This window comes from Otolemur garnettii, unplaced genomic scaffold, assembly GCF_000181295.1.
Source record: "Otolemur garnettii isolate 467f Iridium unplaced genomic scaffold, OtoGar3 scaffold00004, whole genome shotgun sequence".
In the NCBI taxonomy this organism is placed as follows: Eukaryota; Metazoa; Chordata; class Mammalia; order Primates; family Galagidae; genus Otolemur; species Otolemur garnettii.
Genome location: NW_003852399.1, coordinates 10,035,248 through 10,179,426, shown reverse-complemented (window position 1 = coordinate 10,179,426; position 144,179 = coordinate 10,035,248). Strand labels below are relative to the sequence as shown.

At 39.9% G+C, this 144,179-nt stretch overlaps 1 protein-coding gene across 4 annotated transcripts; it reads right to left on the bottom strand.

The window, feature by feature from the left end:
- Positions 1–29,826: 29,826 nt before the first annotated feature.
- ENPP2 (ectonucleotide pyrophosphatase/phosphodiesterase 2) lies at positions 29,827–138,981 on the bottom strand. 4 transcript variants are annotated; one of them, XM_012810391.2, is made up of 26 exons: positions 138,666–138,981; positions 106,800–106,902; positions 93,494–93,649; positions 90,624–90,749; positions 88,725–88,785; positions 86,395–86,492; positions 86,110–86,189; positions 85,223–85,342; positions 77,888–77,943; positions 73,290–73,355; positions 72,574–72,646; positions 65,844–65,952; positions 62,657–62,782; positions 59,137–59,168; positions 58,294–58,421; positions 56,307–56,394; positions 56,059–56,146; positions 54,760–54,944; positions 52,332–52,383; positions 44,656–44,730; positions 43,214–43,350; positions 42,067–42,202; positions 40,438–40,515; positions 37,154–37,286; positions 35,512–35,668; positions 29,827–30,423 (listed from the first exon to the last, which is right to left on the bottom strand). In XM_012810391.2, exons 1-26 carry the CDS (start codon positions 138,897–138,899, stop codon positions 30,253–30,255), a joined length of 2,868 nt encoding a protein of 955 aa, XP_012665845.2. In that variant the 5' UTR covers positions 138,900–138,981; the 3' UTR covers positions 29,827–30,252. The 4 variants fall into 4 exon arrangements, with proteins under 4 accessions (XP_012665845.2, XP_023372970.1, XP_012665850.2 ...); XM_023517202.1 differs by having other exon boundaries at positions 54,772–54,944; XM_012810396.2 differs by lacking the exon at positions 44,656–44,730.
- Positions 138,982–144,179: the final 5,198 nt, after the last annotated feature.

Here is a 144,179-nt window from a genome sequence, read left to right as displayed (position 1 = left end):
GTTCAAACCCACCAGCTCTGGTGTATGTGGCTGGTGCCCTAACCGCTGAGCTGCAGGCACCAAGTCCCAACAACACATTATGTGTGTACATATACATGTTTGCTAGAGCAAGATAGCAGAAAAGGATAGAAAGTATCCACACACACACAAATGCTACATCAAGAAAATAAAGATGGTTTGAGGCAGTATATCTCATTTTTGTCACTGAGATGAGGCTATAACTAGTGTTATGGATTAGTTCTTTGAGAAATAGACTCTGACATGGCATTTAGCTTGTAGCATGTTATTTGGGAGAACTCTTTCGATCAACACCTATGGAAAGGTCAGGGAGGAAACACAGTAGACAAAGATTTGAGCTGTAATGTTCAGTGCCATGAGGACCTTGGCAGCTAGAATGACCACTCAGAGTTCTCCTGAGTTGAGCTGAGATGATCAGTCTTTAAATCTCTACTTGGATGCATTATTGATTACGGCCACTCCCAGAAGGGGAATGAGTGAGCCAGCTCTCCACAGCAGAGCCGTTCTATGAAGAGTTAGGAAACTGAAGGATCTTGCTGGGCAGACTCTCCTCAGCTGGGGCAACAACTTTTTCAATAAAAGGTAATTGGGGTGGTGTACTACAGGGTTTGTTACAGCTGGTATTTATGATTTTCTTCTTCTTCTTCTTGTTCTCTATCACCTTTACCTTAAACATGCACTTCAGATAACTGTGACTTTTTTTAAGCCAGTGTATTAACCTAAGCTTTTATTCTTTGAGGTGCTAAAGTCCAAACTCACACTATATTCTTTCCCTTCAACAGCCATAGCTAAGACTTCATAGGTTGATCTGCTATTCTATAAAGGCTATTGATTTGAAGAGGTAAAATACAGCCAGTGAAATCCCTAGAGAATCAATTTGTTCTCTAATATCTTTATAATATGTAAGTTCCTTGATCAGAAGCAATATTGCTGGAAGTATCATAACACTGTATAAGACATTCAGAGGTGCATAAACGGTAGCTTTGGCACATTCCAGTCAGGACAAATCATGCTTTCTCTGTGAAGTGGGGTCCAATTTAATCAGGCTTTAAGGATGGTTGCTGACACCAGCAAGCTTGTTAGTAGTGAATGCCAACTTATAATTGGTAGAGTGGCAGATCTTGTTATTAAGCCCCTTTATAGAATCCATCCCTAACCCTAATCCTAACCCCCAGAGGCATCATAGCTCTCTGTTCATGTGTCAGTCAACAAACAAGAAGATTGATCAGGAGAGAGACTTTCTGACATCTTGAATCCTGGATTAAAAGCCTTCTCCACAGAACAATTCCATCTTAACCGGGTAATTGGTAATTCACAATGAATACAGCCATTTGAGATATGCTCTATCAATTTTTAAATTAGGAGACTTTATTTCTTATAAGGTTTTAGGTTCACAGGGAGATTGAATAGAAAATACAATGAGTTCCCACATACCCCTCACTGTATCAATTTTAAGATGTGAAATAATATATTTCTTCTTTAAACTTTCTAAGACATCATATAGCACAATAGCTAAGAGCCAGCCTTTAATGTCAGACTTCCTGGATTTGACTTTTTGCTTTATCATTTATTACCAAATGTCACTTTTGAGCAAGTTACTTATCTTTCTGTGCCCCAGTCTCCTCATCTTTAAAATGGGAATGATAATGACTGAGCCTATCTCAGTAACTCTAAGAGACAGTATTGGTTCATATTCCCTTGAGAAAGAAAAAAAAAAATTCTTCCAAATAAATGTGCCATCAATTATAGATAAAAGGCAATTTCAGAAGCATCTAAATGTACAAAAATGTGGTCTTAGAATCAATGAGATTCAGTATATGTTAGGTGCTATTCTTAACTCTCAAGTTCATAGCTTAATATATCAGAAAACAAGCAATTCATGTTGTCACCTGGCAGGCAATCCAGGGGGCTTTCTCAATAGTTTCTTGCTCAAAAGGGCATAATTTGGGTTGAAATCCTAGGGATCTTCACAATGTTGTTTTTTACAAACCCTTGTAATAATCATAGACTACCTCAGATGTCTACATCTACCCTAGACACTTTGAGCAACATTGAAGCTACCGGGTTACTTAATCATTCAGAAATATTTATTTGCTGGAGCTGAATAACAGACACGAAGTCTCTATTACCTTCATGGAGCTCACATTCTAATGTAAGGACTAATGGAGTCACTTGCCCTATATTCTGGACCAGGTGGAAACACTTTGCTCCTTACATCAACCTTGTTAGCCTTTTGAGTCACCTAGCAAATGAAATGAAGCAGCATACCCAGATGCAATATAGATTTCTTACAAATGCAAGTATCTGGGGATCTGGTAATTCCTACATCACCAAATCTCTACTTACTCAGTGAAGTGACCCTATATATTCCTGGGACTTAGCACCATCCCCTGACACAGTATATCTCACTAACCACCAACTATATGGTACCTTCTCCTGCTTCTCAGATCTTCTTATCAACACCATGTCCTCAGTGTTCTGGACCAGCACAATGTCCTGAGATGGTCATAGTCCCTGAAGTCTAAATTATAGCCTAGAGACAAAAACTTGACATAATCTTATAATTATTTTTTTGTAATAATCATTTTATTTGGGGTTTGTGTTTATTGGGATAGAAGGCAAAGTCTGATTGAATAAATAGCTTCTTGACAGGCATCAGAAAATGTACTAATTTCCCCAAGAGGGAGACCACATTCTGTGGAACAATTACCTGTGGCACTATGCCCCAAGTCATCTGTCTTCTGCATCTGCCTAACTGCAGAAAGAAATCACCACCCCCATTTCATTCTAGTCATTAACTGATGATGGCACCAATACCTTCAGTTCTCTTAGGAAGCTATTTCTCTTTACCATTTCAGTAGGAAGGCTTACTTCTGGTATCTTCCACTTTAATAGCCAAGATTTTGTGAGTCAGAAAGGCACCATAAGGATCTTTCATATTCTTGAGGTTATATTCAGAATATATCCCGCCAGAAAATTGGTATAGCAAACAAAGAAGAAGACATGATAAGCGGTCAAAGTTCCAGTCCTCCTGCTGTAAAATGGTCTTACCAAAGCTCCATTTATCCCCTGACTCACATAAGCACCACACAGGCATTCTGGTTCCTCAAGAATTACTGTTATCCCATAGCCAGAATCTTGCTAGCCACAAATAATCTAAACACAGCGTGACCTGAGTAAATGAGTAGGGACCGTTCAGGGAAAATACAGATTGTAAATGTATGCTCTTGGATTGTTATTGTAGATTCTTCTCTCGGGGTTTCATTTTTCTTCCCTTCAGTCAAGGAGCTGTGGGACTCTGAACTGACTCCAGCATGGGACATGGGAAAGGGGCCAGCACTGTATTTTAGTAGCTCAAGTTCAGTCTTTGTTTACCAGTTTTTTAACTATCCTTATCAAGTAGGCCCTTGGCCAATACCGTTCACGATCAATCAGAGACCACAAAAGGTGACTGTGCCATCCTTAAAGCCTATCTGGGTCACAACAACCTTGCTAAATGACACTGCTTAGTTTCTGCCCTCCCAAGAATCCCCCAACTGTAGAAAAATTCAGAAGTCTATCTCTAAACATCATTACAAAGATGCATGTCTGCATTATAATCATAAAGAGAACACTCGCTAGATAAATGTGTAAAGATGCTCCCGCTCCCCTGGCTAATATATATATCACAGCCTTGATAAGATGCCTTCTGAGCCCTTTGTGAGACTACAGTCAGGCAATGGGTGGGTGAGTCACCCATGATTAATTCATCTCAACTCTTATATCTCCGGGAGTCTTTGGATTCTATTACTACAATGAAACCGGCATTCCTTTTCATGCAGGTCCATATTTCAGTCAAGCAAGTGAGCAAACAATTAGAACCATCCTGGTTGTTCAGTGTTATGGAAATGGAAAAGATATTTCAAGTGGCTATAGAAGCTCAATGGGTTTATTAGTTTAGACACAATATTTTCCACATATCCCTATTTTTTTTTTTTTTTTTTTTAGACAGAGCCTCACTGTGTCACCCCTGGTAGAGTGCCATGGCATCATGCTCACAGCAACCTCAAACTCTTGGGCTTATGTGATTTTGTTGCCTCAGTCTCCCAGTTGCTGAGACTACAGGCACCCACCACAATGCCCGACTATTTTTTTGTTGCATTTGTCATTGTTGTTTAGCAGGCCCTGGCCAGGTTCAAACCCACCAACCCCAGTGCATGTGGGTATGTGGCCAGTGCCTTAACCACTGAGGTAGGAGCGCTGAGCCTATTCTTATTCTTTTTAAATTTCAGAATATCATAGGGGTGCATATGTTGGTTACATAATTTACTTTTGTATATTTTAAGTCAGTTATAAGTGTGCCCTTCACCCAGAAAGTATGCACTGTACCCATTACACATACCCAATTCTCATCCCTGGAGTCTTATCTTACTTCACTGTCCTAACTTTAGAGAAAGGCTAATGTGATTTTGAATTCAACAGATATTGTAACTTGGCAAATCACAGAATTAAACTATTTGTTTGATTTTTGGCTACTTTAGTACTAAACCTCTAAGAGATAAGATATTCTTTTTCCATAGTCAGGGAAAATACCTCCCTTTCAAGCTGTTCCTTGAGCCAAGAATGCAAAAATTTGAGCTGGTCACTCTCTTTAAGCTACTGGCATTGTTAGAAGTAACCACCTGTGATAGATAGTCTCCTTTGCCCATCCTGATCTAAACTCTGCTCTTTTCCACCTTGTTCTTTGCCCCAGAAAGCTGACCTGCATGTACTTCATCAACCAGGTGACTTTAACTTTCCAGTTTCATGTTGAGTCCAAACAGGAGATTGTACTAGGAGGAGATGGGAGGGGAAAAGATAAGGAGGAATGTACTTCCTGGCCCCTCCCCGCCCTGAGTTAGCAGTGGCTGTTTACCAAAGTCCACAGCTCCTTTATATAAAACCATCTTACAGGGGGTTGTTGAAAACAAAAATAAAATCCTCTTCTGTGGTAGCAACAGTATCCTCTAGGTTCTGGTAACTGCTCCTTCTCTGTTCTTTCAGGCACAAAGAGGACAGAAAGGGATCTTTTAGTTGAAATCCCTAAAATACTTTATCATCCCTTGTTAATTTTCCACAACCTTGCCCATAATACTATAAATAGGCCTTTTGTTAAACTTCCCTGTACACCCTATATGAGGGTATCGTCTGTTTCCTGTTGAGACCCCAAACGATACACAAGATCATCCAATAGTTCTCAAATTACTGAAGCTGTTTATTCAATTCTAAGGCATTAAACATTCAGGCCACCTAAGCCCTGCCTTTAATGGACATTTTGATTCCAGATAACAACAAATGATAGTTTAAATTAGCATCTCTCAACTATGTGCCTTGAGTTTCTGGATTCCCATCACTGAAAGAAGACAAAACATAATCAGGACACAACCAAAATTACTAATGATGCCATTGTCACAGAATTCTTTCTGCCATCAGTGATGAAACCAATACCACTGAACTTGAACCCCACTGCCACTGGCTGCTCAACTTGACTTCAGTTGTACTAAATATACTCTAACTTTATGGCAATTTTTTTTCTTCTAGCTCATTGGCCCCAACATTTTTACATCAGTAACAGACCAATTCTGGCGTAAATGTCAACATACAGCTCAGGCTTCCTATTCTTATTGGACTCAAAACTCTGTTGCTTTTCTTGTCCCTCATTCCCATCCAATGCCACCTCCGTTAGGCATTCCAACATAAGACAATTAATTTTGCTCCCTTTCTTTGACAACAGAGTGAAATGTATCTTGATTAGTAGTTTAGGAGTCACATGTTTATATAAGAATTAATTTATTATTCCTACATAGTTTTTAGACATCTTTCTTAAATCTATTCTGTATTCAAATACCAAGACAAAGGTCTTCTCATATACAGAATGCTTATCCAAATTTTGGGGTCACATTAAGGCTTTCAACTTTTTCAATCATTGGGGACATTGTTACCATATATCAAGTTGCCTGGATAATACTTTATATTGTTTATAGTTTTGCTAAGACGTAAAAATCCTGAGGCCCTATCCTCTTGACTTCCTGGTTCCAGAAATAATTATTTAAAATGTCTCTCTCAGATTTGTAAAGATAAGGCAAGTGGACATTAAGTGCAATTATTTGGGGGCATTTGTCAAAACCTACCCAAACCTACCCTTCCTGAAATTCTTTGTTGTGCCACAAATGTTGCTATTATTAGATGGGAAAGTTTGCATAGAAGTTAAGAAGCTATTGGGCAGCTAGTTGGTAGAGGCTTCAGTGGTTTTCATTCTGATAGTCAACCTTAGATCCTCTTTGATAGATTAGAATGGTCTCAACTTAAATCCATCAAAGGTCTTCCACAGAGGGGGTCACAATAAAGAAAGATTAATCATGGATGAAAGACCTAGGTTTAAAGCCAAGATCTAATGCTTATCAGAAGGGCAGTGATGTTGAAATTCTTCCTGATCATACAGCCACTGTGGGCACTTTGCAAATAAATGTCTTGGCAGGGGGATAAACCAAAGAGCTACAGGCTATAACAAGGGAAGGTCACCCAAGAAACACCTTTGGCCCCAGATAATAATGAGGAAGTTGCATAAAATATTACTGTGGCAGATGCAGCCATCTGGATGAGTGATGTCATTCTGCTAAGGCAACGTGGAAGGCAACCAATTTGAATATCAAAAGCATTAAAGATGGAGATTTATTTGTACCATTAAGCTAGTGAGGCAGATAATTTTAGTTAAATAGAACTTCTTACCATAAAACATTTTCCTTACAGTGACTTTGTATTCTTTAAAAAGTCCTCTATGTACATGTTGGGAGGAGATTCTTGGTATGTGAGAATATATCTGGACTAGTGAATCAGCAAGCCTACCATTGTGTGGACAGAAAGGTACACCAGAGCTCAAGTTTTGAACAACAAAAATAATGAATTTAGTAACTTTCCTACCTTCTTTATGCCTGCCTGCCTAAATTCGTGGTATGGATATTATTTGCTACAAAGACTGAATTGTCATTAATTCAATAAATACATTTAAAAATTTCATCAGTAAGCCTTCATGATGAAGTATAATAAGCACTTGACTAGGAATTGCGTAGACCAAGTTGATTCCCAGAACTATAAATATTTAATCATCTGTGCAACTATGGACAAACAAGTTTCTCTCTTTAAACCTGGACTTCATCTATAAAATTCATAAAATGCAGAAAGAAAGGCCATTCTTGACTAGAGCTACTATGAAATCAAATTGGATAATACATGTGATATGGTACTGCAAATTGGAATAAACCAGGTATAAATATGAGAGATGACCTAATTCATCTTCAAATTTCAACGGGTGAGTTTGGAATTGGCAAGTACCCATTTGAAATAACATTTCTCTGAGGAGTTTAGGGCCTCAGTTCATCAGTTCCCAAGGGCTTTAAAAGAAAGTCACAAGGCTAAACCTCCATTGCCACATTCAGAGTATGAAAAGCCCATTTAGCTGTCATCCCCTGCTCTTGGCAGGCTCTCAGGGAATGCCAGCAAAACGTCTGAAATTGGAACAGCAACCCACCAAGTACATCCAAATCTTTCATCAAACTGTGCCTAGTTTAGAAGCAATATTATGTTAACATTACCCCCACGGTGGATTATTTCTAATGAAACTGATCTGCCAAGGTGAAATGAGAGCATGTGTCACAGAGAGAGGCATAAATGAGTTGACCTGAAAACTGAGTTTAAAAGTAAATATCCTTTCAATTAAAGATGAGCAAAAAGGTTCCAGAAAATATCAAGACTCTTGATTTCTTTAAATCTGTGGCCTAACCCTTAGACCAAAGTATAACCAAAACTTTTAAAGTTTCTGAATGTAATTAGAATAGAAATTCTTAATTCTGTTTATTGAGTCAGATTCTTCTGATGGTAAACTCTCTTAATTGTAGGCTAGCAAACTTCAAAGGCAGAATCTGGTCTTTCAAGCTACCATGGCATCATCCAGGATGTGGAAGATACCAAAGCAGTCTTTAACTTTGACCTCCAAGTTGTCATTTCCCTTTCTCTGCATTATTGCTTCATAATTTACTTCCACCTCCCTCTGTAGCCACTTCCTGATAGACCCCTGCATTTTATGGTCTTTCTATTTTATAGACACTATACTAGGCTCTGAGAATGTAAAGAAAGTAACCTTGCAATGAAATATTCTACTTTTATTCCAACTACCCCCTTTGTTCATTCTTTTCAACCTTGGGTGAAATACCTCATCTCTGATGCTTATTTTTACTTGCCCAGGATGACTTAAAGTTCATTCTTTATGATTTAACAACCCCTTCAACATGTGTTCATGCTAATATTTATGTTGTACTTTATTTATTGTAATGATTATATTTTCTTGATATCAGTGATCAAAGCTTTTCATATTTGTTCCTTAAAACCCTGCATTGTATCTTATACAAACAGGTGTTTAAAATATTTGTTGAATAAATGATCCCCCAATTCAATCATTCTTCAGTCCCTGAATACTTTCACTTCTACCTCTAGAGTGGTTCTTCTCTTGAAGTCACTTTCCTACCTTGACTATGTTTAGTGTCCAACTTTGGCCCTTCATTGCCTTTTACTGTATCTGTTTCAAATAAGTTTCTATTTGTAAGCATCTCAGATCTATTTTCTTTTGTTTCTTCCAAAATTATTAAGAGCATATGTTGAACTACCTTACTCCCTTCATCAAATATTCTTTCCTAGGCAGTAAAAAAGTCTGCTCTAATTTACCTTCTCAAAACTACTCTGACCCCTTCCAGCCAAGTTTCCTAGACCCCTTAACAATTTATGAACTTTTGATATCTCTGTGACCTTGTTCATATGTTCCTTAAGCCTGAGGGCCCTTCTCCTTATGTCTTCCCATTGAAAATTCATCTGTCTTTAATGTTTTAGTCTAAAGTACTCACAAAAATCACAAAAGCACAGACTGATAAGAACCTATCCCTTTCGAATTTTCTGAAGTAACTTGACACAATCAAATCTAAAGGCAAAGCTATCACTAAAACCTAATGTTCCTAATTCTAGATCTTTTTGCACTGGACCCGATGTTCCATCTATAAATAGACTAGATAACTACATCAGGTATAGTCCAATATGGAAACTTTCTGAGAATTGAAGCAGACACTATTAAGAATTATACTTGGCCAATATCTTAATTGACATCTAGTCAATCTACCAATTTTAATACCACTAAATATATGGTAAAATTACATGAGTCCTTTTTAACAAAGAGCTCTATATCATCTAGATTTTTTTCTTAATGATAGGCAGTGGAATAACAAAGATGATTTAATATTTTAACAAGTTATTTTTGTACTCTGGTCTCCTATTTTAAAACAATTGCATAATAAACACACAAACACACACAGAGCACTATAACTAGGGTTGTTTCTCTAGAGAATGTCAAAGTTGTTACGATACTGGGTATTGCTTGGGTTCTGGAGTCAGATATACATTTGTTAGCCACACAACTTCACCACTTATTATTCCCTAAGCCTGTCTCTTCAACTTTAAAATGAGGACATTGGAGACTAACAAGACTTTTGACTGATTCATTCAACAATTTTTTTTGAGTGTTTACCAAGTATGAGATTTGTGAATACACTGCCAAGCAAATCATTACTCTCCATCACAACCTAGTCAGGGATGCAGATATTATGCTGTGCATGGACTAACCCAAACAAGGATGAGTGCCATGATTCTGTACAAGCACACAACAAAAAAAAAAAACCTGACCAAGATTGGGAGCAATGAAATGCTCAGGGATCTGATGCTTATCTTGAGCCTTAAGAGAAACCAGGCAGAAGAAGAAAGAAGTTCATTCCAGGAATAAGAACAGCATGTGCAAAAGCCCTGGGTCCATATGGAGCCTGGTCTAATCAAGAAACACAAAAATAGGCCTGCGTGACAGGAGTACATACATACAGTAATGGAGAAAACAGTGGGAGTGCAGCTGGAAAGGGAGGCAGGGACCAGGATGAGAAACAACCCCTTGACTCTCTGGTGGTAAAGAAAAAAACCAGGGAGCAGGAATCCAGGAGAAGACTGGTACCATAATTAGACTTTCATTTGGAAAGACCATGCTCTTTGTAGAATGGAAAGGGACTCAAGGAGAACAGGGAAAGACAGAAGGAGACCAGACAGAAGGCTCTTAGGTTGGCTTCAGGTAAAGAGCAAGGTAGTTTGACTAACGGTGGAGGAAAGGCAAGGTATGAGAAAGCAAAAGAAAGACATGAATTTGACACATTGACTGAGGGTTGAGTGAAGAGATTATGGCCAAAATGACTCCTAAATTTCTATCTGGATGTTGATACCATTCACTAAAATAGGAACTTCAAAAGAAAAGTAGTTTATAGGAAATTTACACAATGTTGTGTACACATAGTTAAACACACAAGAGATGGTGTTGAATAGGAATGTCGATATAGAGGTGTGAGTTTCTCTCGTGGATCTAGACTAGGGTCCGGGTGGGCTGTCAGGCTTGATTAGGTGGCCATGGCAGCCATGCGTATAAATGGGAGTCCTGAGGAAAGAGACAGAGAGCAGAAAGAAAAGAAGAGAAAGTTGTGCAAGATCAAATCTTGAGCAACTTTAATTATTCCATGGCAGGTTAAAGAAAAAACAGTGCTACAAAGAGAATGGTGTCTCAGACAAAGATGAAGGACACGGTCCAAGACAAAGGCCATCATCATCATCCGTGTCAAGTATTGCTGGGAATTCAAGAAAATGTAAACTAGAAAATTACCATTGGGTTAAGTGTCAGGAAGGTCACTGATGACCTAAGAGGCCACTGTTGGAGGAATAGGACCTGAAGCCAGAGAAAGGTGGAATGAGAAGTGAGTGGGAGATGAGGGGATTGAGGCCCCAGTATATATGGCACTTTGAGAAGTTTGGCTCTAAACTAGAAAGGGTTAGGAGAATATTGGGGGGGGGGAATGGTTAGAAAAAGTTGTGGGAGGAGAGAGGTATAAGATGAGGGGGATTCTTTTTGCAGATTGAAGAGATATAAGCATGTGTAAACTACTTATGGGAAAATCTGCTTGAGGGGCTATGTTGATGGTGTGAGATCCCTGTGAAGAATGTAAAGCCTATGAGAAGGACTGGCCTTATGAGGCGGACACCACAACAGCATCACTGGCAGGTAAAGACTTTCTAGTCTGAGTTTGAGGAGGTCTCAGTCTCATGGCTTCAATTGCCTCTGAAAGTAGAATTCCAAAGCCCAGAGCAAAGGGACCGAAGTCTGGTCAGGGGAGGAGCCTGTGGTCACGGTGGAGGGCTCTGGGAGGGCTGATGAGCCACATGGAGGTCATGATCATAAGCTTCCTGTGGTACCACCATGCCCTATTGTGTGACTTTCTCAGATATAGTTCTGGAAAAGTAGAAAATAACTTCAGGATTTTGCCATGTCAAAGTGACACTGGAATTTTCCCACTGGGTCCTTGGTCTCGGGAACTGAAGAATGAATTCATGGACCACAAGTAAGTGAAAGTGAAGTATTTTACTATAGATCAAAGAAAAGCAAATAGGAAAGCCTGCAATACAAGGGAAGGGGTCCTGAACAGATTGTTGCTTTTGGCTCTTTGTCTAGGAGTTTATAAATTTTTTCCATACATTCCCTTTTTTCCTGACTGGCCCTTTATATATGCAAAGTTAGGATTCTATATTGTACCAATGACTGTACTTGCTCCTGACATACATGATACAGAAACGCAGAGTTTCCAGCTGACCCTTCACCAATTTTTGTGTTGCCAAAAAACACAGTTGACCTTTCACACATTTCTGTGATGTCATTAAGTTTGTGGTGCAAGATTCCATTTCCCCCCTCCCAGGGACTGTGGCACGGTGATTGCGTGTATTGTGAGGCTGTGGCTCTCCTGCTGTTCCACCTCACTAGGGACCATTCTCCAGTTCCTCATTCTTGCCTGCCCCACACAGGTCTGCCTTCAAATGTGAAAAAATGATTGGCAAACAAGAAAGCTGAAAGGAGACAAGAGCTGGGCTAAGGATTGTCACATGGGCATGACGGGGTACCTCCTGGTTTTTTTCTTAGCATCTCAGAATTGCAACTAAAGCCAAAAGCTGAGGACCAAGTTGCTGTGTGACTTGTACACAGCAACACTGACTGCCAACCCCTGGGGCCAGAACTCTTCCTCCTTCCTTTTCCCCACTCTGCTACCAGGACCTACAGAGAAGAGGTAGAACAGGCCCCATGACTGTGGGAATTTACTTCCAAACCCCTGTCTTGGCCACCAAACGTACACAAGCATCCATGCACACCTCATCACCATTTTCAAAAAAGAAAAACAAAATTGGACAGCAGAGCTGTAGACTTTCATGAGAATGCAAAAGTGGTCAGAAAGTTAGTTTTTGGTTAAGAAGTGTATAAGGAACAGGGGGGAAGGGAAACAGTGATAGTATATGTCTCAATCTCAATGTGTTGTCAACATGTCAACATGTCAGTTACATTAGCTATACATGTGACCTAGACATGACTTTATATGAAGTCACTGCTCCAGAAGGAACCGTGGGATGGCTTTTGTGATCTGAGGTTTGTACTGAATGGCCTCGTTCCACTGTTGTTTTCCCTCCCTGTTGTGCTTTTGTCTCTCTCAAGCTTCTGAAACAACAACTGTGTTTTCTCTCTTCCTAAACTCAGCAAGTGGAGCAGAGATAAGGACCTGGAGTGGAAAAGTCTGGCAAGGTCCTCCCCTACAGCTGTTTTTCTTCCATTGAAAAGCCCAGAGTAACCAAGCAACAGATTCTCTCCCTACTTCGGCTTTGCCAATACTGTGGCACAAAAGGCCAGGGTTGTCTCCTCTGCCAGAGAAAACTGAGGCTTTCTTTCACAGACCCAACTCCCAGGGTCTTAGAGACACAGGAAGGATTCCACTGGAAGGCTCGAGTTAAATGTCTTCTGACTGTAAGTCCATCACCCTGTTCCTGGGATCTGAGGGCCATGGCAGCTCTCTCAGGCTCAGAAAAGAGCAAATTACTGCCAACATTTCAGCCCCACTGGCAAGATAAGATCTTACCTTAGTACACATTCATCACTGAGCTCCAGAGCAGCGACTTCCTCTCCCTTTTCCAAAACCAACACTCGACTATTTGATGAGTCATTGGTTCCCTGACATTTGTAGAATACACTTGAAATGTTCCCAGAGGGAGGAAAAGTATACTGTAATCAAACCACTCTCTCTGCCCCTTGCCTCTGAGAGTAAGGGCAGTAGAAGCTTAACAGTGGGTCCCCTGGAGCGATGGCTCTTTCTCATCTAATTCTGCTGAATGAGCTAGTTCCTAGGTTTTCAGAAAATAAATGAGCCAGGTCCCCCCTCAGCTTCACACAGGATCAGGATACTTGTGTTTATCCTTATGATTGAGAAAGTGCGTAAGGAGCGAGAAGGGACCAGTCACTAGGCTAGCGCTGGTTAGCTATTTGCTCGTGGCAGCACTAGTGGGATGCTGGTGGCAAGGCTAAAGTCAGCCAAGGGCTCATTCATGGTACTAAGAGAGAGTTAGTGAGGGGATTGCAGAGGCCAGGAAGGTGGGTAAAAGGCAGGCCATAAAGGAGATGAATTCATAAAGGTAGTTGTGTGGCAAAAAACTAGAAGCTGAAGCAATAATTCTGAAATAGAGCAGACGAGGATGGCATGAATAGGAGCAGTGTATATGGTTAAGATTGTTTTATGAAACTTGGAGTGATTTATCCACCTTACAGTTGCATGAAGGAAGACATTACCAGTTCCTATACGCACTAGGACTCCTTAATCTCTGCATCAAAACCCAGTTCACACCAACTTAAGCAAAAAAGACATTTGCTGGTCCATGTCACCAAAGCTCAGTGGGGGCACCTAGCTTCAGCCTTGGCTTAGGCAGGGGATCCAGGCTCCTTCTCTTTACCTCAGCTCTGTGTCCACTGTAGTGACCCCATATCTGGCATGTTTTCCTCTCCTGGGTGAAAGAATATCATAGTCGAGTGTTACAACTTCCTGGATTCAAGTCTAGAGAGAATGAACATCTTCCCCTTTCCTGAGGTTCCAGACAGAATCCCCTTGGTCTTGATCAGCTGAAATGCCACTGAGATCCACCCACTGTGCCAGGGAAAACCTGAGTAAAGTGCCCATTGAACTAAGTGGATCCATATCACTCAAATTGTGTTAACTGAAAGAAGATAAATAAAGGTGGTTTTTTGAGAGGAAGTGGAGTGCCACTACCAAAATAGGGCATGCGGTTAACCAGGTCTGAGTGCCTGCATTTTTCCAAAACCTGTATGTTGAAATCTAATCCCCAATGCAATAACATCAAAAGTGGGGCCCTTAGGAGATGATTAGGTCAAGAGGGTGGAGTCCTTATGAATGAGATTAGTGCCTTTATGAAAGAGTACTAAAGAAACTTGTTCACCCCTTGTACCATGGTAGGACACCGGGATAAGCCACCATCTTTGAAGCAGAGAGTGAGCCCTCACCAGACATCCCATCTGCTGGTGTCTTGATCTTGTATTTCCCAGCTTCCAGAATTGTAAGCAATACATTTCTATTCTTTAAAAATTATCTAGTCTACGTGTTTTATTATGGCAGTTTGAATGAACTAAGACATTAAGTCTTGCAATACATTCTGAAGACTGCAAAGATCAGCACAATTAGAGTAAATTAAACAGCCTTATTTGTGTGACAGTGTGTATTTTTTCTGCAACAAACATTCCTAATTTACATTCCAAGTACTTACCTGAATTATCTTATTTAATTCTCACAATGATCCTATGACATAGGTAATTTATTACCCCATTTGACAGATACAAAAGTGAAACTCAGTGAAGTTAAAATACTATTGCTAATAAGTGGATGAGTCAATATGCACAATCAGGCAGACTTCAATCAGGGATCCTGCTTCAAAGTTTCAAAAAATCATAAAACATGGCCCAGTGTTTTCATATAGGAGATTGAAAAAAATAAAAACAGAGGCACAAAATGTCTTCCCCATAATCGGACAGGAAAGGTGCTTACAAGAACCTATGTAATTTGAAGTCACATGTGAGAGCTGTAGTGCCCAACTCATTTCTAAGAATTCCTTTACTTTATTTTCCTTCGAAGTTAAATGCAAGCAATGTTTTGATTGCAGAGGCAAAATTTCAATGAAGTCTAGAATTCAGTCCATCTGGCTGGGTTATTTAAGTCTCTCCAAGCAGCCAAGTAGGGAAGGAGAAATATAAAAGGAACAGAGGTTGGGAAGGAAGTGTGAGGTGAGATGGATTTTGGAACACCCAGCCATTGGCAAAGACCCTGGGCAGTATAAATCCAAAATCAATTTGTATTATATTTGGTTAAATAAAATACAAATTTTGTGCCTCTGCCTTCTCCATGAAAAGCACTTACAACACCTTGTTCTTGTTCATTCATCCATTCTGGAGACATTTATCAAGTTCTTGTAGACACTGATGCATAACAGATTGAGTTAAATAGTTCATAACCCAGCCAGGAAGGAACCAGTGGGAAACAACTGACTAAAAGAAATGTTATCTCTTACTTTACTAGATTGTAATGGGAGCATGGAGATGGGAGTAAATAATTGTGACTTTGGAACAAGCTGCTGAGGAAGGTTAAATGAAGAACTCTGCATTGAAATTGAGTAAACCAAAATATTCAGGAATCAGAGGTGAAGTAGGAGGAAAGTTCAGAAAAATTAGACACAAAAATACAAGGTTCTGGCTGGGGCATGGTGGCTCATACTTACAATCCTGGTACTCTGGGAGGCTGAGGCAGGAGGATCCCTTGAGCTTGGGAGTTTGACACCAGCCCTAGCAAGACTGTCTCTACCAAAAAAAAGAAAGAAAGAAGGAAAAGGTAGCTGGGCATTGTGGCAAGTGCCTATAGTCCCAGCTACTTGGGAAGCTAAGACAGGACTGCTTGAGCATAGGAGTTTGAGGTTACTGTGATCTAGGATAATGCCAAGGCACTCTAGCTTGGGCAACAGAGTGACACTACTCTGTCTCAAAAAAGAATTACAAGATTCTAATCATTGAATTAGCCCTAGAGATTATTCAACTCACTCCCATTTTGCACTTGGAAAAACTGAGGCTCAGAGTGAGCAATATGATTCTGAAAGCTAGGGGCAGCATAAGAGTAGAAGCAGGTCCTCAAATTCATGATGTAACCCAAGGTTCATTTTGCTGCTTTCATCCAATATAGTGCAGCCGGTATGGCCTGGACATCTGTGAGTTCCACGTAGTGCTGAGAGACGTAAGTTTGTTAAAGTGCTGAATAAAACACACTCCATGTTGCTGAGAGGCTCTAGGGGATGGAGGCTGCTGCAGGCAAAGCTCATAAAATACAGACATCAACACTATATATAGAGAGAGAGGGTGGGAAGAGAGTAGCCGCCAACAGCAGCTCTCTAGAGGAGGCATTTCCTTGAAAATGAGCCTGGGAAGAAGAGACTAAAGGGTATCCAGGGAGATAGAAGGACAGATCTTCACTGCTAAAAGTTGCACTATACGTCCTCTGATTGGCCCACAGTGCTACTGTCCACTCTTCTCCTATTTTGTTCAACAGGAGGCTGTGGGCTCTCCAAACAGGTTCCCTAGCTATCTGGAATCCAGATGAGTTTGGTTAATGAGAAGTGCCATGGGGGGTGGGAGGAGACTCACAAGATTTATCTCCTGGTCGTTCCCTCCCAGGCCCTTGCTTTGGCTACATCCCTCTTCCGACAGCCATACTACCACTAGAGAGCCAAACAGAGCTGCAACTGTCTCCCCATGTGCCAACAAACTCTCCTTCCCAGGGGCTCTTCAGGCAAAAGGCCAGTGTCTCCCATCTGTTACCACCAATAAGCTTTGCTTCCCTCCCCCCTTGGTTTGCCTTAACCCTACACAGGGCTTGCAAATTGTCTCTTCATTTCACTTTCTTCAGCCATCCACTTTGAATGTGCCTTCTGTGTTTTGCTAGGATCAACTAAGAACAGGAATGAGCAATCCTCACTTCTCCAGGAGAAATCTCCGCACCCCCCTTAAAAAAAAAAAATCTAAAGAAGATTTAGAAGAGAAAAACAAACAACAACAACAAAAAACCCCAGCCTGGAAATGAAGATGACCTTTTTCTTGAATGAAACTATAGGCTCAGGCAGCACATGTGGCTCAAAAGGGTAGAGTGCCGGTCCCATATGCTGGAGGTGGTGGGTTCGAACCCAGCCCCAGCCAAAAACAGCAAAACAAACAAACAAAAAGATGGGGAAACTGTAGGCTCATGTTTCCTATATAGAAATCTTCTCACTGACAGATCAGCCATTATTTATTTTAACATGTGAAACATAGTTTTTAGAAACATTGCTGAGTCCCCCTCACACTGTCTTTGCAGCTTCTGGTCACCCCAAATAGAACACTACCTTGGGTAAGAGAGTAAAGAGTATTAATATTCGTGAAAGCCAAGGCCTTTAATAAACAAAAGTACCCAGAGTCCAAAAGCTCAACTTATGGAATTAGGGAGAATTGGAACAAAAAGAGGTAGTTTCCCATTAACGCATCGTGAAACATAGTTTTACAGATAGTTGAACCTCTGTAAGTTGACCACCTAAGGGACTGCAACAAACTGGTCAACATATGGAGGTGATTGACACAAGAACTAGATCCACTGCACTGACACTTACATATTGTACATTTCATTTCCCACCTATGAAAATTAGGTCAACTTAATGTCATCAGTGTAGGAAGGTGGTCAACATGTATTTTAAAGGTAACATGTTGACATGGCTGTTGAAAGAGGAGTATGAAAGCAAGACTTGGAGAAACATCAATAAAATATAATGAGGGGAAGAACCTCTTTAATGGACAGTTCCTCAATGCCCAAGCCAGACCATAGTTGCCCACCTGGCCATACTTCCAAGTTCCAGCCTCCAGAAGGTTTTGCTTCTTGGGGCCACAAAGCCCAAAGTTTTGGGAGAGAAAAACTGCCACAAAGGCACATGTTTGTTGTTCCTTGGGACAGTGCAAAGTCATTCCTATTTGGCCTATCTCAGGTAAAATGAACAAATGAAAGACACATTTCCCTTAGGGAATCCCACATATTAGCTCTTAAATACTTGTCCCTTTTGTCATCATGTGGGGGTAGGTGCTATGTACACATGTTGTCAAAGACAAACTGACACTTTATTATCCAGATTTAGTATAATGATTTACTCTGGATAAAATTTCTGATGTGTAAATATAAAGGAAAGGATGCATCATTTACCCAACTCCAGAGCATCAGAACTCCTTTTTATGTCAACAGACAAATACCATGTGAGTTTGTACAAGCATAGAGAGCAGTCTACAGTGACTTTTACAAGACTGAGCTTATCTTGTGCTTTTACTAAGAAGGTAGACAAAAAAGAAAGTAGACTCCACTCTACCCTCACCCTCACTCCCCTCCCCTTCCCCACTAGAGAAAAAAACATATCCCTATGGCCTTAAACAAAGAATAGAGTATACCTTATTCACTTAGCTTTTTATTTTTTAGTTTGATGGATTTTTTAAGATAGAGTCTCATTCACCCTAGGTAGAGTGCCATAGTGTCCTAGCTCATAGGAACCTCAAACTCTTGGTCTCAAGTGATCCTCTTGCCTCAGCCTCCTAACTAGCAGGGAGTACAGGCAACTGCCACTACGCCCAGTTCATTTTTTATTTTTAATAGAGACAGAGTCTCACTCTCACTCAGACTGGCCTCAAACTCCTGAGCTCAAGGGAGTCACCTACCTCAGCCTCCCAGAGTGTTAGGATTACAGGAGTGAGCCACCTTGCCAGCAGATAAAGTAGACTGTCCTCCTTCCTTTTTTCAATGCCTCCCTCTTCCACAAAACAAAATCTCAGGCTTCTGTGAAACTGAGAGCTCTGCCAACTTCCCACTGGGAGGGAGGCTGTGGAACCAATGACCAAACTCTCCTATGTCCATTGCAGCCAAAAGAGAGGAGAAAGAGAGCTGGATGCTGGGAACTCAGAATCTGACTTCACACTTGTGGGGGTTTGGATCACAGCTCTGCCTCAAACATGTGATCTTGGGAAATCACTTACTCTCTTTAAACTTTGGTTTTCTCATCTATAAAATGGGCCCACTAATACACTTCACTTACAGATTTTAGGGTAACCTCTTCATCTCAGTTTGCCTGGGACTATCCCAATTTAAAACCAAAACTCACCCATCCCAGGAACCCCCTCAGTCCCAGGAGAGCAGGTCACTCTGTGTTATGTGAGGATTAAATGCAATAAGGCCTGTGAAGCACTCCACAGAGCATCTAAAACATGTTAAGCTCTCAAAATGTTAATAGGATTAGTCTATTTTTCCATTGCCAGATCCCTGGGTTTTCTTCTTCCTGAGGGTACCACCTACTCATTGACTCAGGTATAACACAGTTATAGTGTATTCATGCTCTCTTTTTCATGGATATTCAAAGTGTTAGGTATGACCATCTTGTTTTATAAATAAGCTGACCACAATCTGAGAAACGTGTCCAAGAACTAGTATGTGGCAGAGCCTGGACCTAAACAACCCCCATGTCTCATTTCAAAGTCCCAGGGTCTTTCCCTATGTTGTAATTCCAGGCCATGTAAATGAAGGGGACAGCAGAGGAACTGCATTCATTTTCCCAAATGGGCAGCTGAGTTTTAGCAGAGTTGGGGGAGAGTATAAAAAAGCTTCACATCTCTGGCTCAGGTGTTGTCATGGCCCAGAAGTGGTGTCACCGGCACACAGAAGAGAGGTAGCTCTCGCTTCTGGAAGCTAGGTGTTGTGAGATGGGGGCTGCTGGGTCTCCATTTTGCCTTCTGCAGCCTCAAGACCACATGTGGCCTTGTAGATCCCCAAGCGTGGCCCCGTGACCAGATCCAAACTTCCTTTATTGAAATCATTTGTTTTGTAAAATTTAGATTTAGTCAAAACTCTGATGGAGTTTCACCCATAATGACATTAATTATCTTATAGTGTGAAGAGAGATGTATGTTGATCAGTCACTCAACTACTTAAGGGAAATCAAATTAGTGCCTTCTCTGGCTGTAATAATGAGCAAGACAAGGTCCGCTACTTTTGAGACGAGGGAGATAAATATATTAATGTGTAACATTAGTAACTCGTGGAGTTACACGGAGATGACAAAGTCATAAAGAGGAAAGAACTGAAATATTATTAAATTAGTTAATTAACATACAATGCTTTCTCAAAAGCAAAGCACTAATAGAAATGCAACATAATGTAAATATGGAGGAGGGTGGCCAGCGTATCCTGGTTGCCCTGGTTCTAATGCCTTGGTTCTAACCCTCGTTCCTGGTTCTAATGCTGAAAATCCTCTAATTTAGGCCAATCAGAGGCATCTGGACACCCTATATAACGGTCAAAATCAATTGTCAACAAATAGATAAAGTGAATTAATAAAATAGGATAAGTGTGATAAAACAAAAGCATAGCCACAATAAAAATTTGTAATTTGTACTCCAGCTAGGGCAGAAAAGGGAACAATAGGATTGACAATAACCTAAGAGCAGGGCTTAAAAACTATGACCCACAGGTGAAGCCAGTTGGCCACCCATGTCTGGCCAACAAGCTAAGGATTGCTGTTACTTTTTGTAATGGTTGGCAAAAAAGAAAAAATGTAAGGAGAATAATATTTATTGATGCATGAACATTATATGAAATTCAAATTTCTGTGTTCATAAATAAAGACTGTTAGAGCACAGTAACACTCATTCATTTATATATTGTCTATAGTTGCTTTGAACTTCAAAGGTAAGACTGAGTCCTTAGGTAGAGACTATAAAACACTGCCTAAAATGTTTACTACCCAGCCCTTTACAGAAAGCATTTGCCATCCCCTGATCTATAAGGCAGCCAAACAGGCTCCCACTTATTGTTGACAGGAACAACAGCCTATGAACAATTGTTAACTTAAAAGATCATTTAACATTCTAAGCAGGTCAAACATTGTGAAATTCACTGACTTTCAAATATTGGCATCTAATTCAATTTTTAAAATATGTGGAAACAACAAAACAATTCGCGGTATATATCCAGCTAGCTGGCCACCATTTTACAAAGTCAGATATATGTCTAATGTTCAGAAAAACACCTACCCTCTGAGATAATTATATTGGTTCCTTAATTTGAAGGCAAATTTATCACAGCAGACTCTTCATTGATCAATTGCTTTCAAATTTAAATTTGTTTATCATTCAATTGCTCTATCCATTAGTTTCTCTCTAGGATCTTAAAATCTTTATCTTCACAGACTGTAAAAGCTCTTTTCTAGCCTAAATAAAATCCTCCTTCAACTCTGCGTACCTCCTGCACATATTGTCTACTACTATTTTCTAGGCAAATGTCTTCAAAGGGCCGTCTCCACTTACTGCTTCCAGTGTGGTCTCTCATTCTGTCCTCATCCCAGTGCAGTTTGGCTGTTGTCCAGACGGCTTCACTGAATGTGGTTCCAAGAAGATCACTGATGACCCCTTTATTGCAAAATTCAGTGGATGCTCTCAAATTCCCACCTTTCTTAACTTCTTCCTGGTACTGACATCACTGACCACTTTCTCCACTTTAGAAGAGTTTCTATCCTTAGACTTTACAATACCCACTGTTTCCTAGTTCTCTCCATACCTCTAGGTCACTCCTTCTAGCTTCACCCACCTCCACCCCAGCTGGATTTCATTTAGCTAATACTCATTGAACACCTGGCACACAGCAGGCATAGTGCCAAACATTTTCCAGTGTAGCTGCTATGTATCTTATGCCACAGGAAATAAAACTTTTTATTTCCTTGAAATAAATTAGGAATCGAAGTGGCCAGTTTGCAACCTTTATGTGGTGTTTTAATTCAATCTTTATTGTGGTTCCCTCTCTCTCCTCCAGGGTCCTGCCAGAAACTGGTAAATGTGAAATGATGGCACAAGTATATGGAGCCTGCACGTCTTCACTTGAGGTGTTTCCAGACCCCTTCAGGTTTGCTAAACTCTGTTTCCAAGCTGTGGTCAGGATCCAGAGGGCCTAGGGTTCTCTCTGCCTGAAAAGATCACACAGCATGTCTTGCAATGAACCACCTGTTCAGATCCACAGACTTCTCCACTTCTAACTGTAGCAGAAGCTCCCTTTCTCTCATGACGTTCTAAAGACTATGTCTTTTCCCTTTCCAGTAGTCCTAGGCTTTCCCAAAATAGAAAAAATCCATTAATTTCAGACTTCCTCTATTCTCTCTCTTTCCTCTGCAGAAGGCCACAAACCAAGAAAACACTCTAGAAGGGTTTGTCTTCTTTAGTGGGAAATGGAAATAAAAAATCAGGGAAAAATTTACTAACTTATATTTCAATGAGGTCTCAGTCCATAATTCTCATGCCAACTCTGAGAACTGGGTATTACTAATGTTATTTTAGGTGAGAAAATTTAGTCTTAGAGTGTAACTTACCCATATAGATAAAAATCTCCAGCTTTTAACCACTGCCAAATATGGCATAGCTCTGCTTCTGTCTGAAATGCTGGAGGTTTTGTTCTAGCTTGGGTTTTCTCACTCTGTATACGTCTCAGGGGCAATGAGGTCACACACACATTTCTTATTAACTGACACCTGCACACCATGTGCACGGATTTCTCCTTAGCTTAAGTTTCTCCTTCACACCTGCTCCTGGCCACCTTCACCGGCATGTCATGTTCATACTTTAATTTTAACCCTTCCAAAACTCTTCCTTCTTATCCTATCATACATCTGTTCCTATTTCTAGAAATCTTGTCTAGAGCCTCCATCACTGCCCCCAACTCCTCATATTAAAAGCCTCTGAATTACATTTATCCCTTTTTCTTTGTATTATTGCATCTTCTACTTACATGTTAAAATTTCCTTCCTTTCCATCCCAAGGCTACTGACCTTGCTTGTATCCAGTAATAGTAAAAGTATTTACTAGATACCTACCCAAATTATATTCTGCATTTAAGGCAGATGAATTCACAACTCTGATAATGTTTATCTCCAGCATTAAAATATTTAATGGTAACCAAGAACCATCAGGATGACATGTAAATTCTTTCAGAAAATTCCTTTGTTATTTGAATTCAGCCTCACCAGTCCACCTTTGGCCCCAACACCCCAATTCCAAACCCAGCATGAGCATGCTGCATGCAATTAATTTCCCCATCCCTGAGCATGTCATGAACTTCCAGACTCCAGCTTTTACAAGTGTTAGCTAGAACTGGTTTCTTTAATTTTCTCCATAAATGACATTTTCTGATTTTTTCAGGTACCTTACTGGGTTAAATGCCACCTTTTCTTGTTGATAACACCCATCTTCCTTTCTGAAAGGCAGCTTGGAACATAGTAGACTCATGTGTCTTGGAGTCAGAGAACAACGCAAATGCTATGGTATGCAATTTTGAACAACTAATTCAGCATCAATGACCCTAACTTACTTCATCTTTGAAATGAGTTTAATACAAACTCATTTCAGTATTATTATTGAGTAATTATTGTGAGTAATGAAACAGATAACATGTGTAAGGCCACTGGCTCAGAGTTTGGCGTATCGTAGTTGTTTAATAAATGTTAATTTCCACACTGAAGTTGAGTTACTCCCTGTGTTCTAAGTGTATTTTGGAATATAAATGTATTTTAACATATTCACAACTCACTATTGCCATCAGGTTTTTAAGGTTAAAAACTATTTTTATATTCATAGCACCTACCTCAGTCTTACTCACTAAATTAAATTTTAAATTAGATTTAAATTGGGGCAGTAGAGAATATAAAGATGAGTAAATTCTTACCTTTGAAGCTCAACACTTTGGGGAGGATTAGAAGATTTAACATTATGATGACATTAACAGAGGTAGAGATCCAATAAAATTCCAATCAAAATCCCAGTGGAATTTGCTGAGAAAGTTGACAAGCTGATTCTAAAATTTGGATTCAAGGGTATGGGTTGAAGATTACTTAAAATACCTTTAAAGAGTAGGATGGAGGAAATAACAAATATCAAGATTTTCTGTAAGAGGACAATGGTCATAAGTTTCATACATTTATGGTCAGGCAGAGACAAATTGTACAATGGAAAAAGTCATACATATACGTAAATTTCTTTACAGTAGTGCAAGCACTGTAGATTGTGAGACTCAACACTTTTATTTCTGATCAAGATAATAAGAAGGCCTAGAGTTCCCTGAAACGATGAAAGGATTGGACAAATACGGGAAATGATAATATTCAAGACATTGGACATCAGTCAACAAAGGACAGGGTTTACTGAGAAATGGGAAATAAAGAAGATGGCCCTATATTTCCCAATTGCTGCCTACAGGAAGTTTTCTAGCCACAAAGCAGGGAGAACTCAGGCAGAGCCTAACTACCTCCTAGAAATGAGGAGACAAAGCTGGGAGTCCAGGAATGACAAGATGGGTAGAATTCACTGGGCTGAATACCAGAGATAAGAGAACTTCACAGAGAAAGAGAGAAGTCCAAATGCTGCAGAGAATCTTTCTCAATTCTTGAGTTGAGTACTATTTAGCACTGAGGTCCTGTGTAAACTATGCAAAGCCAAGGAAAGAATCATCTAAAAGTATTAGAAGAACAGTGCCCAGAACTCACACAGGAATTGGGATTTTGCCTATTCTTAATAGCCAGAGTGCAAAATTTCACAGGGTAGGGTTATTATTTGGAATACTAAAAAAAAGTCTTGCTTCAGTAGAGGGTATAAAATAGGCTAAACATAGTTTTTCTCCACTAAGTACAGCTCTTATTATACCTAATAAAAAGCACAAGTTTTTTTTTTTTTCTTGAGAAACTTCTTCCCAAGAAACTTTTCTCCCCTAAGTTTGTATTTTCTGTATTACAGAATAAAGCTTAAGAATCTTTAAAGGAATGTAAAATATCCAGCACTTAGAAAGGTAAAATTCACAATGTCTGACATACAACAAAAAAATTGCCAGGCATGCAGATGAGCAGAGAAAAACAACCCACAGTGAGTAGTAAAATCAATCAATATAAACCAACCAAGAAGCAGAATAAATGAGTGGAGTTCATAGACTAGGATGAACATGTAGCCTGTGGGCCTGATACTGATTTTTTGAAGCCTGTTTTGCTTACCTGTGGTGTCAGGTGTAATGAAAAGCATGTACTGATTTTTCGTTTTGCTTATCAGTTTTCATCAGTGTTTGTTTATTTAATGTGTGGCCCAAACCAACTCTTATTCTTCTAATTTGTAGCAGAGGAAAAAAAAAAGGGTTGGACATTCTTACAGAGAGAATGAAAAATCTCAGATTGAAAGAAAACCTTTAAAAAATATCTATAAGGACTTGAATCTAGAATGATTCAAAGACCTCTTAAGAATCAATCATAAGGAAAAAATAATTCAGTTTTTTAAAATGAACAAACTGTTTGGACAGACACTTCTCAGTAAGATACATGGTTGGCAAATAATCACAAGAAAGGATGACTAACATCAGTAGTCATCAGGGAAATGCAAAGAACATCACAGTAAGCTTCCACCACTCATTTACTAGAATGTCTAAAATTAAGGTTACCATACCAGGAGTTAGCAAGGATGTAAGGGAAGTGGAACTCTCATGCACTGCTGGTCGGAATGAAAATACAGTGGCCACTTTTGAAAACAGTTTGCCAGCGACTTAAAAAGTTAATCATATATATATCTACTGTATGATCAGGCCACCCTACACCTGGCTATTTACCAAAGAAAAATGAACTCATATGTCCACACAATAAAGCACATGTACACACATGTCCCTAGCAGATTTTTGTTTTCAAAAGCTAAAAACTGAAAATAACCCAAATGCATACCAAGAGATAAATAAACAAACATAGGTATATCTAAACAATGGAATACTACTCAGCAATCAAAAAGGAATGGACTATTGAACTATGCGACAATTTAAATAAGCCTCAGAATAATTATGCTGAGTGTAAGAATCCAGGCAAAAGGAATTACAAACTGTAGTATTCCATTAGAATGAAACGCTCTAAAATGCCAATTAATCTGTAGGGAAAGAAAACAAGTCGTGGCTTGGGGATTGCGGACGGGGGAGGTATGTGGTAGGTATGAAAAAGGTGACTAAGGGACATGAGGAGACTTTAGGGTGTAATGGATATGGTCACTATCTTGAGTGTAGCGAGTTCTGCCCAGGTCACAGACGTTTATATATGTCAAAATTTATCAGGTCGGATATTTTGTGTATTGTTTATTTATGCCAGTTTTACCTCAATAAAGATGGTTTTTGAAAAGGAAGCAGCAGCAGCTGAGGCTGCTTTTCCACTTTGACACGTCAGCCAGAACGGGACATCCTGACAAAAGGCGCCAAGGATATGCCCTTCCCAGAAATGCAGCCCAAACAGGAACCTGTACCCTCCTCAGCTGGACCTCCAGCCGTGCTCTCTTGACCCCAGCCTACAGACTTGGACATCGGCTCTTCACCATCCCATACTATCCCTCTCCTGAAAGCCATGGGAGAATTCCCGTTCCTTTTCCCACGTCCCTCCCACAAGGCAGAGACAAGGAGGGAGAGCTGAAGCAAGAGGAATTCAAACAGAGGAATCATCTGGACGCATCTGCAACCACCCTTTCCCCAGCACCACAAGAAATAAAAGGAACAGGAAGCTGGGACCTGGGGCCTTTGGGCAGAGTTAGGCAAACAGTTGGCACCAAACACGGTTTTTGTTCAAAGATTTAAAAAGAAAAAGTCAACCCTCTTATAAACAATTCAGAATGTTTTTACCCTTGGGCAACTAGGTGGCTGCTTTCCTGGTTTACCCCATTACAATGAGTTCATTCTGGAGAGGCAGTTTCTGAACCGACCCACTGGAAGAGGACCACCATGCTAGCAAGAGGTTTGCAACTTGCTCAATGAAAGCATGAATGGACCAAGGTCTCAATAAAAAAGTATGTATATATATACACAATCTTAAAATAGTCTTCTAGACCTCATTTTAATACAGTCCCTGTCCATTCAGGGACTTTTATAAGTAACCCCACAATTAACGAGATGTGTTTATCGGTAAAGCCACTCACCTGAAATACACAGTGGTTGGCTGATGCCCTCCCTGGATATGGAGTTTATTTATGAAAAAGAAAGACTCAGCCTAAGGCTAAAAATAGAGCAGAAGTACTCAACTAAATTTGCAACTGGTCTCCCCAGGAGCCTTGGGTATAACCTATTTGGAGAAGAGTTCAATCTGAGGTGACAGAGAAATCCAGCAAGGAGTTTGCAATTAAATTTTTTTTAAATTAATTTCCCTTATAATGCTCCCAACTGTTGGGAGACAATTACAGCTGTTAATAAATGAACTCTGTCTTGTCAAATGTGTATTATGTGGCATTATATCTACAGTATGGTGTGTAATTATTCCACATCCAGGTGAATATGCTGAAATCTTAAATCAGATCCTGTCATGCCCCTGCTGGCAACTTTTCAACTATTTCCCGTTGCAGTTAGAATGGAATCAAAATGCCTCCATGGGATTGATCGGATCTCACTGGAAGCTGACCTTGTTGTCCCCTACCTATCTTGCTACTGTGTCCAGGCACACCTGTTTTCAAATCTTCATACATCTTAAGATCTTTCCTACTCCTGGTCTTCAGACACTTTCTTCTTGTCCTTATTTTTCTCAAGATCAGCTCTTCCATCCCCCAGGTCCTGGCTGGAATGTCATCTGTAAGGCCCCTCCCTTCCCCCTCCTCCATATCACTCTCCACTTGTTTAATTCTTCCACAGCATGTACCATAACCAAGCTTTGGAGATGTCTAAAAGGGTTTCTTCCTATCCTTAAAGTGCAAGTTCTGTGACATTAGAAACCACATTTACTTTATTCACGATTTTATCCTCGTAGGCAAGTAGAGATTGAGCATTCCTTGTCCAAAATGCTTGGTACCAGAAGTGTTTTGGACTTCAGATTTTTTCAAATTTTGCAAAATTTGACTTAGGTTTGCAATTTAGGTTTGCATTACACCTAAGTTGAGCATTCCAAATTTAAAAGTCTGAAATACAAAATGATCCAATAAGAATTTCCTTTGAGTATCATGTCTGTGGTCAAGTAGTTCTAGATTTTGGAGCACTATGGATTTCTGATTTATGGATCTAGGATGCCCAACCTATATAAGTACTAGGATGGAGTAAATGCTCAGCAAATTCTTACTGAATTTTAAATGAATAATGACACATTTTCTAATTCATTCCTACCATACTTACACCTTACCCCAAAGTCCCAATCCAAATTCAAGCATTCTTCCCATTCATATCACCATTCTTTCCTCTTCCATAAAATCTTTCCTGAGTTTTCCATTTTTCAGCCACATGAAGTGACATGCTAGAGACATGCCTGGAACATAATAAAGGCTCAATAAATGTAACTAACATTGGTATTGCTATGGTCACACCTTCCCAAGTTTCCCTATAGCTGCGTTTGCCAAACACCAGTTTTGCTCTGACCACCTTCATAATTTTTCATATATCCCTGGTACCATCTGTTCTACTTCTGATGTAAAGTAGACACAATGTCTTCCTTCCTAAACAAATACGTTGTAAAAAGAAAATTTATAGAAATTAACAACTCATGTCATTCACTAATAAAAGGGAGGAACTAAATTAGAATGAAAACAATGTACTATTGTCTTCTGGGATTTTTTGAAGATTAGCAACTATTAGAGATACAACAAAACTGATATCACAAAACTGTCTTTCTCTGTGATATAATCAGAAGGACTGAACATTATTGAATGACTTCCTTATTCCATGCATCATTAGTATTTAAAGCTGTAACTATGTCCATCTGATATCACCCACGTATCATTCAGACCTTTTGTCATCTTGTATTTTAGTAACGTTTTTCACTCAGCATTTATTATTATTCTCTACTTTGGTTAATTACATATTTATGTCTCTATCTCACCTTATTATCTTATTTCTCTTTATGGCTCTTAGGTTGATACCTTATACAGAATAGATGCTTAATGCAGCTAAAGTTGAATCTAATACTTGAGTTCTAAAATGACTTGATCAAAATACTGTAAAACCTCCATTTCCTTTTTTTAAATTCTAATTAATATGAGAGTACATACAATTAGGTTACTTTGTTTGCATTTCTCAGGTAAAGGCCAAGTTGCAGTGGTGTTCTTCACCCAGGAAACATGCCACACACCCACATCGTTCCCACTGGGTAGGAACCTGCCTACTTTCCTTCCCCCTTCCTTTTCTTGAATTTGAGTTTTTCTCTCATGTGAGCGTGTTACAGTTAATCCACAAGTTTCAAATTAGTGGTGAGTACATGTGACCTTTGTGTTTCAATTCTTATGATTCTTTACTTAGGAGAGTGTTCTCCAAATCCATCCAAGTTGTAACAAAGGATACAAAATCTCCATCTTTTTATGGCTGAATAGTATTCCACGGTACACATATACCACAGTTTATTAATCCATGCATGTGTTGAAGGGCACTTGGGCTCTTTTCACATCTTTGTAATTGTAAGTTGGGCTGCAATAAACATTTGAGTGCCTATGTCCTTACGGTAAAATGACTTTTTCTCTTGGGGTAGATGCCTAGTAATGAGATAGCAGTATCAAATTGAATCTATTGTATATTTAAAAGAGATGTGTTAGGGGAGTGTTCTTGTTCCCCTCTCCCTCTCTTCTCATTTCCCATAGATATGTGCCTAAACCATCTCATCTATACCACGATACCACTAAACATCATGGGAGCAGCAAGGAAGGGAGCTCAGATCCAAAAAAAAAATGTGTTCCTTACGTGCATAAATACACCTGAAGCAAACTGTCTAACTTATAAATGAAATAAAAGCAAAATAAAACCAGAAAAAAACTGAATGTGTGATTTATTATGTTTTAAGATTGGTTTATAAAGCTTAAATACGTCTGTCATCGTTAACAGCCAATGAACGCAACTTTACAAAATCAGTGTTCAATACAGTACAGGACTAAATGTGGCAACTGTGCATTGGAAAATTAATATTTCCTCAATGCAAATATCAATCTGCAGCACCATTTAGAAGCTTCCACTAAAAACTCAAGCTGCAGTGTTTATTACAAGCTCTACTCAGAACACAAGGCTACCTAAATCAAGGATTAGAGAAAAACAGTGGAGTCATTCAGGCATAGCACGTATGTCAGATTTGGTATAGGATTAAAAGACTAACATTTTTTAATGTCCTGGTTTAATAAATACAAAAACAATATAAAAATATACACCAGTTGATAAGACTGCACTGCAGATGATCGGAAGGTTAAATCTCGCTCTCATATGTGTGCAGGTATGTCTTGAGTGACAGAATTTCTGGATAGTTGCGGCTGGTCTTTCTGAAGAAGTCCAGGCTGGTGAGATGTTCGATGTCCCGCACCCGAGCTGTGTGCATCTTCATGAGTTCTTCTACCCACTTCGACTCATCCTCGGAGCTCTGCAATGGAAATCAAACATAATCAGAGGCAGAATTTTCCAGAGGAGGTTCTCCAAATGGTCGGTTTGCTTTAAGTCCACAAATGACTTCTACGCTCCCCTGCACACAGAGCCAACACACGTTGTCCCCTCCTGCCCTCCCCACCTCTCTGCCACATTCCTGTCAGTAATGCGCCACAAATACCTGCCCTTGGCTGTAAACATTTTCAACAGCAATTAGTTGTACCAAATAAATGAGACATGCGGTGTGAGAGTGAATTGGACTCAATAGGTTCTCAGAACATAAATCAAAACTAGGAAAACCAAAGGCACTGGAGAAGTCAGTAATTTGTTTCTTTTCCCGGCTGTCAAATTGCAATGTTGAGCACAGAGCACAAGGAATCTGGGATTCTCTTCTGCCTCCCAAGGAAAGGGAAAAGCTTATGCCTGATGTGCAAAATTAGGTGTATGTATGCCTAGTGTTTTTTGTTTTTGTTTTTGTTTTTTTTTAAGAAGAACCCACTACATCAACCACATTGACTCTTAGAATGCAACGAATTGATATTTGAATGAGTTTGACTTGAGGCAGCTGAATTGGTACACCTGGCACTTTGGGGCCCCAGAAGCCAGAGTAGCTGGAAATGTGAGTCTAGCATTTCTTGGCTAATATTTTAGGCAAGCTACTTGACTTCTTGAGGCCTCAGTTTTTTGTTTTGGGGTTTTTTCTTGAGACAAAGTCTCACTCTGTTGCCCATGCTAGAGTGCCCTGGCATCAGTCTAGCTCACAGCAGCCTCAAATACTTGGGTTCAAGTGATCCTCTGGCCTCACTCAGGCTCCTGAGTATCTGGGACTACAGACCCTGCCACAGTGCCTAGCTAATTTTTTTCTATTTTTAGTAAAGATTGGGTCTTGCTCTTGCTCAGACTGCTCTCAAACTCCTAAGCTCAAGCAATCCTCCTGCCTCGGCCCACCAAGTGCTAGGGTTATAGGCATGAGCCATGGTGCTCAGCTGAGGTCTCAGTCTCTTCATTGGTACACACGGGTAACAATGCCAATTTCTGCCACACCTTGGAAGGTAGAAAGAAGGAGAAGGAAGAAAAGGGATAAAAGGAAAAATAAGGAAACCTCATGGAAGAAAGGAAGGCAATATCTTCTGTCTTAGCTGCATGCCAAAAACTGCCTCATTGACACAAGGTCCGGATGAAAGACCTCAAAGGTCCTACATCGAACAAGTTACTGCAAGTCTAACTTAAAACTAAAACTCACAGGAAGCAGTTCTTTGCATCTCAAAAATATCTTCTTTCATTTTTGAGGGAAGTTGAGGGGAAGAGTCTGAGAGCCCTGTGAATTATGAGTGCCAACCTTCATTAGCAGACAAGGAGCAGTAAGACCTTTGAAAATAATTTCATTCACAAATGCCCCTGGATTTGCAATGGCTTCCAAGAGCCTTTCCACAAGTTGAAGGGTGGCTGCTTGTCCCAGGGCTGAGAGTATTCAGACATGCCCTCATTCAATTCTTTACCGCTAGTGGTCTCAGTGAAACAGCCGCCAAAGCCCAGGAACCTGCAATAGGTTTTCTCGGAAAGCTCCAGCCCACACAGACCTGGACAGGGGGATACAGCAGCTTGTGCCAGGGCTAAATATGTCCCATGAGGGTGTTGGTTCAGGAAACCGATTCCTGGCCTTCCAAGGCAAAATGAAGAGATGGGAAGAAATTGCTTTTCAGGCTGGGAAGTAAGGATTTTAATCTTCCGTGCCCCACCCTCCTAACCCAACCTAACCAAGATCTCTGCGATTCACAGGAAAAACCTAAATATAACTCTACCCACAACGGTATTGACCAATCCCCAGTGTGACCATATAATTAACGAAGTAGGAGGTCTCCAGATGGGTCAGGACCCCCTCAGAGTAAGCCGGGTGAGCATGAGGCTGTATTTTGGGAGAATTTTTATATTCAGCTCATTTGTTTGATTTTTTCACTGGTCAGTCAGTCCAATGTTTCCTTTGCAAATGCAGTCATTTGAATGTGTGGACAGGGGTAAAAAGGTTTTTCCTAATTTAAATAATGGTCAGCTGGGATTAGAAGAATTCTAAAAAAAAAAAAAAAAAAAAAAAAAATCTGTCTTTTGCTATTTCTTCCCTTGGGAAGTGATTTGCCAGTTTCCTTGGAAGGGCATTCTTTTCTGGTTCTCACACACGAAAATCTGGTCTCTAGTTCATCATTAGGAAATGCTGGCTCTGCTGCATGGGAAGAAAATAGGTTCTACCTTGAAGTTACCTGCAAATCCATACAAACATTTGCTAATGAAGACTGTCATGCAAGTTGCAAAACTAATAAACAATTTTTTTTAATTTATGTGCACCAAGGTAGGAGAAAAAGGAAAAAGTTTAAACGTAAGTAACTTAGAATACTTATTCATGCAAACGAAAGCATAATCCAGGAATTTACTGTCATTTTTGCTAGGGACATTTCTTTTTCACCTTTCTCCTAAGCAGGGTCGTGAATTCAAACCCCAATAGTTTTAAGGTAAACTTTCAAGCCAAGACAGGTAACTATGTGAATGGGAGTTCTTCGTTAAGAAGAATGCTGGCCATGAAGTCTGAAAGAAATACCTCCGAATTCTGTGCACAGTCGGGATTAAGGAGGGAGAGGGAGAGGGGAGCCTGTGAAGACTTTGGTAGATTTCATTTTCCACATGTAAAATTTTGGTTGGCTGGAGACCCTCTTTTGCACTGAGTTTGGGAGGGTGTTTTTTAAACTCTCCCATCACCAAATTCTGCTAACTACAGAGCTTGAGCATATACTCCCCAAGAAGCTAGGTGTACTTCAAATGGCCTACAATGTGTACAAAATGTCTTTGTTTTATCTAAAAAGTGCACAGCAATTTAATTTTACTCCATAAGATACGTGCTTGATTTTTGGCAGAAATTTTACCTCCCCACCAGTTTTTAGTAAAACTGAAACTCAAAGAAAGTATTTCACATTACTTAAAAATATAATGAAGTACCTAAAAAATATCCCAGGTATTTTCTCAACCAAAATCGAGAAGGCCACACCAAGAAGTTGACGACAGCTTGTCACTCACTTGCAGTTTCCTCACTTCTACACCTTGAATTCAATCGTTCACAAAAGCTATTGATCCTTTGGGTACAATATTGGGTCTTCTGTCCTTCTTTTTAAATTTCCAGGACCACAACGTTAGTTCAAGTTCTTTTACTTCACTCCTATGAATCTTCCCAAAGCCCTCTGAGCACCACACTCAGCCTCCTCAGATTCAAATTTATCTCCTGAAAGCAGAGCCTAGAATATCGCTCTTATTCTTCTTGGGATAGAGTATGCAGGGACATGATTGCAACCTCAAACTCATAGGCTCCAGGGTTCCTCCTGGATCAGCCTCATGAGTCACTAGGAGGATTGTTTGTTGGATTGTTTGTTTAGAAGAGATGAGGTCTCTATTGCTCAGGAGGCTTGTCCTGAATTCCTGGCCTCAAGAGATCATCCTGCCTCAGTCTCCCAAAGTGCTAGGATTACAGGCATGAGCCAGCACATCCAGCCTGAATTGTTGCTCTTCTTACTGAATATTTTCCTTGGCTATCGAACGTCTGAACAATAAGGGAAGTTCCTAAAGTCTCAAGGTTCTCTTATGGGAATCTGTAAAGATTATAAAGATGACAGGCTTTTGGAGTCAGAGGCTTAAACCTAGAGCTCTGCTCTCCTACTGAGTAACCAAGGAACCATGCAACATTCTTTCCCCTTATTCACTATAGGCTTTTCAACAGTTAATAAAAGGACCAGGGAGAGATCATTTATATACACACCTGCCTCAGAGGGTTATAAACTAGTAGCAATCATCATATAAGCAGAAGACCTGCACAGTGCTTGGATAATAATTGCACCCGACAAATGGTAACAGCTACTAACCAAGCTTGTCGCTCATTTGACTAACTGTCATCGCTGCTTTCATTACCATTACTACTACCACCTTTTTTAAAATTTGATTCCAAGCAACTTTTAAAACCTCATCTCCCACTATTGCCCTCATTTCAATAGTCTGGCCAAATTTAATAAGCTTTATAGGCCATATTTAAGATTTCAATTTTTTTTCTGCATCCTTAATTTTGCTTTGAATATTCATAGGCATGATCTTCACCCTTCATTGAAGCCATAAGCTAAAAGCTCCCTTGCCTGTGAAGCTGAGACTCTCCATTGAAGCTCTTTGCCTCCAGTGTAGCAATTTTGATACCCATTTTATTTGCAACCCCACTGCTTGGAAGCAATGACTACATCTAAAACACGACTGTTTCTGTTAGGCTACTTTATATAATTTAGGGACTTGAGTAATACTTGATGCTTGTTGACTAAAAATCCTGTCTTGTAGATTATATCCCTGCATGAAACAAAAGCACAGAGACCATTACTTCTAAACTCAAGTTGGAGCACAGACAAATCCATCACACTACGAAAGACTTAAATATTTTATGTGATTTGTCTCTGAGTACCCAATTAGAACAGTGCCAGGAGCAGACATTAGGGCCCCTGTCTTCCTACCTAGGGGCTTTTCTATCACCCCATCCAGGGCTCCAGCTGTCTGTACATAGAAATAGTGTATCAGGAGCCATCTGTGCCATTGGAGGAAAGAGTGACCATTACACCTCCCTCATACCTAGCAGAAAAGGAAACTTAATTAGTAAGGTATATCTTCTGCTCCTGCTCATTCTCACTCTCTGTGCGTGTATTTTAAAAGCTTTTATTATGGACATTTTCAAACATCCACATAAGTGAAGAAACTCTGATGATCCCTTACAACAGTTATTAAATTTTGCTATTTTACACTTTCTCTTTACAAAATATGTATGTATGCCTTTTGTGAAACTAAAAACATTCATCTGCTTTCATCATTTCTCAAACCTGAACATGTAAATAGAATTGTGTCGAATGCACACACACTGAAAAATGGAAAGCTATTAGAACACGAAGTTCCTACATGTCGGGCACCGTTCTGCCTGTAGAGTACACCGAGGCGTATTCCACCTTGACAATGGAAATGCAACTGAAGAAACAGAGATCAACCATGAAAGCGAATCCTAAAAGCCTCTCTGTGAACTCACATTGCAGCTCTCGTCATTGTCAGGCCGGTGAGGAAGGATGAAGGAGGACACGGAGAGGGGCCCGTCACACTTGTCAGCAGGCTGAGTGAAATCCAGGCAGCTGGTGATGATGCTGTAGTAGTGGGTTGGAACAGGGATGGAACTGCCTTCCACATACCTGAAACAGGAGGGGAAAATAAAGTCACGATCGATATCGGAGCTCTCTGCCTTTTACATGGTGACCCATCAATATTCAGAGACCCACTCAGTGGAGTCATTTTGCCCTTCCAAGCACTGTCCTACTATATCTTTAAACATGTTTTCTGCACCTGGAATCCCCTCGCTCCCAGCAGAGTAAGAAAGATATTCCAGGCAAATAAAATGGCTTGATCCAAGGCTTGGAGGCAGGTAATGGTGACTAGATCAATGTAGTAGAAATGAAAGGCTGGAAGAGTCAATGAAAGCCAAATTATGGTGGGGTTTGAGTGGCAGGGCATGGGGTCTGGGCAGTATTGTTTGGGCAGTAATGCTCCATATTGAAGATTTGGGGGTTAGGGAGTGTCATTCATTGTTGTCTCTGTGTTTCAGGAGATAATTTTCATAAGAGTTGTATAAAATGGATCAGAGGCAGAAGACACTGGAGCTAGGAGAATAAGAGCCTTTTCAAGCTGAAATGAGATGCCAAACTTGGGACAAAGAACTCATTTACCAGAAGAAGTGCTGAGGACTGAGGGCTGATGATGAGCTAGAGGTATAACAAAATCTTTCCCAGTACAGAGAAGCACAGAAATTCACAATCCCTTACCTGGTTTTCTAGTATCTTAATTTTAATCATGTTCCAAATATTAAAATTATGATTAAGCTAATAATGTTGGCTAAAGACTATAACAATAATCAGCAATACAATAAATGTACAATTAAGATGAAATTTCTCTGAAGAATGACTAGAAGGGGACTTACATACCTTCTATTTTATACAGCTGTATTTTTAAAATAGCACTTTATTCTCTACTTATTTGCAAATCACAAACCCTCTCTGGTATTCTGTATTCCTCTCTTATTATTTCATGTATGTATAAAATTAAATAACCACCAATACTGAATTTGCTGGTATTGTCATCTTCTTGTCTTCCCCACTAGACTGTGAGTTCCTGATGAGCCCAGAGTATCCCTTATCCCTTCTCACATGCCCAGTAGCAGCAAGAAGAGAGACAGAGGCAACCAGATTCAAGCAAAATCTATATGCAATTTCTTAGTAAGATGCACTAACTTAGAAAATCTAAGGGATTCCAAAAGTTTTACGTACCCCCCCCCAAAATAAAGCTTCTAAAGTGAGTTATTTCCTGGTTAATTTTTTTTAAATGGAGCTATGTAGAAATGATTATCTTTCCATTGAGGAGCTATTGAAGAATAAATTTTAAATCTTCAACAGGTAGTCATTCATGGAATGGAAAGTGCATTTATTTAACACAAACTCCAAGATTCCATTCCAACCACCAATGCCATATTCAATCAAAAGAACTGAAGAATTCAAAAGGAAATTTAAAAAGAGCAAGATTTAAGGGGTATCGGCTTTTTTCTAGGACATGAATATTTAAAAAATAGCCTTGAGAGTGATCTGGGAATTTAAGAATCACACTCTGAGTAGGAGTGAAATGCTTACTGCTTTATTTTTTCTTCTGTGTCATGTAAGCCATCATAGTCATAGTCAAAAATTGGTCCGCTTATCACGTTAACTCCATTTCTTTCCGAAGCATATTTCTTCACCAGTACCCTTTGGAAATAATTCCAGACCCCTGTGCAAAGACAAAAATCAATTCTTCATGAACAAAACTCCTTGGATGCATTCTACAAGCCAAATGTTACAACCCATGAGACAATAGAGCTATTGTGGTTGACAAAAAAAAAAAAATCCATCCTACAGCATTACCAGTGTGTGCATCATTTATAAAACCAGCAAAGGGAAATACACAGAGCTATGAAATAATGGTAGGGGAGTTTAACCTAGGCCAGGAAGTGTGGGAAGAATCCCCAGACAAACTGGCTACTGAGCTGAGATCTGAAGGATGGATAAAGAGGGGGCATTTCCTAGACAAAGAGGCAGAGGCCAGGCAATGGAACAGTCAGTGTAAAAGAGGAGACACAGCATTTCTGAGTCATTGAAAATGAGTACCTTCTCATTGAAAATACTGTACCTTCTCTGCTTTCATGATCTCATCAATGTGCTAGTTCCCAAGTTTATGTCCTTAGCCTCAGCCTTTCCATACAGCTCGAGACCTCTTATCCAGCCATCCATGGCATACTCCACTGGGGTGCCACATAGTCATGGCCAGTGAAACATTATCCAAACAGAGTCTTAACATTCATTACTACTCCTCCCCGACCTTCACCTATTCGATCATGTCAATCAATGCCCTGGCACCACGCAGACCTTCAGGCCAAACTCCCAGGAGACATCCTGGCCTTTTAGCTTTACTTCATCCGCATGTGAACAAGTCCTGTCAGAGCTGTCACCAAAATACATCCCAGTCACCCCAAATCTAACTACCTCTCACTTTTGTCACTGCTTTTATGCTGATCTAAGTTAGCATCCTCTCTGAAATGAACCACCACAAGAAATGACTTCCTGAGCTCCCTGCAAGAAACATCCTTCCCTGGTAGTGCATTCTCCATATAGGAGCCCGATGGATCCTTTTCTGTGTACAGCATGAATGAGACCCCCACCCGTTTCTAACACTCCAGATGGTTTCCAGTTTCCCACCATGGCCTCGGCACCCCCCACCCCCATGACTTACTTTACTTACGACCCCTTTTCTCTCAGGCACAAGGCTTTCTTTCTGTCCCAACCTCACACCAGACCTGCTCCAGGCTAAGTGGTCACGTTTGCTCACCCCTGATCTGGGCGTGTCTGTTTCTCCTCTCTACTCATTTCTCACTTTCCATGTCACCCCTTGCAGAGGGTTTCCTTGTCCATTCTGGCTCTGATGTACGTGATGACCAATCAAAGAGGCATGAAAGGAACAGAACAGAAAAGAAGACAGGCAAAAGAAAAGGGTCACAGAAGACACGAAGGCAGACAGTGAGTGGGCTCTGAAACACTCAGCCCACCAGGCTTCCTCTCCACTGTGTGAGGACTGTGAGGTTCTACCTGTTGTGGGGTCTTCCCTCCCTTTACTACAAAGCAAGTACCTGGCCGTCTTTTCCCAGTGGGTCAATGGTTCCCTGTGTCTTCCGATAACTCGACTCTGAGTGAGAATAGCAAAGCAGCCCACCAGAGCCAAAATAACTCTAATCATTATTTGCAGTAAAGAAAGCAGCTGGACAGTGAGAGAGAAGCTCAAATGTTAACTTGAGCAATTAGAAGAAACGGAAAGGGAGAGAGGGGAAGAAACAACAATGGGAACAGTCAAAAGGCCAAACCCGCAGAAATGTGGCGTGTGAACAAACCCTTCCCCTAGTGAAGAAGAACAGCCAGCTCTCTGTGAAAAGCCCTTTCCACACCAGCCTCAGGGTGGTACCGTGTGTTTCCTTTATTACCATCTGGGCAAAAAACACATCAATAAGGAATAAAGAAACCCAGGAAAGCCTGATTTGTGGAAAGAGAGTGAAGCTGCAGTCAGCGTAACAGTGTGACAAATGTATGTATCTATGTGAGTTTCCGAAATGTTTCTCCAATGGGTCTGAGAATAAATCAGGAAAGTTTCTTTTAAAGGCAGTCTTTAATTTTTCATTCATAAGCACTGGATTCCACCTTTGACTAAACCTTCATTTAGTGACTAGGACATCAAATAAACATTTTTTTCCCCAAACTGTGGGTCATTTCACCCACGTTAAGCCAGGGAGGCCTGCCGCTGCAGATGACGCCCCACTGCCACTCCTTCCTATCTTGAGATTCCATTTTGGCCCTAGAGGACTATGACGCAGCCCATTTCTCCTCTGCCACATTGAATCAGATCCTTCCTGTTCCTGCTTCCCCGTAAGCACATAGGTCTGCTCCCTGTAAAATGAACTAAAAGGAAGTAAAGGTGTTCTCCACCTTTGAGTACATGGATGGAAGAAAGGATGGAGGGAAACATGGAAGGATGGATGGATGGATGGATGGATGGAGAGATGGAAGAAGGAATTCTTCATTAGCAGAGATAAAGATGGATTGTTTTGCCCATTGGACAATTAAGTCATTAATCCAAACAAGCTTTAGAGATCATGCTATTAAATGTATTAACTTTACAAATAAGAAGTTAAATGGCATTTCTATGAGCCAGTGGTATCACTCTGGGAAAAAGAAGTTGGGTTTGGGGGCCAAGGCTTATTATGGTGTCTATGCAACTCATAATATCACTATCACCTACAAATATTTATGTCATATGTAAAGAAATGACAAGTTCAAAGAAACTAATTTAGGAATTTGCTCAGCCCTAAAATCAGCCAATGTTAATGTTCTGAATGATTCAGAAGGCACCTCAGGCTCTTGGTGGGTTTCAGGGTCAACATTCAGAATATATCATCACCCCCAAGGAGAAAAAAGATGAGTGGCTTTTATTGTAATGTTCAGTAAATAAATACAGATGCTATTAAATGTCAAGTAGCCTCAAAAACACAACAAAGATCCTTTTTAACCACAAACTAATAAGCGTTGAAATAAAAATAACATCAGACGAAAAGAAAAACAGAAACTTGGTTTATCTTCTCCCATTTGTAACCTGGGGCACTTTTTGTGTTGACCATGCCTTCATTAGAAACAAGGGATAAACTGAGAAGCTCCCTCACAGATTCAAAGTTTGGATCAACAGTAGAGAATTTACATGAAGAGTCCTTAAAAATTATAAAGGCTATATTACATGAAAGGTATTATTATTAAGATTAACATAGAGGTGGAAAAGGTAAGTGGTAAATCTAGAGATACCTATTTTCATAAATAACAGTGTACTAGGTAAATGTCGGACTCACGTTTGAAAGCAGGATACATTGGAACCATATTGGTTACAAGGAATGCATCATATTTAGCCTCTGGTGAAGAGCTCAGATCTAAGCATTGGAGAAACAAATAGTGTACATTGCTTATCAAAGTCTATACCAATAAAAAAAAAAAAAAAAGCAATTTTCTAAAAAGGCCCAAATAGCACAAAGCAAATGGATCTACTCTCTTTTTTTGGTTGTTGCAGTTTGACCAGGGCCAGGTTTGAACCCACCACCCTTCATATATGGGGCCAGTGCCCTGCTCACTGAGCCACAGGCACTGCCCAGCTCCACTCTCTTCTTCCTACTCATAACTCCTTTACACTTTTCCCACTCCCCACCCACCTCTCTTCTCCTCTCAATAGTTCTCTCTCAAAAATTGCTTACAGTGCTTTTCCTTCCTACCTAGCTCTTGAGTCTCCCAATCATTATGTCAAAGAAGTCTTTAATTTCATTAGTACAATTTGGACTTTAAAAAATTGTCACTAAGATACTGAGAATTAATTAAAGGGCTTCACGTATTCTTTTTTTTTTTTTCACAGACCCATTTATTTTAATTGTTCACTCTTAGGTAACATCTAAAAGTCAACATGGATAGAGGAAACAAAAAATGGTGGGGTTTTTCCGTATTGAATGTTAGACAAGTCCAAGATAAACCTGTTTAAAATTGATCTGAAATGCCCGAAAATAGTGATGTACTGCTGCTAATGGTCTTCAGCTAATATTTATCCATTACTTTGAGTAACCATTAATCTCTTGTGTTGAGAAACTCCAGGGAAATGTAATTTCCAGGGAATTTAACTTTTCCAACTGTGTCTTGAATGTGGGTGATTTTGTTGTGATGTAGCCTCAATTTCATTTAGTTTTCTCAGGTCCCAATTGCCAAGATAATAGCACCCAGTCCTTTCAATATTAATGGTTCTCTTCCCACAACATAGCAAGATGTTCCTCAGGTGTGGTGAAGTTAAACTCATCCTGCCTTCCTACATTTAGATTCTTGGCCATGACCACTTTCTCATCCCTGCAAGACACTGCCTACCATTTTTCTCCTGTGTAATGTGACATCCAGAATGGCCACAGAGAAAACAGCTGAGCAGAGTAAATACCTGTTTCATCATCTCGTGGCTTCACTTCAAGCCTACAAACATTACCATCCGTGGATCCATCTTTTGTGGGTTTTTGGTTATTGTTGTTGTTGAAAAACGTCCACAAGCTTTCTCAGATATGCAGCCAAGTCAAGTTCACTTTTAACCTCAGGGCAGCTGCTGCCCTGAGGCTTCATATATTTTTATGAGAACCCCCTATAGGATGATTTGAAGTACCATTGTCTTAAGGACTTATTCTGTCTTTTTCAGATCCTCATTTAGTGATGTGAGGGGGCACAGAAGAGCCCCTTGCACTTTAGAATTCCCTATGGAGCATAGGATTTCTGAAAGCCGGTCGTTGTTTTGGCCAGTTTTGGAAGGATCCTTTAGAAGGCTATCTCTACAATCTCTAGAGTGCCCCTCCTGAAGAAAACCTGAGCTCCGGCAATCCTAAGTATGAAGTTCCACACTCCAGAAAGCACAGCATAACATCCGTCTGGACTAAGGCACCAGGTTCTGCTACTCTGTAACTTACGCGGAGGAAAGAGGAATCCGTAGGACATCTGCTTATCGTTTTTGTAGGCCAGACAGTTCTGACTGAAACTCGGAGAGACCCGGACATCAGGCCGGACGCAACTGGCGAGCTGCTCAGGGATGCCAGAGACCTCGGCCTGCACAGGGGATCAGAGGCACTCAGTAAGGCCCTCATCGCGACAGGGACATACTGACGCTGGCTCACTCTGCTAGGGACACACAAAATCAAAACCCCCCTAGCTTTCACTACAGCTCCTCTGCTGATATCCTGTCACTTTATTTTTAATTTTTAAACAGTCCCTAGAATTAAATACTGTAAAAGCCAACGATTTTCAAACTCTTTTTTTCTAGCAGCAGAATTCCCTTACCAAAAGCGTAAGTGAAACGTCAATATACAGCAGAATACAAAGCAGAAATCCCACTGCCGAAATAATGGATAAGACCCACAGAAAATAACTTAAAAAATAACATCTAAGAAATAACATATCTTAATGAATACACATACACATACACACACCTTTTGGATAAGAGCACACGCATGTGCACATGGTCTAAATTAAAAAGGGGACACGCTTTGGGCAGATTTGTTCTCCTTCTGTGTATTCAGAAATTTAAAACAAAACTCAGTCGCCAAACACTATTTTCTTATTCCTGATATATATCCCTATATATACCTAGGCCAAAAACTGAAACTCCGTCACCAAAACTGAAACTCCAACATAAAACTTTATTGAAAATCCAAACGGAGAGTGACAGAGGGGAGGCTGTGGGTGGTAGGGACAGAAAATGCATGGGAACACTGCACTTTCCGCACAGCCTTGCTGGGCACTAAAAACCGCTCTGAAAAATAAACTCCGTTCAAAGCAACCAACCCTGGTGGCTCCTGTGACTAGTGGGCAATGACATCAGCAGAGTGAGACAGACTAAAAGAAAGAGCATGTTCCCCTCCATGCTTCCCATGGCCCCACGGAATTATTAGAATACTGAGTAAAGACTACTCCAAAATATCTTGCCGTAGATCCAACATGGGATTTTTTTTTTCATCCAGAAAAATTAAAATATTTTCCAAGACAAGATTCTATTAAGCAAGATATCATTGCGTTAAGGTCAGAAAATGAAAAAGCAAAGAATCCAAGTTTGTCAATGACCTGTTTGGAAACAGTATATGAAGTCCAGAGTGGCATGAGGAATATTTCACTATAACCACTTTCGAAGTCGGTATGATATAAGATATCATATCTGGTCCGATAAAGCACTGCCGGTCGGCCATACAGGAGGTGTCTCTCTAGGAAAGAAAAAAATAAATTGTGTTAAATATATATTAAACTTTACATCAAATGGTAAAGAAATATTGGAAGAGTGGGGTTGTCTAGAAATTGCTTATTAATCACATAGCACCTTCTCCTTAATTTAATCAAGTTAATGATCTTAACCCTTTTGTGGTTTATCTGATCACCTAGGCATAGGTCAAGGTTTGCGATTGTCAAAGCTACAAGGCCAATGTTGTAGTTATCTTAACGCTGCCTTCAGCAGTGAAGAATTTACAATCTGAATAAAAGGAAAACAGCAATATAGTGGAATATTTTGGAATGACTCAGCCAAATGGAAAGCCAATAGGATTGGAATGTTGTAGAATTAATTAATTTGACCCCTGAAGAGGCTTATCAGGTTAACCAATGATTTAATTAAGAGGAAGGCTGTCTTTGATCATTATTTGCAAACTGCGACTCAAATATGCATTATCTTAGCATAAAAAGTGAGTAGCAATGAACATTTAAAATAAGAAGCTTTGTCACAGGGAAGAAAACTCTTTAGGTAAGAACTTAAAGGAACATGTATAGATAAAATAAGTGGACATTCAAGAGGGTCCTTTAAATACATCAGTTAAGACCCTGGAATGCTGATTCAGACCCCCAAGGGAAAGCTCTCTTCTTAGGAAGAAAAGGTCTGAAACTTTGCTTTTTGAGGAAGAAGACATGAGAGGGCGTCAGTACCCAAACCTTCATTCCCACTCACAGTCAATGCCTGGAGCTCACTCTGCCCACTTTGAATAGTCTAAAGTCAAAACTTCCACAGATTCTTACAAATTGGGGTCCCTATAGACCAAAAGATTTAGAGATCTAGGCTTAGGCAATTCACTATTTCATAAGGGATAATTTACCTTAAAATACTTTTTTTCTTTTTTTTTTTTACTATAATTTCTATTAGAGAAAATAAGTTCTGGCAATCACTTATTAAATTATGTATACATGTTGCTTTAAATAAAGTGTTACCATTCTATGCAAGTAATGAAGAAAACTCATCGTAGAATATTTTGCAAGACCCTCCCAAGTAGAACTGCTGATTTGAGGCAAAGCAGCCCACACTCTTACAACACAAGCCTGTTCTGGGCAGTTTGGCTTCCTCAGCATTGCAGTAAATGCAAAGCCTTGGTTAAGCTGCCAAATTTGGGGACCCACCCTGAAGAATTACAGCATGACAGTATTAAATAAATGAAATATAATAAACAAGTTAAAAGCCAGCAAATCATAACAGTCGTACTTGAGAGCTATTAACCAACTCAGACTTTCCTTCAAGACTCAGACCAAACCTTTTCTAGGTTCAAAATATCCATTAATGTTTTCCTTGTTTTCATTTTTGCTGCCTCTGAATTTCCTGGTTTCAGCTGGAAACAGAAGTATCAAGAGTCTTTGAGAAGCTATTCTCTTTTTGTCATTCAGGTTTTTAATGCTTACCAAACACATTCCTCCAAACTCAAATTCAAGCTTAGAATCTAAGCTGCTCCATCAGAGGGATGGCCAAACAGCAGCCATGTTTCCACATGCAATTCCCCTCCTTACAGCGGCCACCAAACCAGAGACTTGGACAATACGGTTTCCACCACTCTGGCTCTTCCCCCATCCTGCTCATCATTCCTTGGCTTCCTTGACATAACACTCCATCCCACGAAGGCAGATTTATTTGCAACTCTCTGCTCGTGATTGTTGTGACAGCATTATGCTATTAGACATATTATTTCTTTTCTCTATATAAGGAATAAATTCTCCAGTCTCCTTCACCAACGCTGTCATCTGTCTCCTTCCAAATGTTCCTACTAGTGTTTTCTCCAGCATCAAACTCTGGTCCCTTCCTTTGTGCCAGGCCTCGAGCTGCGGAATGGAGATACTGGGCAAAGATGATTAAGCTCTTACCCTCAAAGAGCTCAGAGCTCAATGGGAGAGACAGACATGGCACAAATAACTGAGGGGGCCACATGGTCTGCACTGTGCCAAGGATAGCGACAGAGTGTCATGGGAACGCAGAGGAGGATGATGACTCCCTCCAACAGGGACAAGGTGTGAGGTGGCGTCTGTAAAGTCCTTTACAGAGCACAAGAAGTTAAACCGAGATGACCCCACTTCCCGATTGATGCCTTTTGCTCTGGCATAATCGTTAACAGTATCCCTTTTCATACTCAAAAATAAATGAAAAAGAATCTGGTCTCATAGTTCAGTCCTTGTGGAAGAGACATGAGAGAGAAAGAGAGGAGCCCGAGAGGGGAAGAGACATTTTCTTGGATTCATTTTCCCCTGAAAGCGTTCCCCATGTAAGCTTCTCCGTTTCTCTTTATTCTTCTCCCCTGCTCACAGAGACGCAACTTGCTTCAGATATTTGGGCTTCAGAGCTTCCAAGCTATTGTCACACACAACTGCACTTTTTAGCACACAGCTAAAGCCCAAACATCTCATTATCTGACTGACTTTATCTCAACTGTTCCTGGGCATACACAGCATAAAGAAAAAAAATACATAGATAGCAGTTTTGACAGCCTCCTAAAATCCAACCAAAGTCCTCAATGACCGAAAAAAAAAAAAAAATCTATTTGAGTCCCCCTGAAACATAATAGTTTCACTTAAAATTTAAAAATGAAGTGAAATAATCCTTGCAGTGAGAATTTTAAGGTCCAGAGTCAAAAACTTAAGATTTCATTATTTTGGGTTTTACTAAGTATCAAAGAATTGTAAGTTCTTAGTCACAGCCTGACTCGGCTGGTCTTTATGACATCTGGGGTGAGCCACCCATTGCATTTCTGTTTAGAGGAAAGGCCACAAACCAGACTTGAACCTTGGCGTTTACGCACATGAAGACCTTTATCTCAAGATCAATAAGCGTGGAGACTCCCCTGCAAGCTTCTGCATTTTGCCCCATGTTCCTGGGATTTCTTGATGTGAGTCTAGTTGTAGCCTGTCTTCCCAGGCTGGGCTCTTAGCATGGAATTCCTGAAGGAGCCTTTCTTCCCAGGCTGGGAATGCCTGTCGGGCAGCTCCAGACAGAGCCTGAGCCCCACACCCCCAGTCCCTGTTTACAATAGCGTCTCTCTGGCACTTCTGGTACATGCCAAGTTCTCCGTCATACACCGCATTTGGCAGCACAGCGGAAGGCAAATCTTTTAAGTGGTGTGGACTCCCCAGCCCTCGTTCTCTTTGTCTTCCAAAGTTTGGTCCTGCAGACATGACTTTGTGTTTCTTTTCCCTCCTTAGCTTCCTGATTCATATTCCCACCGATTAGCTGGCTGACTTGAGAACCACAAGAAAATCTCGCCTCTTTTTTTTTTTTAAACTGTTCACTCCCACAATAAGATGCTTTTAAATTTTACCACAAAATCTCTACCCAGGGTTTTTCCTTTTCCTGTGTCCTTTTCTCCTCCTTTGCCCTACAAGCGCTCACTATCATTTGCTCTCATCTCAACCCCCTCTGAGATTGGACCCGAGTGTCTGTTAGTGAGTTGCTCTTGGTTACTTGAACCCTTAAAACATGATGCGATCATTAATCCACTGGCTGAATTCTGCAACAAAACAATAACTTTCTGACAATAGAGACTTGATCCTTTTTATGCGCCATTATATCCTCTGTCTCCAACAAATGCCAATCACATAACATCTACTTGGTAAATACTTAATGATAAATTAATGTTTTTTAAAAATATTGGCTTTCTACATTGAACCTAGCTAATGTAAGCCTGAGAGATAGACTAAGTAGATACATCAGTATGAGCTCCACTGTACTGATGAAGGAACTGGAGGTTTATGATTTTTACAGAATAATTCAGCCTCACGCCTAGAATCTAGACTTCCATACCCCTGCCCCATTGCTCTCCTCCTTAGCGTTTGGGGTGGTCTGGGTTGGAAGCTGACTGCTGGGTTACTCCAATGCAGGGAGTGCTAGATTGAAGGCCCACGTACTCCTGGCCTGAGTGAAGGCTACTGAAAAGCTAATGAGGACAGCAGTTTGTATCAAAGCATCTAGTATTTCAGAAATCACTTCCCAAACCCTGACATACACCAGAATTCTCTCTTGACCTATTCCCTTTGTTCCAACTCTTGGAAACATTTTTAGGAGAAAGACACAAGGGCTTTAGTGTCATATAAAACTGAATCAAGTCTCATCTTGCTCTTTATAGCTCTCTGCCTTATCCTTTCAAAGCTTTATATCTCACTGAAATGTTGCACTCTTCAGGGGAAAAATATGTAAGGCATCTACTTCAGTCTTGACCCCAAATAGGGGTAGGTGTAGTGTTTAGTAAAAGGTTTGTGCTCTACTTCAAAAACATTAGTAGGGAAACGTTCATAAAATTTAATCTGCCATCAAGTTAATCTTGAATTCTACTATCAATCATAAACAATTATACCAAGTATTGATTTTTTTTCCCGGTCTTTTACACATGGACATATACACACAAACATACAGAAACATGAACATTTCTCCTCTGTCCTTAGTACAATGGGAGAGACAGACCAATATCTCCAAAGAAATAACACAAATGAGAAGTGCTGAAAAGACTTACAGAGGCAGTTCCCTCTCTAGCTATATTTAGGACTCTGTTTTAAGGTTAACATGAATTACTTGGGTAGAAGTCATTTTTTTACCCAAACTAACTTCTCATCACTTGTACATAGAAGCCAAACACATACACAGGTGTTAAAATTGTTTTAAATTCCTTTTTTCCACAAAGATGACAGTGAATGCCAACCTGAGAAAATAAAAGCCATTTTTATTTCAATGTCAATAGAGAAAACGCTCAGGTTTAAATATATGGTGCGATTATCCCTACAGTGGAAATTATACTTGGCTGTAGCGCCAGTGTTGCTTGCTCTGAGAAATTTAAAATGTTTCTTTTCTCTCATTCATTCACTCATTGATCCAAGGTCACAAGGAAATGAGTTTTTCATTGTGTGGTAAGTCTGCCAAGATGTAAGGAACACGTGACCCAGAAACAACACCAGTGATGCAATTAAGATTCAAAAGTCATCACATATCTAAAAATATGAAAGCCTTAGCAAGTAGTTTAGATCACTGCTTTTCAAAATTAATTTTTTCTTTCTCTCCCTTTTAGTAAAGGGCTTGACTCTGCAACAGTCTAAATTGTCCAAGACTCATTTAACATATTTCTTGGTTTTTTTCCTCAGCTATCCCCAGGTCGCTTCACTATTAGGATATACAGCCGTTACACATGTATTTGTTTAGATACGTGATTAACTTCACAGCATATGACATTAAAACAGCCAGATATGAATGTTACAGGTGAAATGTGCCTAGCACATGCTGAAGAGTATCAAATACCCTAACCCTATCCCTACTATTTAAAAAATACTACTAATAAATTATAGTAACACTTTAAAATTACATACAACTTTAGGTTTGTAAATTATTTTAAAAGCCTCCATGTGTATTCACAAGTATCCAGAAAGAGGATGTAATTACTCTGAAGGTAACCCACACCCGTGCTCACACACACAGTCACTCACAGTCACAAGGTTCTACTCTAGCGAACGGACATTGAATATTTTAAGTAGAAGACTGAATTTATGGTGCAGGAAACATCATGAAGCCCTGAAATAACTCAGACTAAGAAAACATTGTTTGAAGCTAATGAAATAACTGAAATAGAGCCCAGAGGAAGGCAAGACCAAGAGATAAAGAGACAGGGACAGGAGAGAGAGAACCAGGATTATATATATTCCAGAATCTAAACAAGGAAGTGCTTTGCATGTAATAAGACAATGATAATTATTTTTTTCAGGGTATATTTTCAAAGCTTCTATTATATCATTAAAAGCCAGCCCCACTAGGCCCTGGGCAGACTGAGTGCATGTCCTCTATGATACTCCCTTCATATTTTATGCTGCCACTTTGAAGCCATGGGCTCAAAACCAACAGTGGTCCAGTCGTCTCAGAGAAGCCAGTGCCGGCCCTGAGTAAGCACCCAACACATGCTTGCAGGACAAATCCTTAAGGGTCTGTGTCCATGAAAACACATAAATTTTAAGCTTCAGTGGTATAAAAAAGATCCTTCAATGATATAAAAAGACACATTCAACTCTCAGCAGAGCAATAGAGATGTGACATCACTATCTATAACTCCTCATAGCCTTAAGAGTTAGTGATTCACGGCTCAGCACCCTTAGCACAGTGGTTACGGTGTCAGCCACATACACTGAGACTTGGTGGGTTCAAACTTGGCCTGGCCAACTAAACAACAATAACAACTGCAACAATAACAACAACAAAAAAAAAATAGCCAGGCATTCTGGCAGGCACCTGTAGTCCCAGCTATTTGGGAGGCTGAGGCAAGAGAATCACTAAAACCTAAGAGTCTAAGGTTGCTGTGATCTGTGATGCCGTTGCACTCTACCACGGTCAGCATAGTGAAACTCTGTCTCAAAAATAAATAAATAAAATAAAAATAAAAAATAAAGAGTTAGTGATTCACTAAGAAGATACCTCCTTCCTCTTAGGCTTTGAAGTTTGAGATTACCTTTTACGCTGAGCTCGTGGGACTAGTTTTGCCATATGAGCCCTCTGCCTCCAAACAAACCAACCAAATGCAGGAGCTTTTTTTTTTTCTCAGACAGAGATGTTTAAGTGGGATGAACAGGCATAGTTTTCAAATCAACAAAAACACAGGAGTCCAATAAATGTTAAAGTTATCATAATTAACAATTTCATGATCTTTAGAAGTGAAGTATCTGATTATTATTTTTCTATGTTGGTTACTGATTATTTGAAAAACATGAATCATGAGACTCCCCACTGCTTGACTCTGGCAACATCTAAAAAAATTTTTTTAATGATAATGACTCTACAGTCCACTGGAGGTTAGGCTTCAAACCTGCAGAGTTTGTGACGGATTTGCATTCCTTCCACCAACAAAGGCCTATCTTCAAAACTAGGACCATCCAATGCTATACCTACGAGTCTGTGTGTTCTATGATCATAGGGAGTAGAGGGCAGTGGTGATACAGAACAGGAAGAAGGAGGCAGCTGAAGATTGTATGAAGGGGAAAAATAAGTCAAGCTAATAAAATGTCCTATTGTTTTCCTCAGTTCTACTTAATCAGATTGAAAATAGCACATATGATAAACAGGGCCAGATGTAGGGTGAAACCTTGGGTGATGCTCTAAGGAGAATCTGACCATGTGCATTTCTACTGCTTGACTGAAGGCTGCCATGCTTGAGTTCTATCACTTTTTAATTAATACGCTTTTAATCATTCTCTTGCTCTTACAATACGCTATCCCACTTACTGCAGTAACCTGTCTAGGAGTCATACCCTTCCCTTCTTTTTTCCTCTGATTGTCTGGAGTTTTGAAATCAGAAGCAAAAGCATGTGTAGGGGATTATATTATTGCGTTGACTGCCTTTATCCATTGCCATTTGCCTTGCAAGATAGAGTCATTGTAGAAAAAATAGACTTCCCAGGCTGAGGCAAGAACATCGCCTAAGCCCCCACGTTGGAGGTTTCTGTGAGCTGTGACACCACAGCACTCTACCAAAAGTGATAAAGTGAAACTCTGTCTCTAAAAAAAAAGAAAAGAAAAGAAGAAGAAAAAGAAAAAGTAGATTTCCCTACACCCTTGCAGTAGATATCATGTACTCAGCTTGGCCAGTGAACCATCAGTAGAAGTGGCCTCATCAAAGCAGAAGCATTGAGGCCCCAGTACACAGGATCCTCTGCTGTTCTCCTATTTATTCAGCTTCCCTCCCCTGTAGGGACTCCTCCTTCAGCCTGGTCCAAGAATAAAGAGAGAGTGGAATGATACACAATGGAGGCTTGGAGGGGTATGGGGTAAGAAGATCCTGGTAAGGCTCGGCGCCTATAGCTCAACCAGCTAAGGCGCCAGCCACGTACACCTAAGGTGGCAGGTTCGAATCCCCAGCCCGGACCCGCCAAACAACAAAATAGCCAGGCGCTGTGGCGGGCGCCTGTGGTCCCAGCTACTTGGGAGGCGGAGGCAGGAGACTCGCTTGAGCCCAGGAGTTGGAGGTTGCTGTGAGCTGTAATGCCACGGCACTCTACCCAGGGGGACAGCTTGAGGCTCTGTCTCAAAAAAAAAAAAGAGGATCCTGGTATGAAAAACTACTCAATGATACAATGTATAATTTTTGGGTGATGATATCCTGAAAGCTCTGACCTGACCACTATGTGACTTACACATGTAAAAAATTTGCACTTGTACCCCATAAATTTATCCAAATTTTTAAAAGAAGAGTTGACTTGGGACAGAGCCTCCTTGGCCTTAAGTAAGCATACTAAAATATGGACAAGAAATGCATCTCTCTTGGTGAAAATCACTAAGGTTCGTTCTTTTTATTTTTCTTTTGCAAGCTTACAGAACTTCACTAATTCATGCTTGTTATCATTGTACATAAAACAAGAGTTAGGGTTCAAAATGATCCTTTATGTGAAGATGGAGTTCTGATTTGATTCCTTCTGAGTATCTCTGCCCACCACAATATACACATGGGCTCTCCAGGAAGGTGAACTTCATATAGGTACCAGCTGCTATTATTATTATTATTTTTTTTACAGTTTTTGGCTGGGGCTAGGTTTGAACACACCACTTCCGGCATATGGGGCTGGTGCCCTACTTGTTTGATGCACCGCCCCCAGCTGCTGTTATTTCTAACCGTGGCTATCCTTTAGAAGAGGCTCGTAGCACTTAACTTATGACCTACCAAATATACAATGGACTGTCCATTTCTCAGAGGGCATGAAAGCTATTAAGGGGGAGAAAAGGTAATGGAATGTTTCTACTACACAGCTAACTTCTAGTGCACATAGACTAAACCAATACCTTTTTCCAGACAGATGTAAAAATCACTTTACAAAACAAATTTGAATTTTAAAACATACTATATTTATACTATAAAGTAAATAAGAAGTTTCTTAAAGTTTTGAAAACTAGGGAAAAAATATCAGATTGTTTTTCCCATCAACCCCTTACCTTCTGTAGACCCTTTTGTATGAAGGCGTTTGTTGAGTTCATCCAATTTGTTCTTCATGGGGGGAAAGCAATAAAGGAAAAAAGAAGGCAAATCAGAAATGTTCTTTTTTTTTTCTTGTACCCTTCTCATTACTTAGCACCCTGATAAATTCAAAAGAGAATCACAAACTCTACCAATATCATAAATTCTTTTCAGAAATTACTATTATATCTCAAATTGACACTCTAGTCTTCACTTCCTAGTAGTTCTATGTCCATAAGCATCTTCTTCAAACTCTCTATGACTCCGTTTCCTTCCCTTAAATCTGTGAATAATCACAGTACCAACTTACCATAGGAATCATGATGACTATTTGGATACATACATGCTAGTAATTACAATAGTGTTTTAATATTTCATATTAATCCGTAAGACACTAAAGTGATTCTCAAACTAATTTGTGAAATCACTTTTTCCAAAGCTAAAAAGGAATGACTCAGCAATTCTGAAAAGTCATGAGTCCATACTCTGCCCTTCACCACATACCCCAGAGACACTCTCACATAGGTGTACAGGAAGGCATTTGCAGTAACGTCTGCCGCAGCCTTGTTTGTAAGAGCTAATGTTTGAAAATCACTCAATGTTTTTGAATAGAAAAATTAATAAAATTATTGTGATATATTTATACAATTCAACATCATTACTACCCCACCAGTGAAAATGAGTGAGCTAAAAGTTCACGTGTTGCTTTGTATAAATCTCGACAATGTAATGCTGAACAAGATAATTGCAGGATACATATAGTATAATAGCATTTACATAAAAATGTATAATATGCAAAACTACACCATTGGTTATTTTAGAAAAACAAACTAAGGTTACTTAATATATTATTCAAGAGATACACAGATAAGGAGTAAAAATACAGAGACATGCGTGGGAATCAGGGTGGAGTTGGAAACAGAAAGCTTCCACTACACATGTAATGTTTCCTTTCCTATGATGTGTGCACTAAGGTATTCATTTTTATTAATCTATATATATTTTCGGTATCTCTGGAATTTTTTAATAAAGAAAAAGAATGTAGTCTTTTGGAGAAACCCTAAAGAAAATAAAGACAATCTGGAATTTCTCTAAAATGATTTGAGACAAGATATCCAAAAAATTTCTCGTTCGCCAAAAGAGAGGTAATCTGGAAAACAAGATACAGGACAACAAATGGGTTCCTCTAAAATTATATTTGGGATCCACTTCCCAAAACCACTTGCTGTTGACTTTGGCAACTCAACTCCTCCAGCTAAGAACTGAGCGCTACTTGCCTTAGGTTAATTAGCCTCCTTAGTTCTTATCAGGAGCAAGAGTAGGAAGGAGAAAAAATAGGGGAGTAGGGAAGAAGAGCAAACTGAATTCCTCCAATGGCAAGCCTCCCCAACTGTGTCTCCTAGACCCCTGGGAATTCTGGAAAGTAAAAAATTACAGAGGGAGGAGATAAGATAGTAGGAGAATGATGTGTCTGAAGCCTAATGGAAAAATCACACATTTACCCCAAATAAAACCGTATGTGCAAAACTATTGATAATGCTGGCTAATTCCTGCCATTAGAAACACTGACTGGCAACTATAAAGGTATTCAATCCATACAAAATTTGATATGTAAATTATTGCTTACTACTTGAAGTTTGATATTCAAAATCTGTCCAACATGATATGCAGGACCACCACCATATTCATGTCTCTACCCTGCTCTGTGTCCTTGGAGACTGAACTTTAAGGACCACATCAAAGACTAAACTTGCCCTGTGGCTTCCTAGTAGGTTCTACTAAAGAAAGACACCTATAAGGAAATAGAGGGGAGAGGGGAAGGATCTCCCCCCCTCACTCTCTCCCTCCTGGGTTGCTGTGTAGCAGCTGTATCTACTAAACACAAGAGTCCCTTCCTCCTCGGTTCTCTATGCTCTGGGAACTTATTCCATTCCCTCGCTCTTCTGACCTTAGAGGGTTCCTGCTAACCCCAGGGAACTTCATTATTCCCCGTTGACTTCCAACCACCCTTCCCAGCCTTTTAAATAGTTTTCTAAACATTACTGGAACAATTTCTTTAAACTCTCATTCTAAATCTCTTCTGCACGGCCCACCTGTTTCTACTGGTTGAAAGAAACAAAAAGTTTGCCTGGGAAGCAAGACTCTGCAGAATAGCATCACAGATTCTATCTTTAGCCTCTCGTTCTCTACACCTGAGCTATCCAAGATGATAACCACAAGCCACATATAGCTCTTTACATTTAAGGTAACTACATTAAAATGTTAATACCCCAGTCACAACAGCCAGTGGCTACCAGGTTAGATGTACAGCAACAGACCATTTCCATCATCAAGGGAAGTTCTATCACACAGTGCTGTTACACACCCACTAAGGTCCTCCACAATAAACGTAAAGATTATTTCTACCTTTGGCTCTACCTTATCATCACAGGTACAGCCCAGGTCAAAATCAGACTGAAGGTACATGATCCCGGGATAATTGGGTCTGGCTACTTCCTCTGGCATAGTTGGCCTGAAGGTATTAGTACGCAGGAGATGATTCAAACTTCCATGGGTCCCATTATTAGGAGCTGGCTTCAATCCCAGGAGATCTAATGAAAACAAAGAAAAAGTGGCAGGTGTGTTTTAAATGTTTGTTGATGAGATATGGTAAGAATCAAAAGCTTTTGCCTTCAAGGGTCTGAAAATTCTGAACACAAATCAGGGTTGAATAAAACCAAATTTTGCTGGCAGGCACTCACTTCCTACCTCCTGAACTATTCTGGCCTGACCATGTCTTGCCACAGCTTTCTGAAATAGCCATGTTCGTTGCTTCACCATGAATAGAGAGAAAGATTCTCAGAAAGAAAGAGCAAAGGAACAGAGCCCAAGTTAGCTATTGCCTATGTCTATGACAGTGATAACCCAAGGACTATCAGTGTCAGTATCACCATCTTCCTCCATTTCTCTGAGACTTCTTAATCCCAGATTTTGAAATGAGACTTATAATCATGGAATAACCACGTCTGCCCTCTAAGGCACTCCACAGAAGTGTGGGGACAAGAGGAGGCTTTGGCCGTGTGCCCTGAAGCGCCACTGTGAGATGAACAGGCTGATTTCATAGCAAATGAGTGGTTGCCAAGTGGGCACACAGTGCCTTGCCTAAGCTGAGAGGCAGAACAGGGGAGAGCTAACAGCCAAGATGGCAAAAGAACCCAGGAGACCCGACTTACAGACTCCCCCTCTAACCACCAGACTGGCACTCCCTTACTAAATAGGAAAAGTTGTCCTCATTCAGTAACTAAGAAGCTCAAAGAAGAAAAATAATTAGGTGCACATAAATAGCTGGCCAGGATGCAAGCTGGCAAAATTTTAACTGGGCTACGATGCAAGAGATGGAGGTGGGAGAGGGCTCTGTGCGGAACCCTTGCTCCACCAGGTCTCTGACCAATGGTGTCAAACTCTAATGCTATATTGGATCAGCCAGAAGCTGCCAACGGCAACATAAGAAAAGTCCCCACTAGCCAAGTGTTGAAGGGAGACAAAGACGCCTTAGAAGGGGATGATATTCTGTCTTTGGAACCAATGGACAAGTTACGACATTTTTCTTTTGGGGAGAGGAGGTGGTTCCCAAAGAGAGACACCTCATTTCTTTCTCTGACATTGAAGAAGTTCATCTATTAAATAAACATTGTTTCACTGGTTTTGTTTACATAAGTGACTTACCACACATAACATTGTAAAGTTCAATGTTTTCAAATGGAGGTACTTTTGTCTTGTACTTAAATGTTGGGCCATAACCTACAAAAACAGTCTTCCAAAAGGAAAGAAAACAAACAAAAGCAATTAAGCGTTGTTTGGTAGCACCCCTTCCTCTATTCACAAATACTGTGCAACTTCACACACACCACCACTCCCAGTCCTTTCTAAGAATCACTGAAACACAATTTTGAGTCCCTGATTCACACTCATACCTGCATGCTGTTGACCTTGTTATCAAATCCATGGTCTCCCTGGAAGAAACATTTTCCTGATGGTTTCTTGTAAACATCCAAAGGTTTCCTACATTGAAACGATCTTATGGTCAGTCAGCATTTCTCAGAAAATCACTCTGATAAAATGCTAATTTCAGGGTACAAAGAATCTCTAAGACAGGGCTTTCGAAAGCTTGTCTCTGATTGCATCATTCCTATGCTGATGAAAAGATGATTCTGTTCATTTCTCCAAGTGCCTTTGCTTTGTCAATCATGCCAGGATAAATAGGGGTCTGTGAACCAAGGTCATGGTGGCCTCCTCAAACCCATACAAGTGCCCTACAGAGCAGGGCACTTGTCACAGGCAACATGCTGCCTGTGATCTTCACTAGCTCTGCCCCTGTGAGTGCCACGCATATCTAGTTCACTTCCATAGACCCCTCCCTAGGCACTTTTAGAATGTTTTGAATCATCAATGAGTGGAGATCTCCATTCTGTAAAAATGTTTGCATGCACATTTACCCATCATTATAATAGAACGAAAGTGCAATTGAGCAGTCAAGAGTACTGATGATCTGCCTAACAAAAGCCTGGCCTCACCTAGAGGAGACTTCTATTTAGAAACAGAAAATGGAAACATTGCTGTCTAGACATTAAGACCATTTGATCTTTCCTTTTCTGACAAGAAAGTATCTTTGCATAAGCTTCATGTAGTCCTGGGCGGGGGGACCTTTCATGTTTGTTTAATGCAAATATTTCTTAAGTATTTACAAGGTATACATAGCACTGAAGTAACATGCTTGAGGAGAACAAAGAAATCTCACACAGGGGTCTTCACTCTTAGAAAAAGTACCTAGGGCTTGGGATAGTAAGACATGTGCATACAATACCTCAGAAATACAAGAGTTAAATTCAAAAGGTTTACTGCTAATCATCATGCCTGGTTTTGGTCTATACTAATTTGCTCAGCTGTCTTCATCTTTCACTTAACTTCTACTCAATTCCCCTGTTTTCCTCTTATGAACCTGCCAACTCTGCCAAGCTGCCCCATAATGAAGGTGCTGTAGGAAACAGACGCCAGCAATCAGTCGCATCCTGTAACTTTTCCATGAGGATTCCCCATATCCATTCTAAATGATCCCAATAATTTGTTCTTCCTTCATCTCTCTTCACCATCCCACATATTTTACTCTAACCATCCACTTATAAATTCACAGCATAATATGTACATAGTTTTCAAGTGTTCCATATGGATACACGCTCCTAGGGTACCAACTCTGGGGATTTCCTTGCCTTTAGTTAGAGTGCATGGAATAGTCGTTCAGTTATTGCTACAGACTGATTTGCAAAACTTGTCTTAAGTAGAAAGTTGCAGAAAGAGAGAGTAGGAAAGGGCTGCTTCCAGGTCTGTGTGAAAATGAATAAACCTTCAATAATTAACTCTGTGGAAGTGGGTCAAGCCTTCAAACACGTCCTACATGGCATTAAAAAGCACAGGATAGTCTCTCCAAGAGTCCTTTGTACTTGGAAAAAAGGCAAGCCCTGGAAATATTTAAAGTGATATAAAACATGTCCTCAATAACAGAAGCTTTCAGATGAACATTATCTGAAGTCCAGTAAACACTGCTACAGGTGAAGTCATCAACTGAGACTGAATTAGCCCCACATGCTAGGGCAAGTTTCCAGTTATACTTTCAATTTACTCAAGTAATAAGAATAGAGGTCAGACTATAACTCAATAAATAAAAGTGATGCACACACACAGAGGCACTGAGAGACTACAAAGAGACATTGAGATTTGAAGACCCAGAACATAAAGACATATTGTCTCAGCACTAATTGTTTATCTAGCCCACAAAATCTTTGGAAATAGCAAGATTTCCAACCGAGATTTCTTTTAAAGATAACTAAGGACCTTAAAACATTTCCAGTTGCCAAAGAACTGGGTGTGAAGATGAGACACAGGGACAGTCCACCTTCTAGTTACCTTGCAACATGCCACCTGCGGTCCACCAATAAATGGATATCCTCAATTCTTCTGTTGTTGGCATAGTGCAAACGCTTGGGAAGGTGCTGTTTCATGTAAGGTTTAAAGTGCTGATCTGCTTTCTTACACTGAAATACAAACGGAAATCAAGCCTTGAGAACGCCTTGACAAAAAGTCTTAGATAGTCTATCTCTAGTTAAGCTGGAGGAGGTTTGGAGGCAAGCAAAAGGTTTGTTAGTGAATACACAGAATCTGTTGCTCCTATCAAACACATGCTTCAAACAATTAGGTTTGGAGGGGATTAGATTAACTTTAGAGCCCATAGGGCAGGCTATCAGAGGAGAGTTAGGAATTTTAAGATGCATTCCTAACTTGTGAGACCGTTGCTGAGAGCAATTCAAACTCCAAGGACTTTCCCAACTGCTTCAAGTCAAGGGTGGGGGTGGGAAGGTGGCAGCACGCACCTCAGACCTATCTGCTAACACGTGCATGTGCTGGTCTCTACCCTGCATCCCAGAATAACGGAACAAGGCAGGGTAGGCAGATTTGGTTCAGAGAAAGTAAAAGATTTGTTTAATCATGGATGAATACTTTTCAGTTCTAATGGAAGGATCAAATATTTTCAGTTTGTATCATTGCCAAGACCATTAGGGAGCCTGCAGCTGACCACAGGCCAAAAGTTTTGAAAGCTCTTAAGGAAACAAATATACAGGATGGCAGGGCAGTGAGGGAAACGTTCCTCCCGCCCCACGGGGGAGGCAAACACAGGCGGTGAGCCTGGAGAAGCTGCTCCGGGGCCAGAGGCCTGCTGGGGGCAGAGGCCTGGTGACTTGAAACACTTACCGTGAGATTAGCAATAATGGCTTTAGGGTCATCTGTTCAAAGAGAGATGGAGAAAGATTTCAAAAGAGAGAACAATAATCACTGAGAGAAATCATTTTTTGCAGCAAAATATTCAAGTCTATCTTCCCCCACCCCCCAGAAGGACTATCATGTACTATTTTGTATTGGTATTTAACATTTCAATAATGGAAATGCAATTAAACAGCTGGCACAAATCCTGTAGTAAACTTCCCTACTAGATCCTATTCTCCTCTCCTGAAGGGAATTTTTCCTTCCATAGCACCAGGATACTGCCAGGTAAACTGCCTCCTCAAGTTCCTCCAAATGGTTCCTTTGGAGACTTAGTTTATTTGCAATCTAACCTCAGGAGCTAAACTGGGCATTTGGGGCTTTTAATGTAACTTCCTATTTATCTGCAGATCTTTGAAACAGGTCATCACCCACTTTAAGATGAATCTTCTAATCCACTGAGTTATTTTCTTAAACGGAGTTCTGTTTCCTTAGTAATATCATGGGTCTAATTATACAGGAACCCAAGTAGTCCCCTCCAGCCGTAAACACGTACGTGTATGGACCTCCTTTATTTTCATGAGCAGCATTAAAGGATATTTTAGTCAATACTCTGAACTAGCTAAAAGCAAAACTATGTAAATGATGGCTGTGCATAAACTGTGGACAGGATTACATTATCTAAAGTCCCCTTTTAGGGAAGTGGAGGGGAGAAGGAAGAGATTGTAGGTTGTTTGGATTTTGTTTTGTTTTCAAAAAATTTGCTTAAGCATGTCATTACAGGATCGGTAGAAAGGAAAGCAGCATTCGGAAGAGATACCATCTGTCAGGACCCAGTCCTTCCTGGAATCTGAACGCCAGTGGAAAAGGTCTTATTAATACCATTCGCAGCTGTGCCCCCAGGGCCTGGGGCATAAGAGGCACTCAGTACACATTTGTTCATATTAATAAATATATCTGTTCATACTTTTTTAAAAAATGCATGAATAAGATTGCCTTTTGGGGTATAAATATACACACACCTAAGACTTTTTTTCAGAATCTTAGTTTTAAACCTTGCACTCCAAAGCTAAAACTGGGATTCCACTGGGCTTAAATTTCAATTGCATCTTTTACTAGACAGCAAATAAGTAATAATGGCAGCAGTAATGATCAATCCAGAATGACTCCATATCATGCCCCCGGCTCTCTGTAAGAGTTCTGAGGGTGCTCTGTGATTCACAACAAGCGTGGGAGGTAAATGCCATGAGAATCCCCACCAAGAAGGTAGAGGAGCTGGCACGCTGGGGCCAAGCAGACAGACTGAGCGAGTCCTGTTTTAAGCGTCTATAGTCTGTGCCCTCATAAACCATAGTCCTCCAAGGGACAAAACAGAGTAACTTCATGTTCTTTGATAACAAAGGGAAGTAAACAGCATGCCCTCAGATGAATTCCTCGGGATTACTAAAAACTAGCAAATGCTGGAGTAGTCAGTCCATTCATGCTAACAGTCCAACTTGGTGTGAGGAAAGGGTGTGGTTCTGAGTCAGCAAATCTGGGTTCAAATCCCACCTCTGCCACTTAGTGGCATCCTCCCATGCCAGTTCCTTCACCCCTCTCTGCGCCTTGATTTTTACTGTCTACAAAGCCGATAGTAATACTTATCACACAAGGCTGTGAAAAGCATTAAATAAGATTTGTGTGTGCATGTGCGTGTATAATTGAAATAGTGATGTGACAATGACATTGTCAGGACAGCTACCATTTGTATAGCTTTGACTATACGCTAAACATGGACCTAAGTTATATCTACACCATCTCTCATTTGGTTTTCCCAACAATCCTTATTTTACAGATGAAGAAGCTGAAACACAAAATGTTGGACAAGTAGCTCATGCAGCATCACACAGTACCTGGCTGGCGCAGCCGGGATGCCTGTGCCCTTTACCACCCGCTGTACTGTCCCTCACAAAATGAAATCACATTGCAAAGATTTTATAAAGTGCAAACGTTTCATTATTTATTATTGGTAGTTCTTATTGCATGGGCCTCCAAGGAAGTTTTTCTTCCCCCTAAAAGTACGCCCCTATTGCATTTACTGATGTCATAAATACCTTTCGAAACAGACAGAATCTTTCTTTTTTTTTTTGAGACAGAGCCTCAAGCTATCCCCCTGGGTAGAGTGCTGTGGCATCACAGCAGTTCACAGCAACCTCCAACTCCTGGGCTCAAGCGAGTCTCCTGCCTTAGCCTCCCAAGTAGCTGGGACCACAGGCACCTGCCACAATGCCCGGCCATTTTTTGGCTGCAGCCGTCATTGTTGTTTGGCAGGCCCAGGCTGGATTCGAACCCGCCACCTTAGGTGTATGTGGCTGGCACCTTAGCTGCTTGAGCCACAGGCACCAAGCCGACAGAATCTTTCTTACACACAGCTCTAAAATGCAAACACTGCATGTGAAAGGTGCCCCAGTGACAGCATCCAGTCTATGCTGAGGGCCAGCGAATCTCAAGTAGGCAGAGAGGGCACCGAGAGGGCTCCTCGGAGAGCACCGAGGAGAGTATGGAAAGGCAGAGAGGACAGAAAGGCCTAGAAGATGAGAATAGCACAGAGGATGGATGGGAAAGCCACAGAGAAGAAAAGGCAGCAACACCCATATTCTGTTTATTTCATAACGTTGCCTGGAGCTGACCTTGGAAGAGTTCCCATTTGTGTTGACTCAGGAACATACTTTGGGAAAAACTTAATTTTCCAAAGCTTTGAGGTTAGTGTCAATGGTTTCTTATTCCCAGAACGTCTTTTTTTAATTGCACCATGTCCCCAATCAAACTATGGACTTCTCAAAAGCTAGGTGGGTACCACCCAAGATTCTTGGTCTACAAATTAAAATTCTTATCAATAGCATCTCATAACCTGAACAGGCAAAACATTAAGTAACAAGATTATGCCTATTATTTTATTTCTAATCTTTCAGAACAGCTGCCACTTCCCAGGGTTTAATATCTTTTCTACCGGGTTCTACTGGTCACTTTTAGGAGAGAAAAGAACTTTCTTCCACAAGGACCCTGGGAACCTTCAGGGTCCAAATGTGGTTCTACCAGCCTTGTCATAGACCCTCTAGTTTCAGCTACAGGGCTGGCCTGAACTTCTTGTTGAAAAATTCTTCTCTTATAAACAGATGTTCATGGCTATAAACATGCTTCAAATTAAGTGCAATTTCCACAAGATTAAAAACAAGAGCAAATATTTATATAATGCTATTATGTGCCAGGATCTACTCTGAGTAATATAGATAGATTAATTTCCACACCAGCCCTATGAGACAGCTACTGTCATTTAGCATCTCCATTTCTTTCAGGCAAAAAACCCCCTGAGGCTTAGCATTTAAAATTTAAATAACTTATTTAAAGCCACTCACTTAAGTGGTAGCAGACCTAGAATTTTTACCCAAATATTTCAGCTTTAGAAAATAGGCCCTTACCTGTTCCATTGTATTACCACTTCAATAACTTAGTATTTTAAGGATCAACTTACATTTAGCGTTATTGCTAAATTTGGATCGAATTCTTCCTAGAGTTCCAGGCACTAAAGTAATATCATCCACGTTAGTCAAGTAATTGCTTAAGAACTCAGTTCTATCACATGTGACATCTTCCATTCCTAGGGGAAGGGGAAAAATATTCATGTTTGCATTATTAAATATGAAATTAAAATATATTATTTTAACAGGCATTATCAAAATTAAAATCTTAACACAGATGCTAAAGATAACAGCAAGACATCTCTTTAGTTTTTAATGATTTAGTGGAGGAAGGGCCTCAATAGCCAATGCAATCTTAACCAAAAAGAAAAACCGGGAACCATCACATTACCAGACTTCAAATTATACTACAAGGCTATAGTAATCAAAATACCACGGTACTAGTATAAAAGCAGAGACATACAACAGTAGAACAGAATAGAGAACCCAAAAGGAAAACCATCTACCTACAACCAACTGATCTTTGACAACACCATATACCGGAGAAAGGAAGTCCTTCCTATTTAATAAATGGTGGTGGAAAACTGCATAGCCACGTGCAGAAGAAGGAAACAGAGCCCTATCTCTTATTATATGTAAAAATTAAGTGAAGATGAATAAAAGACACAAATGTAAGGCATGAAACCATAAAATTTTAGAAGAAAACATAAGAAGAACTCCTCTAGGCAATAGGAGGAATGCTAACTTGTGTGATTTTTAAAGTTAAGTTGAAATTATTTTATGCTTCTTTATATATAATCTTTTTGCTAGATTATTTTGCTATAATCTTTTCAGCTATATCATCTTGCAAGCACTAGAAGGTTGAAAATGTATCATCTCAATTATCATTTTAAGTCATTTGGCCAGAACAGTAAGGAAGACAAAGAAAGTAATTATGATTTAAAATATATATACATTTATACAATATTTATGAAAAAGTGTATTCATTTCGAAGAAATACAAATCCTTGATTGCTTCAAACTCTTCCCAACTGGGGATCGTATAAGTAAGTGAAATATACAGTTCTTTGTCTCTTTTACAAAATGTCATTTTCGAGCTCTCTAATGTATCTCCTGTCTTAGGCACATAATCACCAGTCCTCACTCTGTCTCCACTGGTGGCCTTGGATGTTTCTGATAAAGCAATACTGGCAACAAGAGATGAGAAAGAAAATGTCAGTTTCAATGACCACCCAAACTGAAAAACAACACTGAAAACAAGTTGTAAACAATGTAATTAGTCAGAACCGAAAGCTAGCAACTGGGACACAGCAACATCTAGGTAGACAGTATTTTTTTTCAACTAGCAAATATTCTTCCCCTACCCTAAGATTTGTTTCCTTTTCCCATCAAGTAAAAAATTTTGATCAATATTTAAGCATGTTTTTAAAAAATTCAAACCTTAGAATCACAGACAATGGAGGTTAGTAGCGAATTTATGAGATGACATGGAACTATGAAGGTTTAGTATACTGCTTTGCACAATCTAGTATACAAATATTCTCTTAAGAGGGAACTTAAGTGGTCCTGTAATGCAGTGGTCCCCAACCTTTTTGGCACCAGGGACCAGGTTCACGGAAGATAATTTTTCCAGTAAGGGGCTGGGGAGCAGCTATAAATACAGATGAAGCTTCATTCACTAGCCAGCCTGCCTATAACTATCCTGCGGCGTTGCCTGGTTCCTAACCAGGCCATGGCCCAGGGGACGGGACCACAGCTGTAAAGGATGCCCTAAGGTTTTGGAATAAAGAAATGGAACCCATAGTGACTCAGTTCTGGTAAAATTCAAATTATCACCTCCTAGGATTCCAGATGCAGATCATTTCCCCCACCCCATTTCTTCATACAAATTGGAACGAAAAGAGAGAAAACATAACCCAACATAGCACAAGGGTTACACATCCTGCCTTTTAACATTTAAACCCTTCAGAAGAAAAAGAAAAGCAATAAACAGCTATTATCTTCTAGAACAATATTAGCCCAGTAAGGGAAAGTCTCCAGATACATACTAATGGAAGATTATAAGGATCTTATGAGGATGCTGAGACTTGCAGAGGCCCCATGAGGTGCATGGGGTCATAGCACTTAAGTGGCACAGTGCAATTTGAACTCCAGCAGGCAAGTAAATGTTTTTGATGCCTCTGGGCAAAATGCAATTGAAACAGCTTTGACACATATTCCAAATCCTCTGTCCTGTCTGAGGACAAGGGCACCTTTCCTCAATGCTATCAGAAATATTATCCTATTAACAAAGGAAAAATAAACCTTCATCATGCTCTCCAACAAAGATAACACTAACACAGTGATGTCTCTTCAGCTCTCCATCAAGCCATGCTCAAGGAACAGGAGAGGGTTACATTTAGTCCACTTAGAGAAGAAAGTCCCTAGAGCTTTTCCCACTAGTTTCTCACAGATCTTCTAGAACATTCTAGAAAAATCTTCAGGCCCAAAACAGAGCTTTGACTAGGGAGTTCTGTCTCCTATTCTTAACAGAACTGCCCAAGAGAAAACCAATTTTCATATTTCAAACTCTACTAGAAAGGAACCTCCCCAAATTCCGAAGTCACTATTTCAAATTGATAGCTCTTGAATGCAGAATGCGCTGCCTGGGACTTCATACGTTTCCAAACCACCCCTCTCTTCCATCACCCAGTTCTGTAACCATTAACATTTATGATGCCCTCAATCACCTCAAAGAGATAATCATGAATTATTCTACTTTATAAAGTGATTTAGAAAAACACTTCCTAAACTGCTTCTTCCTCTCTTTAACAGTCTGTATTTGCTATATTGCAGCAGGGTCCTCTGGATTTGCCCTTGAATTCCCTCTGTGAATTCAGGGAAGCCATTTATTTGACTTATCCACCTAAATTCCATGGTCTTCTTTTGAGGATGTGGCAAAGAAGGGGGATTATCACCTGATATGTCACATTCACAGAAGAAGCTATTAATGTAGAAAAGCCTTTCCCACAAAGGACAGAAGGATATAGGAAGTTTCTGCTTTTGATCTAAATGAACCCAGCATCCTCTCAGGCCACCACACACTTTTGAATCATGGCCTGATTTGGGCCCCAGCTTAAAGATGATGGATGTGTGTTAGGAATAAGGATGTTAAGAATAGAATCTTGGATTCTGAGAACAAGGACTCCTTTTCTGAACGCCATCAGAAACATCCTAGTAAAAAGGACAAATAAACCTTTACCGTGGTCTCCAACAAAGATGACGTTGACACACCGATGCAGCTTCAGTTGTTTCAGTCCATCCATTAATTGTCCCACGGTTTTGTCAATTTCCCTCAGGGGATTTGTCATCTGCAAAAAAGGAGCAAGTTAGCCCTTGCAGAGCAATCCCTCCCCTTTTAGTTTCTCATACATCTTCTATGCCTAAAACGTTTTGGAGAGAAAATGTCAGGCCCAGAGGCAGAGCTTTGTCTGGGGCTATTTGCCTGCCAATCTTAATGGAAATCTGGCCTAAGCATTTTATATTTTTTTATTCTTTCAAGAGAATTGAGACCTCCCTTTATGCAATCCCTTTAAAGATTCTTTGATAGAAATAAAAAAGATATTATTAAAGGGAAGTCATTCTTTAAGAGATATAATGGCCTTTCTAAAATGCAACAAGATCCTTTAAATACAAGAGTTGCGAGAGTGAGCAGAAAGTCAGATGGACAGTTCCCTAAGTGAAATCATATGAGGTTTTGAGCTATGGCAAGAAGATAAAGACTAAGGGAATCAAAAAGCAGTTCTGAGATTAAAATCATAACCATCCACTGGATAACAGAATATCATTTACAAGAGAGTTTCATCTCATTCCAAATAAGTTAACTATCAATTTTTGAAAGAATAGATTCTTAGAATCCATTCTAAGAAACAAGATATTACCTTTCACTTTAGTTCCTTTTAAGCTGATTTTGAGGGAAATAAGAAATCTACAAGAGTCCTAACTTAAACAGACATGAACCTCTGAGCTTTTTCTAGAAGGTTGCTTAGTTAGTCCAGCAAAATAGGCAAATGCAGTTCTCCAAAGAACATTTCCAGAGCCTACGAAACACACTCTGTCTCTCATTTTCTTGCTTCAGTTGGAAGTTTCTAACAACACGAAAGCCTTTCCCACTCTATCTCAACTTTGTGCAATGGAAAGATTTTAAGAAACTTCTCATCAGACGAAGAATGGAAAGATACAGGAAATATCTTCAGATGGATGTTACGCCTTAGCTAACAATCACGTACATACACCCAAGTTGGCCAAGATAAGCACAGAAGGGATCTTGAATATCATTTTCACTCAGACACATTATATCATCTTCTGTTAGCATCTTCTCAGGTGAATCAAGACCTTTCCTCCCATCATCTCGTCAGTGAAATCAGGTGTAAACTTTTTTTTCCCTCATGGTAGGATTCAGTATCTTAAATCCTATAAGTAAGTCACAATTGAAAATTTCACAAAGAAATGTGCAGTATACTCTGAAGAGACTAAAAGATATAGAACTGGGTGGTGTTTGCTTCTGAGAAAAACACTCTGTCCTCTAAGATATTTGTCTAGACAAAAAAAAAATAGCAAATGCATAGCATATGCTGATCCTCGGCAATGACTTACTTTCCTTTCTTTGGCAGGTAACTCAGGTAAAATCCAGAAGCTACTCCTTATTGAGCAGTTTAGACAATCAGAAATAAGATACTGTCTCGGTGTATTTGGAGGTTTGGGCAAAAGTAACAAATCACAGGGGCTTCTGAATGTACTGGAAAGAGCAGCTATTATTCACATCACTATGAGACAAACACAAGTCCATCTGCCCATTGTTTTCTCTCTCTATCTCAGCTTTTCCCTTATTTATAATCTAGGGCCTTTTTTGATCTCTGAAGGTACAGATCACTAATCTAAGCCAACTTTCTATTGGGTTCTAATCTCCATTGTCTTTGAGAATTCCCCGTTTTACCTTGAGGGGTTGCCCTCAAGAACCAGAGGCATGAACTGTTGTGACTAATTCTGTGAATATGTACAAACAAAAGCAACGGCCTTCTAACTGTTACTTAAAGCTAAATGTTAATACTCGTTTTAGGGCAATTAATGTTTAAAAAAGTAAAAGGCTGCTATTTTTTTTTTCTGTCAAGCTGAAGGTTCAGGAAGTCTTCACATCAATATTAACCTCTGAAGTACCAGATTCTTCAAAATTAAGGAGGATGCACCACAGTTTTTCAAAAACGTGTTCAGCTGGTTTTCAAACCAAGGCACTGGAGGAAACCTTCAACTCACACCTTCCCTCCACAAAGCTTTGGAACAATAGAGAAACTTACTTTGTCCTGACGAGTTTCCGCGCCATATTGATCCATCCTAGGTAATTTTCTTCTTCTTTTCTTTGGGGGAGCAACTGGTCTTTCCTGTCTCCTCTTAGGGGCAACTTTCCTCTTAGGTCTCTTTGCCGGAGGAAGAGGTGAGCCATAACTACTCTCCTGTACTGGCGGAGAGAGATGTCTGGACTCAGAAGTCGTCTGCCTCTCTGGGTCAGATAAGAAAGCTTATATTTTCCCGACTGGGGTCAGCAGAGTCTTAGTTAGAAAAACTAAGTCTCCTTAAGTGAGAAAAAATTAGAAAGAAGGATGATTCAGGGAACTCTATAGAGTGAAGCCTCTTAAATTGATCTTGATGCTGTTGACACAGCCTCTTCGCTGAGAACAAGAATACAATTTAAGAGAATTCTTTTGGCTGTGGAGTCTGGGTGTGGATACATCTGAAGGTGACAAGCTCAGCATTCCATAACGCCTACATTAGGGCAAGACTGGTCCTTGGTTACGAAAAGGTATCCACTGGTAAAGTACTAGCTTAGAACTAAACAAAACACTAGTCACTTAGTCATGTCAAGATGACAGTGAGGTTCATGAAAGTGTTTCCAGTCTAGAATCTGGTGAGTGTCTGGTCATACCACCAAATACACCAAAGCAACTGTCACCTTCACGAACAAGGATCAGGCAAAAAAATGTAAAAATCAAGGGTGGAATAAAACAAATTATAAGCAATTCTCGTTAGTCATAAATCAGGTTATACTTCCACAAATCAGGTCTTTCAGCAGGAGAGAGAACATCTCACTAACCACTGAGGTTTCCAGTATAGAAGAATGCTAAGCCAATTTTTTTAATTAGTTAATATGTAGAACATCATCAAGATCTCTTCATCTTGGTATACTGATCAGGAAAGAGTCTACTCTTACTCTTGTTATCAGAAACCCCCTTTTGTGGAGGGAGCTGCAGTGATATGCATTTCGTTTTGAAAATCCAGAGGTTGATAGACAAAACCGAAGATAACCTTTTGGGATTTCCAAACACTGGAGAGAAACAGGCCCCTGATTTGCTGATGGTGCAAAGGTGAATTAAAGCAGCAAGCCCTGCTGTCTACCTAACTGATTTCTCTCTTCGGTATGACTGTTCCAAGAGCCATTCAGATGCAGGAAGGGGCAGGAGGAAGAACAAGGTTAGTGTATCCAAGAAGGAGGACACCTGCCATGCGATTTCATGGTTTCCAGGGCAAGCTACGGCAAAGGCACTTCTATTTCTGTCTCATCCTGTCTTTCCAGCACAGCCATCAAAAGACACAGCCCCAAAGGCTTTGGTTTTGTTTGTGGGTATTTTTCTCTTTAAATGCTTCTAGTTTTAGGCAAATCTCCATGAGAAGAGCAGCAAAAGGAAAAGAGAGTTTTCCATTTCATGGTCACGGAATACATTCTGCTATAGCACTCAAGTCTGCCCATCAAACGCTCGGCCATTTGCAAGAGATCTCAACATTCCAAAGACTCCAAAGGTGAGCCCTTTTGTTTGCAGCAGGTTAGAGGGGCAGGAGGAGGGTAGGTTTAGTCAAACTGGGTTTTCATCTAGGGATTATACTGCATATTGCATGTATTTCCTTCTTCAAGTGTTAGGAGTAGATGAAAGCTAAGTTTTCACTGACCAGCCATACCTTAGCCTCAATGTAGAAGTTTTAGCCTGAGGTTATTAAGAGAATGGGAGGGAGAAAGGCATATTACCCTGGTTTTCAGAAGGATACTTTGCCATCTGAAGGTAGGGACCAGCCAGCCAAAGCTCTGCCTCTAGGCCCAGAAGAGCAGCCAAACAAGGGGGTCACAGAGAAAGCGTAGACGATCAAAGAGAAAAAGATTGCGCCAATATTCAAAAGCAAGCATATTTTTGAACATTCACCATTACACTATGAAACCAGGATTAATACCCAATGTCTTGAAGCTATTAGTTCAATGTTTGGCATTCTCAATTAACAGCTTTGGAGAATCATCCTGAAAAGAAGTGTCCTCAAGTATTAAGCAATGAAGCATAAATTTCATTCATTTATGTATTATGCACACAAATTTAGGGCCACCCTGTATCTAAGTATATATAGAATGTAAAGGTGTATACACCAATCTGGAAATATCTCATCTTTAGTATTAAAGGTACACTTTAAGTCATCCAATTAAGAGTGTTTACCCAGCATAGATATCACAATACCCCAGTTGCAAGAAGGGGTAATACTAAAAAGAACATATCAATTCTTATTTCAAAAGTACCATAAGTAAAATCTCTGTGTATATATTTATACAATTGTATACAATATATACAATCTTAGGCAAAGAAAAGTCATTATCGTAAATTAAATTATCTCATGTCATGCTTCATTTATTCATTGCTCAAGATTTTTGAAAAAACTTGTTTTTCACTTGAAACCCATATACATACACTTTCAAGGAGGTAACTGTAATTATGAGTGTTAGAAAACCAAAGATGTTTGTGGATGGAGAACATATATGGTTAACCAATTTTATACATACAATTTTATTTGTTCATTTATTTATTTATCTATTTATTAAGATAGAGTCTCATTCTATTGCTCAGGCTAGAGTGCCATGGCAGCAGCCTAGCTCGGAGCCACAGCAATCTCAACTTCTAAGCTCAAGCAGTCCTCCTACCTCAGCCTCCCAAGTAGCTGGGACTACAGGTACCTGCCACAATGCCTGCCACTGACAATTTTTCTATTTTTAGTAGAGATGGGGTCTTACTGTTGCTCAGGCTGGTCTTAGACTCCTGAGCTCAAGCAATCCTCCTGCCTCCACTTCCCCAAATGCTAGGATTGCAGGTATGGGCTACCACACCTGGCCTAAGTCATACAAGATTTAAGGTATGAACGAGTTATACCTCATCTGTATTGTTAAAAGCCAATTTTTGTCAGAAAGAAAATTTTCTATGTGATTTGAATATTAACTGACCACTTTTCTTATCCCCTAAAGGAAGGGTAAATGGTTCCACGGAAAAACTATGGACTAGTAGTTAGAAGTTCTGAGGTTCTATTCTGAAGTTCTCCTCATTCCAGCCAAGCAAAAGTACCAGAATTTTACTTTGAAAAGAATGGCTATACCAATCCCCATTTTGCCTACTCCACAAGGTTTTTTAAGGAACATTATTATCCAAGACAAGACAAACTTTTGGGCACATGGAAACTGCTTAGGTGCCTTGTTTAAACATTTTAATAAAATGTTATTCCTTTTGCTTACTTTAAATTAATCTCAAAGAAGTCATCCTAAAGGTGAAATAGCCATTCTTTCTTTGCTTTGCTTTCCTGAAAAATCTTTAAATAAGATTTGCATTTCATGTATACAGATATTTATCTCATTTTACCATTTGTGTTTCACACTCATGAGACGCTGGTTAAACATCAAAGGCATAGAAAAAGAGCATCGGATTGAGATGACTTCCATGACTTAAGATAAACTAAGAATGGTTTCAAACAGCCATCAGTTTCCAGCACTTAGAAAATCAGCACTGAATTGAGGCCAGATATTCATAAAGACTTACGACTCCTTGGTAGTTACTGTCTGTGTTTAGACATGCTGCCATTGGTTCAAAAATACTTGAACCACCATACATTTACCTGAATCTCCAAGTCATCCTTATGCTGAACACAATGAACTTAATTATAGTCAACAGCATTGCCATAGGCTATTAGAGAATGAAGGCAATTTTCACCAACAAAGAGACTTTAAAATAATTTCTCAGTCCAAATCAAGTTTTATTATATCAATGGAGACCTCACCATCCTATTAGGAAAGGGAGATGGGCAGCATTTAAAATATTAAAAACTATATATCTGCAAATGTCATCATATTTTAAAATGATTTATGCTGAAGTGTTGGGATGATTCCCACCTTGCGTGGAAAATGAACATAACAAAACACAACCATCCCTTCCCCACCATTTGCAGTTTTACTGGGCACTACCTTGCATACAGATCATCTTCCACTATGATGGCTGAGTGTTGGATAAAAATGGGTCCCACTACTCTGCCAACCAGATTAACCCAGCAGTTAAGAATTCATTTCATTTTTTTTGTCTTTTTTTTTTAAACGGGTGACAAATATGTTCACATCCTCGAGAGGAGTGATGGTTTTGCATATATGTATCTATGCCAAAATTTATCAAATAAAAGAGCCCAATATTATCATCTATGTCAGATTGATTGTACCTGCCAAGGTTATTGGAGCCACTTAACTCATCTACCCTTTTGGAAGGCCTGAATCATTTTAAGAGTGCTAAAATACAGTTGCAAGGCTGTAGGTTTCATCTCAAGATTCCCTTCCACTTCCATCCCAATGACAGTGAATGCCAACCCTTTCCTCATAACTGACCCCTACAGGGCTGTAATACAACCCATTTCTGGTCACCACCAAGCTTTGGGTATGTTGGAATATCAAAGCAATCTGAAATGAAGCTCCTGTAAGATAAACAAGCATGTTTAAGATTGTTTTTTAAGTATTTTAGCCTTGTAATTAACTTGATGGTGTGAAAACCATGTAGATACAAATGCTCCCAAAGACTTTTACAGATCCTGAAATAAGGTCAGTAGATGAGGCAGCGCAGGGCCACAGGTTCCTCTCAGGCAGATGACAGGTTACTAACCTCAGGACCAAAAGGGCCATATTTGTGTCCAGAAAAATCAGGTTGTTCAGAATAGAAGGCATAGACCGAAGGCCTACAAGAGAATTGGAAGATTCAGAATCTCCCCCAGCCAACACATAACAAAGAGTATCAAATATCCCCACACATTAAAAAAGACTTCTCTCAAATTTATTTAATCTTTCAACCAGTGTTAGTACACATATTGGCAGGCAAACCATTTTTTTTTTCTATTGCTTCCAGGCCCCCCACCCTCACCTTGGTAACTACATGGTACCATCCTTAGGAATCAAAAGACACAAAAAATATGAACAAGTACTCAGGTCTTTGCTCTTCCAGAAAAGGAAGCTCAGTGGTGATCACAGGCACCACACAATCTGTAGCCAAAAGACAGCTAATTCTTTGTAAGTGGAGAGTCAGTCCCAATGCTTCCGCAATCTCTGCTAGTTTATTTATCAAAGCTAGAAATTCCCTCCAGTTCTGCTGTGGTGGCCAGGATTAGCAGCTATAGTAATCCTAGCAATTAAATGATCCCCAATAACCAAAGTTCAGTATATCCTTCTTAGGAAAGTAACACTTAAGGCTAAGCACCATGAAACTTTTAATACTAACCCTTGGCTGTATTTCTATTTCACCATCTATCTAGTGTTTCACCCGATGCTAAGCTAAGAGGGAAATGCACTGAAGAGAAGAAAGACAGCCAGGAGGGAAACAAATACCTCTCACTGTCTGGCAGGGTGAGCCACTGCAGTATGGTCAATATTCTCCGCTCGTGAGGGATGACACTGTAGGGAAATAACAAGCAAAGCGTGTTGTTAAGTTGCATTTCCGCAAATTCAAATCTGATGAGTGCTCGGTCTTGCACCCAAGCCCAGTTCTGTCTATTGGGCCTAAACACCATCTGTTTTCACTCCATGGTAATAAAAGGCCCTCTTTCAAATTAGCATTTAAACTTCCATTTCCATTTGCAATGTATTACATTGCTCAACCTCTTCCATAGAAGATTAGACTGGAAAGTCTGATTCACAGTCAAAACGAGGAACCTGTCTTGCTGATCAGAAACTCTTCTATGCCCAGAAAGGACCCTGGCTTCAGAATCTTGGCCATTTAGTGGATTGAGCCATTAGCTGTGGTCATAAAGGCAGAAGTACTTAAATCCCCAACCTGTCCCTTGCTGGTGGCATGCCCTATCTTGACGTTTAGGCCTCTTAACCTCTCTCAGTCTCCGTTTATTTATCTGTAAAGTCATAACTGCACAGTGTGGTACAGCATGGTAGTAAGGATGAAATGAAATGACTCAAAGAAAGGTCACATACAGTGCCTAGTACATAGTAAGTTCTAAAGAAATCTTTTTATTTTTATTAATGATCATAATTAGTCATCCTTCTGCCTCTAAATAGCTACATGACTTTAGAAACATTATCTAACCTGAAACTTTCAATCGATCCTCTGCAAAACAATGGGTTAAGGAAGGTATTCTTGAAATTATCTGCTAGCTCAATAAAAATCTATCAAGAATAGGCACATATAATTATAAGACTGACAAACAGGGTATAATCTTCATCCCCAATGACTTTGTGTTTAAGTCTCATTCCTCTGTTGAAATATAATTACCCCACATCTGGCCCTACTTTTAAAAGCTTTAAGAGCTTCAGCTACCATGATAGCACAGTATCCTGGGCTCAGTTACACTAACATACTCACAAGCTGAGTGATCTCTTTGCTCAGGGGAAATTCACCTATTCCTTCGAAACAAGGAGCACAAAATGCCTTTTTCCTCCCCTCTCCAAGCCCAGGTATTAGAGGTAAGTTGCTGATAAATTTAACCATAGAAGAGGTTTAATCGTGGTTAGGAGAAAGGACTGTGAGACACTGGTGAGCCATTTAAACTTTTACTCTTGGTTGTCATGAGCAATAAGGGAGCTAAAAGAAAGACAGCTCCACTGGCTGGAGCTGGCAGTGGCTCTAATCAAGTGGCCTATCCCCCTCTCTACTCATCTCTCAGAGATTGGTTTTTCCCTTGTCATCCTCCCTGTCTAGGACCATCATACAAGACCCCGAAATCATATGTACTATAAAATAAGTCCTAATTTAAACATTTTCCAATGCTACCGAATAAGGGTGACCCTGTTTATTATATCCTATAATTGAATTAGAAATAGGCAGAGGAAAGCCAGGTTAATCACTTAAGGAATTTAATTCTTCAGCCTTAGAAATCCCTTGTACCTGAACAAAATAATTGCATAGTTCGCATTCTTTCCTAACTTACAAAAAAGCAAATGGCAGAGACTTTTCATTTATCTACTTCACTACCTGCCTAAAAGCTGCTTTATTTTATGTAATTGGTGTTAAGCTACCTAAATGGACCCTGGTGAACCTACTTTTAATACTAATGGAACAATACAAGGAAAGAGAATGTGTGGCAGCTCAGTCTTTAATGTCCTCACTGAATGGGGGACTTGAACAACAGCAGACAGGGAATTTAAAACTCCAGCTGGGAGGTCAGAATGTTTGGCCTTGTATCTTGACTCCAACAAACCCTGGTGATAAGACTTGGCAAGTTACCCCACCTCTGGAAAATGAGGATAATAACAGCACCTGTTTCATAAGGTTGTCTTGGGGATTAAAAGAGGGAGTGCGTGTCAAGTGTGTAGAATAGTGCTGGGCACATAGAAGGGGGTTAGAAACATGTTAGCTTTTATTTTTTATATGTCCAAGTCTTCGTGAATCTGCAGGTTCACAGAAATGATACATTCATTTATGAAACATTTCCTAAAGGTATATTATGTTCAGGGTATTCATGTAAACATAAATAAAGACACAAGATACCCCTACCAAAAGACTATTAGAGAGGAGTCACCATCTTCTTTTGGGAAAGATAAGCAAGTGATTATCATTTTCTGGACAGAAGCTGAATTTGTGTTGGTGTTAAGAACATAAGATGAGGACTCTAGAGGCCGGGGTGTCTATTCGAAGTGAGACCTTCTGCTAACATTTTACCACTCTAGGCCCCAGTGTCCTAATCCCTTAAATAACAAATTGGGTAAGGTGATCTCTAAGTTTCCTAGGAGTTCTGGATTATCTCTATGAAATAATCTCAGAGACCAAAAAGCTGTGGCCCATGGGTGTTTAAAATACAGTGTAAAGACCACACACATAAATTTGACCCCGGAAGAGTTCAGGTAGAAAGAAGAATGGGGCACATGTTGCTGTTTTCACCATCATTGATCCATGGAGAATTTGTCATGAAATCAAGTACATTAGATGTGGTCAGAAAAAAAAAAAAAAAAGGAAAAATAAAAGACTAGATAAAGTATTTACTGGCAAATGGGATTAGATTACGTTGGAATGTATGTGTGTGTACGTGTGTGTGTGTGTAGTTATTGTCTAACCAATGTTGAAAATAAAGTATCGTTTATTAGTAGTTCTCTATGTACCAAGTTCTCTAATAAGGACTTTAAGTATATGAACTCATTCCATCTCCATGAGACCTCATGATGAAGGTACTATCATTTTCATTTAAAAACGAGGACATCAATTTGTTGAGAAATTAAATCACTTGTCCAAGATCAACAATCTAATACGCAGCAGAGCTGGGATTAGGATCAATCTAAACACTCACACATATTGGGAATTTCTGCTTTTGAACATGAACTGGCATAAAAGAATGAAACAAGAGCTGAGGATGATTTGGGAATGAAATACTATCATTGAAAAAGCAAGAATCATTCTAGGTTACAGTCCAGAACCATGTTGAGAAAGATGGCTCTCAAAATTCTAACAATTTTGAGGGCCATAGTTAGAATCTGGTTTTAAATTTTAAAATTTTCAGAATGGACTATGAATAGATTTCCTTGACATGTATTCTCTTGGATAACTGAAAATATGATCTTACTTTTTTAAGTTATAAAAAGTCTCAGAAAAATAGAGAAAGAGAAAAGTGAAACCAAGTCACTTCCAGGATATACAGACAAATGAAGAACATTACAAAGAGAAAAGTAAAACTACAGACATCTTTGGAGCACAAAGGCCACCTTCTTATAAGAGGTTTTAAATGGGTGGAGAAAATTGCCATTCAAAGCCAGAACACTGGGCCTTTTCAAGGAAGCTTTGCAGCCGTTTCAGGGGGTAAAGGTGGGGTCTAAGTATTAATTATGTTGTTGGCCCCTCTCCACTCTTCCAGGCAAATATGTGTGGAGCACAAGAAGTCACTTCTAGAAGCATCTATGCAAGTCAAGGGTTAAAAAAACGCAATGTGTAAGATAAAATTGGTAAATCAACATGCCATTTATGTCAAGCAGTATCATTTCCCTCATGGCCATACTTACTTCTCAACTCAGAAATCTCTTTAAAAAAGAAAAAACCCCTTACAGGGACGCTCTGTCTTAGGTTCAAATCACCAAACCCAATTTCAATTTAGCCCTTCAAATCTGAAAAGGCCACGTTCATTCCTGATTTTGGAGAATATAGACAGTACCATTCTGGATTAATTTGAACCTGTGATTGCTCTCAGCACACTGCTATTATAGAATAGTCAGATGTTTGTTAAGCATAAGAGGCAAATATGGAAACAGCTTTAGGTGGTTTAAAAAAAAAAAAAAGATGGAAAGAACATCACGGTGGGAACAAAATCCCCATGAAAGTTGAAACAGATTCCTTTTCTTACTGAGGAACCTTAAAAGTAATCAACATGTTGACACTTTTATTAGGTAAGTTTCATCTGAAGGCTTATAAACATTAACTACTTATCCCCCCATCACCTCTGCAGGGGTGAGAAGTAGCCCCACTTTCTTATTAGGAAAATCCTGGAGCTCAGTGGGGAAATGAGGTATAAACAGAGGCTTTTCCTCGTTCTGTCTGGAACCTCCAGTCTCTAGACTATTCCATCAGCTCCCCAGATGCCTGAGAGCACACTAGATTTTTAAAACCTGGCAACCAAAATAAATATAGGATGTTGGAATATATTTATAGAAAATGATAATACAAATCACAGCAATGAAAAGTGTAAGAGAAATATACATTTCCCAAGTGTCAAGTATCTACATATGGGGATAGAAACGTCTACAGAATGTCTGGAAGAAGAAGAGAAAAACCTTCCTTCCTTCCTTCTATTCTATTGAGAGAGGATGGGAAAAAGGAGAGATGGAGGAGAAAGAGAAAGGGGGAGGAAGAATAGAGCAAGAACCTCACAGGGGAAAAAATACCTGGAGGGTTATTTTGAATTAGCAAATAGTCGTAAGTTCAATACTTTTACATTGAAACAGAAACGAAATCAAAATTGAATTTTATAAACATTAACAAAATGAAGGTTACTTACACAGACCAAAAGAATGTTCCAGCTTTCACCCCTTGCTTAGTGGCTGTAATCCATAGCTAATGAGGAAAATATAAGCGGCTTAGAATAGGTTCTGAGTTTTGGTCAAAGAAGAAAAAGTTTTTAAAATGCATTAAATCAGATATCTTATACTTCACTCACATCCCAACATCAATTTCACATTATTTGCAACCCTTTCTTTTCACATCTGGAAGTCAGAATCATTATTTCCATAAATGTTATTTAATACATTCTCTGCAAAAGCTCTCAAAGGCTCTGCTACAATTCTAATGGCATTTTGTAAAAACAAACAAAAAAAATCCTCTCATTTCATCTCAAAAGTCTCTCACTTCTTCTGTACCTGTCTTTTCTGATAATTGTTTTGGATATTTCACGTATGTGGCAGAATTCTGCTCATCAAAGGACCCAGGAGTGGACCATATGTTTCTTTTACTTTTGCAAGCCTTACAAAAGAGCGCCACAATTTGGCACCCAGATGTCAGAATCTTGGAACCTGGCTTGTCTTGTTTTATTTTAAACTAGATGAATGAAAAGATGGGAGGAAGGCTAATTTTTAATCTGGATCTTTCCAATATCTTGTAGCTAGACTTTTAGCAAACGTTATTTCAGGACGAAGGTCCTGGGATAAGTTAGGTAAATCAAGCATTTCATTAAGGCTTTTAAAATACTGCTTACGACACATGCTATTGGTAAGCAGAAGATGGCAGGAGCCCGGAATCTGGGCTCTGGAGTAAGACAGCCCGATGCTAGGCCTTGTTTCTGTCATTTACCAGCCATGTGGTCCCTCAGCAAGTTCCTTACCTTTCTGGGCTTCAGTTTCCTTTACAAAGTAGATAATATTACCTAGCATATAGGATTATTCCAAGCTTTAATGAGTTAACACATTTAAAATCTTTCAACCAGTTGTCTTCACATTTGGTAAACACTCAGTTTCAGTGGGGTTTTTTTTTTTTCAATGTCAGTCTTTACTATTATGCAATAATGGAAAGAAATGTAATTTAGTTATTCTAGGAACATTAAAAACAGCTTAAGACAGCAAGTGTCCCATCGAACAGAACTCTGTGAGAGGAAACAGCAGAATGGAAGCAAACTGGACGAACTGTGGATTATCTAAGACCAAAAGCACAAACCATCTAGGAATTGTAGCCTTTTCTTTGCTTTCATTGTGTCTAGAGTTTGAGCTTGTCCTTTGAGAGTGAAGACATCTATTTTTCTGAGGAAATTAGTATTGGGGAGGTGTAGGACATGCGTGGATTTCTAAGGGTCTCAGACACCTAACCTGAGAAAGCTCCAAAAGGATTCAGACCCCTTAGGACATGTAAAAAGTCCCCAAACCCCAAATCACAGCTACTATAGCTAAAGTGGGACAGGATAGGAGAGCATACGTGATCTCAGATCTGTGGAGCTCTGAGCTGCAATTGAAGTTCATGGGCATGACAGGCGGGGTCCTCATTCCACTCACATCACCTGGGGTCCCAGACCTGGATGGCAGGACTTCTGGTTTGCTGAGATACTTCAGAGAAACTAGGATCTCAGATTGCTCTGGGTCCCCTCAACTCCTTGAGCCAGAGCTCCCTCTGCCTTATGGGCCCCAACATCTGCAACCCAACCAGGTGCCAAGTGTGTCCTGTGCTTTCGTTCATTCCTGTTCAGCGCCACCACCAGCAAGAAGATGAGCTCCAAGTAAATGCTGGAGACTCTGTGGGTGACTCACAATCATGCCAGCTCCCCGAAATGCCCGTTTCTTACAATGACCTCTTTCCACACTTATTTTAATTTCACAGACATGAGCTTAGCACATTCACATCTAAACAACTTCCTAGAAAACCTAGCGCCTTAGCATTCCCAAGGCAACTGTACCAGGCAATAATTGGCATTTATAAAACATAAGATACATCTGGGATTTTCGAAAGGAAAAATTTTTAAAAATACAAATTTGTCAAACGATGACCTTGAATACATGTACATGTTGATGTTGCATTGTCCGGGCAACTAGAGGCCCTGTGAGTAACTCAGCCCAATAAGCCACAGGAAAAATGATAACAAGAAGTGGTCTTTGCAGTGTGTAAAAGGCAGGAGTTTGCAGAGTGAATATAACAAAGGGTGTTAAAATTATTCTGATAGGAAAATCAAGATCATTTGTTCTTTATACTTTTCTGCACTTATCAACATTTTTGCAGTGACAATTAACATATTTGTAATCATAAAAAAAATCTAACCAGTTCTAAAAAGTATTGTGAACTACGGAGACAATTTATAGGTAAAAATGTATATTTCTTCTAAAAAAGAAAACAGCTGAAAAATTTTTCCTGTTTCTTACCAAAAGTCATATTGACCATATTTTCTTTTCTTTTTTTCTGGCCAGGGCGGGGTTTGAACCCACCTCCTCTGGCATATGGGGCTGGCGCCCTACTCCTTGAACCACAGGTGCTGCCCTTGATCATATTTTCTAAAAGGACATTGGGAGCCACAGTCAGGAAAGGACAAAAAGTGAACACGTGGAGAATATTTGAAAGAAAAGGCACATTCTAAAAACAGAATCCTCACACTGAATAAGAAGCTATGTGAAGATTCAGCAAACAGTGCAAGATTGAAACATAAAAAAAGTTCTTCAGTCATCTCCTGAGCTACCATAACAGGCCCTTCACAGACCGTATGTGTATATGCTCCTTCAGGGCTCAGAAGTTAAATCTAGTAGTTATCAACAGCAGCAACCACCAAAAAAGGGTACTAAAACATTGGCCCAGAAGAAGAAAAATGAAAACAAGCCTCTAAATGGACCAGGCACAGTGTCTCATGCCTGTAATCCCAGCAGTTTGGGAGACGGAGGCAAGAGAACCACTTAAGGTCAAGAGTTTGAGACCACCTAAGGTAACATACTGAGTACCCCTCTACAAAAAATAAAAGGAAAGAAAATAAACCTCCAGGGCTATAAAAAAAAATAGAGAGACACTTACTGGTTACTTATTAACTCAAAGAAATGAAGTTATGATTGCTCTGAATTTGAATGCAATAATTTTCTCAGAGGTTGGTTTAAAAAAAAGCTAAGACTCTGGGTTTGGGTTTCCTGCCTTATATTCTAATATGTTCTTCATTGCTTTGCTTTATCTAGAGTCCCAACTTTCAACATTTGGTTCCTAGATGCTACTGTGAAAAAGGGTCAAATGGAAATATTATTATATCTCCTTGATATGTTATTAGAAATCAAACCAAAAAAATCCCCCCCACTAGAACCAGGAGGAGCTAAATATGAAATTCAACACTTTCTCAAATTAAGTGTGTAGCTGTATGGGAGAAGGAAAGGTGTGAAAGAGAAAATAAGCCAAAAACATTTTTTAAAAACATAAACCACTATTGTAGTTTTCTAGGAGTTCATTAAAGAGAAATCATTCCTTTACGTTCAAAAGCATAGAGGCTGAAAAGAATTCTGGGAGACCAGACAGATGAGCATGGGGTTCCCGCGTTAGCGAAGGTAGACCAATCCAAGTAGTGTTGGGAGAGGCAGCAGAATACACTGACTGGAGACCAGGGTGGCTGCTTTCCACAGGGCTAGGGCCAGAAGGAGGGGAGTGAGGAAGCTGTCAACATGTGGCCATGGAGTCATCAAGACCAAGAAAATGGGGTTCAGTCCTTCAGGACCAGCTACCCTAGGAGAAGCACAGGCACACAGGCCTCACCGGGAGCACAGAACATTTCATCCAGAACACAGCAGTGGAGCACCCCAACGTGCCAGGCTCTGGTTAGGTCTTCAGAATGGAGAGATAAATACACAGACACACAATCTAAAGCAGACACACAAATAACCAGTTTCAATAGGAGGTGGTCCAATTTCTGATAGAAAAAAAAAAACATGAAAGCCCAAAGGAAGGTGATTTAGCTTGGGGGTTGGAGGGAGGTCTGGAAGAGCTTAGGAAAGGCCTCCTGGGCACAGACACTTCATCTGAGATTTGGAAGATAAATAAAAAGCTAGTAGGCAAAGGAGCTAGGTGTGTAGAGCCCATCCTAAGTAAATGCATGAAGATACAGTACAAAGAGAGAAAACTGCCGCTCTACAGTCCTGTAGGGGAAAGAAACCACAGAATAAAGAATAGGTAAAGGAAGGAAAGCCTCCCTCCAGCAGGATAAGGAAACAGACAAAAAGATAGCTGAGCCACGACTCGTCCTTTCCATCAAGCCAATCCCTTTGGCCTAGAAAGTCACCCCTCTCCGAACGTCGTTCTCTGCCCTGCTGTCTCTTTCTCGATCGTACCATCTTTCTATTTTTACGCTGTAGTCATTCTCTAGGATGGTCTCTACCAACTCACCGCACCACCAATACCTGGCAGAAAGCAATTCTAGGCGAGCAACTTGAAAGAGTCAAGAAAACATCTGCTCCTCTTAGAAACGTGTCACTCCAGAAACTGACTTCGGAGGATGTGGCTCCTGATGGGACATTGGACTTGTTTCTCAAATCTTCACATCTAGTCAGCCCCTAAGAGTCCCATTCATTCTCCATGTTGCTGAGAGCCCAGATTTAAAATGAACAGCAAACAACCACAGGGTAGGAAGTATCTTCCTTGTAGACACTGCTGGAATGTCCAGAGAGAATTTTCAAAGCAGCAAACACACTTAAGGAACTCCATTAAAAGATGTAGGAGAAATGTTGGCTCCCACAGCAAATGACAGCCTCTACTCCTGGGTTCTGAAGATTCCAGGATTTTATCAAAGTGGGTAGATTAGGACTTACAAAAATTAATTACATGAATTGTTTTTGGAAGCCTAACAGGGAGATTCAAATTTTCAGATGCACATTGTACAGATGCCTCATTTACAGGGCATAAGTGACTAAGCGGATAACATGTAACTCTTTTTGGCTCCTACCTTATTTAGCTAAATGACTTCTGTAGTTTAATCCTTCAGTAAAAACAAGTTGAGTTTTATTTAATTACCAAAGATATTTACAAACATTTTCCCTTAAAAACTTATAAAAATTAATACAATTTTTATAAATTTTTTTTTCACCAGTGACTATAAAAATATACAAGCCCTTGAGGGGAGTGTATAAATCCTTGAGGCATAGTTATTAATTTTTTTCTTATAATACTTTTAGTTTCTTATATTGTCATATTTTGCCTAAAGTTTTTTTATTAACTTTTGATTAACAATGGACACATAATAATTGTACATATTTATGAGATACAGTTTCAGTGAATGTACATATTCTATAATAATTGCATCCCTGTAAGTACCAGTACCACATCACTTTACGCATCTATCACTTCTCCGTGGTGACAAGGAAGTCTTCTCTTCTAGCTATCTTGAAACATATATTATTTGTGACATTCACCCTACTGTGTAGGAGAATAACAGAAGTATAGTTTCTATCTGCTCTCCCTCTATGCCAACTTTCAATAAAATGTGTCTCTAAATTGTAGCTACCATGCTCCTTGAAATACTTACAGTGGACATCCTGTCTAACATAAGAGAAACAGTTTCACCAAAAATCTTGGTCACTATGAAGAGGGTACTGAACTTGGTCAGATCCATCAACTCTGAGAGTTTGTGAGGAAACAAGCAAACAGATTTGAAAGAGAGGCTTCACTTCATGAAGCAGGTGACCAGCACTCCCTCCGTCCTGGTTCTGCAGAAGGCAATGAATACACAGACTTGTCTTCTTCTGAGTCATTCTCGCCCAGAGGAAACCCAATGTCAACACTTGGTATAAAGTGATCAAATTGGATAAAATTACTGTTTATCTCTATATCCTTTGTGGCTCCTCAGGCAAGTTTGCGTCCATGATAAAATTAATAGAAAAAACCAACTAGAGACAGCTTTGTAGAACTGTCATTTCAATCATTTTATTTACTCATAAAATATTCCTCTATCATAAACCTTGTTTGTGAAATCCAGCCTGTCAACAAATTTCACTATGAGCACAACCTAGGTCATCACAGACTCCTGGGAGGCTGAATAAAGACAGCAGAATCAGAACATCTATTAATATTATGAAGAAATTGTCTGTACTCATACAAGAAGTCTTCAATGTTTATTTTTTTTAATAAATAGCTCATATTTGTACTGGTATACTGACTTATCTATTATGCAATACAAATATTTGATCACAAATGACCTTTTCTCAAAGAGCAATATCTTAAGAAAGAAATTCTTATTCCTAGTTCTCTATTTGCCCACAGATGGCAGCAAGCATTTCCAGGTATGAGATCACTGAGGCATGTGGGATACATGGGTATGCACAGACACTATCCACCCCTCATGCCACAGGAGGCTGCACAAAGGTCTCCCAGCCCTCCTCCCCAGCCAACACTCCTGGGAGCCACTACCTCCAATCACAGCTGGCATGAGATGGAACACTTGCCAGCCTTATCCTACACGTATCTGATTGCTGAGTGCACAGAGGTGTGTCTCTGTGGTGATTCTGATCCTTCTGGCCCCAGAAGCTTGTACACTTCAGCTCAGCTCTGCACATTCAACAACCATGATTTTAGGCTACTTTACTCACGTCTGACCAAAGCAAGTTGCCTCACCACACAAAGTCACAGGGAAAACATTAGGTAGAAAACCACCTACAACCCTTTTTCTTTCCTGCCTAGCCATTTCATCTGAAGTAAACAGGGTGATTTCTTTCACAGTATTAATTTGCTATTTCAGTATCAGGGAAGGATTCTATTTACTATATTTTCATGAACTTTTTTTAAAAAATGGATTAAATAAAAAGAATTCGTGAATATACTGTGGGTTTCAGTGAGTTACTTTTTTCCAAGAAATTTCTCTGTTGCTATTTTTTATGGTGCCAGGGCCAAAATAGTGGGGAAGCCAGAATCATTCACTTCTCTTTTTCATTGTACCTCCAAAGCTGATAAATCGATAATATTTGACTACCTTTTCTTTGAAATTGCTCTGAAATTCATCCCTTGTCACCACCTTCACCATTAACATTATCAAACGTAGTGAAGACATTTATCATCTCACACTTTTATAATCACAACCTCACATATACACACACACCATATATATGATATACACACAGACACATATACACGCACACGTGTATATATATTTACACATACATATATAAATATGTGGTATATATACATATGTACAGATATATACACACATAGATACATATATTATGCATATATGCATATACTTTTATTTTGTATCTGTGTTTCTACGTGTAAAATGTCAAAAGGCAGAAACATTACCGAGTATGGGGACTTTATGTGTATTTTTCCACAGGCAGCAAATCTGGGGATGAAATACTTCCATGCACAGACATGTGCCTCACACATATACACACAAAATAAATGTAACACTTACCGGCTGACCTCCCCACCATCGATGATTAAATTTCTCTCGCCCTCGCAGATGGAAGGTGGCATCAAACACAGGATCATACATGGAATTGCCGACAATTCCATGCGATTCTGGATACAATCCCTTTGTGTAAAAGCAAATTTGTTGTTAAGATAATGATACAAGAATTCACACACATTATTTCTCTTATAAATTTTCAAAGAGGGTTTTATAGAAATATTTAATTTCAAAAATTAGATAAGATGCACATAACCTTCACTGTGTGTCTGGCTGAGCAAAGTGAATAATACACATGGGACTAATTATAAGCCATTGGAGAAACTGAACATGATCATAAGAAATTAATATTGGGGGTGTTTAGCTATTTTATTTTAATAAAGTGACAATTTTTATGACAATAAATTAGTTTGAAATTTGTGTACATACTTCCAAAGTTTCTATTGCTAAGTACATTGTCCTAAGTTCTGGTCCTTTCCCAAAACAATAATAAAAATAGTAACAATAATAAATGAAGGATGTTTTAAAGAAGAAAGCAAGGGAGAATTTGGAGTACCTGAAAATTAAAACAGAAAAGCTCAGACGTCAATATTGTTATTTGCAAATTCAGAAAATAAACAACGGACCCTTTGATATTTGAGAGAAGTTTGATGGATGTGTTCAGACAGAACCGCACCTGAAAAAATGTTTCAGTTTTAAACTTGCAATGAAGTTCCGTCAGCCACTTGTGAAGTTGTAAAAAACATTTGCTGTGAACAAGTGACACAGATAAGGCGGAAAACAGAAAAACGTTCTTTGAACACTAAAGAACATGTTTTGAAACTCTCCCCTTTAAGTCATCTCAGGATGAAATCAGCCCTTTGAATATACCCCCATCTGAAAAAAATACTTACAGTTGCCAACGTGTATAAGTTAGGAAAGGTTTTTGTCGGGTACACTGGCCTCATGTAGGGAGAATGTGTGCCACAAGACCCTGGAAAGAGAATTTCAGATATTGGAACAACAGAATCAGTAGGAATCATTTCATGTGTAAAAATCCGTTTGATAAATCAGAAGCATGTTACCTTCATTTTTGTATTTCAAATAATAAAATACACGGATCCCAAAGCCCATAGCAGACTGGTTACTGCAGAGATTCCAGATTACAGATGAGAACACAGAGTACAGAAATTACTCACTCAGCTTTTCAATGTTAGGCATGACCTTGCTGCCTTTCTTCATGTATGATGCGCGGAAGCCGTCCACAGAGAAGATGATTAATGGAGGGCGAACAAACCTTAAACAGTAACACATTAAGCTTTAGAGAAGTTATTGCCACAGAGTTTCCATTACGTCCTAGTCATTATCGGTAATTGGGACCAATAATTTCCAGGACAGAAACTTCAAAGGAGGTTATCTGGATAAGCCTGGGCTTCCGACTACCAACTTTTGAAGGGCCTGCCATCCAGAGTTAAATGACCAAGTCTCCAAGACGGCCAGGGTTGAACTTGATTCCAGATTGCCTTTAAGGTACTTTCTCCACCACTGCTTCCTCTTACACTGCAAATAAGGTTATACACAGTGTAAAAAAAAAAAAAAGGTTATATTTGCCCAGAATGTGTATTCTCCCATTTGCTACCTGGAAAACTCCTACTCAATCTTTAAAACCCAGCTCAAAGTTTCCTCTTCTATAGTGAGTTAGTTGCTCACACTTCTGAATTTCTTTAAGATATTAACTCATACCTCTTTCATCATTCATACGTAGTATATACATCATTTTACATCATAACAATCTACTAACACATTTTTCTTCTTCACCAGTTTCAAAGCAGTTTGTGTCTTATTAATCTTTCTATCTTATGGACCCACAATAGGGCTTCAATAAATATTTCTAAATATATTAATGAACAAATATGAAATTAAAAGCAGTAGCCTGGGCAGCGTCTGTGGCTCAAAAGAGTAGGACGCCATATGCCAGAGGTGGCGGGTTCAAACCCAGCCCCAGCCAAAAACTTCAAAAAAAAAAAGCAATAGCCCTCCTATCACTAGATCTAAACTCTATAAAAAATTCTCTTATGTTTAATTATAAAATGATTTCAAAATAATTTAAATTTTTAAAGACCTCTAAAAAGTATATCAATAAAGGACTCTATATTACCTATCTACCCAGGACAGGATCTGATGAAATTATCTTTTATTATTGTCTGAAGACATAATTGTTCAGTCAGATTTGAAAATACTAAACATTTACAAAATTATTTCTAAAAAGTTTGAAGGTAATTGAGTGAGTATGGGCTTGAGATTATTTGAAGCCATATAATAAAAAGACATATTTCAAATGAGCCACGTAATGTACTTAGAATAATACAATATAAAGGTCCACTATTGTCACTACTGTTATCATTTAATAGGGTTTCTGCCATGCAGACTACTTTTTTTTTTGAGATAGAGCCTCAAGCTGTCCCCCTGGGTAGAGTGCTGTTGCATCACAGCTCACAGCAACCTCCAACTCCTGGGCTCAAGCGAGTCTCCTGCCTCCGCCTACCAAGTAGCTTGTACCACTGGCACCCACCACAATGCCTGGCTATTTTTTTTTTTGGTTGCAGCCATCATTGTTGTTTTGGTGGGCCCGGGTTGGATTTGAACCTGCCACCTTAGGTGTATGTGGCTGGCGCCTTAGCCACTTGAGCCACAGGCACCGAGCCGACGACATTTTTTATTCAAAAAAATTCAACATATTTTAAACAGTCAGAAATTATTGCCATCTCATTCTATAACCCCGAAGAAGGTCAAATGGGTCTCTAAGTTTAGACAGGAGGAAAAAAGTAGAGACAACATCTAAATACATAGATGTTTGTGTACCAGTCTGTGCTGCCTAAAACAAAAACATGTTGAAAAAACACAAATACATTAATGGAAACATGTTTGTTGAAAAAATGTATTTTCTGCCAAGCATTTTAAGGATTTATGAATTTTCAGCAGTTTTCCTGAAAGGCATAATAAGTGCCTTATGCTGGTCACACTAGAGCTGCAGGGTGTCACTCGTACCCCAGCCAAGCAGTGTCCCAGTGGTTCCTCGAGTTTCTGCAGCATCTGGTAGGAGTTACCATCTTGGATGGTAATTTTGGGCAGTTCTATTGTTCCTCTATCACTCCCCCACCCCTCGCAGAAAAGGCAAAAGCCGAACTCCAGAAAAAAGTACTGAAAAAAAAGTCACCTCCAGAGTCGTCTCCTTCTTCAGTGCTGTTCAGGTGAATTTTATAAAGTTTTCAGCAAAGATGGAATACAGAGGATATTCAGAATCCAATATGTGTTGAGGTGACAGGAGAAAACTGAAGGAAAAACATATTGCTACTTCAAGATATCCTCTCTAGCTTTTGAGGGGTGGATCCATCCTTGTAAATACTCATAAATTTTCCTACATCCTTGGATTTCACTCTTACATTATTTCTATTTACCCATCCAGTACCTGTGGTATTTTATCAACTAATATATAAAGCTTCATAATATACTCATAAAATAAACTTACCCTACGGGGCATTCTGGGGCCTTTATTTCCTCACAGTCATCATCTACCCAGTGTGACTCTCCTATAAGGAAAAATGGGTGAGTTTATTGTTAAATCTGATTGTAAATGTCATCCAGCTCCTTGAAGCACACAGTTCCCCTACCTGTGTCCGGTGGGATACTTGCTTATGAGACATCATCTAAAAAGAAATTCTGAACTAAAGTCCAATGTCTGGTTTGGCTTACAAAGTACACCCATACATGGTGGGAAAGCTAAGATTTAATAACCACAAGTGGTGTGATGTTTATTTGAGCCTTCCGAGTCTAAATGGTTTGTAGATTAAAAAAACCAGTGGCGTCAGTGGACAAAATTTCATGTTTGTATCCCTCCAGAAATAAACTGTTTGGTCCTTAGATGGAACATTCTTTTCTCCACCACAGAAGATCTCAAAGCTGGAGAAAGCAAGGCACAACTTCCCTGTAGATGCTGAACAGGCTTAGGATATACAGAGATGGTAAGTGGAAGATTCCAGTAGAGATTGTTTGCCAATGGATCTTCCATCCGCACTTGAATTTAGAAATAAAAGCCAATGCTATCTTTCACTTTTGTCTTCCACCGAGATCTGAGAAGATAAACCTAAGTCTTTTCTGATTTACCACTATCGAGAACAAAGAACAGAAAAGGGCTCAGGTAAAAAAATAAGGTGTCCTTTGAAGAAAGTGAAAACGATCAAAAAGGATTTTCTTTATACTGTTCTAAGACAAACAAACAGCACATATCTTGAGCAGAGATAACATCTGCGACCAGCACTATGGAGAAACTGCTCCATGGAAAGAGCATTGGAAATATCACTTGTGGTTGATAACAATCTAACTACTGGAGAATTGGTTGAGGAAGTACTATGTGCATTAAAATAGGGAAAATTTGCCACACATGTAGTAACCCAGGGCACACACACGGGCCCTCACAGAAGTATGGGAAGTAGGATTTTGAACCATAGAAGCCAAGATGTAATGATTCAAGGACCAGTGATATTAAGACTTTTCCTCTTTATCTTTTCTTCTAATAGCATTTATCGGTACGCTTACTTCACAGGCAAATGAAAAAGGAAAGAAAGAAATTCCCAATTGGTTTTATGCTTTAAAGTTAAAGTGTAATTATTCGGGTAGGGGAAATTTACAATACAATAATTATTTGGGTAAGGGAAATTTTCTAAGTTCATTAACATTAATAGTTTCTTCTCATAGCTGAACATCTCACATATCTCAGAACTGACTTGTCTTTTTCCTGAAATCTTTTAACAGAAACTCTTCTTAAGCCTTCTATGTCAGAGAGAGGGAACAGGACTGAATTTAGAAACTAAAAAGTTACTTAGAAACTACAGATGAAGCTTGTTATCTTTATTGGTCTTCCCAATAACTTGTATAAGCAGGTAGCATGGCAACTTAAAGTCTTTACAGGCAGGAAGTGCATCTTTTCCATTTTCTGCAGTCCATTGATAGTGTTAATTAGAATAACAGCATCATACTCCAGGGTTAACCATACAAACCTATATGGCTTTGGGATACGTTAGAGGGTGTTGGTGCCCTAATCCCTTTTACCAACAAGTACCCCCTTCCCAGGCTGCTGGTCGTACCTCAGTGAATAGCTTACAAACAGTGGCTACAAGCCCCCTTGCCTCGAATAGTAACTGTGAGATTTACTTTTCAGAGCAAGCAACAGAGTGTGCCAACGTGAGACTTTACCTGAGACCTGCAGCAAAACTAAGAAAGAAGCATGAGAAATTAAATAGCTGGACTCATTCTCTCCTCCCAAACCCATATCCATGGTGTTAGATCCCTAACAACCAGAATCTCTTGGGGCATCTCCAGTTCTTAAGTCCTTTGAGGCTCAAGCCCATGGGCAAGGGGAAAAGTGTACCTTTGCAAATCACTTGGTAATTAGTACAGCAGTCTCCTCTGGCCAAACAGTCCTCGGAGCAGTGACAGGCATTGTCTTCATTTCTCACTTCTCCACATCTGTCCTTGGTACACTCCCAGCCACGAGCTAAAATCATCACAGTAAAACATTTTCACTGTTGCACACAAACCAAATGTAAGAGGCCACAACTGCTCACAGGGTTTTCAATAAAAAGAATATCTCACATCATTTATTCCATTTGTGAAATATGAGTTGGCCTGAAGCCTAGAAGATATTTGAAGAATTTACAGGTAGGATGAATTTCTAATTTTTCAAATCAGTGGACAAAGTCAAAAGGCAGTTGTGTTCCTTTGGGAAAATAGAACTAAAAGGCAAACCAGAATCCCTACCATTCTCCAATTGTCCCAAAGGACTTAATGAAATGTATGGTATCTCAGATTTGTGATAGGAGTATCTATCATTGTAGGGATAGCCTCAATGGCCCGGCTTTCTTATTTTTTGAAGTTGCTTTGCTTAACTTCAGTCCGCTTGCTTTAAACACAAATGACCGTACAAAACTGCATGGTCTCTATCTGATCTAGGATGCACCTGCAGTCTAAAGTCCTAAACAGGTATGAAGAGTATCAAGGGGCATTAAACCATTCTAACCATTGACCAAAACTGTCCTACCAACAACAACAGGTCAGAGTCCCTACTTCCAAGGGGGTCAGTAAATGGGTTACAGATTTCTCTCTGAGCATACTTGATTGAAACCTCATGGCTCAACTCTTTCAATAAGATACCTTCCCGAAAAGTAATCTTTTCATTTTAAAGAGAGTGTTACATATTTTTTGTTTGAATTATTTTTAATCTGCCAGTGTACAAAATCCATAGCAGGAAAAATCACATCTCTCTTTGCACCATTACATTTCCAGTGGCAGATTGTAAGACTATGAGATTGTGACCAGCACATGCTAAATGTTTGATTTATTAAATCTAATTGGAAATAACCATGGAAATAAAATACTATTCTTTAACTTCAGGACTGCTGTATTGAGAACCTTCATAGTTAAGTCATTTATTAAGTAAATCTGCACACCATGTTCTAGGGACGAGGGAACAAGAGACACAAGGTCCCTGTGTGCATGGAGCTAACATTCCAATGGGAAAAGATGAACCAGAAGCAAGTCAACAAGACTACTTCAGCCTGTGCTAAGTGTTGTGAAGGAAATAACTGATGGCATTGACCAAGAGTGACAAGGTGGAATGGCGGGGGCTCTCCCAGAGGTAAAATGGTAAGAAAAGTGTCACTGAGCTAAAGACATATGGACATTTCAGGTCTTCATATCTTAAAATAAACCTTTGGTGGAAAGTAATGATTTTGGAAACAATCCTGCAGCCCACTAATAGGAGAAACTAGTGATAGGTAAGTAAATAGATAAAGAGATAATAGTTGACTTGCCTAAGTGCTGCCTCTGCCCCTTTGGGCTGGGCATTAGCTAGGAAACCATGCAACAACTATTCAAAAATTATTCTTTTAGAATTATCTTTGCATCCTAATTCCATTCTGATTCTTTAATATCTCCTATTTCCACCCCATCCTACCTAGTCCCTCCTCCCTCCTAGTGTACCATGGTCTCAGCAATTAAGTTTGCAGGCCCACAACCAAAGGAACCTGGGAGAAGTTCCAAAGGAAATTAAGAACAACAATGAAGAAGTAGCCAAATGTTTGAAAAATGTATTATGCAAAAAACAGCCTAAAGAAACTCTTCTCATTTGGAGGTGGGGAATAAATAAATCAGAATTAATAAAGGAGTTGATATCAAATTGCATATTAATCAGGCCTATTTTGTAAGCAAAAGGAAATAATGTCCCTTCCTAATGACATCATTAGAGAGATCAGACTAACAGCAATGATAACCTAAGTTGGGTTTTTGAAAGAATCATCTATGCATAGAACTCTAAAAACAAGTAATAACTTGTCAAGGGAGCAATGGAATCTGCTTCTAGGAATGACAGAAACAGCATTGATCGTTACCTTTCTTACACAGTTTGAATATGGTTTTGCCCAGAGATGTGGTGGGTAACATGTAAGGTATCTCCAAAGTCCTATCTGAAATATTGAACTTTGAAAATAGACTAAGTGGGAGGGCAACAATCTCCAGAGGTGTTTTTCTCAAGTGAATTCATCCAGAAGCCTATAAACTGTAATCTACCAATGAAAGAAGAAATGAAAAAAAAAAAAAAGTCGAGGAGTAGACTTTAGAGGAAGATTTTAAAGTGCCCCAGAGCATGAGACTCCAAAAAGGATTCTATTTTTTTTTTTTTTTTTTGCAGTTTTTTTGGCCAGGGCCAGGTTTGAACTCACCACCTCCAGTATATGAGGCTGGTGCCCTACTCCTTGAGCCACAGGTGTCACCCCCATAAAGGATTCTATAACAATATTCTACTTGCACAGAGAATGGTGAATGACTTCAAGATACACTAACAATCACTATATGTTAATATGAAGTAAAACAAATGCTAGAAACTGGGAAAGCAAGGCAAAAAAGATTTTTTCTTAAAAAGTATACATAATTTTAGCCCATGTGCCCTAGCAGTAAGTGTGGAAACTAATAGCAAGACACAGAAATTAAGAAGGTGGAAAAAATAAATACTTCCAAAACCAGAACAATGACTTCACTTGAAAAGAATGTTCTTTGGTTGGGTCTTGTATGGACACAACAGTTGTTCACACAGGGTATGCTCATCATACAATCAATAATTATTCAAGAAACAAAACTAAAATCAACAGTTTGGATAGCCCAATGCAGGGTGGAAACTCCAATATGTACACTAGGGAGTCATTAAGCCATCTACCTAAAGCCAGAGAGGACTCAAAAGTTACATACCTGTCTTCAAACAATGCTCATCAAAGTCATGGCAGCAACTGCTGTAACTTTTACACAAGTTGTCACATCGACATTCAGGAGGTCCAACCTCTTGAAGTTCAAAGCATCTGCCCTTGCAAGATCCAGAGGTGTTGGTCCAGGGGGAGTCTGATAACACTGCAAGGAATAAGAGGCAAAGGTAAAAGACGGGAGAGTGGCTCATGTCACCCTCAGGGGGTGATACTGGGAGCCATACAGTGCGATGCCGCAGTCAGACTTTGGAAGAGAAGTATGGCTCCTTAGCTGCTACCTATGCACACTTGGAAGGTTGCTGAACTTCCTTGTGCTGCAATTCCCTCATCTGGAAAGTGAAGGAACTCATAAAAGTGACACTGTGTTGAAATGAGAATTAAATAAAATGATCCATGTAAAACACTTAGCATGGCCTTAGACATAACAGAAAGAGGAATAAGTATTGGCTATTGGTTTGGTTATTATTTATAATTATCATTACTACAAATCTGTGATGGTTAGTGCTCCTAGAGATGCTCATGGACCCAGCAGAGAACAGTTGTTCTATACATTTAGAAACAAGAGCTCACTTCTCCATTTAAAAATCCATAGCTTTCTGTAAAGAAAATGAGCCTCAATGTTCCAAGAGCAGACTAAGTATATGTGACTGATATATAACACTTTTACAATCCCAGATAGTGTTAGGCTAACACAAGCTCTATAATCTTAGAGTGTCCAAAATAATGTCTCCATCATTACTTTTATACAATATAATTATATTTTTAAAATCTCAAGTATCAACTAAAATTTAGGGGGGAAAAGAATTCAGTGAGATCAAACTTCTACAGCTCTGTAATAGACAAGAAATAGAGGTTCAAAATTAAAATGGAAGCGCTATTCACTATTGTACCTAAAAGATAAAAATATCTAGGTATAAATTTATGAAGAATATATTAAAACTCTACAAAAAATTTCAAAAGATATGCCATTTTAAAGGTAAAAATATCAATATTATAAAAATACTAATTCTTCCTACAGGAACCTAAAGATTCAAGGCAACCACAACAACAAATATCTAGAGTTCTTGAAACTTAAAACGATATAAAAAGTTTGTTTAAAAATAAATATAGAAACTTAGAAAAACACTGAATTTTAAAAAAAGCAATTTGGTGAAGATGAGAAAGCAAAGTATACTCTGAAGTTAAATAACTAAAGTAGTTGGGAAGTGGGTTTCATCCCAGGAATGCATAAATGGTTCAACATATGCAAATCAATAAATTTGATTCACCACATAAATAGAAGCAAAAACAAAGACTACATGATGATCTCAGTAGATACAGAAAAGGCATTTGATAAAATTCAGTACCCTTTCAAGATAAAAACTCTCAACAAACTAAGTATAGAAGGACCATACTTCAAAATTATAAAAACCATATATGACAAACCCACACCCTATAGGGAAAAGTTGAAAGCATTCACCTAAGAACTGAAACAAGACAACGGTGCCCACTGTCACTATGTCTGTTCAACATAGTACTAAGAGTCCTAACCAAAGCAATCAGGCAAGAGAAAGAAATAAATGATACATAAATTAGGAAAGGGGAGGTAAAACTATGACGATATGCTCTTGTATCTAGAAAACCCTAAAGATTCCACTGAAAGACTCTTGGAATTGATAAATAAATTTAGGAAATCTCAAGGTACAAAATCAATGTACACAAATCAGTAGCACTTCTACATAGTAATAACAGTCAAGCTGAAAGTCAAATCAAGGACTCAACACCATTCACAGTAGGTACAAAGAAAATAAAATACCTAGGAATATATATATTTAACCAAGGAGACTAAAGGAGAACTAGAAAAACTGATAATAGAAATTATAGATGACAAAAATAAACAAAAAATCACCCCTTGTTCATGGAATGGCAGAATCAACATAATTAAAATGTTCATACTGCCCAAAGTGATTTACAGATTCAATGCAATTTCCATTGAAATACTGTCTAATTTCACAGACCCAGAAAAAATAATCCTAAGATTCATTTGGAACTAAAATTGACCCCAAATAGACAAAGCAATCCTAAGCAAGAAGAACAAATCTGGAGCTACCACATTACCTGACTTTAAATTATATTATGCGACTATAGCAATCAAAACAGCATAGCACTGGTATAAAAACCGGAGACAGAGCAATGGAGAATACAGAACCCAGAAATAAAACCATCTACCTTCAACCAACTGATTTTTGACAAAATAGACAACAACATACACTGGGAAAAGGAAACCCCTTTCAAAAATAGTGCTAGGAAAATTGGACAATGATATGTAAAACAATGAAACCAGACCCACATCTCTTACAACAAACAAAAATTAATTCAATATGGATAAGAGATTTAAAGGCAAGGCAAAAAACCATAAAAAGTTCTGGAGGAAAACATAGGAAAAGCTCTTCTAGACTTTGGCCTAGGCAAAGAATTTATAGCTAAAAGCTCAAAGACAAACGCAACAACAAAAATAAATAAACTGATCTTGATTAGATTAAAAATCTTCTGTACAGCAAATGAAATAATCAACAGAGTAAATATACAACATACAGAATGGAAGAAAATTTTCATAAACTATACATCTGACAAAGGACTAATATCTGGACTCTACAAGTAACTCAAACAAATTAGCAAGAAAAAAACAAACAACCCCATCAAAAAGTTAGCAAAAACATGAAAAGAATATTTTCAAAAGAAGATAGAGAAATGACCTACAAACATATGAAAAAGTGCTCAACATCACTAATCATCAGAGAAATAAGAATTAAAAAGTACAATGAAGGCCAGCTGCAGTGGCTAACACCTGTAATCCCAGCACTCTGGAGGCCAACATGGGTGGATCTCCTAAGCTCAGGAGTGGAAGAACAGCCTGAGCAAGAGTGAGACTCCATCTCTACTAAAAATAGAAAAACTAGCCACACCTTATGGCAGGTGCTTTAATCCCAACTATGTGGGAGGCTGAGGCAAGAGGATCACTTCAGCCCAAGAGTTTGAGGTTACTGTGAGCTATGATGTCACAGCACTCTACAGAGAGCAACAAAGTGAAACTCTATCTCAAAAACAGAAAAAAAAAACCTAAAATGAAATGCCACCTCACCCTTATCAAAATGACCATTATTAAAAAGTAAAAAAAACAATAGATGCTGGCATGTATGAAGAGAGATGAAGAGAGTTAGGAACACTTATATACTGTTGGTGGGACTGCAAATTAACTCAAACTCTATGGAAAACAGTATGGAGAATCCTCAAAGTAACAAATGTAGACCTACCATTGAATTCAGCAATCCCACTGCTGGGTACCTCCCCAAAGGAAAAGAAGTCATATTACCAAAAAGGCATCTGCACCCAAATGTGCAGCTCAATTCATAATTTAAAAGATGTGGCACCAACCCAGTGCCCATTAATTCTGGAGTATAGAAAGAAAATGTGATATATTATATTATACACACACACACAAGCCACCATGGATATATTATATTATACACACACACACACACACACACACACAAGCCACCATGGAGTACTTACTACCCAGCCATAAAAAGGAATGAAATAATGTCATTGGTACCAGCTTGGATGGAACTGGAGACTGTTAATGTTAAGTATATCGGGAATGGAAATCCAAACATTACATGTTCTCACTAATAAGTGGAGTTTATCAATGGTACACACTGAACAACAGCATGTAAGGACACTAAAAACCAAGAGGTGGGGTGGAGGAGTGGGAGGGGTCTGTGGGATAAAGACTTACCCGATGGGTACAAGGAACGCTATTCTGCTGACAGACACACCAAAAGCCCTGACTGCAGCATCACACTGTCTGTCTATGTAACAAAAACATTTGTACCCTCTTACTATTTTAAAATAAAAAAGCAATTTGGTACTAGAAAATAAGTATATCAGTGCCATGAATGGGCCCCAAAATAGGACCAAATAAGGATAATTTATTTTATAATAAGGTAACATTTCAAATCAGAAGGAAAAAGAAAGATTAATCAGTAAGTAGTGACTAGAAAAAATTAAACTGTATCCTCATCCCGGTGTACAAAACACTTCCTCACAAATGAGAAATTTAAACAATGTCATATGAGTTCCTTAAATGCAAATTTTTGCAAAATAGAATACAATTTTAAAATATCTATTAACAGTTTTAAATGCCCATAAATCTTTCAACCAGAAATTCCAGGACTAGAAATTTATCACATTTACATATATCTTGCATGAGTTTGCCAAGATATACATGCACAACAAATGTCCGTCACTCACTACTGTCTTTTACTAATCAGAGCAGAGAGGGCCTCAGATCAACTGGAATTGTTTATCCCACCAAGAAAGAAAGAATCACTATATTCATTAAGCGGAATGTTGCCCATCTCTTAAAAAGAATGAGTCAGATCTGTGTGGGCTAATATGAAAAGAGCTACAAAATATCTAAAATAAGATTTTTTAAAAAGCAAAGTACAGAACAGTGTTATAGAATTAAATATTATAGCAGATGCTGTGCTAAAAAATAAAGATAAAGAGAGCAATAAGGATAGAAATGAAGATTGAAGTGAAAACGGAGCCAGAGCTGAAGATGAGAGAGAGAGAGACAGAGAGAGAGAGAGAGAGAGAGAGAAAGAGAGAGACAGAGAGAGAGAGAGGAGCACAGGGATGCAGAAAATAGCCAGGTAGGCAACACTTTTTAAAAAGGCAGGTGTGAATAATCCTTTCCCTCTGTAAGAAACTGTTTACACAGGAATTGCATTGGGGAAAATAAAGAGAGAGGAAAAGACTTCTTACCTTTCTGTAGTTTGAAATTTCTGACATTTTACAAACAGCCAGGTGTCTGGTGTTTGTTTGTGTGTGTATACACACACACACACTCTCCGTTGTGAATATAAATATATATATACACAAACATGTATATGTACACATGTGTATAAAATATTTACCATATGATATACGTAAATAGCCTAAAAAATTTAACTTATCATATGCTATCTATAATTTTATTTGTGGATTTGCATATTTATGAATTTTTATTCATATATATTACTTTTAGAATAAAGGAAAAACTTGAAGCCAGAGGACAGATGTCAAATGACATTTCTAGGTTCACCCAAGCCATTTATCTGAACATCCTGTTTGTCCCTTAGTCCTGTATCCTCTTTAAAGTCCAAGTCACCTCTATAGCATCAGATCAGTTCGACGAAAGCCAACAGATTCACTAGACCGTGAGACGTGAAACGCTTTTGCATGGTTGACTCTGGGATGTTGAAAAGCATGTAAACTATACCAATTCTGTTTAAGAAATAATGTCCATTTCCAATGCTTTACTTCTGTCCCTAAACCATATTTTTCTGTTGACTTTAGCTAACATATCAACAGCGTATGCTGAACCATAAGAAACTGTAAGGGGTGCAGGGGTTGAGAAATGGAAAAAAAAAAAAAAGAGAGAGAAAAGACCTATAGTGAAAATAAAGATAAGGAAAGGACTTTTAACCAAATAGTGCTTTTTAAGGGTATTGCTAGATCTGGATATTCCCTGGTTCCCCCAGATCCCACTGTCAAGAAAAAGTACCGGTACCCAGTCAAGCCAATGACGGAGTGATCACAGACACTAGGAAATGTTACACAGTTGATCACAGAAAAGAAAGAGTGAAAGAAGGAAGCAAAAGCGAAAATGCTCTCCAGAAAGAGCGGAATAGGTTGGTCCAGATGAGTGGAGAAAGACCCCAAGTCTGAGCACTGGGTGCCTTGTGTAAGCTCACTAGTTTATCCTGCCTTTCCCCTGGCAGGATTGGTTGTTGTTTGTGCCCTTCCAGGTAACTGACAGGTTGAAGTTCCATGATAGATTATATCACAGGTTACAAAACAGTTTCTCCTTCTAAGCATTCATCTTTCCCAGAATCCTTCATAAACTCCCACTGGCGCTATGCTAATCAGATGGTAACGAGCTCTAGATCAGTCACAAGTTACTAGGAACTTTTTACTGTGGGTGTTCCCATAAGGGGACAGTTCCTAGTTACAATTTGGTTCCTGCTCTCCATCCTTTGGCACCTCCTTGCCACCAGACTTAACAGTAATGCTTAGATAGGGTCATTCCAATAGCCGACTAATAAATTCTGAATCATTCCTGTGAACTTCATACACAAATATGCTTAGCTCTGCGGGTAGCTGAGTTACTGAGAGGAGACCTAAAGGTACATTGTTTAGAGGTGGATGGTGTCTGAGTGCATTTCACATTTTTCCACATCCATGCCCTCTGCTTCTCCCTCATCATAATCTCTCCCCTATTTCTTTATTTACATTCAAATTTTCTATACAAAGTTTTAGCCATTTTTAATATTTCTTCATTTTATTGATTGTGATTTTTACTATTTTCTAACTACACTAATCATTCTTAAAATTTGTATCTCACATTGATTGGCCCCTCACTCAATAGTTGGCCCCTATCCTCGCCAAGCCTTACACTGAAGACAGCTTTGCTAGAAAGAGCTGCCCTCGCATTCATAATATAAAGCTATATCTTGTAAATAGTACTGTACTCAAGATTAGGTTGTTGAGAGCTTCAAATTAGAGTAAATTCTTGGTCCTGAGTGGATTAGGAGATACCTATGTCAAAATTCATTCTTGGCTGACTTGAATTTAACTGAAAATGACAGAAAGAAAAAATGGGAAGATAAGTTTGAGCCATGTGGGGCCCGTTTTAATCCAATAACCTTAAGACATTTGAGCTGCCATCCCCTTTTAAATAAAATAAAGTGAATATACAATGACATCTCAGAAATGCTGCAGACTCATGTACAGTGGAAAACCCAACCTAGTTAATAAATAAATTAGACCAATGAAGCCATGTTTAGTTTTTCAGGGCCCATTTCATTCCAGTCATCCTCTTTCATGACAAGCTATAGACCCTATTCTTTGCCTAAGAGTTCTACAATTCATCCTCCGTATTCTACATATGGATACACAAAGGGTACATGGGATAATTTGATATATTCACATAACTTGTAACTTTCAAATCAGTGTATTCTGGAATATCCATGTTCCCTGTTCTTCTCCCTACACTCCAATTAAGGATAGATTCTTAGGACTTCTGTTTTTTATGTCTGATTCAATGTCCAAGATGGAAAGATTCCTTGATTTATGAGTCTGAATTTTAAAATCTGTTAAAAATCTTTATTTGATCTAAATCAAGAGAACACTTGGGTCCTATAATTTATTGAGAGATGAGATAAAAACTGAAGGATCAGTGAATGTATACTATCCCAAATTTTCATTATTACTAAGATCTCCATAAGAGCTCAAAACTAACAAGGAAAACACAAACTAAAAAATAAACAGAAAGTACTCAGAAATATCAAGTGATAAGTACGATGGAATTTCTTACAAGGCAAATTTGTCAATACTTTTGTGAGATTCAAATTCTACTGCTCCTTTTTTTTTTTTCTTTTGAGACAGGGTCTCACTCTGTCACCCTGGGTAGAATGCCATGGTGTCATCGTAGCTCACAGCAACCTCAAATTCTTGGGATCAAGGAATACTCTTGCCTCAGCCTTCTGAATACCTGGGACCACAGGTGCCTGCCACAATGCCCAGCTAGTATTTCTAGTTTTAGTAGAGATGGGACTCTCACTCTTGTTCAGGTTGGTCTCGAACTTCTGAGCTCAAGCAATCCACCCACATCAGCCTCCCAGAGTGCTGGGATCATAGGCGTGAGCCACAGTACCCAGCCCTATTGTCCCTTTTTAATATATTCAAATGATAGTATTTTACATCAAAGATACAAGTCAGTTCCAGAATCCTAAAAAATAAATGTTACAGGTCTATACAAAGACTTCAAATTTTAAAATGTATGTAGATAGACATGCTTGGGGTGCTGAACAATGCTCCCCATCCTTCATTTTTCACAGAAGCATAATTTCATGATTTAAAGAAAAGTTGATGTAAAACACAATTTATTTCAATTCACATTTGTACTTCTGATAGAAACAGTTATTTTTACTTAGTTAAGTAAAACCTTATTTCTAAAATATTTCACCCTTCCACTACACAAACAGAGGTAGGGTTATAGAATTCTGGTACCATTTATTCCATAATATACAGAAAAGTTATTGATAATATATTAATACTTAGACTATTGGAAAGAGCCTAACTGATGACAAAAACTAAGACTCAAACATTACTTTATCCTGGGCTCCCAACTACAGCTCCCTCTAAATCCCTGTGCATAATGGAGATGTTTGAATCTGGACCATGGCCAAGAAGTTTGAAAACATTTAGCTCAGTGTAAAGCTAGAAGGTCCTTTCTTCTGTTTTGCCTGGTCCTGTTTCCAGGGTCTGGGACATTGCTCTCCATCTGTCCCTCCCATTTTCTTTGGTTCTCAGCCCAGGTGTTTCCTGAAAGTGAGATTAAAGCCTTAAAATAGGTTACAGGCCGCAGCTATGCCACCTCCTCTTCTCAGGAACACTAACACAGGACAGGTTCCCTGTGTCTCCTGCCCTGTTTGAAGCATAACCTGCAGGCTCCTCCGATAAGCCAGAAGACGGGTGGCACTCAAGATGCCACCCAACTCTAGAATTTGATACTGTATTCTGCCTCTTCCTAGAGAATATGATACTTTTCTTTCTGGTCATACTTTCTTGTATTGAATTTGCCACTCTTTCTTGATAGTTTTGACCTCATCCCTTAGCCAACAGCCCTTACATAAAGACCTATAGGTCACTATCTTTGCTTCCTAAATACATCACTTTCTATAAATACTCATTATTACGGCATCACTATTATTGCCTTCTCTTCACAGCTGTTGGGATAGATGCCATAGATTTTTTTTTAAATAAATATTTCTACTGTGGAGTTTTTAAATACACTTTCAAAGCATTGGTAAATAAAATGTTCTCATAAAAAAAGAGCTTACAAACTACAAGGAAACAGATTTAATGTGATTCAAATGAAATGTTAAAAACATTAATTCAATATCAAAACCACTCAAACAGCATTGAACTGCAGTCAGGAGTATAAATCCGAATGGTCTGCACATCTGCTACAAAACAATGAAATATCATTTAAAATCAAAGGATTGTTAATAGGATATGGTATAAATTTAGATTGTGTACTTAACACCCTATAATTCTCATCAGGCCTTATTATGGCATTTTCAAAACCTTTTTCGGGTAAACAAAGGCAACATTGTCCCCATTTTTCTCATTGAAAAATCAAATTTGTGGGATTCATTAGAGCTAGCAACACCCTAGACAAAATTTTAGATCATCTCACTGCATAAATATCCTATTTTTTCAGAGAATTTTTCAAATTTTGTGCGTAGATCTCAAATGTCAGAAAATTCTTTTCTAAATATAATTTTGGAAGATTTCTTGATTTTATTGATTCAAAAAGCTATGTTGTACTCCACTGAAGATCCAGATTTCAGGGTATAAAACAAAATAGAGGATTCTCTGCAGTTTTCAGACAAATGAAAGCTCCGTACACCAAAACTCCCTTTAACCAATGAAAAATCTGCGCCTCCTGAGCTTTTATTTCAGAACAAAAATCTCATCCCTTTCACTTGAACTCCTCCATTTCTATATTAGATTTAACATCAAGTCACAGGACGTGGTATTCCTCACGAGACAGCTTTGCTCCCACAGTAATGGCGGATCAGTCTGCTAGCTTTGCACTTGCCTACACTCCACTATGCCAACATTAAAATAGCTTTTCATTGTCGGATGGGATTCCTAAAGTTATCGAATGAACATGAACCTTCTTGTGCCTAGTTTCCCTCGATTCTCTAAAATGAAAATCTTTACTCCTAAAGTCATTCGCACCGCTCTTCCCTCCATATTCACCCACGAGTTTCATCCACACCCTTTCTAACTTGTTCTTTCGAGCCACGACAAATGATGATGAAAAGGACTCAACTTTTAAGTCTCTTTTATCCAGGTATTCACATGCCCACGAATTCCCTTTTGTCTTTCAAGAATTAAATTATGTGGAAAGGGGAGAGGGAGGGGAGGGGAGGGGGGAGGATGAGTGGAGGGAGGGTGTTTGGTGGGACCACACCTACGGTGCATCTTACAAGGGTACACATGAATCTTTCTAAATGTAGAATATAAATGTCTTAACACAATAACTAAGAGGATGCCATGAAGGCTATGTTAACCAGCTTGATGAAAGTATTTCAAATTGTGTATAAAACCAGCACACTGTACCCCATGATTGCATTAATGTACACAGCTATGATGGAATAAATAAATAAATAAGAATTAAATTATTACATTTCCGCTTGGAGATTGAAAAAAGTATCTAAATCACAAGCCTCAATAAAATGGACTCCTTGCTAACAGCACCCGTGTACACACATGCACGCGGGCATGAAGACCTGCATTACCCACCAATTCTCTTGCAGTCTTAAGGGTGAAGCAAGTGGACCACGTCAGATATATGTGACAAGATGTCAAACGAAGTTGCACCTGTTATTTACATTTCCTCTGAAAATTTATTCCAGCTATGTCATTTACCTGAGTGCCCATTATATTTACCCAACAGAAGTAGAATTAGCTCTTCTCATGTCCTACCTCCTAATAAATCTATAAATCTTTTATGCTCTGACGTAAGAAATTCTATTCTACCCTTACTTTCAGTAGATCTCTGTGTCCTAACGATAAATCCAGCTCAAAGTGTGCTAGTTATTACTTACAACAGTCTGTTGGCACTGCCATAACCTTGAAACTAACACCCCAGTCCATAGTGCAGTGATGAGGGCATGCCTGTGTGCAGAACATTCTCAGCTATGATTGAGAATCTGAGGAGCCATAGTTACTAAGAAACTGTGTGCTTTGCAACCATGAACCTCACTCCGATGAGCCTGAAGCTAGACATGTAGCGATACCTTTTGTGTTATTTCTGTTAGTAGAGACACCCTTGAAGCCCTGAGCTTCCCGGGATTTCTTCAGAGCCTAAAACTATCATTGGAAAAGGCCTGGCTGCTTCCCTTTCTGGTGTCTTATTCTTATGAATATATAAAATCCATCCAGTGTTTTCCGATGGGACTGCTTTGCTGAGAGTCAAAATAACCAGTCACATGTATTATTTGAGAGAGATCATTTCTAGGCACATGTAACATTTAAAATGACAAAAATGCTTAAACTCTCTGCAGTATGCTTTCACCCAGGTTCCTAGGCACATCTTTATTCAGGAGAAATCTGCCGTAGTACCTAAATAACAGGTAAACCACAGTAAAAGAAAAATAAAAAGCGTGCAGGCATACCAAAACCCTAAAACTCAGACTTAAATTGTATTGTGCCCTAAGGCTAAGATTCATGTTAAAGTTAAATAGGAGCTTAACAAATAAATTATTTTAGATGATATCATAAAGGGCTAAGGTAATCAATGATTTTATTAACAATTAAAGAAGTAATTATTTTTTAGTATACTTAAGACCATTTAGATCTATAGATTGTAATATAGATTTTTTTCAGAAGTAGCTTCAATTCACTAATTCTCACGGCAGCTGTGTTTTATATGGAAATAATTTATCATATACAAAATATTTTCAGGGATTAATAAATCCACATATATTCTTTAAGTTTTCCAGTAGAGAGCACCCAAATTCAAGATGCATGAAACAGTAGACCATGCACAGTTTGTTTTTTTAATCTAGAAGGAAAATTAGAAGGCCTTTTCCTCATTATGCAGCTAAGGAAACAGACTTCACAAGGGACTTGTGACCACACTGCAGGTTACACAAACCCAGGGTGCCAGTAAGGGGACTATCATGACTGTTTTCCCAAAAAAAAAAAAAAAAAAAAAAAAAAATCAACTTTGAAAATAATGAGGGATTCAATTTTACATTCAGTAAGAAAATAGCATTCAATTCTTTCAATATCAGTTTTATTTTAAGACAATGTGAACTGATCCGTTTCATCTTTATAAAGAAATATATCAAGATGAAACAAGAAAGTTTATTCTGGAGTGCATTGGAAAGAACCAGCAGGTAACTCTTAAACTGCTAGCTTACCCACCTGACCATACTAAGGATCTGATCTCCTGTCTGTTCAGTCACAGTGTAAGTGAAAGTGAAAAAGAAGCCTTTGAAAGAGTCTTTGCTAGGAAGAAAAGCAGCATTCTCTAACCCAGCCCTCCTCTTTCTTCTTCCTCCTCAACAGAGCACAGCCATTTATTCCATTTGTCTCCCTGGAGCTGCAATTTTATCTATTTCCTTACCCTTCATCCCCCAGCCATACCCACTTCAACTCACTAACCTACTTCTAATATTCTTCTTTCAACTTATTTGACATATCTCAAAAGTAGCTTATTTGCTGTAAGGAAGATTTGTTATTTCACTCATGTGTATATCATAACTAGGTTAATGATGAAATCCTGGGATGGCTAACAGAGACAGGTGATGGTCTTTCATAATAGTCAGATCCAGAAATACAAACACACAATTCACAGCAAGATAGACCAACATCCTGGGATGTTGAGGAAAGTCAAGAAAACATTGGTCCCTAGAGTAGTCATTACCTAAAATGTAATTTTTATTCCTAAAACCATGAGCAGCTCTGATTTCCAGGAAATTAACCAACTCATTTCTTAAGACCGGGTCAGTGAAGGCCCCTCTGTCTGCACAAGGAGCTCCTTTATAAGAATTCCCACACTAGTTATGATGCAGTGTATTGTGCAAAGAAACTCTTTCCCTCCAGTTCTATTAGTCAAGGTGCACCATTAAAACTTACCTTTCTGATGCCAAAAGAAAACGCAGTCAGTACAAATCAACCCTGTAAACTCTTTAAGCACCTCCTCCCTCATGTGTAGGTAAATCTTAAAGTCCTAAATTTCTGAAGTTTTAAAAAGACAGTCCACTGTCTTCTTTTCCTTCTAGTCCTCTTTTTTCCTAGGTCAGAACTTTCTGGTGGCAAATACTGTATCTTCCATCACATGACAGCAGACCGTATTTGTGTTACCTCCAATATTCAACCAACACCTGTTCGCCCCCATTTCTGCTTTAGCCTTGTCTAGGAAGAGTTCAACTGTATCCTAACATTTATAAGCTTCAGAGTACAAAGATTTAAATAGCCAGTTATCATGAGACCATCACAAATGTTCTCTAACTAAAACTCTCTCTCCTCTGAACCATACACACAGGTGGTCTTATCCCATGGAAGTTTAGGTCTAACTTAGTTATGCTGCATGATTATCTTAAAGATAAAGTCATGAATGAGCTTGTGATCACTTGGTATATAATATTTTTAAAGAATTAAAAATGCACAAACAGCTGCTACCTCACCTGTAGGAGGACCTTCGTCCCATTCTTCTGCCCTTTTAATTCGATGTGCAGTGAATCCCAGGCAGATATTGACTCCGACAGCAAAGGTGAACAGGGATATTACCTAAGAGGATAAAGAGAGCGAGTTGTCACATACAGCCAGACAGAATTCAATCAAATGGCATGGAGGCAATTCAGATAACCTCAACATCGCCGCCCAATCCTGCAACTTCCAAAATGCATCATCAGGTGCTGGCTTAACAACAAAAAGGAAAATCCAGATCAGTCACTGACTCCGGAGATGAAGCAGTCCCCCGTCAGGCCACCGTTCTCTCACCTGGTACAGCCTGAACGAGCTAGTCCTTGCCATGTCAGGGGATTCTTGGAAAGCCTTTCAGCGTGCTCTCCCTGCTCCCACTGAATGCACTGCTTTGGGGGCTCTGAGTTTAGCCTGTTAACTACAGGCAGTCCCACCTGGGAGGTTGACAGGCTCGTCTGATTTGTCCAGAGCTTGATTTCATCACAGTGAGTTCACAAATCGCAGCTCTCAGCAGAAGAGGCTGAAGATATCATTTTCCTTTTCCCCACCCCCTCCCCGGCCCCTCCTCTAACCCGCAGTCACTTTCATGTGGTATCCTCTGGCAACAGGAGGGTTTCTTGTGTTGCTGTGGCCAATAACAGTGCGTGTTCATTTTCCTTCCCTCACAAAAACATGGTTTGTCAAAGAGAAACCAAATGTATTTTATCCGATAAAAATGAAACGGGGCTGTGCAAGGGTTCCTAGCAGCTTTAAGCTTTTAAGGTTTACAATGTAGTTATTCAATGCCGTCAACCTCTCAACTTTATTTTTTTCTTAAACAAGGAGAGTTTTGTCATTTATAAACCTAATAACTTTCCTGTCTTTCCCATGTATTTATTTTGCTGGCAGTTTGAACGACCCTTTCCCTATTACCACATTCTCAGCTACTTCTGACTCCTCAAATGTTTCTCACGATGAAATCTCCCGAAATTGTAACTAGCATAAAAGATAGCATTATTTTCCCCACGTTCAAGTTCAGAGAAGTAACTTTTATCAAAATACTGGGAATGCCAGCTAAGCAGCATGAGGTCCTGTGCCCTCTAAGAAAGACAAAATAACTCCAGTCTCTGTCTCTTCTTCCTGAAAAAACCCTCAGGCTTGTTTGGGGGGTTGTTTTTTGAGGGGGGAGGCCGGGAGCAGTAGAAAAGCTTTATCAGCAATTGAATTTAGGAAGGAAATCTCAATGGCAGCAAGAATTGAGATGTAAAGAATTGCTTCCCTAGTTATTTCGCAGGTAAATTAACATCTAGGCACCAAACACTACGTCCTTTGAGGCCACTGTGAGAGCGAAAGTTACTTTGCTAAGCAATTTGGCAACCAGGATACGCTGGAAAGAGGAAAGCAAGACCTCTAAATCTGAGAGTTGTTTAAATACCATATGCCTTTAGGATTCAAATGCAGGAAGGGTTTGTTTTTGACATTTTCCTTACCAGGCCGCAGGCCCAGTGACCATCCCTCTTGCGCAGAGCATGTGTTCGTATATAAACAACCAGGAGACTTACCATGTAACAAATTACTAAGGGGGTAGTGGCTCTGCTCAAATAAAACATGATAGCACAAAGCAAGGACTTGTTTATAGTGGATTGTATGGTAGGCCTGGGTTTCATTATGGATTCTAGAGTTTAGTAACAGCTAATTGAAAGGGGAAAAAAAAAAGAAAATATACTGCCAAACTTAAAGGTGCCTTTCTCAAATCCTTGTAGTTTTGCACCCTTGCAGAGATGGCAGGCTTATAAATTTTTCTATGCAAGTCTCTTGCCTTAGTCTGTGCACCATACTGAATTGATTTGGACTTGGGTCTTTAGCATGGCTTATAAAAGATGTTAACCCCATAGAAGATTTTTCTACTAGCTCAGCACCTGTAGCTCAGTGGTTAGGGTGCTAGCCACATACACCAGGGCTGGTGGGTTCAAACCCAGCTGGGGCCTGCTAAACAACAATGACAACAACAACGACAACAAAAATAGCCAGGCGTTGTCGCAGGTGTCTGTAATCCCTGCTATTGGGAGGCTGAGCTCAAGAGAATCGCTTGAGCCCAAGAGTTTGAAGTTGTTGTGAGCTATGATGCCACAGCACTCTACTGAGGGTGACATAGTGAGACTCTGTCTCAAAAAAAAAAAAAAAGATTTTTCTACTATCTATGCTAGATTTCAAAATGCAAACCTGCCATTCTAGAAGAAAACTATTAATATAAACGCAAAAGGAAAACATCTTGGCAATCCTGTTATTTCATTGCATGCCACAGTGTTCCAAAGGTCCTTAAGGTCCTTAAAGGTGGCAGCCTCTTTTCTGCAACCTCCCTAGACCTGGCCAGAGTCCAGCAACTTTTGACTTTGTCTGAGAGTTGATTGTAGAAACCCAGATTGAGGACAATTGAGGGATCCCTTAAAAACAGTAACATGCAGAAGCTGAACGCCATCCATTAATTTTTTCTTTGACTTGCAGATTAGCTGTGCAGGAGGGAAAAGCTGTAATAAGCAAATTAATCCAAAATTGGCTTCTGTACAGCACCTGTTACCCATTATCCAAGAGGGTTGGGCTCAACCACTATTTTTGTTAACCATTCTGCCACAGAACTTTATCTGATTGTGCATCAGGAACTTATTAACACACACATACACAAAAGCATGCATTTGCACTCACACAGCACCTAGTCAGCCACAGGGAAACAGAATTTTACATCACAATTATTAGTATAAATTAACTATCAGAAGGATGACCAAAATCTCTACCTCAGGGTGTCAAATCAACTGCAAGATGCCACAGCCCCTCCTTAGCTAAACCTGAGAAAACCAAAAAGCCTGAGAATGAGACAGTAGGGTGAGAGATTCAACTAAAATAAGTGGAGTATAGTCTAAAACCTTTTATGAAAATACTAACTTAAGAAAGTTCAACATGTCGGATCTATTAAGTATAGAGCATAAATGTCTTAACACTATAATTAAGTAAACGAGATGAAGTATCTATTAACCAGTGTGATGTAAACGCTTCTAATTCTGTATGAAATCAGCACCTTGTACCCCATAAATGCATTAATGTATACATGATCTATTTTATAATTTAATTTTAAAAATTCCCTTCTAACCTTGAAAAGAAAGTAAAGAAAGTTCACTTGGTATGGTGTTAAGATTTTCACATACAGTCACACGCAGCTGGCTCAGTAAATAAGAAAGTTCATGAGAAAGACTGAAAAATTAACTTACAGCCTGGGTTATTAACCCAGCCATATTTCAGAGAACACTGCCCCCTGGCAGAAGAAAACCTAGAACTATAAACAAATCTTTCAACAGTCTCAGCCCCTAGAAATCATTCTGCGGTTCTCAAACTTTATTGGACATAAGGACCACCCTGGGGGCTTATTTAAAAGGCTGATCTTTATGCTGGGTGTTTACTCCCTGAGATTCTGATTCATGAGGTCTAGGGGGTGGGGAGAAGAAAGAGGAGTTCAGGGGCCAAACAGGAACTGGCACAATAGGATATTTCAATGCAAGTCCTATAAGGACCACATTTAGAAAAGTGGGACATTAGAATAAACTATCCTGAATTAGTATGTGCTTTGCACGTTGAATTGCCTGTTGAATTGTTTCGTAATGGAGTTTTAATGTCTTATTAATAGTATTCACTATTATTTGGGCATTAAAGTTTAGATCTCTTAATGAGAAACTATGGCTATTCCTCCACAGAAATCATCTCCAAACTGTAAGCTGCGGAGTGGTATTTTATTTACTTTGCTAGTTGCACAAAGCAGCAGTGTGTGTATTGCTTAATTGCAATACAGTAGTTGCATTTATATAAATGCACAGGCTATCTTTTCATGAAATGCTTCCATAAATCCTCACTGCAAGCCCTGATTAGATAAAAGGGGTAAACAGTGAGATTTGGGGTTGTCACTCTGGCTTCTTGCAGTAATTAGGAAGTTGTCAGGAACTGGTTGGAACATTGTCTATATCAGTTTCTCATTATGCAAACTGACATGACTTGACTTACCATTATTCCCAGAATAATTCTAAGACGATGTATGAAGTTAGATCCTTATTGACCCCATGATGATCGGTTTTATCATTTAATAATGACTAGGGCACAAACACTGCAGCAGTGAAAAAACAGCCCCTATAGATGTTCTTCCTATTCTATCTTAAACTCTATAAGTCTTATTTTAAAATTGTGCTGTGGTTGAGGACTATGAGAAAATTCAGAATAAATATTGGGCAACAATCTTTACAAAAGAGATTTACCGATCTAAATTGAGCAGAAAATGTTGACAGTTGATAGAGAAGCAAGCTGATGCCATTGCTGCCACAATCGAGGACTACTGATGGATATCAAGTAGATTCCAGCTCAGATTCCAAACCACAGAAGCCAAGTTCTGTGTGGCATAGAGGCACTGCACATCCACAAGCAAAGAGGAGCTATTTTGACCAGTGTGCGGAGAACAAAAGTCAGTAGAGTGAAGTGAGACGGCAGGTTGGCAGAGGCTGGTCACAGGGGGTCACGGTAGATGCCATTGTCTTTTCCATAAAAGCAATAGGAAGATCTTACAAGGCTTAAGCAGGTGGAGATTTAATCAGATTCTGAAGCATTAATCTCTGCACAGTGTAGATATGAATGGGAGATGTCGAGATGAATACACTAGATCAGTTTAGAAACTCTGGCAGGAATCCAGATAAGAGATCGTGATGGCTTGCACCAAGGAGGCTGTGACAGCAATGGGAAGGGAGAAAGCAGGAGAGTTAGGAAAAAACTTGTTAATGAACTGGGTATGGGAGCCAAAGGGCAAGAAGGCAGTAAGGTGTAACTCTTGTATTAATAACTACCTAACCATTGTGATGACCAAATACGTGAAGTCCCTTCTTAAATTTTGATTGGATTATAAGCACTATAGAGATCTGTATCTGTCTGCTAACATCCTAGAATTGGCTAACAGTTTTAAAACATTTGTCAATACCTCTAAAAATCATTGAAAGCAATTGATTTAGAATAATGTTATAGGTCAGGTGCCTGCAGAATAATGTTATAGGTCAGGATTACCAGCCTGAGCCAGGTAATCCTAGCTCTCTGGGAAGTTGAGGTGGGTGGATTGCTTGAGCTCAGGAGTTCAAGACCAGCCTGAGCAATAGCGAGATCCTGTCTCTACTAAAAATGAAAAAGCTAGCTGGGCATTGTAGGGGGCTCCTGTAGTCCCAATTACTCAGGAAGCTGAGGCAAGAGGATTGCTTGAGCCAAAGAGTTTGAGGTTGCTGTGAGCTATGACACCATGGCACTCTACCTAGGGGAACAGAGGGAGACTGTCTCAAATAATAACAACAACAATAATAATGTTAATGTTATATTGGACATTAAACACTAAAATGTATGTATTTATAATTAACATTTATAAAGCATTATCCCAGGAAATCACTCAGCTTTCTTCCTAACTCTAGCTTATAACATGTTAAGAAGTAAAACGTAATTTAACTGTTTCTTTCAGCTACTCTGACACCTTTTATGCTCCTTGTCCAGGCAAATGGAGATGTCTGTAACAATCTGGATAGCCGAGTCACCAGTGGCTCGTGTGGCAGCCCCATGAAGGTTTTAGTTTGGGGTCGTGAGTAGATAACGGGAGGGAACTTATTTCACAAAACATTTCACCATGAACATGAAGACTCCTATCCCTCACCTGGCAGACTCACAAGGCAGGCTGAGAAGCTCTTGTTAATTCCACTTACAGATGAAGAATTGGGGTCCAAGGAGTGAGTCTCCAAATTGGTAGAATGAGCGACGGAGCCAGGTCTAAAAACCCAGTCTCTTGAGGCAGTGAGTCCTCCTTCCACTCCATCATACCACACGAAGGCTTCCACTCCCCACGCCCAAAACGCATCGACTAAATAACCGGTCCACCCTCCCACCTTCATTTCTTTTCAGCAGAATCTGAAGACCAGTTTTTGTTCTACTATAATCTTTTACGTCTTGCTTCTCATCAGACACTGTGCTTATAGATTCTAGTTAATAATTCAACTATTGCCAATATTTATCAGCGCTTGCTGAGTACACAGGACTTAAACTACCTTCCTATATGATAACTTTTTGGTCCGGCCCTCACCTTCATTCCTCTGGACATACATTAGAAAGTCCTCTTGTAATTGCTCTTCCTGTTTGCTCTCTTTGCTACTTAAAATGCAAATCTGATGATTTTCCCCCTAAATGTAAAAGCTTTCAGTAGCTTCCTATCAAAACAGTTCTCAAAGTGTAATCCTTGGACATGCAGGGTTAGAATCACCTGGAAACTCGTTAGAAATACCAATCCTTGGGACCTGTCTCACACCTACTAAATCAGAAACTCTGGGGGTAAAGCCCAGAATCTGTGTTTTAATAACCCCACCAGGTGATTCTGTTGCAAGTTTAAGAACCACTGACCTAGACAATAAACTTCAACCTGCTCTTGAATAATAAATAATCTTCCTGCATTCAAATCCCAGCTCTACCACTGTTTAACTGTGAGGCCTTATATGACCTTTAGGCAAATTCCTTCTCCATCCTAAAACTCAGTTTTCTCACCTGTATCCATCTCATAGAATTCTTGAGAGTATTACAAGAAATAATCCATGTAAAATCACCTAACACAATGCCTAGCACAGACTAATACTTAATAAATGTTAAGTTTTCTTAATTAGAGAAATATTTGCTGCTCCTTGATTGAGCTGTGCCTTTTCACACCTCCATTCCTTAATATCTGTAGTTACTTTCACCTAGAATGCCCTTCTCCACCTAATCTCCCTGGCCAACTTCAATATCCCTATGAAAATTCAAGTCAGGTGCACTCCGCTCTGAGGCCTCCCCGGTTTTTCCCTCCTCTCCACATAGAACAAGGTGCTCTCTCTGCTGCATTACCATATTGTCTGTGATTGCTTTTTAGGCAGCTCCATGCCTATGGTATCTCCGAAGGCATCCTCTCTGAAGGATGCCCAGCAGGACCAGGCACCCTCCACCTCACAGGTTACATGCCACCAAGAATCTTGAATTGTGGTCCATGCTTTCCCTCTAACTAGCTGTCTCTGCAAGCCCATGCTGCTTCCTCTGTCAAGTAGGGTTACTGAGCTAACTCAGTGGGTTTTAGTACTTTTTTATCAATATTAAAACTTTGTTTGCAAATAAAAGCTCGAAATGAATACCAATGGAGGGGACCAGGATCCCATCTAACCAGCCACCTCCTACTCCCTGGGACACCTTCACAGAAACCCAGAAAGTCAAGGAGTGCAATTAGTCAAAGCAAACAAACAAAACTCAATAGCTAAGTTAGTTCCATGATTTAAATACTATTCTAGATCCAATCCTTTCCTTGTAGTATTCAGATATTATCACACACACCAAAACCTGACCTCCCAGACCAAATCTTGCATTGATGAGTGTCAGAAACTCACACTTCAGACAAGCCCTTCCTATAAGGAGTCCAGGATCATTTTGCACCATGCTCTGCTCACGCTATTTCCCAGTCACCTAGCCCTCCTTTTTCTTTTGATCTCATCCGAATCTTAGTAATCCATAGCCTTCCCAAGTCTCTGCAACTTCGGGGGAGACCCCCTCACAATTGCAGCACCTCCTGCACCATTCTCATTTCAAGAACCTGGAGATTTGTCTCTTGTCTCTCTAGGATTCCCTGTTATTTTGAGTATCTCTTGTTTCAGCAAAAAGAGCCCAAATTCCCAGAGAACAGAAGGAAAAAAAAAATGTTAGAGGGGCTAAGAAAATGGCTTCTAAAGTTCAACAGACTTGAGTCTGGCCCTCTTCAGCATGAGATCCTGCTGAACTTCTCTAAAATATGGGCTTCTTTTAAAGAAATAATAATAGTTCTACCACCCAGGGTTAATATGAAGAGCAACTGACATCATGGGTGCTAAGCGAGTCGCTCAGATCTGAAACATAAAAAACAAGCAAGTATCACCATTACTATTAGCTACACAGGAGGATAAAGTCTTCATCATTTGCTATCATGTTCTCAGCATTTTCCAAAGTGCCTGGTAGTGATATAGGTTCTAGGAAAGTCCCTTTACTTATGGAGCGGTTATAGGTAGATTAAAGTTAATAAAGTTACACCCCACCCTTTTCACATTCTCCCTAACTTCATAAGAACATGAGCAGTTTTTATTTGGCAAAGGGTGGGATGAGTATGGAAACATTTTTGAAGGACAGGTTGCAGTTGCAATAATAAAGACCCTCTATTTCGACTGGAAAGTCCCAAGAAGTTAAGCTTCAACTCAACAAATGCGTTTGAACTCAAAACTGAAAGGAAGTCTAGCTGGGTACTGGAACGGTATTGTCACATGCTCATTAGCATAAACGGTACTCTCTGGGAGGAAGCAAAATTGCCCTTTCTGTGATTCCCCTCGCAATCAAACAACTGTTGGTGATATTCCACAAACTAGGGATAGAAGGCAACTTCCTCTGCCTGGTTAAAGGCTGATACAAAAAACCCCATAGCTTACATCATCATACTTGATGGTGAAAGACTGAATGCTTTTCTCCTAAGATCAGTAGTAAGACAAGAATGTTCTCTCTCACCACTTTATTCAACATTATACTTTCAGTTAGTCAGAGTCATTAGGAAAATAAATGAGTAATAAACAAATAAATGCCACCCAAATTTGAAAGGAAGAAATACACTGACAACTATCTCCATTTACAGATGACATGACTTTGTATTGAGAAAATCCTGGCTCGGCGCCTGTGGCTCAAGTGGCTAAGGCGCCAGCCACATACACCTAAGGTGGCAGGTTCGAATCCACCCCAGGCCCGCCAAACAACAATGATGGCTGCAACCAAAAAATAGCCAGGTGTTGTGGTGGGTGCCTGTGGTCCCAGCTACTTGGGAGGCTGAGGCAGGAGACTCGCTTGAGCCCAGGAGTTGGAGGTTGCTGTGAGCTGTGATGCCATAGCACTCTATCCAGGGGGATAGCTTGAGGCTCTGTCTCAAAAAAAAAAAAAAAAAGAAAAGGAAAATCCTAATGAATCCATACACAAAAAATCTATTGAAACTAATGAATAAATCGTGTCTTGGCCATTTGGCTAAGATCAAGTGAAACTAATAAGTTCAGGAAGGTTGCTTGATACAAGAAAAGTATATAAAAAGTCAGTTATATTTTTATACATTAACAATGAATAATCTAAAAGGAAATTAAGAAAAAAATTACATTCACCATAGTATCAAAAGTTCTAAAATACTTAGGAATCAATTTAACAAAAGAAATGAGATTTGTACACTAATAGTTAGAGAGAATCACTGACCTACATGAAAGGAGAGCTAAGTAAATGGGAAGACCCCCATGTTCATGGACGGGGAGACACTGCTGTCAACATGGTAGGAAAGTGAAAAGATGACCCACAGAATGGGACAAAATATTTGCAAATAATGTATCTGACAAGGATCAAGTATCCAGCAATAAAAGGACGGCTAATGTAGTATTTTGAAATGGTCAAAGGATCGGAACAGATATTTTTCCAAAGAAGATACACAGATGGGCAATAAGGACCAAAGTTGCTCAACATCCTTAGTCATTAGGAAAATGCGAATCAAAACCAGGAGACACCCTTCATACCCACTAGAATGGCTACAATTAAAAAGACAGAAAATAACAAGTGTTAGAAAGGATGTAGAAAAACAGATTGTAACATGGTGCAGCCATTTTGGAAAACAGTTTGGCAATTCCTTAAACTGTTAAATCTAGGGTTACCCCGATGACCTAGAAATTCCACCTTGATATATTAATATATACCCGAGAGAAAGTCAACGTATTTCCACATGAAACTTGAATGCAATGCTCACAGCAGCATTATCAACTAAAGAACGGATACACAAAATGAGGTGTACCTCTACAATGTAATATTATTATGCAATAAAAAGGAATAAAGTCCTGATACATGTTACAACATTATGAACTTTGTAGCAATACAAAGGGAAAGAAGCCACCACACATTGTAATGATCCCGTTTATATGAAATGTCTAGAAGCTGCAAACCTCCAGAGGAAGAAAGTAGATTAGCAGTTGTCAGGGGACAGAAGAGTGACCCTGCTGAGTAGGAGTGTTTGTTTCGGAGAGATGAAATGTTCTAAAATTACATAATGGAGTTGTTTGCACAACCCACTATGTCAAATATATTTAATATGTTTTTGAATATATTAAAAACCACTAAAATGTACAGTTTAAAAGAGTGAATTTTTTGATAGATAAATTATATCTCAAAATCGTATCTCAAAAAAAGGTGCTATTTACTGATAACAACAACAAAAAAAAAGAGTTAGATTAGTTCTGCAGAGAAGCAAATTTCAAAACATCTGGATCTGCAGAAAAGCAACTGACCTGGACATTCAGTTCTCAGGTCTGTGCATTCAAAGTTGTTTCCCAAGTCACCAAGTCATTCTCTGAAACTGACAATGAACAGGAGGACTGAAGTGTTTGAGTCGTGCTGTGGACCTCTCTCCACCAATCCCTGTGTGATAAAACCTTCTGTATCCTGGAAAATAGGAAGGACTCTTGGGGCTTGGCAGAGCAATTCAGGCCGTCTCCCAGACCACTTTCATCAGGTTTTCTGTTTCATTTTACTTTCAGATCAGACAGCCAAAACCAGAACCTACTTCTTGCCTACAGATCCCAAGGGTCTTGAATCTTCATGGCAGTAAACTGTAAACAGAGTTTGTAGGTCGGTTGTGGAAATTTAAGAACAATAAGCCCTTGAGTTTGAAGAACATTTTAAAAACAAATCCCTATGAATTAGAGAGATGAAGGCTCATTCTTCCAACACTGAAATCAATAAAACTAAAAGCCTATCCATAGGCAGTGCCCCAGAGCTAAAGGGCCCCCAAATAGGAGATCAAGATAGTTTCTGTGGCAGATGGGCATTGGATGCAGTTTTGAATTATAGGTAGAGGCTATTTTTTTTTAAGTAGGTAAAAAGGGGAAAGATATATGGTCATGGTACCATACCTGGCATGGAACTGACACTCTTTTAAGTGGTAACTAGTACTTTGTAACTTGCACTTAGCCAGGCAATACATGAGGCATGTTTACATATATTACCTCATTTAACATTCATGAAATCATTACAGCACTATCATTGTCCACATATGAGAAAACAACCTCAAATATATCAAACCCCTTGCCCAATTTCAAGTACCTATTAAGGTGTCATATTTTCTCCCTGATTTCCCAATGGAAATTATAAAACTGTATCTAAAAGGAATAGGAATTGCTGGCAGAGCCCGTAACTCAGTGGGTAGGGCGCCGGCCACATACACCAAGCCTGGCAGGTTCGAACTCAGCCCAAGCCTGCTAAGCAACTGCAACAAAAAAATAGCCGGGCGTTGTGGTGGGCGCCTGTAGTCCCAGGCTGAGGCAAGAGAATTGCTTAAGGCCAAGAGTTGGAGGTTGCTGTGAGCTATGATGCCACAGCACTTTACCAAGGGCAACAGCTTGAGACTCTGTCTAAATAAATAAATAAATGGAAGAGGAATTTCAATGATCCGCTGGGAAAAACCTGAGTCTATTAAAAACAAAGGATCTGAGCAACACCTGAGGCTCAGTGAGTAGGGCGCCAGCTCCATATACTGCGGTGGCGGGTTCAAACCTGGCCCTGGCCAAAATGTAACAAAAAATAGCCAGGTGTTGTGGCAGGTGCCTGTGGTCCCAGCTACTTGGGAGGCTGAGGCAGGAGAATCACCTAAGCCCAAGAGTTGGAGGTTGCTGTGAGCTGTGACTCCACAGTGCTCTACCAAGGGCAATAAAGTGAGACTATGTCTCTAAAAAAAAAAATACAAAAAAATAAATAAAAGCAAAGGATCTGACAAATGTTTGATGTGTCTTGATACCTGACAATGTTCCTAATTGAGAAGGTAATAGAAGCCACGGATTAACCTCTATTCTAGGTTGTGATCCATAAAGAGAACAAGTTGGAAAAGAGAAAGGAACAGCACCTTGGTCATCATAGCCATGATATTTCAGAGTTCCTAAGAGTTCAGAGGGAATGCTGGTCATTATCAGACAATCAACATAAGCTTTCGACAACCAGAGTTTAACAAATTCATATTAACAGTGGCTCAACCAGATTTAGTAAGTACCCACCGCAATGCTCACTGACAGGTTACTCTGTTCCAAGTACTATGTGGTATCAGGGATAGGGAGATAAAGACATATTGTAACTGGGAATTGGGGAAGTGTCTTAGCTCCCTGGAGCTGTATAACAAAATATCTTAAACTTGGCAGCTTGCATATACACATCACAGAAATTTGCTTCTCACAATTCAGAAGGTTGAGACATCCCAGGCACGAGCACCTCCTCGGAGAAAGCTGTCTGCTCACTGTTCACAGTATGAAAGGGACAAGGGTCTCTCTGAGTTCTCTTCTATAATGACTCTGACCCATTCGTGAAGCCTCCACCCTTCTGTCCCAACAATCTCTCTATAGCCCCACTTCCTAATATTATCATTCAATTTTTTGTCACCACCTAGTTTGTGTCAGGCATTGGGAACAAGGCCTCTGTTCCATGGATCTCATATTTTAGTGGGAGAAGAAATGTAATGTCAAGATAAGGAAATGGAGCAAAGTAAGAGAACCAAGGAGGAGCTGTTTGCAACCAAGCCACAACAACGGTCTCTCCAAACGGTGATGTTTGAACAGAAACCTGGAGGAAGTGAAGGAAGAGCCAGGTATCTTAGAAAACCAGCAAGTGCAAAGGTCCTGAGGTAGGAGCAGCCCGGTGTGTTCAGGGGGGCGAGTGTGGCTAGAGTGGAATGAGGTGGAGGAGGAGCAGTAAGAGATGATGTTGAGGAAGCAATGTGGTGCCAGTTCATGCAGGCCACAGTGAAGGCTTCTCGCTCCACATTGAACACAGTGCCAAGCCACCAGAGGGACCTGAGTTAGGCAGTGACATGACGCCATTTCTGTTTCAAAAGCCTCACTCTGACTGCTGCTCCGGGAATGGTATTTAACGAGCACCCCATGACTGACTGTGCAGCCTGGATATTTTGCACAGGTGAGGAGACCAAGTTGATGTGACTGATTTTCTTAAATATTAACAGAGCAATGCAAGATGGATGAGTGTTATTTTGCAGGTTTCCACAGACAAAACTAGATGTTAGAGAGAATGTTTCCTCTCCTAGTAAGAAAGCTAAGGAAATGGGCTCTTTTATAAACAAGGAACTCACACTCGCTATTTAAGCAAAGGCTGGGTGATACTAGTCAGGAATTCTTATAAAGTACCTAAATTCAAAGGAAGATTGGCTACTCAACATTTAAGGTCTTTTCCAACTCGAGCCACCTACTATTTTTCTTTCTTTTTTAAACTCTCTTAGGGAGTTCTCTTTTTGTAATAAACAGAAAAAGAGCTACTCAGATTCAATTAAATAGTCAGAATTTAGTTGAAAGGCAAGATAATGAATGGTATAGTCACTAGTCACCTTGTCCTCACCATTTCATCTCCTGAAGGAGAGAAAGAGAGAGAGCTGGTGTGCACAATTTAATTTATGCCAATTACAGAGATAACTGGTCAAGGCTAAGCTAAGAAAAACAAAACACCTTTCGCAAAATCCTTTGATAGACTTAAACAATGAGTCTGTCATTGCCTAAGAGGCAGAGCAATGTACTTCTGGGTTGATCAAGAACACAGGCATGAGTTGAGCTGACCTTACATTGCCTCTCCAACACTTCCAGGTCTCTCCTAATCTTTTATAAACAGAGTCACTGCATACTTGAAATCCAGTTGCCTCAGATTGCCACCAGAGTATTATGCAAGAGAATGTAGAAGTTCTGGATCTTACATTGTCCCTCTGAGCTTCCGCTGCTGTTATGAGAGATGTTATACAACTGACGAATTACTAAAATCCTGGGCTCCTGGACTTGGTTAGAAGCATGACTTGGACACTCCCCAGCTCTGTGGCCTTGATCGAATTAGAAATCCTGGAATTTGGATTTCCATTTCCTCGTGTGTAAGTGAGAATAATTACAGTACCTTCCTCGAAGGGTTGCTGGGGGGATTAAACAAAGTAATCCATGCAGTATGAAGTGGGAATAATAACAGCCCAGGCACTTTTCTAGGCATAAAAGATCCCAGCAACTAACAAACAATTAATTATAGCTAATAATAACAGAATGTAACAGATAGTGCACAGAAATGATCTCCCTGAATTCTCTGAGTGATCTGACAAAATACACATTGGTTTGTCTTTTTTTTTTACAGAGGGTCACAGAATTTTAAGTAACGGATCCAAGTTTACATGCCCAGTAAGAGACAGAGCTATCATTCAAACTCAGATCTGCCTAACTAACTTCTAGGTATTTCTTGCTATAGCACTTGATACTGTGCTACCTGTAGTTTTATTGCTTTTAAAAGAAACTCCGCCAATCTCTCATTTGAAGAGAAGTGGAGGGGTTTTTCTCCAGTGCCTTTAACAATTCAGAAGCAGAACAGATTCTGCAAAGGATAGTTTCGCGTTTTGCCACCAGCTGCAGGTCAGAGCCACTGTACCCGCACTCCCTCTTGGTGTCATCTGACTGATACAGCTGGTTGTGCATGCCGTCTAAGTTTCGGGCTGGGTAAATCTCGGTCACAGACTTGTAAATTGTGGCTGCATGTGACAAAATATTTTGCAAATGATGCTGTTTTCTTCTTTCCCCAGTCTTCCCTCCCTTTCTGCAGCTGTGTCCCTTTCTTCCAAAAAATTGATAAAAATTGTGAAACCCTTATTTTTGCAATTAATCACATGGGACCTTGCTATTGACAATGACCCAGTTGTTTCACCCAACTACAACACAGTTGCTGAGGCGTCAGTGCTAAGAACAAGGCTCGCCGGCTGACAGAGCTGGGTTGGTCTCTCTGTCCTGGCTCCTCTCATAGCAGCCATCGTATTCTAATCATCCTGGCACTGAGCATAGATGGGAGCCTAGCACTTGCAGAACACTTAAATGGGATTTAGCAGCTGGGCATGGTGGCTCAGGCCTGTAATACCAGCACTCTGGGAGGCAGAGGCTGGGGGATTTCTTGAGGTCAGGAGTTCAAGACCAGTCTGAACAAAGCAAAACTCTCTATCTTTACTAAAAATAGAAAAATTAAAGTAGCTGGACATGGTGTGCCTGTAGTCCCAGCTACTCGGGAGGCTGAGGCCAGAAGATTGCTCAAGCCCAGGGGTTTGAAATTGCCAGGGCACTCTAGTCTGGGCGACAGAATAAGACTGTCTCAAAAAAAAAAGGATTTATTATTCATTATTCATTCATTTATTCAATTTATTCAATCATTTATGTAGCAAATATTTTATTGAGAGCATACCATGTTCCAGGCTTTTTTCTAGGCATAAAGATTCCAGCAACTAACAAAAGAACACAAATACCTGTTCAAAAACCTGACATTTTATTGGGTAAAAAAAGACAGAAAATACTATATAAATGTATCAATCACTGATTAGAGCCATGAATAAAGAATACAACAGATGAGAATCATCAGAAAATCCAATTAGTTCTTGAATGACACAAATAAGGTAGTTCAAATTATTCTATTTTACAGATGAAGGGATTGAATTTGCCCAAAGTCACCCCATCTGTGACAGAACAGAAATTTGCTGTGTTCTGATAATAACTATGACAAATACCACAATGATGCTTATAATAGTAACCATTTATTAAGATAGTTACAGAATTGCATGAAGTAGTTATATAATCTCATTTCATGAGTGAAGAAATCAAGACTCAGAAAGATGAGATAATTTGATCAAGATCAGTGGTAGAGCCAGGATTCAAACCTGGTCTGAATGGTTCAAAGACCATGATTTTTTCACTACATCAGGCCTCCTTTGCTGAGCTTGTTATACTGGATACTCTTCTTACTAAATTGAAAATTCCTTGAGGACAGGGATTGCATCTCCATCATCACCAGAAAGTTCTATAACATCTGCCATAGAAAGTGTTGAACTTTCTGTGTCCAGACCAGCCCTACTCCCCAGACAGACAGACAGAAAGCAAAATATACGAGAAGAGGGCTGCCAATTCTAACTTTCAGATCTTCCCATCCTCCCTTGGTAGTGGGTTGCAACATGTAATTAGCACTGCAGTCAATGCTCTTCTGAAACACCGGAGTGCTGAATGACTTTCAGAGTCCAAGATGCAACGGCAACTTGCTAGCATTGGCCTAACCTCTCCAAAATATCCAAATTCCCAACCCAACTTGTGACCTGGGCAGACTTGTTTGCCTCTTTATTAGACTTGTGTTTGTCTAGGAATGAAAGGAATCAACAAGTGGGATGTGCATGCCCTGCATTTCAATGAGAGCCTAACCCTATGGCGTGAAGGGGGCATTGTGATGAATTTAAAGGGCTTGCCGGACTCTTGCTGCACTTCCCCAGCTCCTCTCACAATGCTTTTCTCAAAGTTCCTTAGCATCATCCGTGCTCACAGCTGTGCAGTAGGATTTGGGTTTTGCACACGTACATATACATCACAGTAAATGACCAGAAGGCATGAATGGATGAATGATTTTTTTGTCTTATTGTTGTCTAAGTTGCTTTATAGGAATACAGCGCAGCTAACTATGAAAGTTTCAAGAGTTTAATTTTATCTTTTTTTTTTTTTTTAAGATTTATTGTAGACAGTTGTTAGAATCAGGCAAACCTAGGTTCAAGCTTCAGTGCGCCACTTTACTATCCGGCTGAGTTTGGGAAATCTAATGCCTTCAACTTCTCTGCCCCTGCTCTCATCAGGCCTTCAGTTCTCAGCGCAAAGGCCTTCCCTGACCACCCGCACCCCTCCCTCCCAACTTCCTTCTCACTCTCCACATGCTGAAGCCCTGCAGGGCTTAGCTGCCCATATCTGCACCTCCTGCTGGACTGGAAGCTCCTTAAATCCCCGGAACCTAGCACTATACCTGACACACAGGGACATTCAATTAACTCTGGTTGAATAAATTAACCAAGAAAGAGTATGCTGAAGAAAGCACAAGGACAATGTACCCAGAGTGGAAGGATAAGGCCGCTTTCTTTACTCTCTAAGGTGGCAGCAAAGCTGCTGGGGCCTTCCCCTCCATCCCTCCCCAGCCTGGGCCCCCAAGCCCAGAGTGCTCAAGAATTCTCTGGATTCTAGAGGAGTGCTAAGCCCCAGTCTTTAAAAAAAAAAAAAGGCCATTTTCTTACTCTTGTTCCTAGGCACCCAAAACATGCTGGGAATATTGCAAAACCCCGCTGGTGACATCCACACACGTTTTTGCCGCTTGGTTTGCGAAGCCTCCAGGCATCTTGGCTGTGACTTTGGTTACATCATATTGACCATTCGTTGAATGGGTCATGGACACTGTCTAAAGACTTCCATCCCCTTCCCTCTCAGGGAATAGCCTTTCTCCTAAACTCTTCAAAAGAACGCTCCCCTATGCTTCATATACTCTACATACAGATTTTATTCCTAGTGATCCCATATAGAAAATACGTTTTGGAGAGTGAGGAATGATGGTAAAAGCTGATTATTTTTCTTGTTTTTGACTAAGGACCAAATTATACATGGAGATATTTCTGAGGAATTCTGCCTTTCTTGTATTATTTAGGAAGGCCATTCTCTGGCACCCCTGACTATATTTTCAGTCAATCTACAGCCCCTGGAGTGGTATTGGGACTGTAAGTATCAAGAGTAACAGTAATAAGAGGTGTGGGGTCCAGCGAGCCCTGAATGAACAGCTTGGAACATCTCACAACGAGCCTTTCCAAATGTGGCCAACCAGGGGTCTAGGAGATGTGGTCAGGCCAAGTCGTCTCTCATAAGGAAGCAGGAAAGCCAACCTTCCTGGCAGTCATCCTGCAGGGAGGGGTCACAGCGTTCTGGGACCTACCTGGTTAGGGGCACTGATGGCTGACTGCAGGAGATGCTTTTGCTTGCAACCTTTCCACACCCTTTGTTTTCACTCCCATATTCTATGCATTTTGCAAAGTGACTTAAATTGAAAATAATAAATATCTCATGGGCCACGTGTAACTCCTTTTTATACATGGCAACAATCACACAAAGGGGTACCATTATTATCTATAATTTATTTGGTTAGAGACTAAAATACAGACAAATTAAGTGGGAGAGCTGGGAGGTAAAACAGTGTAGCTTCAGAGACTGAACACTTAACCGCCATGCCGGAGCATCTGTCTTGTCTAAAATGCATGGTATTTAATAAGAAATCAAATCAGTGTCCCCACTGTTCAATTCCTTCAAGACAAATGTAATCAATAGTCAGCCTCTTGGATCAGAAGTAGTGCGAGCAGCTTTGGAATCCAATAGCTTGGTTTGAAGTCTAAATGCTCTGCAACCTGCCTCAAGTTACCTAAAATCCTCAGGCCTCCACTTGTTTTATTCTAAAACTGGGAGTAACAATAGCTTTTTCAAAAGGTATTTTAAGCTGACATAGGCAAAATTTCTGTAAAGAGCCAGAAAATACATATTTTAGGTCTTTGCAACTGTACAACAATCCATTATGACAACTCAACTTGCTGCTGCAGAGTGAAGGTAGCCACTAACAATACAGAAACAATCGCTAGGTCATGGAAGAAGCCCAAGTGCCCATCGACCCATGAATGGATCAATATATTGTGGTATATGTACACCATGGAATACTATATAGCCACAAAGAAAGATGGAGACCTTGCCTCCTTCATGTTTACATGGATGGAGCTGGCAAATGTTCTCCTTAGCAAAGTATCTCAAGAATGGAAGAAAAAGTATCCAATGTACTCAACACTATTATGAAACTAATTGTTAGCTATCTTAGGATAGCTACAATCTGAATGGAGCCCTAGACTACGGGGAAAGGGGGAGAGGGGAGGGGGAGGATGGGTGAAGAGAATGATATTGTGGGAATCACGCCTATAATTTATCCTATTAGGGTACATGTGAATTTGTCTAAAGGTTGAATATAAATGTCTTAACACAACAATTATGAGAAAGACATGATGGCTATGTTAGCCAGTTGGATGAGAGTTTTCCAAACTTCATATGGAAGCAACACACTGTATCCTATGATAGAATTAATGTACACAATTATGATCTAATAAAAAATAAATTTAAAAAAATACAGAAACAAATGGAGGTGGCTCCATTTTGTTTTGTTGCAACAAAATTGTATACACAAAAACAGACATGGCAGCTGCTCAGTGAGGAAGCAATCAGCAGAGTGATTGATTGAGGTCAGAAGTTCGAGGCCAACCTGAGCAAGAGCAAGACCCCCATCTCTAGAAATAGCTGGCCATTGTGGCAAGTGCCTGTAGTCCCAGCTACTCAGGAGGTAAGGGAATCGCTTCAGTCTAAGAGTTTGAGGTTGCTATGAGCTAAGACACCACAGCACTCTTCCCAGGGAGACTAAGTGAGACTCTGTCTAATAAATAAATTAATTAATTAATAAAAAGAAAAGAAGACCTGTTTAAAAAATGGACAAAAGACCTGAATAGACATCTCTCAAAAGAAGACATACAAATGGGTATGTGTAAAGATGCTCAACATCACTAATCATCAGTGAAATGCAAATTAAAACCACAGTGAGACATCACCTCCCACCTGTTAGAATGGATACTATCAAAAGGATGAAAGATAGCAAGGGTTGGGGAGGACATGGAAAAATGAAAATCCTTGTATATTATTGGTAGGAACGTACATAGGTTCAGCCATTAAGGAAAACAATGTGGGGGGTATTCAAAAAATTGAAAATGGAACTACTGTATGATCCAGCAACTCCACTGTGGGGTTTATAGCCAAAGGAAATGAATTCAGTATTTTGAAGAGATATCCACAGTCCTATGTTTACTGCAGCATTATTCACATTAGCCAAGACATCCAATCTATTTAAACCTCCATCAACAGGCCAATGGATAAAGAAAATGTGGCATATGTAACAAATATATAGCAATAGAATACTATTTGGCCTTTAAAAAGGAGTTCCTGCCATTTGCAACAATATGAATGAACCAAGATAACATAATGCCTAGTGAAATAAGCCAGGCACAGAAAGACAAATACCGCATGATCTCATCTATACATGCAATCTAAAAACAATTGAACTTCTAGAAGCAGAGAGTAGAATAGTGGTTACAGAGGCTGAGGGTGAGGGGAATGGAGAGAAGATGGCCAAAGAATACAAAGCGTTAGTTATGCAGGAAGAGAAAGTTCTGGAGATGTGTTGTACAGCATGGTGACCAGTTCATGACAATGTATTGCATACTTGAAAATTCCTAAGAGAATGGGTTTCAAATTCTTTCATCACCGATGATAAGCAAGTGAGGTGACAGATAGGTTCACTAGCTTGTTTTAATCATTCCACAATCTATATACATGTCAAAACAGCACGTTGTATCTCACACATATATATAATTTCTCATTTGTCAATCAAATACATAATGTAAAATTGCATAAATAAACTATTTAGAGTCTAGACCAGTAAATCTCAATGTGCTATTCCAAAACAGTAACATCAGCATCCTCTGGGAACTAGAGGATTGTAAACTCCCACCTGATTGTAAACAATGTAAGGGTATACAGCATTTGAAATGCAAATTTTCAGCCCACACCAGAGCTACAGAGTCAGAAGTCCTGAAAGTGGGACCCAGCACTAGGGATTTGGACAAGACTTCCGGGTGATTCTGATCTAGCTAAAATGTGAGTTATTTGTGTTTGTTGGCCATTCATCTGTCTTCTTCAGAGAAGGTTTTGTTCAGATCCCTTGCCCACTTATAAATAGGCTGGTTTGCTATTTTCTTGTTGATTAGTATGTTTATCATCCCTCATATCATCCCTAATAAACACTGTGACATATCACCTAACCCATTGGGAATGGCCCACATCACAAAGTCCCAAAGTTGCAGATGCTGGTGTGGATGTGGAGAGAAGGGAACACATTTTACACTGCTGGTGAGATTACAAGCACTCTCTATGGAAAGAAGCATGGCAGATCCTCAAAGAGCTAAAAGTAAACCTTCCATTTCATCCCATAATCCCATTACTAGTTATCTACCCAGAAGAAAAATACAATCATTTTACCATAAAGACATTTGCACTAGAATGTTCATCTCTTGGCAGCTCAATTCACAAACGTCAAGACATGGAATGAGCCCAAGTGTCTGTCAACTCATGAATGGATTAATAAACTGTGGTATCTGTATAGCATGGAATATTATTCAGCCATAAAAGATGGAGACTTTACATCCTTTGTATTTACCTGGATAGAGTTGAAGAACGTTGTTCTTCATAAAGTATCACAAGAAGAGAAAAGCACATATCCAGTGTACACAATACTAATACAAAACCAACAGATAAACAACTAGATGCCCACATGACAGAAAAGCACAATTAAATTCAAGTGAGTGTAGGGTGAGGAGGCAGAAAGGATAGGGGAAGAGGGGAGGGGATTGGTAAATTCCCACCTGATGGAAACAGTGTAAGTGTATACAGCATAACCCCTGGGTGAAGTGCTCCACTACAACTTGAACTTGACCTAAGAAGTACAGACAATGTAACCTAATCATTTGTACCCTCATGTTAATCTGAATTTTAAAGTAAGTAAAGTTTAAGATTCATGAATCTCCATATTCCTTCTTATTTCTAAATGAGCTCTTTCCTAAATTTGTTTTTGTGAACTAGCTTTTTTTTTTTTTACTGTCTTTTGTTTTCCAAGTATAAGATAAAACCTTGACTCACGCTTGAGGGGGGAAATTAAAAAAAAAAAAAAATAGGTGGGGCAAGATTCAGCCTGAAAGCCCTAGTTTGTTGATACTGGTTGTGACAATGTGCTTTGTGGTTCTTAGATCCCACAGAAATCTTTCTGGTTGTTACTGCCATTCAAAATTGTAGTAAAATTGTTGTGGTTCTAGCATGAGATGACCAGTGCTTTCAAGTTTGGTCAAAAAAAGACCCAACCAAAATCATGGAAATTTAACATTATCGGTGATAACTTGCATAGACTTTTGAAATATTGAAAAATTACCAACACTCCACCTGCCATACTGCCTGGTACAATACTTTTTTGGTATTTCAATAGTGAAGATATATTTATACTAAAAAAGTATTCATTGTTTATTTGAAATTGAAATTTAACTAGGGAATCTAGGGTTTTGTTTTTATTGTCTATTTAGCTTTGTTTCTGTTTGCTACCTCTGACAACCCTACCTGTGGATGTCTATGGTCCCACCATTTGGGAACCACTGGTTTAATTGTATAACAAAGATAACCCAACACAAGCAACCTTTTGTTCTTTCAGGGAGGAACAGAATTGCATTCTTATGGAATTAACCCCAAGGTTAAAAACTAATAACTCCCCTGGGTAGAAGCCACTGAAACACTCTGAGACAACTCAGGGCTCTGCACTCAACGGGTGCCAAGAACAAGCTTAGGTCACCCAAGGAAAAAGGGCAATAATCTTGCATTTGTTCCTATTGATTAAAGTCAAGCAGCTTCCAGGAAAATGTTAGGCACCCCTCATGTCACTATGTTGAATTAATATCTGAATAGTATTAATGATGGAAAAACACAATTATATCCAACATGTCCCAAGCTTTGTAGTTGGATTTGTCAGCAATCAAACTGTGTACTCAGAAAGCCCGTTTCATCAGTAAACAAAGCTTCTGAGTGGAGAAGAAATGTTCTGTGCACATAAACACAGGATCCTAAATCAAAAATTCCTGGTAAATATTGGGTAATGGAGTCATGGGTTGAGTAGGTGCCTTCAGGCTTCAGATATATTCCAACAAGTGGGTTTATAAAATAATTCTCAGAGAGTTATAAAAAGGAGGGGAATGTGGCTCAGCATGCTATAATCCATGTATTTTCAAACTTTAAAGATGGTATTTGACATGTTCATGAAGAGGAAAGGCATTGTGTTTTCATTAAAAGAGCACAGTACTCATGGTCAGAAGATCCATGTTGGAGTTTTAGCTCTATGACTTCCAAGCTGTGCAATGCTAAACAATTTGCTTAGCCTCTCTGAATGTCTATTTCCTCTTTCTAATACAGAGATGATTATAATTCCTGTCTCAAACACAATAACGGATATGAAAATGCTTTGCACACTGTGAAACAGATAACACTGTCCCTTGTAGTTCTTATAAGAACAGCAGACTCTCTGGTGACTGGGAAGTGAAATAGGGTCGAGTTGAGTGTTACCAGCTGAAGCCACCCTAAGGGCATTATGCTCTCAAGAAATGTGGATGAGGGCAGGGCCTGTGGCTCAGTGAGTAGGACCCTGGCCCCATATACCGAGGGTAGCAGGTTTGAACCCAGCCCCAAACTGCAATAAAAAAATAGCCAGGCATTATGATGGGCACCTGTAGTCCCAGCTACTCGAGAGGCTGAGGCAAGAGAATCACCTAAGCCCAAGAATTGGAGGTTGCTGTGAGCTGTGATGCCATAGAACTCTACCAAGGGTGACACAGTGAGACTATCAAGAAAGGAAAGAAAAGAAAGAAAGAAAAGTGGATTAGCTGCCTCTGGTGTCAGAATAAAGTGGCTTAAACAACAAAAATATGTTGGTTCACATTCTGGAGGTTAGAAGTCCAAGATCAAGACATCGGTCAGCAGGGTTGATGTCCTCTGAAGACTCGCTCCTTGGATTATAGATGGTTATCTTTTTCTAGTGTCTCTTCACATCATCTTTTCTCCATGTGTTACTCTTGTGTCCAAATTTCTCCTTTTTATAAGGACACTAGTCATATTGTGTCAAGACCCAACCTCAGGACCTACTAGTTGAATATCTCTCTGAAGACTCTATCTCCAAATAAAATCACATTCTTTGATATTAGGGGTCATGACTACAGCATTTTAATTTGAAGGGAATACAATTCAAGTCTCATAACAACCTCCTTCATTTTATTCTATTGAAGAATGACCAGATGGTCTCACAGTGTTTCCCAATGGAAGTCCTGTTTCTCCACATAAAAACATCCCACTCTATAGTGAAGACATACCTGCTTGTTGGGTCTCTAAGATGATAAATGATTTACTTTAGAACAAAGATTCAAGTCTTTGTCTTCATTACCTCATACTTCCTCCAAACACCACAACCCTAGGCAGCGTCCCTCTTTTCAGAGAATTATCTCTATTTTGTAAAAAACACGTTGTCATTTTCCCTTAGATTTATCTCACGAAAAGCAATTTATCTCACATTGATATTCACAGAGACACTGAAGTTTCTAAATTTCAAACTCAATTCTTTAAGAAATGTGTTTATCAGTTACCAATCAGCTTCCAGACTATGGACACATTTCCAAATCACACAAAGCCCCTTCATCAAATCATAGTAGTAAGTGTATACATATGTGTGTGTGTGTATATAATAGATGCAAGGAACAGATTAGAAACGAAGTTCTTAAAAGTAAACTTAGCCTTTTTTAAAACTCATGCTTTCTAAACAACTCAATATCCTTCTTTCAGTCAATAACTGTCTTGCCATTTTAGAAAAGACCAAGTGTCCCAGAAAGAAAGGATGCATGGATATTTGTCTTGGGGAGTTCAGTCATCATAGTACTTTTTGTAACATCAAAAAAGTAGATATAGTCTGAGGTCCACAAGGAGTTTGCTAAACAGATCACAAGGCAGCTACAGATGGGATATAATGCACCCACTGAAGATCAGTCTTTTGAAAAATGGATAAAGGCTTGGGTGATCCTCTTGGTAAGTTGCTAAATGAAAATCAGGTTACAGAAGGCTCTCTATGATGCTGGTTTTAAGACTATATGTGCAAAAAGAATACAGATGTGATATTCACCAAACAATTAATCTGCTATAACCTAAGTAGTGAGATTCTAGACAAATTTTGGTTTCTTCTTTGTACTTTCCCTAATTTAACTTTTTCTACGAAATGCATATATCACTTATATAATAAAAACATGACTTTTTTTTTTTTTTTCAGTTTTTGGCCGGGGCTGGGTTTGAACCTGCCACCTCCAGTATATGGGGTCGGCGCCCTACTCCTTTGAGCCACAGGTGCTGTCAAACATGACTTTTTAAATAAATGAAAATTTCCCTCTGAGAAGTTTTTGCAAAGTTCCATTCATTCCAGTGTATTACTGTATTTTTACAGATCTTAGTACTGGATTTCTAGGAGATGATCATTTAAAAGGGGTTCAAACAAGCATAAAACTAATTGTGTACAAATTATTGTGTTTTTTTAAAAAGGCTTAATTCAAAAAGAAGAAAAAAGGCTTGATGAAGGACTCAGTGTTTAATGTAGGAGAGGATGTGATGAAAGGTGGATTTTCTGTGAGGGATATCGACTGTGCAAGGGAAGAGTATACCCTGTGTAGGAAACGGTACCAGTAAACAAACGTGCAGTGAAATACAGGGTCTACTCTGAGAGTAACAAATAGTTTAGTATGAGTAGATCACGGAGTTTCTAAAGGGATGCTGGGGTCAAGGCAGAAAAATCAAATCAGGGAATGAATGATCATAAAATTTATTGTTGAAACTAAGAACTATTGTCCTATCTCAAGTGTGAAAGAGAGTGCTCTTAGCAGCTACTAGGAACAACAGACATTCCCTAGACCCGTACCAGGAAGCCAGGACATACAGCCTGTCAACAAAGAGCTGGATCACAGCAGGGCTTAGATGTCAGGCTCAGGCATTTGAACTTCATACACAGAATCTCGAAATCTTGGGGTTGAAAGGAAATTTCAAAGCCCTCCAGCCTGGCTACCCCATACTTGCCTCTGACTTTTCCAAGAATCGTCATCAAGCTGTTTAAAAAATTTCTCTGCGACCAAGAAATCATTGCCTTGGGACAGTTGTAAGAAAATTCTTCATTATACTGAGGGATATTTATCTCTTTGTATCTCCTGTCTGCTTGGCCCAGTCCTGCCATCTCAATGCTTATCTCTCTTCCAGGTTAGAGTGAAAGATACAGAGCTACCAGGACCCTCTACATCTTCTCTTTTGTAGGTTAAACAGCCTACAGCCCTCCCTCCTACAGCTTTCTAGTAGTTCATCACTGCACTCTTTCCATCTCCTGATTAGCTTTTGAATTAATCTGCTCCTGTCGTCTTCCCTACTGCCACCTTATATTAAAGGGCCATGGCATTAGGAAGGTTGAGAACCACTGTCCTAAGTGATCGCTTTCTCATCAACCATCCCTCTAACCCATTGTTCAGCCTGCAGCCAGAGTGATCTTTACAAAACCCAAAACTGACTATGACCCTGCACCGGCTATAATCTTCACTAGCTCCCCAGTCTCCTACAGATCAACTACAGTGAAGTACAGCTACATGCAGTTCCAGCCTCAGCCACCACTCTAGTTTCATTTCTCTCATTCCCTCCCCTCCCTCTTTCAGTCTTTCAGTTCCTTGAAGAGCCCTCTTGCCTACTGATACCTCTGACACCTCTGCTGGGAATCCTCTTCACTCCACCACTTTCATCTTGCTCATCCTTACTTAGCCTTTGCGTCTCAGTTTAAACATCGTTTCCTATGATGTTTATTCTGATCCCATTAGGTCTGGATTAAATATCACATCTTAGGTCAGCGGTTCTCAACCTGTGGGTCTGTGATCCCTTTTTAACATGAAAATACATTGTGGCATTAGGAAGGCTGTGAACCACTGTCTTAGGTGGTTTCACGGGGACCTGAGCTTTCCCTATCAAAGCAAGTACAAAATTGAATTAAGATCCCCTGACTCCTTGTCCCGAACCTCTGCTCCATTGGAAATGTCATATCTTCAGGTCTTTTTGACCACCATTGTCTTCAACATCTAGCACAGTGGTTGGCACACAGTAGGTGCTGTAATAATAATACTTGATAATGAATTGACAGGTAGCATTCAGATATGGTCTGAATAATAGAGTTCAATAACTATCACCTTCTATACCCTATATGAGACTTCTTTTAATAAAACCTAACTTTATTTTAAAAGAAACATCACTACTGATTTTAGTGTCAGTTTAAGCCCCTAAACTCCTGTATGAAGCCACTTATCTCTAACTTTTCCTCTATCTCTCCCTTTCTCAGTCTCCCTCTCCTTCCAATCCCTCTCTCACACACACATGTGCGTACCTCTCCCCTCACCCCCCAATAATTTTCAATTGACTTTTAGGATCCATGCATAAGAAACCTTTTCTGAGACAGTAGCTTACACTGTTGCCCAGGCTAGAGAGCAGTGGTGTCATCATAGTTCACCGAAACCTTAAAACTGCTGGGCTCAAGTGATCCTTCTACTTCAGCTGCTAAGACTACAGGTGTGTGCTACCATGCTCAGGCGATGATTCTGTTTTTTTATAGAAATGGTATCTCACTGTTTCTCAGGCTGATCTCTGCTCTCCTGGCCAGAGATCTAATGACTTGGTGCACTATCTCAAAAGATCTTCCTACCTTGACCTCCCAAAGTGCTAGAATTATAAGCATGAACCACTGTACCCAGCCCAACATTTTATGTCTGTCTCCTCACACACATATTCAAAAAATAAAAATTCAAACTAGGCTACAACTTACCAATAACTTTTGAACTCCTAATTCTTATGCCCTTTCTCTGAATAAATGGGATCCTTATGTTAGGCCTTCACAGATACAATGATGTTGAGGAAACAGGAATGAACACAGAGCCCAGGAGTATAGCACTAACGACATCCCTCAGTTAATCCACCTGTTAATCAGCTCTCTTTTCATAAGTGCATTCCACCAGTCATCAATCTAGCCCCCATGCACCCTTCTAATCCACAAGATTATCAGGAGATACGGGCCTTCCTGACATCAAGGTTTTCAATTAATTGATATTTATTCACTACAGCTGTGTTCAAGGTGCTTTATTTTAGTTACAAATTCTAACATTTACTACCTTTTTTAATAGATAGTGGGGATGTGAACCCAGGTCCTAGGACTCCAAGTTCATAGTCATTAGCATACATGATACCAGGATCACCCAAAAAGAAAGATGCATAATTTGATTTATGCTGGCTTCTGCTAATCACCACCTACTCTTCTCTCTCAAATATTGGATTAATTAGTTCTTTGATTGGAGATTCCTAACAAGAAGATTATAACAAATCAAGGGCATTCAAGGGTTGACTTGTATGAACCAGAAGGTGGTCATCAACTTTTTATCTCCTAAAACAAAATAACTTTCAACCCAGAATCCTGTGTCCAGCTAAACTGAGATTCATTTATGATGGAGAAATTAAATACTTTAATGACATTCACATGTTGAAGAAATTTGCATAACTAAACCAGCTCTCCAGGATATTCTCAGACCTATCCTCCATAATGACCAGTACAATCCTCCACCACAAAAGTAAACTCACTCAGAAACTTTTGATCAAATTTCAACTTCCACAGTGGTGAAAGGATTAAAAATGTCCACTGGACTTTTGAAAAACTTGATACCCAAAATTTCACCAGGCTTATCAATTTTCTCAGTTAATTGTCCTCTAAAGAGGTAAAAAAAATCTAAACAAAGTGCTATGTGTTGTGTATTGTGCGTCTTTTCTGAGAAGAGTAGTATGTGTCCACATCTGAAAAGACCATGGCCCCAAACCATTTAAGAACAATTTAAAGTTTAAACAATTCCCTAAGAAACTTAATCATCTTTCACCTCTCTGTCTGGAATTCCAGAATGCACATATTCCTTTTTAAGAAAATCAAAACTGCATTTTTTAAATGTCAAACATCACAAAGTCTCCATTGCTCTCTTGAGAGCCATTGCAGACCTCTAAGGAGCCTGCAGGTCCATTCTGAGGGCCTGGATATCTTCTCCAGGGTGAGTTTATCAAAAGACTGGTAGAAGCCTATCTATGTAGGCCTTTTCTACCCTTGTCCCTTGCCAGGTTCCAGCTTCAAGAGGATTCTTTTACATTCACAGTCAAATAGAGGCAAAATTGCAAACTGCCTTTTTGCATCTGGCCTTGAGTAAGGTTAAGATAAATGCCTCAGGGGGGAACTCACCAATTGAAATGTGGATTAGAGAGTAAACTGGGAGACCTAGAGAACTGGTGCACTATCTAGACCAGGAGTCCTCAAACTTTTTAAACAGGGGCCAGTTCACTGTCCCTCAGACCATTAGAGGGCCGGACTGTGGGCCTCGGGACGAGTCAGCTGCTAAGCAGGCCCGGCAGCAGCAGCAAAAACACCCAGTGGGCCAGATAAATGTCCTAGGTGGTCTGCATGTGGCCCACGGGCCATAGTTTGAGGATGCCTGCTCTAGACTACCCAGAAAGCCTAAACCTTCCCTTTGCTACATAAATAGAAGAGTATGGCTTTTGTGATAATGACTGGTCTTTACTTTTTACCATATTATATTGTATATGATAATTTCTGATAGCTAGTATATCTCTATCATCTGATTTAATGCTTGACTATAATAGTCAGTCATTCATGAGAATTGCATACAAATTTGTTGAGCCTCCCTCTGGGTCTCTAACACCCTAGGCTCTACAAATAGTTAAGACAAAGAAAAAGTTGATCCCTATAAGCCAATGGGGACAGAAAAGTAAACAGTTGTGATAAAGAATGGTAAGTGCTCTGATGGCAGGGATAAAGGAGGCCCTGGGAGAACATGAGGGGGCCACCTAATCTATTCTGGAGGATGGGGAGCAGGTGGTCTGGGTACTTTCTAAGACTCGGCTTTCAGACTCGGTCTGGGTACTTTCTAAGACTCGGCACCAGTTCTACAGAAAAGTAGAAGTTAAACACAGGCCTAATACAAGAGGAAAGTTATGTGTTGTAAATACTTAATATGCCCAAATCTGTATATAATGTGCATGGAATGTGTATAAAATATACAAAAATGGTGCAAAGAAAGAGAGAGAGATGGAAGAGAAAGATAAAAGGCAAGTCAGAGAGAACCTTTAAACACCAACATTATTCTTTAAAAATAAAAACAGAAATCCACTGAAGACTTCTCAAAAAGATCTGCTTGATCATACTGCGTTTCCGAAAACCCATTTGGCACAGCACGGAGACAGGCTGGAGTGGGCAGGACCAGCCCCAAATGAGACTAGTGGGAAGTTGTGACTGGAATGGAATTTGAGGGAGGACTGGCCTGCACTTCCACAGGGGAGGTAAAGACACAGGTTTGCAGCACCTACTCAGCAAAGAAAGTGGGCAGGGCTTGGTGACCTTCCTGAAGGAAAGTGGGGAAGTCACCTAGGTGATGCTGTTGCGTCTGGCTTGGACACAATGCCATTTGAACAGTAGAAAAGAGAAGAGGAAAAGCAGGGGTGGAAGGAGGAGGGAAAAGACAATTTTGGTTTTGAACACGTTGGTTTTAAGATGCCGTGTGGTGCATCAACCCGGAGATGTTGATAGAAAAAACTGGTATTTTACGAGGACCATCAGGATCGATTTTGGAGACATATGTATGTAGTGGTTGGAGCCACCCAAGTGGTGAGATCATCTAGGGAGACCACAGGATGTCAAGGGACAAGAGTCAAGAAGGTGGCAGAGCTTCCTGAGCATGAAGAGGCCCTTTAAGGCACGAAGAGTAACTGAAAAGATCAGCGTGGAACCTGAGATGTGTGGTATCCCAGAATCCAGGACAGAGTCAAAAAAATAAGAAGAGAGAAGGAAGGACCAACAGTTCAAAATGACAGAGAAAATTGGGAAGGGGGGTAAAAAGGCTCCGCGGTTTCTCTACAAAGAGGTCTCTGGTGGCCCTGACAGGGTGGCCTTCCGAGGTGAGGGCAGACGCCAGCTGACTGGGTGTGAAGGAGCAAGTGAGCAGTGAAGACAGGGAGCCAGAGAAAGCCACGCAGCCTTTCAAGGAGCCTGTGGGAAAGTGGAGGGGAATACCATGCCCAGGGGAGGAGGGAGAGGGAGGAAGCGCCGTAAATACCTGACCAACGGAAGTGTGGAAACCTCCCTAGGCTCTGTGGAACTGGGCATGTGATAAATACCAAAACAAATACCAGAACCGGGTTCTCTCCGTCCTGCTGAGCACTAGAAAGGCTTTTGTTTCCGTGCCCTTTATCAGTGAGAAGGGCTCTGCGCTTAACCTGTTAAAATGAAACTAGAGAATGGAAGGAAGCCCGGGACAGCCCGGACCCTTTGACCCAGCGCTCGGCACCTGAAGACCAGCTGCCCCTGAAGACGCTCCCCACCTGCTCTGTTTGCCCCTGGAGATTTCCAAGTCCAGATCAAAAGTACCTGTAATCAGTTGAGACCCCAGGCTCCCTCTATTCTTATCCAAAATTAGCTAGATCCACTTGAAAGGCTTACTGGAACAGAAAAGGACAAAGGGCCCAGTCTGGCTGAGCCAGATGGAGCACATCAACTTCTTTCCTTTGTGGAGCTTGCAAGGGGATCTACAGTGGGGAAGGGGCTCCCTCCACCAGGAAGATGATTCCCTCTCCAGGTGACAAGGGTACAGTGGGGAAGGGGCTCCCTCCACCAGGGAGGTAATTCCATCTCCAGAGAACATTGCCGAAACAGATGGCTTTAAAATATCTCCATCCCTGCTGCCAAGCCCTTGTCCAACAGGTAATAAACAAGAAGCCGAGCCGCCCGCCTCCCGCAAAGGCAGAGCCACAGCTAAGGGGGTCGCCCACTTGCTGCAGGCGCCAGCAGCGGTGAACCGAGACTCGTTCACAGCCCCTCTCTGCAAGTTCTACTGGCTGGTTTTCCAAAACCCAGATACAGACTCGATATTTACAGACCCAAACCTTCCCTGGCAATGAAAACTCCAAATTAGTTAAGCTCGGCTCCGCGCGCCTGGAAACTGCTCCAGCTGAGTGCATGGGAACGCAGCCCAACAGGGACCGTTTTCCGGCAATTCTGGAGGCCCTCTACAAGGTTTCTCTGCTTGACAGAACGGCAGCTGTGACCCGGGAGCCCAAGCAATGGAGGCCCGGGAGAGAGTTGGACGCCTACCGTACCCGATCGGCGCGCAGGGTCATGCTGCCGGCGTCTCGGTGCCCCGGCGCTGCGGACGCGGCCTCGCTGCGGCGCGGGGACCTGGGAGCAGAGCCCAGCACGGCTGCTGCGGACTGCTCTTGTTTGCACTGGGCCGTTTGCTTTTGGGATTTCTCCAATGCAGATGTAGTCAGGGGGCCGCTGTCCCGGGGGACAATGATTCCATTGGAAGCTGGCCTTTGACAAGACACACACATGACCTTTGACTAAAATGGCTTTGGGGAAGGAAAAGTGTCCAGAGGCTGAAGACGGGGAGTCCAGAACAGCCATCAGCATTCCCACCCCCAACAGCGCCTAGTTAATTTTTCATCTTTCAAGGAGAGTTTCTGAGAGGTCTGGTTTGCCTTTTCTCCTTCATTCTGCAGGATTCAGTTCCCTGTTTCCAAATGGGATTCTGCTGCAGACGTTTCCTGCTCCCTTGTCAAGGCATTCCCTGAACTAGCATTTCCAAGTTTGACAGGAGCAGGGGTATTTTGTATAAGTTCCTCCAACTCTCTTGGGAATATTACCACCATTCCTCTTTTTTTAATGGAACATACTACAATTTACAAAGGGCTTTTCACAGTCAAACCGTCATTTGGCCTCCAGAACAATGCTAGCAAGGCTCTCTCTCCTCTTCCATTTAACACACAAAGGATTAGAAGCTGGAGAAAAATACTTGCCCAACCACCCAACCAGAAAGTAAAATCTCATCAGCCAGTCCCGATCCACTAATCAACCACCTGGGTGACCCACGCAAACAAGGAAATTAAAAACACATTAGAAACAACAGGAGCTCTCATTATTTTAATGTTTTTTTAATTACAAAAATGAGTATTAGAAAATTGTTTTAATATAATTGATGCTTTGGTCATTGATATCCACAGATATCTTGGATTTTTTTGGCTACATTTTTCAATTGTCTACATTTTCACCTTTACCAGTTACTAAAAGGATGCTGTGGGAATCCAGCTGGCTCAGAGGTACAAGCCAGGCTGCTTCCCAGAGTGGATCCCTCACCACTCTCGGCAGTTTTTTCTTTCCTTTATGTGGGTCCCTTCCAGATGGCGAAATACTAAACCACAGGGGAGAGGTTGTGGGCCATGAAAGGATCAAGGGACAAGAAGTCAGCACTGCAGAATTTCAGCTATGGTGGGGTCTGCAGAGACACTGTGGACCCATCTGGGGTGACAGAAAAGGGAGAAAGGAGTGGTCTTCACTCTCAGTACTGAAGGGTTTGGAGGAGTCAGCCAGGAGAAGAGAAAGAAGAACATCACCTACCCAGACAACTCCATGGGCAAAGGTGTCACGGTGCATTCAATGAGCTGAAAATGGCTGTGGCAGACAGGAACAGAGGTGTGAGCCGATGTGTCCAGAGAAGAGGGTGTTTGGACTCTGACCAGCGCATTGTATGTCACTCTGGGGAATGTGGACTTCATGCTTCAGGGCCAAATGGGTTAATACAACTGGCCCTGGGTTATCAGTGCCCAAGAAAAGGATGAGGAGTTATTCACTATTCTAGAACTAGAAAAAATACGCATAGTGCCACACGGCTTTGTGGCATTAGCTTTGACAGACAAGATACAGTTTCTTCTTCCTCCTGGCTATAAAAATGTGAGCAGTATATTTAATCTCAGTAAGCTTCAGTGTTCTCATCAGTAAAATGGGGATTGTGGTATGTGTTACAAGGATTAAATGAAATTATGTTGGCAAAACCCTTAGCCTTCCTGCAGGCATAGACATACTCAGTAAAAGGTACCCACTGTTCCACTTCCAAGTACTTTAACGTGTGAAGTGCCTACTATGGCGTAGCAAGGAACCCTTTCCTTCCAGTTATCTCGTTTCCTCCTTCCCACCATACTTCTGGCTTTGCACTCATTAAAGGCATTTTCTTGAAAACACTGCCTTTATGTCCCAGTCTAATCTTTAAAATTATTTTCAGTCTTTCTCTCCTCCAACCTCAGTTTCCTCATTTTTTAGTCTGATGGCCCAAGACGTAGCTCTCTGCCAGAGCTACATGGACGTGGACCCCCCAACCAAGTCCACTGGCATCATATTGGTGGGTCTTCAGCCTTGGCTGGGTGCTCAGAACCACAGCAACCCTTACAGATGTCCCTGCCCGGCCCCCTTCTCAAATTAGGAAAAATTGCTTTTCCTGTCTCTCCAGAACCCTGAACCCACTGCCACCTGGCTTTCTTCAGCAAACATTCTTGTCTCCACTAACAAAGAACACAGAGGGGGACTCTATTTCCTGTTCCTGCACCAGAAAAACTTATCTCTGTTCTCGGTTCCTCCCCTCCTACCTCAGGTGCCTCCCCCTCTGTGTACTATGGATTCTCCCTCTTCACCTTTCCTCTGGAACATTCTTTCTGCGACCTTTTGATTTCTCCTTTACTGATTTCATTAGTTTGTTTATTCAGTAGGCATTTTTAAAGCAACTATAACAAGCCAGTCACCATCCTTGAATCTGGGCATACAAGGATACATAAAACATCACAGCCTATAAACACATTTTATACAATGAACTTCATTCTTCCCATTTGGTCAGAACATGTGCCTATTCCTTGCATCAACAATAACATATACACACATGCATGCCTGCATGCACGCAGGCACGCACGCATGCATGCACGCCCAGCGCCGTGAGCATTCTTCCCATGGATTTTCCAAGGCCTGTTCCTACTCAGGGCTTCATGCCACCTCTTCAGGGAGACCTTCCCTGACCAGCCAGTCTAGGGAGCCATCCTTCCCGCAGTTACTGGCTCTCTGTTAACCCTCTTTGTTTCCTTCTTATCGTTTGTCCCCTGTTGTAATGAGTGACTGCTGTATCTACTTACTTACTTACTTTCTGTTGCTTCCACTAATGTGAATCTTCTTAAAGTCTGGGAATCTTCTCTTTTAGTCGGTGTTCCAGTACCCAGGGCATAACTATTAAGCTGTCAGAAAACATTTGTTAAGTGTACACTTCCACATGCCAGGACCATCTTTGCTTTAATCTTTCACTGTTCTTCATCTTTGTCATACAGCCTACTGGTTTTTGACATTGAATACACTTAGAATCTCCCAAGGAGCTTTGAAAACTCCTGATGTTCAAAGCCAACTCAGACCAGTTACCGCTGAGGTAAGATCCAGGCAATTCCAAAAGCCATGCGTGACGACCACTGACCCAGCCTCTGCACGCCACACAGGTGATGCTCAGTAAAGGAGTGGGGTGGATGAGTGACAGATTCAGGCAATGGAGCATTTAGCTTCTGATTATCTTTAATCCTCCTCTCCTTGGTCCCTCCCTATGTAATCTGTTCCAGGCCTGGAAACCCCCAAACAAGACTTGCCCTCTTTTTCTAAGCTTTCCTGCCTACCTAAGGAGTTTCCCTGCTGGACTCCCTGGTAGAATCTGGGTTTGAGCTCAGCACAGCCTCCTTAGCCAAGCTCTGGGCCCCTTCTTTGTTTGCACAGGTCATGCTATTAGTGCAGTCAAGGCTGCTTCCTGCAGCTGTGGCATTAATTGTTCTTGAACGAGAGCTCTTTACTCCTGGTGTCCCCATGTGCGACAGAGACAGCTTAGCCAGAGAAGGCATGCAATAGAAATTGTGGAATGAATTCATAAATTAATGGAGTAATACGTTGAATGAGTCTTTGAAGAGAGTGTCGCCTTTCATTTTTTTCAGTGTTTCTGTTTATTTAACAGCTTATTTGAGACATAGTCACATAACTGACAATTCACTACTTTAAATTATAGAGTTGAATGTTTTTTAGGATATGCACAGGGGCTTATAACCATCACCATAGTTGGTTTTCGAACATTTCATCTCTCCAAAGCTGCATAGAAACCTATAGCCATTAACAGTCATTCTCTGTCCCCTCAGCCTGCAGCTGTAGGTGACTACTAACAGAGACAGTATTCTGTCTTTAGGTTTGCCTGTTCTGGTCATTTCACGTAAATGAAATCACACAATACCTGGTCTGTTGGGATTGGCATCAACCTCCACTTTTGAAGACCCATGTGGTCATAAGCGCCCCTTTCATAGTGAGGGCACGTGACAGGATATGGACTCTGCACTAGGGCAAGATTTCTCATGCAGCAGCCTGGTAAATCATCCAGAGTACTGAGCTCATAGGGAGAGAAAGTAGGAGGGGAAAGGAGGGCTGAGGAAGGGGGGGATTCCAAAATGGCTCCGCTCTTCCTCAACAGCCTGTTCCAGCTGGGCCATTTGGACAGGACCGCCAGTGCAAGTAGGACCCCACACTCGGGGAAACGTCCTGGGTCAGCCTCTAGCCATACCACAGATGAGCTGTAACACCTCACGTCCTGCTTTCTCATCTCTAAAAGAGAGAGAAAAATAATTCCCACTTCGTAGGCTCCGTGTCACAGAATTCTTGGGATGAGTAAAATCAGCAAGAAAAAAAATCAAACAACTTCATTTAAAAAAAAAAAAAAAGTGGGCAAAAGACAAGAACAGAAGCTTTTCAAAAGAAGATAGACTAATGGCCAATAAACACATGAAACAATGCTCAGTGTCTCTAAACATGAGGAAATGCAAATCAAAAACACAATGAGGTGTCATCTAACTCCAGTGAGAATGGCTTTTATTAAAAAATCCCCAAACAGCAGATGCTGGTGTGGATGCAGAGAGAAAGGAGCTCTTATACACTGTTGGTGGTATTTCAAACCAGTACAACCTCTGTGGAAAGTCACATGGGGATACTTTCAAAAACTAAAAGTAGACCGACCATTTGATACACCAATCCCACTTTGGGGTATTTGCCCAAAGAAAAAAGGTCATTTTATCAAAAAGACATATGTGCTCAAATATTTATTGCGGCACAATTCACAATTTCAAAGATGTGGAACCAACCCAAGTGCCTATCAATACATGATTGGATTAATAAAATGTGGTATATGTACACCATGCAGTGCTACTCAACCATAAAAAAATGGTGAACTAATGCCTTTTGCAACAAACTGGAGACCATTCTTCTAGGTGGAGTTTTGCAAGAATGGAAAAACAAACATCACATGTACTTGCCATTAAATTGGAACTGATCGATTGACACCCACGTGCACATTAGATAGTAAAACTCAATGGAAAACAAGCAGGTGGGAGGCTAAATTCACACCTATCAGGTACAAAGCACACTATCTGGGGGAGGGGCATGCTTAGAACTTTGATTCAAAGGGTACAAAAGCAATTTGTGACCAGAGATGCTGGCGTGGATGTGGAGAAAAGGGAACACTCCTACACTGCTGGTGGGAATGTAACTAATATGTTCCTTTTGGAAAGACATCTGGAGAACACTTAGAAAACTAAAAATAGACCTGCCATTTGACCCTGCAATTCCTTTATTAGGTATATTCCCAGATGACCAAAAATCACATTACAACAAAGACATTTGTATCAGAATGTTTATTGCAGTGCAATTCATAATTGCCAGGTCATGGAAGAAGACCAAGTGCCCATCGATCCATGAATGGATCAACAAACTGTAGTATATGTACA

Excerpts from the sequence above, each read along its gene's own strand:
- ENPP2 (XM_012810391.2), bottom strand. The coding sequence starts at position 138,899 with ATGTGTGTGTCTTGTCAAAGGCCAGCTTCCAATGGAATCATTGTCCCC. Across the intron at positions 90,750-93,493 it reads TGAGCATTGTTTGAAGACAG|CTCGTGGCTGGGAGTGTACC; the intron begins GTATGTAACTTT and ends TGATGATTTTAG. Across the intron at positions 65,953-72,573 it reads ATGGCCCTTTTGGTCCTGAG|ATGACAAATCCCCTGAGGGA; the intron begins GTTAGTAACCTG and ends CCTTTTTTGCAG.